The sequence below is a fragment of the Prionailurus bengalensis genome, chromosome B1 (genome assembly GCF_016509475.1).
Source record: "Prionailurus bengalensis isolate Pbe53 chromosome B1, Fcat_Pben_1.1_paternal_pri, whole genome shotgun sequence".
Classification (NCBI taxonomy): domain Eukaryota; kingdom Metazoa; phylum Chordata; class Mammalia; order Carnivora; family Felidae; genus Prionailurus; species Prionailurus bengalensis.
Window position 1 is genome coordinate 162,205,258 of NC_057344.1, and position 144,179 is coordinate 162,349,436.

Here is a 144,179-nt window from a genome sequence, read left to right on the forward strand (position 1 = left end):
AAAGGTATCTTATATTTATACAAAGCTGTCCTCAGAAAAGCTCAAGGACCCAAACGAAGCTTGTTTTCATATATGAGTTCTTATTTAATCCCCAAGGGGGAAAGAAGAAGAGGGTGACAACTGAATCAGGAATGCTGTCATTCCCAGCTAACAAAAGGGAAAAGTGAGTTCTGCACCACGCGCTCACGGTCATGATAAGGACAGGAAGTCCTTCTTCCCCACTTCCTGTCCAGGGTTCTGCAAACTGGGCCACTGCCTTGTCCAAAATCTGAAAGACACTGGAGGGGAAATGTTGGGAGAGAAAGCCCAGACACACAAGAAGCGTTGCTGCAGTCTCACTGCCTTTAGTGACTCTGTCTTCCCTGGTCAGGATTTTGCAGCTGCAACAGAGAGTGTCCCTCTTGTCCTTGGTAGAACTCATCCTGGGGAGAAATTTCATCACCCTCATTAGGAGTTATAGCTGTATCACAGTAGATTTAGGAGGTCTGGGTGGTTTGGGGAAGAAGAGCCATCTGAGCAAAGGGCATTCTGTAAATATTTATTGCATGCTTGGATACAGAGATGAGTAAGGCATAAGCCCTGCACTCAGTAAATGCATCGTCTAGGAGGGGAGATAAACACAGGATAAAAAGCTCTAGGAGTGCTGGATGAATACAATAATGGGAAGGCAGTTATTTTGGACTCTGAATTTGAGTCAGGATGCTGTCGGGCAAGGAGGGAGGCATTTTGGTTGGAGCTTGAAGGGGAAGCAGGAATAGTTTTAAGGGATATCTTCTATCCTGCATTGAGGTGGTCACTCTGCATTCAAATCAGCTGAGGAGCTTTTAGAACATACCCTACCCTTAACTAATTGGATGAAATGGATCTGAGTGTGGGCTGGACATAAGTCCAGCGCTCCTAGGTGATTTCACTGAGCAATCAGGATAGACAACCAGAGAAAGAGCACCAGCTTTGGACTTAGACAGCTCCGTCGTAGCACCTGGCGATCTTGGGCAAGGGCCCCTGGGGAGCAGAGCAGCGTGGGTCTTTCACAACTTCACTGTTTATTTCCCCCTACTTCTACCCACACCTGTGAAGAAACTCTGCCATGGGAGAGTCCCTCTTTGACAAACTTTCCTTGACAGAAAAACTCTGGATTGGGAATCAGGAAATCTGGGCTCCGTCCCAGCTCTGCCACTGAGGTGCTGCGTGGGTGTGCTGAGTCACGTAAGGAAATACAACAAAGACACTTAGAATTACTATTTGCAAGACACTGTGCTAGGTACCCCGGGCATCTCTAGGTCTCAACTTCCCCATCTGTTGAGGTTTCTAGATCAGTATCTCTAGGTCATAAAGTCTACTCAACAGGCCATAACCAGAATTATTTTAAAAGAAAGATATAAAACACAGTAGAAAAACACAGAGTATGGCAAGTATTGGGAAGTAAAATTTCATTTCAGTTATTTATGCATGTGTTTACTGGGTCACGATGTAACATACGTCTCATGTTGTGGGTTGGAAGTTAAAAAGTTTGAGAGTGCTTGCTTCAGCAGCATATATACTAAAGCTGAAATGAGAAGACTAGCATGGCCTCTCCACCAGGATGCCATGCAAATTCATGAAACATTTCCATCTTTCTTTATGTTATGTGATTTTTTTTTCACCACAATTTTTTAAAAATGTTTGAGAGGGGCGCCTGGGTGGCTCAGTCGGTTAAGCACCTGACTTCGGCTCAGGCCATGATCTCGCGGTCCATGAGTGCGAACCTCGCGTCGGGCTCTGTGCTAACAGCTCAGAGCCTGGAGCCTGTTTTGGATTCTGTGCCTCTCTCTCTCTCTCTCTCTGACCCTCCCCCATTCATGCTCTGTCTCTCTCTCTACCTCAAAAATAAATAAATAAACGTTAAAAAAAAAAAAAGATTTAAAAAAGTGTTTGAGAAATCTGGGGTTAGATGTTCTCTATGGACACCTCCCTTCTACTCGATAGCCCGTGACTACTCTAGCCTACGGAGAACTCTCCTTTCTGTGAGACACCTCCTTTTACTTAGTGTCATGTAGTTCTGGCCTATCATTCCTTTTTTTAAGAGGGAGACAGTGTGGTGTAGTGGTGAAAAGCACCCTCTTGAGTTAGCTAAGTCTATGTTTGAATTGAATCGCTTCACTTATTAGTTGAACGACCTAGAAAATGTACCCAACCTTTCTCTGCCTCGGGTTTCCCGTATGGATGATAACACCGAGGACAGATGATGCTAATAAGATTAAATAAGATGGTGTAGGTGAAACTCTTAGTGCAAATGACCTCGTTCCCAGAAAGTGCTCCAGTGTATGGCAGCAACGATCTGACTTCCTGTCCCACTCAGATTTTAAGGCACGGTCTATAATTTAGCTCCTGACATGTACAAAAGTGTAAATACCGTATGCTTATCTGATTGGAAAAACAAGGATTTCGGCCTCATGGCCATCTCCCTGATGGTGGAGAACAGCAGTTCTCTGTTGGCTGCATTACCATACAGGTCTTGGGAGGAGGGGCAGGGCATTCTGTGTGTTCTCTGCCTATGCCTCCCTTCAGCCTTTTTCTCTGATATGGTCAGCTGGTCCTGGGAAGATAAGCAAAAGCAGGCACATCCTGGCTGTGATTTCTTTCAAGGATCCCAATGGCCATGACATCTCAGTGCCATCAAAATGAACAGATAGATGGAAATTAAGGATCTACTGTACCACAGACGGGGGCATCTCTATGAGAAGGCTTCAGAAAGAAGTACAGGAAAAAGAAATGAGGAAGAGCTGGTGGTCAAAACCCTGAGAAACGAGGTACAAGATTCAGATATTATACCAGAATCAATGGCCCTAATCAAACAGTCAACAAATAAGCAACTCATTAGGTCCTAATTGCCTCAGAAATAGGCTGGGAACCAAGGCTTTGTCTTGTAAATGATTCATTTCAGAAAATGCCCACTAATCAATTACTAGGACTTCTGTGTAATAGTTTCCCCAGATTTATAGGTGGTGAGCCTGTGAATTGGATCATTGATTCTAGGATGAGATAAGCAGTAACACTGGTAACCTAATCTACTTACTCGAAGTAGCTACCAAGAAATTAGGTGCCCTTAGTAGAAGCCAGCTCATTACCGAAGAGTGAAAAGAAACCCATTCATCATGGCAGAACCTCACACCAGCCCAGTCTCCCTGGAGCATTCAGCTATGCTGAGAAGATGTTGATGGAGAAGAGAGGATAATGACCCATAAATAGATATATGGGAACGGAGCAGGGGGTGATGAGGGGGATTGAGGGAAGCCTTATGAGATCACGCAGGAAAAAAATGGGCCTTAAAATCACAAGTATGTTAAAGTACAGTATTACAAGGACTATATAAATAGTATTGCAAAGAATAGGACTGTTGAAAGTAGCCCTCGATGCTAGTGTGGTTTTTATCTGGAAGAAAACTTCGATTGGAAACTAGCGAAAAAGAAAAGAAAATGTATGTGAATAATGTAGCCCCACCTAAAAATATGTTACAAACACAATGGTTTTTCAGGAAAGAAAAGGCAAGGATGCCTGGAAATAGCTGCATCTAATCAGCCCCCATCCCAAGCAATCAACTGAAGTCCAGGAAATTCCATATGTAACCAGAAGAATAGACATCCTGGAGCATTTTGCCACAGTTAAGATTAGCGGAAACAGACCCCCATCAGCACTAGTAACAAAAAAGAACTAAAGGTGAAGAAACTGCTGCAGATCCCTGTGCCTCCCTTCTGGGAAGGCGGTGGCCTCGAGGTGGCAGGGATGGGACAGAGGCCAGTCCTCGGGGCTGCACCAACAGCCCTTTGCTCTGAGACCACCCCTTCAACAGCAGTGCACATGGCTGTGGTTCTCCAGGGAAAATAAGAAAAAGTGGCGAGGGCTCAGCTTATCTTCCTGATTTATTCTAACAATCCTTAAAAATGTTTGTTAACACAGCAATGACTTATGATAAGCACTTTCGGGGTCTTGTTTAAGAAATCATTCTCTCCCCAAAGGTCACAAAGGCCATTCTGCCATTTTTTCTTCTAAACGATTTCAAGTTTTCCCTTTCACAATGAATTCTTCCTTCTCTATGGGGATGAAAGACAAAAAGCACAAACTAAAAAGGAAAAGATGAATAAGTTTCACTTCATTAAAATTAATAACTTTTGCTTACTGGAAACATCATAAAGACAGTAAAAAGATCAACCACAAACTCTGAGAAAATCTTGACACCACATCTGACAAAGAAATAGGATCCAGAATATATAATGCATGCCTGCAACCTATTAAAAAAAAAGTCCAGAAAACATGATGTAATTCACAAAAATAAATATAGATGACAATTCAAGATACTAAAAGATTCTCTACATTGTTAGTAATCGGGGAAATACAAATTAAGATCATAGTGAGATATCATTTTAAATCCACTAGATGGACAAAAAATTATGAAGTCTGATAATACCAAATGTTGGCGTGGATGTGGAAAACCAGAATCTTGTATACTACTAGTGGGACTGTAAAATAGCACAGTTTCATTGGAAAATAACTTAGCATGTGTAGCACAGGTAATGATGACATTTCTGTGGCCCAGCAGTCCCACTCCTGGGTGTGTACCCTCAAGAAACTCTTGCAAGTGTGCATCGGAGACATGTATAAGACGGTTCATAAAAGCACTGTCCATATTTTCAAAACTAAGCAGAACTGAGAAAATATTGTTTGGGGAAAACTACATTGCAGTCAACTGTTTTTAAAAAACAAGGGTATGATAGGGGCTCCTGGGGGGCTCAGTTTGTTAAACGTCTGATTCTGGATTTCGGCTCAGGTCATGATCTCACAGTTCATAGGATCGAGCCTTGTGCTGTCTCTGGGCTAACAGTGCAGAGCCTCCTTGAGATTCTCTCCCTCTCCCTCTCTGTCCCTCTCCATTTACACTCTCTTGCGTGCTCTCTCAAAATAAACATTTAAAAAAGAAATAAAAACAGGGTATGATAAAGACAAAATTCAGGAAAGTGGTTATGTTTGAGGAGAAGGCAGGAGAATGGATATTGGGGAGGAGGGCACAACTAATTTCAATTATATTGTCAATGTTGGGATCTTATGTTTGCCGGTGGGCTTATGTATATTGCACATATTCCATTGCAGGCACAGAATATTACATAATAAATTGCTTTTAATTTGTAAAAAACAAACAAACAAACATGGGTAAACAAAGAACAAAAGTTTCTACTGGCTCAGGGCCAGGAAAAATGAGATCTTGGTAACATCAGTCTCACTAAAATACGGGAGGAAGGTCATTTGGGAAGTGATGGATTGCTCTGTGTCAGGGAGGGTCTGCCTAATGTGTGTGCCCCTGGAGGTCCTCCCAGAACATGGGCAGCTGGCCTTGTGACTAGGGCCTGTGCCCAGGCTTACACCCTATTATTCAGGTTGGCAAGTGGCCTGGGTGGACAAGTGGTGATCAGTTATGGAAAAGACTTGCCACTTAGCAGATGAGTGTTGTATGTGGTGAGATCTATTTTAGATAATTTTTCATGCAGAAAACTGAGGGCTGTTCTGGGTGGAGCAAGCCCTTTTGATCCACTAGTGGGTATACTCTGCTTTTCACCTTGACTGCATAAATTTGACATTGAACTAAGGCTGTGTTTTTCAATAGTTATCATTTTGAATTGTTATTCTAAAGACTCAATACTTGGGGCTTGGTGCTCTTGGACTTCGCAACCCCAGAACTACTCATATAGCTGCAACCCTTTTTTGTTGCTATTTGTATCTTTAACATATTTGAGTCTTACCCACTCCCTTAAAAGGATTATAAAGTGGCAGGATTTTCTAAATCCGTATTTTGTTCGTCCTTGATGTCAAAACTTGGCAAAACAAGTGCTTAATAGGTTTTTTATTTTGAAAAAAATTAAAAATGCACAGGAAATTGCAAAAATAGTACACAGAAATCTCAGATACCCTTTACTCAGTGATTATACCTTACATAACTATGGAACAATGTCAAAACTAGGAAACTGACATTGCTGCAATGTGTGTATACAGTCGAATGTCATTTTATCATGAGTGTAGATTCATGTAACCACCATCAGAGTCAAGACACAGAACTGTGGCATCATTGTAAAGATCTCCCTTTATAGTCATACCCAGTCCCTCCCCACCATCCCTAACCCCCGGCAGCAGCTAATCTGCTTTGTATTTTCATAATTTTGGCATTTTTAGGTTATATAAATGGAATCGTTTGGTATATCACCTTTTGAGATTGGCTTTTTTTCACTCAGCAAAGTGACCTTGACCATAGAGTTAAGTCATGCTTTTTAATTGACTCTGCCAGCCTCTGTCTTTTATTTGGTGTATTCAGACCACTTATATTTAATGTTATTATTGATATGTTAGGGTTTAAGTTATGTTTTTATTTTAAATTTTATGTTTTTATTCTATTTTCTTTCTGTTGTTCAGATTGTAATTGTTCTATCTCTAAGCACTAATTCTTTCGTCTGTCCTCTCTATTCTGTCGTTGACCCCATCCAATGAGTTTTATTTTATTTTATTTTATTTTATTTTATTTTATTTTGAGAGAGAGCTAGCAAGAGCATGAGTCGGGGGAAGGGTACAGAGAGAGAGAGAGAGAGAGAGAGAGAGAAGCTCAAGCAAGCTCCATGCTCAGCATGGAGCCTGACACAGGGCTCGACCCCATGACCCTGAGACCATGACCTGAGCCGAGATCAAGAGTTGGACACTCAACTAACTGAGCCACCCAGGCTCCCCATCCAATGAGTTTTTTAATATAGATTATTATTTTCTTTAGTTCTAAATTTCTATTTGATTCTTCTTTATATTTTTTATTTCTTTACTGCAACTTCATATTTTTCATTTTTTCAGGTACGTTTGTAATTGCTTTTTGAAGCATTTTTGTGATAACTGCTCTAAAATCTTTGTCAGATAATGTCAACATTTATGTAATTTCTGTGTTGGCATCTGCTGTTTGTATTTTCTCTTCAAGTTGTGATTTCCCTGCTTTTTTCCCTCCCTGGTTTTTAGTATACTAAGTAGTTATTTTTTAAATTTTATCTTGGATATTTTGAATATTATGTTATCAGATGCAATATTATTTAAATCTTCTCTTTTAGCAGGCTGCCTCTGATATAGCGCTGGTAGAGGAAAGTGGACACTGTCCCACTGCTATCTGGTGGGAAGAAGACCAGGTTTTCCTCTTGACCTCTGTGGACACCGAGAAGCATGGTCTCTCATTACTGCTGGGTAAAGGTAGGAGATCAGACTCCTTACCAGGCCTCCAAGTTGGCTGGGAGCTGAAGGGGCACCTTGATATTGTTCCACTTGGCCTTTGATAATGGTGGTGGGACCACAGTTTTTTCCAAGGTGTTTCCCTAGAGTACAGTAGTTATCGTCTAAACATTTACTATCTTGTTAGGTTGTCCCTTTCCTGCTCCTTTGTAGAGAGAATAGACTTTGGGAGGACATTTTTTGTCGGTGCCCACTAGCACTTCCTGGTTGTCAGCTTCTCCACCATCCACCATAAACAGGAAAAAGAAAACCCTGGAAATTTACCCCTGGGTCATTCCTTGGGTCATGAGGTCCTTAGACAGTCTGCCTTTTCTCTAAAGTTCAAGTCTTCTTATATTTCTTTTATATATAATGTTCAGTGGTTTTAACTCTATTTAGTGGGAACAATAGGGAGAAGTGTGTCTACTCCATTTTGTCCTGGAACTAGAAACAGTGAATAGGTTTTAGTTGAATGGATTGGTGAATCTCTGCCTTCTTTGCTATTTCCTAATGTTCGTAGAATGGGAAAAAGCATACTAGAATACATACTAGCTTGGAAGAAGCAGAGGGTCACGTTTATAGACATGGTAAGGAAGTTGATAGAAAGTCCCTTTTTTCATCCAGAGATAAGAAGGTCACATGCTATTTTTTTGTTTGTTTCTCTCTTTAAACCATCACACTGCAAAAGCAAAACAACAACAACAAAAAAAGGATCACAGCAGCTGGATCTATGTTGAGAAGTCCTATATCATTATAGTTCCTGATTCCCTGTATGTAATTGGCATAGTACACAAACAGCACAGGCACTTGTTCTAGTCACTAGGGATACAGCAGTAAGCATAACTTGGTATTTGACATGTGGTGTGGTCTTCATTTATCATAATGGATACTCAATGGGCTTTTTCAATCTGGAAACTTCTTTCTTTAGTTCTAGAAACTTTCTTATTTTATTTATTTCATAATTGATTTCCCTCTATTTTCTCTGTTTTCTTTTTTGGAACTTCTATTTGTGGGATATTGAACGTACTCTTTTGATTTTCTATTTCTTACCCTTTTAATTCTCTTTGGTTTTCAAATCTTTTCTTATCGTCTCTCTCATATTTTATAACTTTGTGTCTTTTGAAATATTTTTCTCAATTTTATTTTCAGATGTTTCATTAATTTTTTATTTCTGCTCTCTTACTTTTAATTTCTAAGATTTATTTCCTTATACTATCTTATACAAAGATAGTGTTACACTATCTTTGTCTGGTTTTGGTATCAGATTATAATAGTTTCATGAAATGATGTGAGTAGTTTTTCTTTCTTTCTTGTTCTCTGAGTCTGTGCAAGATGGCCATTATCTGTTCTTTGAATGTTTGTAGAACGCTCAAGTAAAATGTTCAAGGACTAATTTTTACTTTGTGAAGAGATTTAAAATTATTGATTTTATTTCTTTAATAAATGTAGGATTACTTAAGTTATCTATATCTTCTGGAGTTATTTTCTTTTTTTCCTTTAAATTTGTTCTTGTTATCTATGTTTTCAGATTTACTTGTTATTGATATTCACTGTTAACCTGCCAATCTATTCTGCATTAGTAATTACATTCACTTAGTTATTTTAAACATCGTTAATTAAGTCTTTTTTTTTCTCTTCTCAGTTTAGTCAGAGGTTTGTTGATTCGTTAGTGTTTTGAAAGAGTCAACTTTTGCTTTGATAATATTCTCTTTTTTATTTAATTAACTTAAGCTTGTACAGTTACTACGTCTTGCTTTCCACTTTACATATTTTATGTTTTTCTATTACCATGTTCCTAGGTTATGTGCTTAGCTAGTTAACTTTTCAGTCTTTCTATTTTAGAAAAGCATTTAAGTTTCTAAATTTCCCTCTAAGTTTTGCTGTGACTATCTCACACAAGTTTCATTATCTTGTCATTATAAGTATTTAACATTTTTCCTTATAATGTTTTTGACTAAAGTTATTTAGGAGAATGTTTTTAAATTTCAAAACCAAAAGAGGTTTGTGTTCTTAGTTTGTGACATAATTATATTTTATTCAGATAACTGTTTTATATAAATTCTGATTCCTTGAAATTTATTGAGATTTATTTTATGGTCTTCCACATGGCCAATTTTCATATGTATTCTGTGTATATTTGAAAACAATGTAAATTTTCCAAAATTTATATGTATTGTTCTATAGATGTCCATTAGGTCAAGATTGTTAATGATATTGCTCAAGTTCATATTTTTACTGGTTCTTTGGTCTATCTGGTCTCCCACTTACAGAGAAAGATATATTAAAATTTCTCATTGGGCTGATAGGTTTGTTAATTTAATAGTTACTACACCTTGCTAATAAATTTAATTTTAAAAAAAATTATGTAGTAACTCTTTGTCTTTAATATTGTTTTGTGCCTCAACGTTGATTTTATCTGATGTTGACTTAGCTTTTATTTAATATTTTCATGACAATGTTCTTCCATTCTTTTACTTTGAACCTTTTTGTGTCCCTAATTTTTATTTTTTAAAAACGTTTATTTATTTATTTTGAGAGAGAAAGTGCATGCAAGTAGGGGAGGGACAGAGAGAGAAGATCCCAAGCAGGCTCTGATGCAGAGCTTGATCTCACAAACCATGAGATCATGACCTGAGCCAAAGTCAAGAGTCAGATGCTTAACTGACTGAGCCACCCAGGTGCTCCTGAGTCCCTAACTTTTAGTTGGGTGTCTTGTAAATAGCATATAGGTGGATTTGTTTCTTTATCCAGTCTGACAGTCTTTGACTTTTAATTAAAGAATTTATGCATTTACCTTTATTATGATTACTGGTATATTTGAATTTATTTTGCCACTTATATTGGGTTTTCTCTTTACCTGTTTATATGTCCTTTCTTTTTTATCATGTTATTTTGGATTTAGTTTTTTTTCCTCATTTAATTTTCCCTTAAATAATTGGAAATTATATCTCTATTTTTATTTTTAAATGATTCCCTAGAAATTATAGAATGGATTTTAATTTAGCAAGTCTAAATTTCATTCATTCATCTATTCCTTTCTCACATGATATAAACAACCTAAAATGCTTTAATTTGGATTAACCTTTCCCAACTTAAGAGTATTTACTATAATTATCCAATACTTTACTTCTTCTAGTCATTAACCTCTCAAATTTCAATGTTGTTTTAGATTTACCCACTTATTTAACATTTTCTTGTCTCAGCATTTCTTCTTGCATCTCAGACTTCCCTGGGGCTCATTATTCTTTCTTGTGTACATCTCCTAGAAATTCCTTTTGAAAAGGTCTTTCAATTTTTATTTTCTGAAAATGTCTTGATTTTATTCTTGTTATTGATGGACAATTTCTATGGTAATATCATTCTTGATGGTTATTTCCTTTCTGCTTAAAAAATTCCATTATGTTCAGATTTTTCATTGTACCTGTTTGGAAATCAGATGTCAATCTAACTTGTTCCTTTGCCAGCTGCTTTTAAGATTTTCTTTCTTTTTCTTTCTTTTTCATTTTCTTTTATTCTTTTTCCTTCCTTTTCCTCCATCTCTCTCTCTTCTCTTTCCTTTCCTTTCTTTCCTTTCCCTTCCCTTCCTTCCTTCCTTCCTTCCTTCCTTCCTTCCTTCCTTTCTTCCTTTGATGCTCTGTAGTATCATTACAATGTAAATATAAGTTTATTTTTATATAAGAAATATAAGAAACTTTTATTTCTTTTTATTCATTTTACATGGGATTCATTGATTCACCTGAGGTTTTCTGTCTTTTGTAAATTCATAAAAATTCTTAGTCAACATCTCTTTGAGTACTGCCTTCTTCTACATTTTCTCTATTATTTATTTCTTGTACTTTGATTCGATAATGTTAGATATCTTAATTATAGTCTCCATGTCTTCTTTCTTGAATATACATGTCCATTTTAATTTTTTCTTTAAAGTTTAATAGCCTAAAAATTTCAGATTTATGTTAGTCTTATAAGTAAATGTAATCAAATATTTTTGATTAAGAGCATTTTAATCACAAACCAGCATATGTTACTGCAAATCCAGTTAAAATCTTGCACAATGGAACCAACGGCAGCAATAGTTGGGCTCTTACCCTAAATGTATTTGGTGCACACTTCTTGAACTTTCTCAGCATCTGCAGCATTGAGTCCAGATTTTCTTTTGGTATACCTTTGCATTGGGTCCAACTTCAAGCTCAGGGATGGGAATTCTTCCATTATAGCATAACATTTACCTACCAATATCTTTACAAATTGGACTTGAACATTAGATTTGCAACAACATGTTTGTTTTTAGAACAATTTTGGCTTGTGCAATTTTACTTTCAGCGATATGTATACACAGTCACATCTAATTCTTTTTGAACAATACATAACATGTCTGTAACAATGGCTGATTCACAACTCACATAGATGCCCCACAATCCTATATCTGTGTAGGAAGTATGGAAAGACTGGAAGCTATGGCAGAATTTGCCATGACAGATGAACTTGGCTGGCTGGCCAGAGAAATTTATTCCTTCTCTGCAATGGCAAGTCTTAGTTGCCAATCAGCGTATTTACAACTATGAAAGAGATTGTATCTGGATGTGCCCAACCAACAGCTTCAGAAACAGCTCTTGCAAGATGTGCCAAAGCCAATCTTATTGTTCCTCATTCAATTCTTACTTCCTATGAATTTGCAAGTAGGCAGACTTTGTATTTCTCCTTTGTGTGTAGACAAAAAGTCACCAAAATGAGACTTTGCTAACTCAAGCTGTTCATCATAGGAAAATCCTCCAGTTACAGCAAGGACTATTCTTGGCCCTTTATAATATGTGGTTACATAGTTCACTGTCTTTATGATTTTTAGGTTTGATATTTTCCATTGGTCCCCAAATTGCCCATCCAAGTGCAGTATTTTGATAAGTTGTGACATGTAGATAATAAAAAAACAAGTTCTTATAAATTTGCTTTCACGTCCTTCCATACTTAAGTTCAATCTCTGTTTCTCCAAATGTACTTTTTTTTTTTTTTATTGTATCAACAAGAATGTCTAAGGCTCTTGGCAAATCTTCAAAGAATTTTTTGGCAAAGATGTGGTCTACTTTCTGGAGGTATAGGTATTGAAATGAACACCCATGTTTTCATTTGAAGTTCCAGATCTAATTTAGGTCTCTTTTGGGTGCCCTTTAAATCCGTATGTTCTAGAGAATAAAATATTCCATTATTCATCTTATTTTCATTTAAGTTTCCAAGATCAATCAGTCAGAACCCAGCTGTATATGTCAAGAACCTAGAGCCTTCAGAGGCAAGTGAGTCCATTTCCAAACATGTTATTCGTGTGTTGGAAACATCTAAAACAACTTGTGTAGTGGCCTGTGTATTTCACAATCTGTTCTTTTCAAATTATAACGACTGCCCAATGGCACCTCTGATCAGGAGCTTCTCAGTGAAACACCAGAGCCATGGGCAACAGCAGTGTTCAGATGTCCACTGTTACCCTCCCCTCTCCATGGTTTAACTTCCAGTTAATTTTTTTTCAATTTTGCTTTCACTCTTCTGCTCATTGAGTAACTCTCCAATTCTTTCTTCCAGTTCATTAATTCTCTCTTCCATTGTATCTAATGCTATATTTGTCTACTGAGTTTTTCATTTCATTCATTATGTGCTTTTTTTTTTTCATGTGGAAGTTCTATTTGGTTCTTTTATCAAAGCTATCTGATCATATTTCATCGTTTTCATACCTTGTGATACTTCAAATATTCTTTTTAAAAAATAAGTGTATCAAACTTACTTATTTTATATTTCTTAATTGATAATTCCAGCATCAGTCATTTTTTGTAGCTATATCCTGTCATTCGTTATTTCTACTTATTCTCATTTAAATGACTTGTTTCCTCTTGTATTTTATATTTTTATATTTCAACGCATTTATAATTACCTGGGGAAAATACTTGAGGCTTCAGTTTAAGGTGTGTGTATATACCTGGGAAAGCATTAGTAATCTTGAATTACTTTAAATTAAATTTTAAGTTAGGTATTTGGGGACCACATATGTAGTGTGAATTCTAGATTCTCATTCTAAACCCTCATGAGAACCATTTGTGAATAGGAATTTTAGACTCTACACAGAATCAAGATTGAGACGAAAATACTTCTTTACTATTTTCCTTTGTGGGAAAGACTTTCTTCTTTTGGTTTACCCTTGCATTAAAAATGTCACCTTCTGGGTCCTGGCCTATTTAGGGATTTTTTTTCCTCTCTTCACCCTGTTGAGAGCCTAGGGATTGCATCTTTACTCCTGCTTGGTTTATATTAAAATAAAGACTCTAGGTCACCAGGAATAAGTAAATGTCTTCAGGGTCCCATTGCTTCCAGTGGTTACCTCTGAAAACTTGTGCTTTCTTGTATTTTTAGCTTCGATGATTTCCATTATTTTTCCTGACAGCTCATTTAAGCATTTTACATTTTTTATCCAGCATTTTTAGGCATTGTAAACCAGGGGGATTCTTCATGATATTTATTCCCTAATACTGTGGGAAGTGGAAGTTTGGACAGTATTCTTAAATACTCTAATTCACAAAGTTTCTATTATAAAGTAAGCTGAATTGAGGAATTGATAAAGTTCTCCTCCTGCCTCAATAAAAAATCTTCTGAACACATCAGACACAAATACCTTAGCTTTTGGGGCCAAGTTATCATTGTACCTTATTATAGCAAGGTTGCTACTGTCCCAGTGCAACCCTGGACAACTTGTGCCATAGAAGACAGACTAAATATAGAGAGAATGATAGGGAACAGTGTCTGGTTCATGGATAAGCACCCAGCCTAAGTTACTTATTTGGAACTTCAAAAACCTAATGAAGTGGGTAGCACTGCTTTCATTTATAAATAGGAAAACTAAATCTCAATGATGTTAAGTAACTCATCAGAAGGACACAGAAGGAGCTGGAACGTTCTGAAAGATCATCCAGGAATATCTTCTTAGAGCAGGCCTTCAGGGGATCAAGTCAAGAATTTACTCATTTATCAATACATCCATCCACCCATTTGTGAATTCGTTCAGTAAGCCTTTCCTGAGAATTTTCCTTGGGCACGACACTGTGCTAGGTACTGACATACAAAAATGAATAAGATGAAAAGCTTACGTTCTCATATGGGAAGACATATAAATAATTATAATATATTGCGGTGAGTTAAATGATAGGGATTACGAGAACATTGGGAGGGGCATCACCACTGAGAGCAGCTCATGTAGAGCTTTGGGGTAGGAAAAGGGAAAGTGGTTGCTGGTTGAAATGGGTGGTAAGATAGAGGTAGGAACATCAATAACAAGTAAAGGTGGAACAGTCTTTTAGGAGCTGGCTGCTAATTTTTCTCTAAAAAAGGGAGGGAAATAATAACTTAAAACTACTGCCTTTGAAAAAGATTTATTCTTTTTTGAAAAAAAATTTTTAATGTTTATTTATTTTTGACAGAGAGAGAGAGAGAGAGAGAGAGAGAGACAGAGCATGAGTGGGGGAGGGGCAGAGGGAGAGGGAGACACAGAATCCAAAGCAGGCTCCAGGCTCTGAGCTGTCAGCGCAGAGCCCGACGCGGGGCTCGAACCCACAGACCGTGAGATCATGACCTGAAGTCGAACGCTCAACCAACTGAGCCACCCAGGCACCCCGAAAAAGATTTATTCTTTACAGTTACCAGTACAAAAGCTGTTGCAGTTCAAGTTTAGCCACTTGCTAGATGGAACAAATCAGTAATGGTTTGGTTATCCACTTGTGATCTTTTCTGGAATTGAAACATCACACCGAGGAAAGACTTGTCTGGTACAACTGCTTATAATTGCACTTTCCTCTTGATTGTTCAAGCCCTTCTATCAGGAGTTCTAATCCAATTTTCTCATACCCCCTCTCCCTACTGGCCAACAAAGTTTCCATGCTGGGTCTTGCAAAATTAAGCTATAAGCTTTTCTTCCACCAAAGGTTCAAATCTGAGCACGGATGTCAGAGTTAATCCAGTTACCCTGGCATTCTTAAACCCTTAGAAAAGTAGATTTGTCTTGCTGTCTTTTTAATGGTGTGGAGTTTTCCTCTACTCAGCAATTTTCTTCACTTTCTTCATTATACCTAATTGGGTTTATCTTTGTCTGAACCAACATGATGGACAGACCTTTTGGCAAGTGGACTGTGTTTATTTCTAGGGCTTAAAGTGTGGGTCATAGACATTGCTAGAGACTAAATACCCACTGGGAATCCTTATCCCACTCTAGCTGTTTGTTCTGAAAACAAAACTGTCATCAGTGACCCTGGAAAACAGAACCTGGAGTTTTAAGGATGTTGTAGAAGTTACATGATATTACAGCTAAACTGAGTATGCCCAGTGGTGTTAATTGGGGTCAACTTCCAACACGCTTTTGAGGTCTGATTGCTACCACTACAGCCTAAGTCTCTTAAAGGCTGCATACTTATCAGTAGTCTAACCCAATCCCTGGTCTTTTAGATAAGTCACTTACCATTATAGTTGAACATAGAATTTGATATTGGGGTCTTCCCTCCCTAAACTTTTGCTGAATGATCGCTAATGAGAGCTTTATATCCATAATGCTTGGCAATACAGTTTGGACAGGACAGAAAGACATGTATCAAATCCTCACTCTAACACTTTTTAAAGATATGGCCTTGGGCAAATGACTCAACCTTCAATAACTTCTTCATGGGCAAAACTGGACAATAGTGTTCACCTCAAAGGTTTCTTGTGAGGACTAAGTGAAACATATATAAAGCACCTAGCATGGGGCATGGCTTAGAGTAAGTGCTCAATAAGTAAAGTAAGGCATGCCATTCTGATTTACTTACTAACAAGGGCATCATGTCTGAGGTTTTACCAAGAATAGGTTGTTAACTGATTGCCAAGAAGAGAGAGACTACATATTTAGGTTTAAGTTTTTATGGAGAGTAAGAGTGACAAGTCCACCTGGAAGCTGGTAGACTGATTCCCTCCACTCACCTCTGCCCAGTCTTTGGCAAACACTATGCAATATCGCAAGAAATAGCAAATAAAGGGGAAGACCTTCAGAAGGTGAGAGAAGTTGAAATTATGCCATTGTTTTGCAGCCCTGGTCCTGTCTGTTGCTGCAGCCCAGGTCCATCATCCCCCATTGTGAACAGGTCTCTGTCGCCTGTAGTGCCTCTTCGCTTCTCACTCCAGCATTCTTGAGATCACTTTGTCTCGTGTGCCTGAAGTTGGGTCCTACACTCAAGGAGCTCTGCTGGGGGTGGTGGCGAAGAGTGACGATAAGAAGAGCCCAGCCACATTTGTGTGCCGATGCCTAGGAACAATGTGAGCCTAGGAACGACGGCCACGAGACAGCACCTCTGTCCTCAAATTGCTCACCACGGTTCACTACATGAGACAGACCAGCACATGGGCAGTGCCACACAGCTTTTATGTAAGATTCTAGAAGCCACAGCCTACCCTCTGGGGAGGCCAGAGATAGGAACGTCCATGCTCAGAGATAAAGGTGTGAATAAGGAGTCGACCAAAGGGGCTGACACGTGTGCCCATGTGTGCACGTGCCCCTGTGTGTTCAGTGGGATATAAAGCGGGGGTGGGAAGGTGAGGAAGAGACGAGAGAAGGAGCATTTGGAAAATGCTTCTGGTGTGGAGATACATGTTATGCAGTGGTACTCGGAGGTGAGAAGAGCAAGGGATGTTTGAGGAACTCTTTGCCCAAGTGTTTGGTGCCTCACCTCTCTGGTGGCTTGTGAGGGGGTTCTGTTGCCTATTGGAGATTCCCTGGTGACCTTCCCGGCAGCAGTGTGGAGGATCCCTCTTCTCTGAAGACCCACTGTGAGAGCTAAGTCCTTTTTTCACTTCATCTCCTTGGTATTTGTTTCTTCTCTTCTCTCCTCCATCCCCCTTTACTTCCCGAAATGTTTCTACTGCAGTTCTGTGCTATGTCGAGGAGTTTGCTGCCACGTGGGGCTCTAAGGAAACCGCAGATCAGGTCTGATCTCACCATTTGTGGGCTCATGTGTTGGGCTCTGTGCCAACAGCTCAGAGCCTGGAGCCTGTTTCAGAAACTATGTCTCCCTCTCTCTCTGCCCCTCCCCTGCTCGTGCTCGGTCTCTCTCTGTCTCAAAAATAAATAAACATTAAAAAAATAATGATATAAAAGAAGGGTTTTTTTAGGGTGCCTGGGGGGCTGACTGTTTAAGCGTCTGACTCTTTATTTCGGCTCAGGTCATGATCTCACAGTTTGCCAGTTCGAGCCCTGCCAAGCCTGCTTGGCATTCTTTCTCTCCCTCTCTCTCTGCCCTCTGCTACTTGTGGGTGTGCACGCTCTCTCTTCCCTCTCAAAATAAATAAATAAACATTTCTTTAAAGAAGGTTTTTCTTTAAGCTTCTGTGTTCAGAAAAGAAACCAGTGTTTTTTTCCCCCATATCCCAGTTCTGTCTCTCAACTTCTGACTAAAACTGTTTTACAGTGACATGAATCCTGGCTAAGAAAAGCATCCATAATCCACCATTCACAGAAATATCTCTGCAACAATGTCAATCTCCCTCCTTCTTTCATTTTCTCTTTCTCTTTCTCTTCCCAACCTCTCTCCCCTCTGTCTCCTTCTCTCTAGCTCTCCGTCTCTCTCCCCTTCTCTTCTCCCTCCCAACACATGCATAAGTTCGCTTTAACTGTCTCTCTCCTCAACTTTCAAAGCTTTTACAATGACCATTGTATGTCTTTCTAAAAGTGTAACCAATATGTATTGAGATTCTAATATGCTATGTACTATATATACATATGTATTCATATATATAAACTCATTTAATCCTTGAAAAAATCATAAGAAGTAAATGTGATTATGTCTACTTTTTTAATGAGAAAATTAAAGATCAGGGGTATAAAATAATTTGGCTAAGATCACCAGCTAGTATCTAGTTGAGAATTCATTCAAGTCTGATTCAAAAGCCCAAATCAAGTCTGACTCAGCAAGAACACAATATTCTATTGTATTTCATAAATTATTTTTTTCTGATTATGAAATGTTTATGTAGAAAAACTCAAAGATACAGAAAAACAAAGATATACTACATCCTAACTTACTATTAACATTTTATGGTTTGTGTTCGACTTTATCTTACACAGTCTTAAATATATATATTTACAAAATTAGACATATAAGTGTGTGTATATATTTTCCCAGCTTGAGATATATATAATAATACACACACGTATAATCTTGTGTAAGATTAGGATATATAATGTGATAACTTGATACACATATATATTGCAAAGTGATTACCAAAACAACGTAAGTTAGCACATCTATCACCTCACATAATTATCGTTTTTTATACAAAAGTTTTGGTGAAAATATTTAAGTTCTACCTTCTTATTAAGTATACAAAGTCTGTTGTTAATATACTAGTCGTTAGACCCCCAGAACTTATTCATCTTATAACTGGAAGTTTGTACCCTATGACCAACGTTTTTCCATTTACCCCAATCCTCAGCTCCTGGCAGCTACCATTCTATTTTCTATTTCTTTTTTTTTTTTTAAGTTTATCTATTCATTTTGAGAGAAGAGAGAAAGAGGGTGCACACATGAGCAGGGGAGGGGCAGAGAGAGAGGGAGAGAGAGAGAATCCCAAGCAGGCCCCAAGCTGCCAGCATGGAGCCGGACATCGGGCTCAATCTCATGAAATTGTGAGTTTATGACCTGAACTGAAATCAAGAATTGGACCCTTAAGCGACTGGTGCCCCTCTACTTTCTGTTTGAGTTTGGCTTTTTAATTCCACATGTAAATGATATCATAAAATATTGTCTTTCTCTAACTTATTTTACTGAGCAGAATATGTATGTATAGATTATACACATATATACATAATTTCCTACAGATTAATTTCAAGCTAAATTTCACCTATTCACACTCTTATCTGAAGTATATAAAATCATCCCATTGAACCTCTTCTAACAATAACCTCTTAAGAAATGTTTGTCAGTTGTTTGTTGATAAACGATTACATCACTGTTTAGATTCGTAATTCTTGGATTCCTAGTAAACTGAATATTTTTCAAATGTTTATTGATCATTTATATTTCTTAATTTCCTTTTCTTTTAGAGCAGGGGTTGGCAAACTACAGTCCATGGGCCAAATCTTGTCCTCAGTCTGTTTTCGTAAGCAGAATTTTATTGGGACACAGCCACACCCCTTTCACATATGTATTGTCTGTGGCTGCTTTTGTGCCTTTTTGCAGAGTTGAGTAATTGTCACAGAAACAGTATGGTCTACAAAACCTAAAGAAAAATTTCCATCTGGACCTTTACAAAAAAGTTTGTTCACCCCTGCTCTAGATAATAGACTCCTGTACTGTTAATCTCCTGTTCCCTTGATCTTGGATTTTCAATACTTTTCTCCTATGTCTTGAGTTGATTTTTTTCATGCTGCTCATCCTCAGTAAGACAAATGTCTCCAGACTATGTGTTTGCCTATTAGCAGGATGCAGGGATTTCCTTTGATTGTCCTTGCTGAACACCAGCCTTCTGGTTGAGTCCTTTCGCAGGTCTACAAAAAAGTGATTGTACATTTTAGGCCTAATTCCCAGTGTCCAGATGGTGCTCATATAACCTGGCTCTGGGATTCTAAGAGAAGATTTCCTATCTCCATCCACAGTTTGTTTCACTTATGTAAACCATTTATGAAATTTCTATTACTTCTGAAAGGCATTAGAATATAGTTTTTAGAAGCACGGATTCTGGAATCATATTGTCTGGTGAAAGTATTAGGTCTACCACTTACTAACCGTGAATTTGGATAAATTGCTTTTACTTGTTTGTCAGTGTCCCATCATCTGTAAAAATCATGGGGATTGTGCTATTACCTTTCATATAAGGCTTGTAAGTAAAAGAGTGCTCAGTGGGATATCCATGGGCTCTTCAACATTTCCCAGCCTCCCTTGCTATTATTGGGGTCATGTGACTAGTTATGGCTAATGGCCTGGGAGTGGAAAGGTCACGTGTTATTTCAAGACTGCAGCAGGCGAGAGCTAGTTTGCCTTCTGCGTCCTTCTCCTTCTCTACCACAGTGCCCTTGAGGGGTATCTCTAGATGGAGGGATCCTGAATCCTTGAGTTCCCAGATGAAGGAGAGTCTCTGCTTACCCAAATCAAACTTTGAGTGAGCAAGAAACAAACTTTGCTGTGCCAAAGATGGAGATTTTGGAGTTATTTATTTTATTTTTGCCACAACACAGCTTATGCTATTCTGACTAATGAAGGGTTGTTCTAAACACTAATTACTATATAAAAAGCACTTGAATGAATGTCTAGCATATTAAGTGCTATAAAATGTTTTCCTTCTTACCCCTCTTCTTTTTATTAAAAAGACCATAATTCTTAGCATGGACTCTTTTGCTTTCCACTAACATCTTTATTCCTCTACTTACTGCTCTACTTATAAAGAACCACCTGCACAAGGATGCATTTAACATACACACACACACACACATTGAGTTGTCTTAGAGGTTAGTAGTCTACAAGTCCGTCTAGAATATGACTTAAAGTAAGTTTTAAGTAAGTCTTTTTTTCTTTTTTAATTTATTTTTTAACATTCATTTATTTTTGAGACAGGGAGAGACAGCATGAACGGGGAAGGGTCAGAGAGAGAGGGAGACACAGAATCTGAAACAGGCTCCAGGCTCTGAGCTGTCATCACAGAGCCCGACGCGGGACTCGAACTCACAGACCGCGAGAACATGACCTGAGCCGAAGTCGGACGCTTAACCGACTGAGCCACCCAGGCGCCCCAAGTAAGTCTTAAATATGACTCTGTGTCTGTGTGTAAGAGAAAGGAATGTGAGTGTCTTGCTACCTTCTCTCAGGTTGCTAGGATTTCTCTGTTTCATGTGGGAATGCACAGGCAGACTACCATTTTGTTTTCCCAATACACTTCCATTCATCTTACGGTTAGTAGAAATTTCTCTCAGATGCTGCAGTAGGCTGTTTTTATCTCTCAGTGTTAATTATTTTCATCTTTTTCTGAGTCTTCATTGAGTCTTTATCAAACCATCAATCATGTTTCTGACCTCCACTGGTATTCTTTCACTCATGCCTCTTACACAGATTACATTCAGTCCATACATTCTTCATAAAGTTATTTTCATTCCAAAGCTGTTTGCTTTGATTACTCTTTCATTAGTTGGAACATGGAACACAGGAGAACAGATACGATTAAGAAAGTTGTTGAAGTTCAGTATTTTCTATCCCCTATATTGTTGCTCATTTCAAATAGCAAGCCATCCTTTGTTTCTTCTTGGACATATCAGGTATGCACAATCTAACTTTCTTGTTCTTGGAAAATGTGACCCTATTATTCACTGTCTACATCTGAACTCCAGCGTGTATCATCTCTCCATGCTGTTCTGGAGTCAGTAGATTTAAGGAAGTAGAAATGGGCCAACGATTTAATTTTGGGTGGAAAAATGAGCAGAGGGAAAATCATGAAAGTCTTTAAATGCCAAAGTAAGGACTTTGCATGAAGTAAGAAATCTAGAAACCTAGACGACAGTAAAGAGGAGGAAAATGAGGAGGCCCAGAACAAGGTGAGTAGAAATGTAGGTGTCGCCTCACCCATGAGCACTTGGTTTACCCATTCACCCCTCAGGGAATAGAGAGGAATGACAGGACAGTTGTGAGGAAGGTAGAACTGATAATACTTGGCATCTGGTTGGAAAAACCATTGGGCAATTCTAGGTTTCTGGCTTGAGTCATTCTGAGTGCTGCTGTTATTGATCCATCAAAATTCAGCCCACGAGAGGCAAAGAAGATCTTTGGGGAAGACAGTTTCTCTTTCCGATGTGTTGTGTTTGAGATGTCTCTAGGACATCCTGTTGGGATGTCTGAAAGGTGTTTGGAGCTCAGAGAAGGTAGTCAGAGGAGGGAGAAGTGGAGAAGTAGCTCAGAAACCTGCAGTGTAGGCAAGACAGCTGAGAGACAGCAGTGCTGCTGATGGAGCCCTGAGGCTGCTGGGACCTGAGGAATAGCAGTGGTATTACTAAAGGATAGCGTTAGTCTGCAGTGCCCATGACACCCTGGGGATTCCTGGAGATTCTAAAGGGGGAGAGAATCTTAATGGAGAAGAAGTAGATGTTCAGCTGAGGTTGATATGCCCTGATGTTCAGCTGATGGGGCTCTGGAGCCAGCAAAAGCTGACATATCAAAGTGATCTCATTAGTACCTACATGCGGAATGGCTTACCCCCGGAACATTCGTTCCCCCGGGGATCATCTTCCTATTCAGTAACAGAAAAGGCCTCATGTTCTCTTCAAAGCACTATGCTGGTCTTCTTCCTCTTTCATCCACACAGGCTATTGCCCCATATGGAGGCAGCATGTTATGAAAAAAACAGGGACTCTAGAAACGTTCAATTTAGATCTAAATTGTGGGGAGAAACTTACTAACTAGGTAAAACTGGTAAAACTGCTTCGCTTCTCTGAGCCTCCATTTCCTCAATAACCTCACATATTGTTGAGAAGATTAGAAGATAATATAAAAACATTTGACACAGCTGGCTTTCTTTCTTTATTTTAATTGACTGGTACTTTTATGATTTTGATGTCAGGTTGTCATCCAGGGACCTTTTTCCCCCCCACAAAAGAGCACCAATGTACCACCTTCTGGCAAAGTTTCCAGTGCTTTTCACTGGGGTCCAAGAACCTTACCTTCATTTTAATGAGTGTTGGTTTTAGCTTCTTTTCAGGTGTATATCTGACAGGCTCTGACTAATTAAACAGGATCCTCTTTCACTTTGATGAAGTTCCAGGAAAACATTTAACAAAACAGATGGATTCCTTCCCCCTTTTATGTGGACCTTGGAAACTGCATTCAAATCCTCTGATAGTTCAGTTTTGTCTGATGCAACTTCGTTTTTCTGAGCACCACGGACAGTGATCACTGCTGCCTCTGTTTCTCTTTCGGATCATGAAGGTCTTGTCTATCTCATTCATCTCTTTGAGACTTGCGATTTCAAATTCCTCTTTTATTTATCCCTGTGCTGATTGATTGAACTTTACATCCTCTCAATAGTTCTTGGTTTGGGGACTTCTGTGGATTCCTCTAATCTTTTGTAAATGGTATAGCCATTTTGTTGATAAAAGGTAGGGCTCTGTCCACCAAAACACTTGTGGTCATGGTTTGGTTGGCCTCGTTGAGAAAACCAGTCTTCTAAACGTTCTCAGATGAATTTCAGTGGTTCTCATATTCTCTATTCAGGTTCTTCAAGCTGGATTCTTAAATTATGTGGCTCCTTCCCTTTGTCATTGTTAGTCTAGGACCAAGGGCATTGAGTACACTTGGGAAGGCTGACTCACAATCCCTGACCTCGGACCTCAGAGATACGATAAAGGTGAAACTTAAGTATTGGAGGATTTCCAAAGCAATAGGGAAGAACCGTTATCTTTGGCCAGTCTTGTCGATTTTCCAGGAAAATGAGCCATTACAACCTGTCTCATTCATGCCACTGTTTGATAGCTCTCTGTCCCTTTCAAGAGTGAAATACTTAGTATTTTATATCCTAAAGTGACCTGTGTCAGACTATAGGGTACTTTGTTTTATCTTAACTACCTTTAGAAAAATGACTGAAGGTACTATCCTCCTGGGCATCTTTCCTTCCAAGTCCTACTGCTCTAAATTACTTTAAAATTAATAATCGGTGGAAAATTATTTTACAATTTCTGCAAACAGCACGATAGCCTACTGAAAGGCTTTTAACACAATCATGGCCTCCTTTTTTTTTTTTTTTTTTTTTTTTAATCTCTGGAGTTGCCCCTCTGTTTTCTGAAGTTACTTTAAGGATCATTTTTCAGAAGGAAAACAACATGGCCTATAAACCACTTCCAAGCCTGTTTATCCAGAGCTGAGAGCGAGGACACTATTCAGTGTGAAAAAAGGAATTAATTTCATGGGTATTAAGCAGTAGTTCCAGGATTCACCTTCTGGGACCAAGTATCTCAGGCCACTGTTGTACAAGAGGCTATTGACACAGTGCCGCCGGAGAAGACAAGAGGTTGGATTGAATACTGCTGGATTTGTTTCTTGAATAAATATTTAGAAAGATGCACCCTTCACTTTTCATCTTTTCACCTGTACACCTGATTAAACATCTATAAACGTGACTGCAGAGTTGAATGATCACCACAATGAGGACCAGATGCATTGTACCTCCTGGTGGAGAGAAGAGGGGTGGGAGAATAGCATGGGGGATGACAAGGAAAAGAAGACAAATGGGGCAGCTAGAGATGTGCCTCAGGAGAAGCCTGGGGAGATTATTCTGGAACCTCCTCAGTCTCTGAACTAGACCAGGCAGGTTCGGGGTAAGCCAAGAACTCATAAACACCACTGGTAAGTGAGTTAATCATTTATTTGAATACGGAAACTATGCACAGGCGGCAGGGTTAAAGGTTAACGGGCAGGGTTTCAAAAACAATTTCATTAAGTAGACAGTAGTGGACTACAACTAATATCTTGTGTTCCCACGTTAAAGCAAGAAATGGATTCAAACAAATGAATGCATCCTGGATTCAAAATTATAAAAAAAGCTATCACTGAGAAATCGAGGAAAGCTGAAATCTTAAAATAGAAATAAAAGCACCATATAGTATGAAATCAGTTCAACTCAATGTCATACTTGCATCGTGGCTGTACATGGTGTATGCATGGAAAAAAAAATCAATGAAATTGTTTATAGTACCAAGAATTCCCTACAATGCAATTAATTCACCTGTACCTTCAAACTGGAAAGAGCAGGAAAAAAATGACAGCTTCATTACTTACTAAAATTAAGGTATATGTTTTAAGGAACTGGAAGTAAATCCAGCTGTTACGTTTCACCCCAACCCCCAAAAATCAAGTGGACTGAAAATGGATTGCTAACCACCACAACCACCACAACAATAGCAAACACTCAGTAGAGACCCTATTCCAAGGTTTTTTTTTTTTTTTACATATTTGTGCATTTAATCTTCAAACTAATCTTCAAGCTTCAAGCTTCTCACATAACACTCTGTAAGATAGGTAATTATTATGCTCATTTTACAAAGAAAGAACAGAGGCACAGAGAGGTTCTTTTACTTGCCCAAGGTCATACAACCAGTTAGTGGCACGATCTGAATTTGAATCAAAGCACTTATGCTCTAGACTGCTGTGGACCCTTACTTCACTCCCTCACCACGGTACTGTGAAACTAGCTGAAGTGAGCTTAGGAAAAAAAATACCGTAAAATTACTAGATAAGGAGCATTTCATTCCATCTGGAGTATTCAAGGAAGACTATAAAGCAGGCACCATGTGAGTTGAATAAATGAGTTGGATGTCAGCAGGTAGAGAAGGAATGAGGTCCTGAAGGATGGGGTGGGTCTGCATGGATGGATGGAAAAGAAGGAGGGTGTTTCAGATGAGAGAAAAGGAGGAGAAACAATAGAGGAAGACAATTTGGGGAAATGGTGAATATACCAGTTTGGCTGCAGAAGACAAATGTAGTGCTGACACAGGAGATAACCTTGGAAAAGCACAGCCGGTAGAGGGATGAATTTGATCCCTAAGGCAGTGGGGAAGCTATTGAGAACTTTTGAACTGGTAAATGACAGGAATAAAAAACCTTCCTGGCTTCCTCTAGATCAAGGATGGGCCTGGAGACTTGGAAACCAATCCTGCCCCCGAACGGAATTTAATTAAAAGTCAAGCCCAAATATACAGCATGGTTTCAAGGGCCTCAAATCTTCATGGTACAGTGATGTTATTTTACTTACTTTCCTTTTTCATGTAAAAGCATTGTGGTAGGTCCTAAGAAGATATTAATGATAAAAACCAACAAAAGTAGCTCTGTCCTCAGGGAACTAACAATCTAGTGGGAGAAGACATAATGCACAAGACAAAATAAGTAAAAATAATGTATGAATGTTAGATAGTGATAGATAGATAGATAGTGAGAGAAAGGGAGAAAAAAAGAACAAGAATGGAAGGGGGACAAGAACAGTGAAGGTGTTGAATTTTGGACAGGGTTTCCAGAGCAGACCTCTCTAAGAAGATGACTTTTGTTTTTGGTTTTTAAATTTTTTTATGGTTTATTTTTTGAGAAGCAGAGAGACAGAGGGGGAGCAGGGGAGGGGCAGAGAGACAGGGTGACACAGAATCTGAAGCAGGCTCAGAGCCTGACGTGGGACTCAAACTCACGAATTGTGAGATCATGACCTGAACCCAAGTCAGATGCTTAACTTCCTGAGCCACCCAGATGCCCCAAAAGATGACTTTTGAGTAAAGACTTAAAGAGATTAAGGAGAAAGCTGTGTGGAAGAAGAGCTTTGTAGGAAGAGGGAAGTACAAGTGCAAAGGTGGCTGAGTGGCTTGAGTACAGGGTATAAAAGGGTGAGATTAACAACGATATAGTAAGCAAGATAACTTAGAGGCAGATAACGTAGGTAGACCTACAGGTAATAATAAGAACTTAGGTTTTCCTCTGAGGACACTTTGTTTTTTAAGCAGAGGATTGACATTATCTGAAAAGGTTTCAAGGAGAAGAAAGTTATCAACTTGGTCCTGTTGCTACCGCAAGTCAGATAACTGAGAAACAAGCACTGGAGGTAGGAACACGGCGGCCATTGTGACCTTGAAGAGCAGCAAAGGTCAGAAGGAGAGAATGTAGCTGAGTGCGTGTGAGAGGCTGGACCAGTCCATTTTAGTAATTCCATTTTCTTGGCTTGACATCTTCTTAGGTGGGTACCTGGTGGAGAAAAGGTTCTTAAAAAAATAAGTAAATAAAATGCTTTCATGGAGTTCTGCCTTTGCATGACTTTTATCATGTGTTCATTTGTGGATTCAAGGGTTTTCTTGCCAGTAAACTCATAAACTCATATCGATGGAGCCTGCCTTTGGGCAAAAGCATGGGAATGCAGAGAAATGGGAGATCTGACTCCAGGGGTCACTACAGTGACCTCTCCCCTCATGCTGGAATCATGCGTCACCGTGGCGTGCATATGGCTTAGGTTGCCTCACCTCCAACCAATAGTGGGCAGGTGACTTAGGCTTGGTCAATCAGAATGCTACATTTCCTCTGTCACCGTGATTGGTTCAAGGGCCAGCAGCCGTCATCATGCCAAAAGCTCCACCTTCTAGCTACTGAATCCAATAGTGTGCTTGGCTTGGGGTGGACGGGGCATGGGGCGCAGAGGAGGGAGGGGCTAGAAAGGAGAGAAATCTTTAGCTCCCCCTAGCGGTCCCAAACTGTCAATGTGCATAAGACAGGAGGCTGTGTGCCTTCCGAGGGCAAATGGCAGGTTCCATCAGCAAGCGGGCAGTTGTGACTGTGGGGAGATCCCTGGCAGAAGGGCAAGTCACACAGGGAACCTCCCTTTCCGACTTGGCCCCCAACAGCTGACTCAGTACTTTATGGGAGCGACCTCAAGAGCTGCTTGGCTGTTTTGCATTATCAGCATCCATTACAAAGCCACATGATAAATGATGGCCTGTTTCCTCACTTCTGTTTTTGAGGGCACCACAAAAGTACATCACACTCAACGGTCATGCTGGCCCAGAGTTCCCCCTGCCCCTACCTTCCCACCCCCACAACGAGTAAGATTCCCTCCAGTGCATGATTGATCACAGGAATGGCAGGACTCCAGCTGAAGCTGGAGAGGGAGGAAGGATGGGCAGTGGGATTAAAGTAGATGGAAAAGTTAAAAGAGTGAAAATTTTTATTTTTGCAATGTGCCCCTCTGCTAACCATTATTTCAAAGCTTCCTGAATGGAAACGAATCAGGAAACAGCAGTGGGACTAATAAAACCTTACAGGGAACAGCTGGGGATAGCATCGGTGATCATTAATAATACCACTATTGTGTGGGGCCTTTGGTCATACATAAGCTTGACTAATATCCTTTTTTCCCCCCAAATGGCCTCAAGTTTATTTTTTTGCACAATAAAAGTGTAATTCAAAAAGTTAAGTGACTTACCCAAGATCACCACCACAGTGGATCAAGACAGAGCAAAAAGTTGAAATTATGTTCTTGTAATTTAGTTTCTTTACCCCTGCAAACTGGATGTGTTTAACTTTCCTGGTTGTGCCCTTGTGTTACCCCCTCAGCCCCAGGGGGGATCCAGCTCATTTTCAGTGTCAGCTAACATGGCTAACAATGTTACTTTTGACAGAAAGCCAGAAAATGAATGTCCTAGAACAAATCCCCATTGCTTTCTCTGGTGATTGACCTCATTGACCTAGCCTGAATATTGCCTTACGCAAAAGCACTTCAGACCTAAAGACTTCTTTCTCTTTGATTTTCCATTCTTTCTCTTTGTCCTCCTGGTCCTCAATTTTTTAAAAAATTCACATTGATCTTAGCTTCTCTTTCTGATCATTTTCTCATTCATTCATCCATCAAATGAAGTCATAGGTAGCAATCCTTATTGAGCACTTACTATGGGCCAGGTGTTGTGTTAAATTCTGGAAGGACGGGGGCCCATTCTAGTTTAGGGACGAGGAAATCTTTCCCCAAGGAAGGGCTGACTCAGCTGGCACTTGAGTCATGAGTAGGCTTTAGCCAGGTGAAGACGGGGCTCGAAGAGTCTTCTGGGGTAGAAGGTACACATACCTGGAGACAGTAGAAAGCAGGGCCCCTCAGGGAAGTGTCAAGATATTCAGTTAGAAGAGGAGGACTCTGAAAGAGAAACTATAGAGTCATAAAGACTGTTAAGGATTGTGAACTTTCTTCCAAGAATGATGGATAGCTGGGAGAGTTTTAAATACACATAGTTCTAGTTCCATCTCTCTCTCCCTCTCTCTCTCATCCTTGAACTGGAATGGCTATGGGAGAAAATCAAATGCTTTTTGATAAATACCTGAGTTCCCAGGCCCTGGCCACTCTCATGCCTCTTTAACCATGGGTATGAATTCCCCCCCCCCCCACCCCCAGGACCTCAGGTTACAGTAAATTAATCTGCCTTCATAGAAAGAGGAGGGGGCAGTCTTAAGAGCTACTGATCATCCGATGGCTAGATCTAGTTTCAAGAGTGGCCCTGAGCAGAAAATGATTAAGAGAACTCCAGGGACCAAGGCAATGCAGAGAAAGGGATTAGGGAATAAGCACAGCCAGGAAGAAACAACTCAGTCCTCAAATTCTGTGATCCAAGGCCAAATTCCACGAGTGCTTCAGAAGACACCAAGCAGGACTTGTAACTGCATGAGGAATCAAAACCCTGAGACTGGGGCTCCTTGTCTCCTGCTTATTTGTTTTGGGTGTGCCCTTTAGATTCTAGTTCTTACTCTCCACTCAGGGAGTGGAATCTTGGAACAGGCTCATTTTTTTTTTTTTTAAACTTCTTACTCCTCCTTTTCACCCATGCACACCCCAGTTCCAAAGAACTGCCCCTGTTAAAACCATCTTCATTATTGTTCCTACTGCTTCAAAATCATCCTTTCTGCTGCCCATGGAGAATAACTGTCTTGTCTGAGGCTTCCCTGACAATAGAAGAGAGGGAATTCAAGTTTCAGGGTGACTAATCACAATGGTTCTGCCTCAGGACCTTTGCTTGGGCTGTTGTGTCAGCCTGGACCCTTCTTGAGAGATCTACCTAGCCACTTGCCTTTGTTTGTATATTACCTTCTTACCAAGGCCCACTTTACCTAATTTAAAAGCACCCACCTGCCAATCCTCCTTGCCCTACCTCCCTTGTCCTTTTTTTGCTATACATCTGTCTTATAATATGCTATGTCATTTACTGATTTCCTATACTTATTGTTTATTGTCTGTTTTATCTAACTACAGCATAAGCTCACTGAGGGCACAGATATGCCCCAAGTGTGTAGAGCAGTGCCTGGCATGTAGGAGGTGCTCATTAAATACTCACTGAGTGGAGGAATGCTATCTCGGCCCGATGATTTTTTCCATTGCTTCTTTCACACCATGTTGGCCGTGGATGCAGATTTCAAGGGGAATGGTGTTATGCCCAGGTACCATCTGTACTCCAGGCTCCTCTGAATGATTCTCAACATTCAGTGAATTCTCTGTAGACACAGCAGTGAAACAAAGGATAAGGACTTGATCTCTGATAGGCATTGAGAACCAAGGAGAAAAAGTTTGATGCCGATAGCCAAATTTATAAACAAATGCTTTTAAAATGGGGCAGGGGGATTTCTGAACCCTGGAGAACTGTCCCTTGGTATGAACCCTCATGAAGTCAGGGGGTGGCAGGCCAGCAAACATTGACCACACTCCAATCAACAAGGTCAGTGAAGAATTTACAAGCAGGAAGTCATCTATTTTTAATATTGCAATTGCTTTCCTGTTTTCCTTTATTCGGTATGTTACCGCAGGAGCCCAGTTCCAAGAGTTTTGTTTGAATGCTTTCCTCTCCAATTTTTCTTTTTTAAATTTGGATGCAGCCTGATATTTCCCGAGAGCAAATGCTCTCCCATTATTTAAAGAAAACCAGGAGGCTGGGTCATCTGTCAGGCTGAACAATGCTAGACTGATGCAAAGGGTGAGGGTCACAAAGGTGGTGATCCTAAGTGGTCAGGCCGAAAGTGAGCTCTTCTGGGGAAAAGTGTGAAAGGTTGCACACGAAGCAGGGAAGGGTGAGATGTGGAAAGGGTGAGCCAGCCCAGAGAAGCAGGAGACTCCTTGCTGAGCTGGCAGGACTTGAAGTGAGTCCCCAGTTGTCCAGCTCCCGCCCAGCCTACCTCACCACACCCCGTGGTGCTGAAGGGAGACATTCCTTACACACCCAAAGCAGTCCAAGCCCCTCCTGGATGTATGTTTCTGGCCAATTATCTGTTATTCAGCTGACATTTTGTAGACTTTGTATTTTTCAAGCCCCCAAATTGCAACGTTTCACAATTGTTTGATTGTAACTCAGCAATCGACCTTTGTTTGCTTTATCCTTTGGTTAGCCCTTCGCAGAGCCATGATTGGGGAACAGAAGCAAAAGCAGTCAAGAGATTTCCTGAACACAGATTCTTCACTATAATTCATTTAATGGTGAGCTACATCTTGGCCCTGATAATGCAATTCCCTGGGTCCCCAAATCCTGAGGCTTGTCCTCCCCTCTGTGTGGATGAAGGGCTTGGGGTCGGATTGATGGACTCTTGGTCCTTCCTGGCATCTACTCCCTGGTCTTCAGCAGGCCTCCCGGGCCCTGGGCTAGGCAGCATCTCAGCGCTGCCACATCGATCCCAAGAAAGGCACTTCCGTCTCTGAGAAGCAGCCCTGGACTTCCTGCTCTGACCTTGCAGATGTTTCCGTAACTTCTCCTAGAAATCTTGATGGTCCGGTGTCCCTGTGAGTCCTAGATTCTTGCCCCAACCTCTTTCTATGTCCCTTGTTTGGTGTCTCTGAGTCATATTCAGATGTCCAGATTGGGTTCCTTTTTGCCGATAGCTGGCTCTACCTAATTTTTCTGCTGGTGACTTCAGCAGACTTAAAAAGGAAATGGTTTCATAGAACTGAAGGACTTTAAACTCACTCATCTGTCACAAAGAGAAGGATCGACATTGCAACTCAAATAGGAATGACCCAGAATTTTTCACATTCAGAATGATTGCAGACATTAACCCACTGATCCCAATGGAGCTGAGCAATGAGCAATGCTAACCCCATATTAGAAAAGCGAACCTGTCAAGGTTGAATCACTTCTTGTTGCTCGGGTCAGTGCAGAAGCCCAGCAAAGACCCATTAGTACCACCCTCAGAACAGGAGTCCCATTCTGTGAAAACAAAGCATTCCACCTGATAAGAGTCAAGTGTCAATAGACACTCAGTGCTATTACCGCAAGCATCTACATACTTTGAAAAACTTGTGTTATTTGAGCTAGAATTGGCTTATTAATAACCCGTACCTTGTCCAAGAAACAGTATAGGAAAGATACACAATAAAATACAAGTTTAAAATTGAATAGCAGGGCCAGAGAAATGTAAATTAGAACAAGTTCAAAACGAAGATGAGAGAACTAAAAAGATCTTACAGAGTTACGACAATTGAGCAATACATTTGCTTCGGTGTCCTGATGGCCAAAGCAAAGAAGGAAAGATGGTCATTTGCAAAGATATTATTATCCACTAGGAAAAAATGCTCTTTCCTCAAGAAGCAAAGCATTTTGCTTTTAGTTCTGAAGATGTTTCATGGGAGGCTTCAGAAAATGAAGTACAACTTTCATAAAGTTATCGATTTAGGATGTATCCATGAAATGAAACCTTGGGTAGCTGTAGAATCTCTCAGACTAGTTTACCGTGGTGTTGATCTATTTTAGGGGATCCATCACCCGTGTTCAGGCAGAGCTGAGGTTTACACATTTTGTTAAATGTATCTAAAGGTGTCATGTGTGCAACATGCTCTGGGAATATAAGATTTAAAAGAGAGAGCGAGAGGGGCTCCTGGGTGGCTCAGTCGGTTGGGTGGCCGACTTCGGCTCAGGTCATGATCTCTCGGTCCATGAGTTCGAGCCCCGCGTCAGGCTCTGTGCTGACAGCTCAGAGCCTGGAGCCTGTTTCAGATTCTGTGTCTCCCTCTCTCTGACCCTCCCCCGTTCATGCTTTGTCTCTCTCTGTCCCAAAAATAAATAAACGTTAAAAAAATTAAAAAAAAAATAAAAGAGAGAGAGAGAGAGATGTGGTCTTTGACCCCTGCATCCATAGCCCAGTGAGGGGGGGCACATAAACACATGAATAATTCTCATACAAAGGAGCTTGTTGTCTTAGTGGGTTTGGGTTGTTAAACAGAATGCCATAGGCTGGGTGGCTTATACAACAGACATTTATGTCTCACAGTCCTGAAGGTTGGTAAGTCCATGAACAGGATAGTGACAGATCCAGTGTCTGGTGAGGACCTTCTTTCTGGTTTGCAGAGGGCCATCTTCTCGTTGTATCCTCACATGGCGGAGAGCAGAGAGAGGGAGCAAACTCTCCTGTCTCTTCTTATATGAGGGCACTAATCTCGCTCATGAGGACTCCAACCTCCCAGTCACCTCCCAAAGCTCAACTCTCCCCAATACCATCACATTCAGGGTTAGGATTTCAACATCTGACTTCTGGTGCACACAAGCATTCAGTCCATAACATAGGTCTTTAGTGTTTAGTGTTACGTTTAGTGTTGTCATAAAGTGTGAACAATAGAGCTTTGGGGTACATTCATTTTCATAAGAAATTTTTGATACACTTATGATATAACTATGTTATGAGGCTGGACTCAGACATTTCTGAAACCACTCTAGAATAATAGCAGCTACAGACTCCAGAGTTTCCTCTCACTGACTTGGTGAGAAAGGTGCCAATCCCTAAACTAACCTCGCCAGCCAACGGTGCAGTCCTCTTGGATCTCTGGAAGCAACTTGGGCCACATGCCCACCCTGGTAGCCTGGGCTGACACCAGGGAGGTGCAGTTGTCCAAGGAAAGGTGTGGTTCGGTTGCCAAAGTAAAGGCTGCTGGGAAGCTCAGAGCCTCAAATGTCCACTACCTGCTGTTCCCTTCTTCAAACATGTCGCCTGTTTACTAGCCAGGACAATTTAGTTTCTTCTGAGATACCTATGACCCAGATTCAGTGGTTTATTTAAACCTGAATTTGGGGGAGACACAATGGACATATGTCATTTACTTTTCTTCTTACTCAGAGAGAAACAGCTAACTATAAGGAAGCAACCGTTCTGCTTCCTTTTCTGGGTAAAGCAGCTTAATTTATAAAATGTTGGGCTTACCACCCTATCACCTCGCTGCGTTACCAGGGGAGCTCAGTGGAAACCCTCCGGCTTTTGTGCAATTCCTTAAATCCTGTTCCCCTATTAGCCACCAAACCCCACTTGGGTCACTTAACCCCAGAAGAGCAAGACTGAAAAACAAATACACACAGAAAGAACCCGCTGTGAAAAATTAATCAGCTTTTGATGTGAATTATGGTGTAAGACCAAGGAAGACTCTCAAGTATGTCCTGGTAGGGTGGGGGGGCGGGGCGACCCTCTCCACCCAGGGGGACTTGGGAGCTGAATCTTTGATATACATTCTTATTCTTCTCCCTGACGTGGCTTGGATGCTCGCTCTCATTCCGTTTCTTACTGCAGGTATAGGACAGGTGGCTGGACAAAACTTGTCCAAGGAGATTCAGCTCTCCATTCAGACCACACAGTGGTCCAGAATATTAGTACCAGTAGGGAATGTATGAGCAGGGGCATGGGTAATGTGAAATAAAAGATACTGGTCAGGGGCGCCTGGGTGGCGCAGTCGGTTAAGCGTCCGGCTTCAGCCAGGTCACGATCTCGCGGTCCGTGAGTTCGAGCCCCGCGTCAGGCTCTGGGCTGATGGCTCGGAGCCTGGAGCCTGCTTCCAATTCTGTGTCTCCCTCTCTCTCTGCCCCTCCCCCGTTCAAGCTCTGTCTCTCTCTGTCCCAAAAATAAATAAAAACGTTGAAAAAAAATTAAAAAAAAAAAAGATACTGGTCAAACATCATTTCTTTCCAAAGCCAATTTTTTATGCTGCGTATGTAATAAGTGATCATGGCAGTGCCTACTTGAGATGCGTTAGCCATCACACATTTATACAGAACAGACTTAACTTGCCTAATTCCGCAGAACTAGAAATCATTTTTCCTGCATCTCCCAAAAGTTGTTGGAAGATTTCCCCTGAGGCATCCCTTTTGAACCTCAAATTCAGTATGCTGATAAGACTTCTGTATGACCCAAACCTCAGAAGTATCTTTATTATCTTCATTTCCTTTTCTCTATCAAATTACGCATCAGTCTGTTTGTTTATCTTCCTCTCAGTAAATATCCACTGAGCTCCTTCTCTTCAGCTGGCACGGGGCAGGGCTCCGGGTGTGTGAGGAGGGGAAATGGTAGACATATCCCTGCCTCCTGGAGGCCACTGTCTGATAGAGGAGACAGACGTCACTTAAATCATCACAGGCACAAATAAGGGGTCCTAACCAATACAGGTGCTGGGAGAAGTAAGCTCAGTTGTTGTTTCTTACAGAATGACCCCTGAATCTAGTCCTTATTTCCCTTCCCTATGGCCACGTTTATCCTCCCGCAGCTAAGCTCTCTGCCTTAGCCCCCCTTCTCTCTCCCTCTCAGCAAAATCTGAAGACTCATCCTTGCCAACACCCCTGGGGTTTTTTTTTTTTTTTTTTTTTTTTGCTTGGCTGCCTCAGTCTCTGAATGGCCTTTCCTATCTGACCCAACCCCCCATTGTGATCTATCCCAATTCTAGTACCCAATAGAAGTGTGACAATTCTTCTAGTCTGTCCCATTGTCTCCAGCCAGAACTGATGTCCTACCTCTCCCCACGAGTGGCACTCCTTGTCCACGTCATTTTGGTGGCATATCTTACATACAGTGGTCATTTGTATGCATCTTTTCTCCCGTCAGTTTGTAAGTGCCCAGAGGTCAAGGACACGATATGGTGGTCACACGCTATTGTTTTAGATATACCAGGATCTGAAGTCCCTTCCTCTATTTTGAGAATTCAGTCTTTGTTGAAGACCTATCCCACCTTCTACTGTAGAAGTTCGCAGACACTCATGTCCCCAGCTTTCCTTGTAGTTAGGATGTGTACATGTGACATATTATTCCAAACAGATGCCCCAAATGAGGCATTGAATGGACAGCTAATGATAGAAACCGGCAAGGACAGGAGAGATTCTCTTTGCCAGAGGTGGCAGTCCAGCAGGACTGAGTCCCCAGGGTAGCAGTGGTCATGCTGTTGGTGGCATCTTCCACTGCCCATGATGGTGAAGTCCGTGTGACAATTTCCTCACTGGATTCGGTCTGTGATGTGACTTTAGGCTTTGTCCCTGTTGGCATAACCACATCTCCCCAAGATTCTGTGAGCTACTTAATAATCTTATGAATCCCTTTCTCTTTTCAAGCCAGAGTCTGTTTTAGCCTCCAAAGATACTAACACAGAGACTCAATCATTGCAGGAAATTTGTAAGTATGTGCTGCATAAATAAATGAATGAATCAGTTATTGCTAGCTCTAGTAACCTGAGAATGTGTTTCTTCATCCATAAACAGGCCACTAATTCCTACTCCAAATGGATGTTGTAAGGATTGAATGAGATAATGTATGCAGAGCACCCGGTACTTAGTACATAAGCAGTAAAGAGTAGTTATTATCGGTAGATATATGAATCTGATGATGGTGATAATAATAAATCAGTGAATAGCTCCTTGCTTGCTCAGGAGGAGAGAGTTTGAGTAGATTCTCCCTGTGGGATGCACGGCCTATACTTCTAACCTTGCTTCGTTTGTGGCATATTTAGACGCTGGTAGCTTTTGTGTTCCATGAAATGTGCAAGTTGTATGTATGGACTTGTCACCTGGCTGGACCGGTGAGTATAACTCTCTGTGAACAACTCACCTGAGAGTGAGAGTACATTAAAGCAGGCGATTCTTCTGACAACATTTCACCACCTTGAGAGCCTCAGAAAAAGCCAGCTGTTTGGTGCAGGAGTCTAACATCGGGAAAACCAAGTTTAAAGAATGAACCCTTGGCACCAAATCTTGAGCGAAAACGAAAGGCTTTTCAAAGAACCAGAGCGCCCCTTGCAGGACAGCAGAGAAACTTGAGGGAGGAAAGAATGGCCAGAAAGGCGACCGTGTAAACCACAAGGAAGAGAGAGCCGGCTCAAGCACACGGCAAGTTCAGAACAGCTTCCAGCTGACCAGGCAGGGAGGAAGCACAAGCAGATGGCAACCTGGCTCTAAAACCAGTTGCTGAAAACAAAAAACAATCTTAAAATGGTGTGACGGTGCAAAGACCATTGGTCCAATGTCCTTGATGGCTCTACCAAATAGAGGATTATAACACATTCTCATACCCAGGGCGAGCAGTTTTGAGATTTTGTTCACACGGATTTTTTTTTTAAGTTTACTTATTTATTTTTAGAGAGATAGAGAAAGTACGAGCAGGGGAGGGGCAGAAAGAGAAGGAGAGAGAGAATCCCAGGCAGGTTCCATGCTGTCAGTATGGAGCCGGTCGCAGGGCTTGAACTCATAAACCATGAGATCATAACGTGAGTAGAGACCAAGAGCTGAGTCTTTCAGGTGCCCCATGTTCACACGGAGTTTCTTTTACATCAGGTTTGGCTTTTAAAACACATTGCATTAAGGGGCTCCTGGGTGGCTCAGTCTGTTGAGCATCCAACTTCAGCTCAGGTCATGATCTCACAGCTCATGGGTTCGAGCCCCACGATGAGCTTTGTACTGATATCTCAGAGCCTGGAGCCTGTTTTGGATTCTGTGTCTCCCTCTCTCTCTCTCTCTGCCCCTACCCTGCTCACACTCTGTCTCTCTCTGTCTCTCAAAAATAAAAAAAAATATTGCATTAAAATATCATGTATCTTGATTGCTGAAGTGTGGGGGACGGGGGAAGGACTTCAATTTTGTTCCTCGCTCCCCTCACTTTGGTCCCGGTCTTGCTCACAGCAACTGAAGGGCAAACATTCACACGTGTGACCACATTCACTCCTCACACAGCCGGAGACGTAGGGATCACTCACTTCATTTTACAGACTGAGCCGCAGAAAGATGAAGCGTCTTGCCAAACCCTTAAATTGAAAAATTAAACCTGTTCAAGTCGACTTTGAACACACGCGGCATTCTTTCCACCAACACATAGCTGCAGTCCAGGACAATAATGTGAAAGACAGCAGAAGGAATCCAGTTATAATGGATTGCAATACAGGAATAAAATTCACTCTAAGGAGTAGGCTAATTGAAATTGAGATTTCAGGATGCTCAAAGCAGTATGCCCCGGGGGGGGGGTGAGGGTGGGGGTACAAGCCATTGTTTTCCAAGGGGGACTTGACCCACACCTCTCTAAAGTTCTGCCGAATCACCAGCTTCCTTGATATTCTTCGCTCTGAGCCACCACCTTTCTTAACACGTTCTTAAAGCCGTCAGCTGGATGCGGCATGGCATGCGAGCCAGTTCAGGGTCTTGAAACCCTGCTTGTGCTCTCCTAGCCCATCATAGCAACCTGCTTTAAGTATTCATTTCTTCCCTAGTTAAAACCAGGAATTGGTTTCCCTTGGATACACACCACCAAAGCCATTTTTAATTAAATTTCGGAGACACTTGGCAGGACGAAGGAGAAAACATTTGACTAGGCTGGCAGTCTTCATGGGAATGATATCCGCAAGTTCGGCAGAAAAATTGTTTTCATTATTTCATAATTACAGTTAACCCTCGAACAACACGGGTTTGAACTGCGCGAGTCCACCTATTTGCAGATTCTTTTCGATAAATACAGTACTGTAAATGTATTTTCCCTTCCTTATTTTTTTTCATAACATTTTCTTTTCTCTAGCTTGCTTTGCTGTAGGAATACAGTGTATAACATATATAACATACAAAACATGTTGATTGACTGTTATCAGTGAGTCATCCAGTCTATATGTAGATTTAAAAAAATTTTTTTTACATTTTATTTATTTTTGATAGGCAGAGAGAGACAGAGCACAAGTGGGGGAGGGGCAGAGAGAGACGGAGACACAGAATCTGAAGCAGGCTCCAGGCTCTGAGTTGTCAGCACAGAGCCCGACGCGGGGCTCGAACTCACAAACCAGGAGATCGTGACCTGGGCCAAAGTCACACGCTTAACCGACTGAGCCACCCAGGAGCCCCTATATGTAGATTTTTGACTGCATGGAGGGGGTCAGCACCCCAAACCCTTTTATGGTTCAAGTGTCAACTGTATAGTTTATTCTCGTTTGCATATTCATCTACAGAGAGCTCTCCGAAGCATAGGCAACAACCTGCAAAAACCCTAGTCAGTTGGATTTGACTAGACGTGGAAACATCCCTAAGGAGCCCATGCAGCTTAGACTTCAGCACTAAAGGTATCCAGGAAAGACAAAGTTCCCTTTCTAGGGCTTTCTTTGCAGTTTAAAAAGTGCAGCATTTTATTAGGGAGAGTAGTGGATAAATATGCCATGGAAGGCCCCAGAAAAAGGACTTACCAACTCCTTCATGTGTGTGCTCTCAGTCTGGGTTTCAGTGATACTAAGAGATTTCAGAATTATATGTGGATTCTACGTGTATAGTCCAATTTTTAGTGCCGACAGAACCGCCATTTCAATTAAGTGAATGAGTAAGAAAATATTTTTTTCAAGAGAAATGGTGGTGATAGTGATATCTCTTCAGGTAGCTCTGGGGAAGACACTGTTATTAAATGCTCTTCAAAAATATAGTTAAATGTTCCCAAAAGAAAGGTTTGTATACATTAGATGACCCCAGTGAACTGTTCATTATTTATTTATGAAACAAATACTGATTGAGATTCAGGCAGTGTTCCGAGAGCTGGGGACAGAGCAGTGATGAAGGCAGGCAAAATCCTTGCCTTCTGGAAGCTTGCATTCTTAGGGCGAGACAAACTATAAGAGAACATACAATATAGTAATGTAAGTTCAAGTACTAATAAAAAACAATAAATCAGGGCCAGGGGATAGAGACTGATGCGGTGGTAGGGGCTGGCTATTGCAGATATGATAACCAGGCAAGATGTTTCCAAGAAGGTGACATTTGAACAAATACCTGAATGATGTGAGTGAGTGAGCCATGTGAGAATCTTCAGGGAGAGTCTCCTAGACAGAAGGACCATCTAGAATGTGAATCCCATTAAAGTAGAAATTTTGTTTTGTTCACTATATCCCCAGATAGAGTGCCTGATACATATCAGGCATTTCATACATCCTTGTTGAATTTTTGCTAGTGCAACGGCCTCAATGTGGGAACCATTAAAAAAGAGCAACACAGCCAGCATGGTTGGAACTGAGGGAACAAGGAAGGCTTAAGTGGTGATGTCACTTTTCCTGATGTCATTACTTGCAGAGCCATCTGTTAGTCTCAAAGGTGCCTGGCTTGGATAGATAAATTACATGGTCAAGTTCCCACCACGCTCGTTATGGAGTTTGGACATAATTGTGATGGGAAGGCAGTGGAAGAGTTTGAAGAGGGGAGCAGTGTTATTTCCTTTGTTAAAAAAGATATTTTTACCACACACCTATTAGAATGGCCAAAATCCAGAACACTGACAACACCAAATGTTGGTGAGGATATGCAGAGCAACAGGAACTCTCATGCGTTGCTGGTAGAATACAAAATGGTTCAGCCTCCTTGGAAAGATCGTTTGGCGGTTTCGTAGAAATTAAATATACTCTTACCATACAGTTCAGCAATTGTACTTCTTTGTATTTCCCTAAAGGAAGTGAAAATTAATATCCACACAAAAACCTGCACACAAATGTTTACAGGAACTTTATTCATAATTGCCAAAACTTGGAAGCAAGCAAAATGTCTTTCAGAAGGTGAATGGATAAACTGTGGTATATCCAGACAATGGACTATTATTTAACACTAAAAAGAAATGTGTTTTCAAGCCATGAAATGTATATTGCTCAGTGTAAATGTATATTGAAATCTGAGAAGGCTACATACTGTATTGTTCTAACTCTATGACATTCTGGAAGAGGCAAAGCTATAGAGACAGTAAAAGGATCAGTGGTTTTCAGAGGTTGTTGTGGAGTGGGGGAAATAGGGGATCACAGGGGATTTTTGGATCAGTGAAAATACCCTGTGTGAGGGGTGCCTGGGTGGCTCAGTCAGTTAAGCACTTGATTCTTGATTTCAGCTCAGGTCATGGTCTTAAGGTTCATGAGATTGAACCCTGAGTTGGGCTCTGTGCTGACAGCCAGGGGCCTGTTTGGGATTCTCTCTCTCTCTCTCTCTCTCTGCCCCTCCCCAGAGACACTCTCTGTCTCTCTCTCTCAAAATAAATAAATAAACTTAAATTAAAAAAAAAAAGAAAATACCTTGTGTGATACTATAATGATGGATACGTGTCATTATACATTTGTTCAAACCCACAGAATATACAATGCCAAGAATGAATTATAATGTAAACTGTGGACTTTGGGTGATTATGATGGGTGTGTGTAGGTTCATCAGTTGCAACAAATGTATTACTCTGGTTGGGGAACACTGAGGATGAGGGAAGCTGTGCATATGTGGAGAGAGGAGATACATGGGAATTCTGTACTTTTTGCTCAGTTTTCCTGTGAAGCTAAAGCTGCTCCAAATTTTTTTTTTTTTGAAGAATATCGGTGAGGCCAATCTAACTATATTATTATTATTAATAATAGTACTAATAATCATAATAATTTACATTATGACAATGATAATATACCATTAAGAAACTCTTACCTCCAAAAAAGCAAGGATGATTCAATATCAGAAAATCAATTAATGTAACTCACCACACCAATAGACTAAAGGAGAAAAGCTATATGATTATGGTAATAGAATCAGGAAAAGTACTGACAAAATTCAGTAACTATGATTAAAAATTAAAACTCTTGGGTCACCTGGGTGGCTCAGCCGATTGAGCGTCCAACTTCGGCTCAGGGGCGATCTCACGGTTCGTGGGTTCAAGCCCCGCGCTGGGCTCTCTGCTGTCAGCGCGGAGTTTGTTTCTGATCCTCTGTCCCTCTCTCTCTGCACCTCCCCCACTCATGCTCTCTCTCTCTCTCAAGAACAAATAAACATGTAAAATTAAATTAAGAAATATTCTTAGAAAATCAGATGTGGAAGGAAACATCCTTATTTTGTAAAGGTCATCTGCCAAATACCTACAGCAAACATTATATGTTTGCTGGAGAAATTCTAGAATTCCATCTAAGACTGGGAACAAGATAGAATACTCACCATCACTGCCACTGCTTATGTTCCTTTTGGAGCTCCTGGGCAAGTGCACTGCAAGAAAGTAAACGAAATAAGAGACAAAGGATTTGAAGGACAGAGAAATAATTGTGATTTTCCACGGGTAAAATAATCTGTTTAGTAAAGGAAAAGAATTATCAACCAACTATTAGAACAAGTAAGTTCAGCCAGGTGGCCAGATACTTCTTAAAACAAGCAGTAGCATTGCTCTATCAGTGACAACTATCTACTAAATATGTTTTTAAAAAATAGGGGCGCCTGGGTGGCGCAGTCGGTTAAGCGTCCGACTTCAGCCAGGTCACGATCTCGCGGTCCGTGAGTTCGAGCCCCGCGTCAGGCTCTGGGCTGATGGCTCAGAGCCTGGAGCCTGTTTCCGATTCTGTGTCTCCCTCTCTCTCTGCCCTTCCCCCGTTCATGCTCTGTCTCTCTCTGTCCCAAAAATAAATAAACGTTGAAAAAAAAAATTTTTTTTAAAATAGGTTACTCTTCACAATGAAAACAAAAGCTATAAAGTTCCTGGGGACTAATTTATCAAAGAACATGCAATGATCTCTCTGGTATATGACGATGTAGTGTTCAGTTTATGAATATTCATCAAGATGTAAAAGTAAAATTTAGTGCACTCTTCTATATGGAGGTTATGTATAAATGAATAAGTATAAAAAATAATAGCTAGGAACATTCTGAAGAGAAAACAAATAAGATAACAAGAGGGAACTAGACGTAGCAGAAAGTTAGAAGTATTTTAAAACAACAGTTACTGAAACAATTCGATTAAGAAATGACTACTTAAGATCTCAGAGAAGAAAATATGCAACTCTATTAAGAGATATAGATTAGGGGCGCCTGGGTGGCGCAGTCGGTTAAGCGTCCGACTTCAGCCAGGTCACGATCTCGCGGTCCGTGAGTTCGAGCCCCGCGTCAGGCTCTGGGCTGATGGCTCAGAGCCTGGAGCCTGTTTCCGATTCTGTGTCTCCCTCTCTCTCTGCCCCTCCCCCGTTCATGCTCTGTCTCTCTCTGTCCCAAAAATGAATAAACGTTGAAAAAAAAATTTAAAAAAAAAAAAAAATAAATAAAAAAAAAAATAAAAAAAAAAAAGAGATATAGATTAGATATGAATACATGAAAAATTATTCCATGCTCTTGGATGGGATGACTTCATATAATAAAGATGACAGTTGGAGCGCCTGGGTGGCTCAGTCGGTTAAGCATCTGACTTCGGCTCAGGTCATGATCTCACAGTCCGTGGGTTCGAGCCCCGTGTCAGGCTCTGTGCTGATGGCTCAGAGCCTGGAGTCTGTTTCAGATCCTGTGTCTCCCTCTCTCTCTGACCCTCCCCCATTCATGCTCTGTCTCTCTCTGTCTCAAAAATAAATAAACCTTAAAAAAAATTTAAAAAAATAAAGATGACAGTTCTTTCAGTGGAATCTATAAATTCAGTGCTATCCCAATTGAAATTCCAGCTAGATTTTCTTTTTAGAAACTCAACACGTGTATGTAAGGCTGCTTCTTTAGGAACGAAGTCAACTTAGAAAAAGAAGACCAAAGGGTAGGGGAACAGGGACTCGCTCTATCACAGAGTAACAGTAATAAACATAGTACAGTTCTGATCAAAGAAAAATAGTTCAATGAAACACAACCGGGAACTCAAAGTGAAAACTATTCCTGCCTACCACCACGTATGTAAGTGGTCTCTAGCTGGATTAAGACCTACTATATGAAGAGTAAAGGCATAAAGTTAATAGAGGGTAGGTAGGAGAATATTTTTGTGACTCAGAGATGGGGATGAAGTTCTAAAACAAGATCCTCAAAGGGCAAACCCTGAGGCTAAAATGGATTTGATTATATCACAAATAAGCTTTTCTGTTCGGTGAAAATAATCCCGAGAGAACAGATGGGGAATTATTATCAAGTAGAAATATAACCACAGGAAAAGAACACTTGACTCATAAAAAGAGAAAACTTACCATGGTGCCAAGCCAGTGATGGGCTGCCTAGACTCACTGAGGTTTACAAGGAATGCAAAGTAAAACAAAAATTATGACTTTACACGTATGAGATTAGCACAAATTACAAAGCTGGAGCTCAGGCCACGTGTCGTGGAGAGGTCGGGGTGTAAAGATCGTCATGCCCTCCTGATGGGCCTGGGGACTGCGAAATATGGTGCCCCGTGCTGGAAAGCCAATGTCCTATTTGGTCAGATTATGAATATGCCGATATTACGACCAGCCATCCTGCTGTGGAGTCGAGGGGTTTGCTGTTGGGAAGGGTATCTGGGTGCCTGTCCCAGAGAAAGTCTGACGTAAATCTCTAAGGGGACCTATGTGAAGATGTTCATTGTTTTTCAGGGAGGCGGAGGCAATGTGGGGTCCCCCACTGAGAGAATAGAGAGGTACTTCTACTATCGGGGAATTTATAAAGCAGTTGTACAAGACTTGACGGATGTGTAGCGACACGAAGACGACTTGAAGCCAGAACGCTGGGTGGAAAAGTGAGAAACAGAATGAGGCGTATGGCTAGCCTCTAGGCAGTTGTTTGTCGAAGAAATGACTGAAAGAGGGGCATTAGAGGCCGATCTATCCATAGAAGAGTCCAGCAGAAGGCGAGTGTAGAGACGTAGTGGGGCAACGTTTGGAAATCCTATTTAAGTAGGTGCCAGAAGCAGAGCAGCTCCTGCGTGATCTGAGATAGAGACGTGTGCAAAGTTGATCCGTGGGATCTGGGAAAAGTGTCAAGAGATACGGGAAAGACACCTCAGGGCCAACTCCGCGGATGCTATGCAGCACAGAAAGCACTTCTTCATCATGGCGGCTGCAGAGGGGCCCAAACTGGCCAGATACACTGAGGCTGAAAGGTATATTATAGAAACAATAACTCCAAGTGAATTTAAAATGTAAAGTTGGGTGCACAGGGGCACAGTTGAGCGAAGTAATTAGGTGTAAAAAGAATTAATAAGGTTGTATATGTACTGAAACACTTCCCTAAAGGACCTGAAAGTCTTGTAAAGGCTCCAGATAATGCATCAAAACAATTCTCTGATATACAAATCCTTAGAGTCAATCACTGTATATTTTGATTATGCTATAAACAAAACCACGCCTGGATATTCCTTTCGAGCCTCCTTTTAGAGTCGTATATCTATCACTTTTGTACCAGAAGCAGAGGCTTTAACATTTCTTCTTAACTCAGATCCCTTTATCTAGGCCAGGCAGCCCTGAAATAATTTATTTTAATTATTCATGTAGTTGGTCTTAAGGACCAGTAAGTACTCCGCATATCACCATGGAAACCAGTGCAAGTGCTGTCAGATTTTATCAATCTTTTCTATCTAAAATCCTCCTGCTGATTTGACCGTTAAAGACTGGAGACCAGGCAGTGGCCGGAATGAGCTCCAAATATAACCCAGTGATCTTGAGACCCTCGAAATGCCACCTGGGAAAGCAATGCGATCAAGGTGAACTGTTTCTCCTTCAGGGATGCCTAGACACATCGGAAATGGATCCTGTAAACACACTTTTCCTCTTTCTGTGATGGGGGGAGAATTTCTGGTCCACACCTAAACTTTCCTAGTCTATCTGGAGCTCTGTCTTCAGAGCGATTTCATTTTATGGCACACTACACATAGGGAGCCGATCAGTGCCTTGGACAGAGACCCTGGCAATGCTCAGGGTGGGGAGGGCTACGTGTTTTTAAAGTAATTCAATAGTAAAAGACATTCACTTATGCAACTTGTATTTTTTACTTATTTATTTTTATTTTAGAGAAAGAGAGAGCAAGCAGGGGAGAGGAGCAGCGAGAGAGAATCTTAAGCAGGTTCCGCGCTCAGCGCAAAGCCAGATTCGGAACTGAATCCTACGACCCAGGGATCGTGAGCTGGGCTGAAATCAAGAGTCGGATGCTCAACTCACTGAGCCACCCAGGCGGTCTCACCTACTCGACCTTTTGGAAGAAAAAACCACACCATTCATCCCAAGCTGGCTTAAAAAAAATAATAAAGTGCTGAATTTTACAGAAGATGATAAAAATTAACCCACATGCAACCACAAGGATTGTGGACCCCATCATCCTTAGTATGGTCCTTCCCTTTGGCAGGGGACTTCCAGCCTTCTCCCCGCCTCGTCCTTTCTTGCTGGATGACACCCACTCACAGGAGGGACTCAGCAAGTATTTGTTGAATACATGAACGAAGAACACCTAGCTATTCCTCTCTTAAACAGGTTGTTGCCACAGTAGTTCTCAGACTTGTAGATTTCTCAGACCAGTAACAATTCCAAAAATATGTTTCAGGGCCCCCACGGTCCCAACTTAGAGTGAGGATGAACTACAAACCAATAAAATAACATAAACAGCTCTGTGATGACCACGTCATAGAAGTAAGACTTTATTTTTTTATATAGAAAGACAGGAAAGATCTAAGAATAAAAGCGCATTATTTAAATTCAGTGTATTTAGCTTTTTTGTTTTGTCTTTTAAGAGAGAGAGAGCACAAGTAGGGGAGGGGCAGAGGGAAAGAGAGAAAGAGAATCCCAAGCAGGCCCCGTGCTCACTGCAAAGCCCCAGGGGGGGCTCCGTTCCACGACCCTGGGATCACAACCTGAGCCAGAATCAAGAGTTGGACATTCAACTGACTGAGCAACCAGGAGCCCTATAAAGTATTTAGTCTTTAAAAAAACTTTTTGCAATGTCCTCCTTGATCCCTTTTCATCACAGTCAAGTGAAAACCTTGTCACAGATCAGGACTGGTTCTGACACCAATGTCTGGAAACCATATAGAATTGACCTGCTTGCCGAAAATATTATCAGGAATAAAACATGTTCTCCTTTTTTATTTTCTGCCTGGTGTCTTGCATTTATTCTCTGCCCGGTTGGCTTCTTGTTTGCAGCATTAAACAAATGTCCCATCCCTTTTACATGCAATGAGATCTACACTCCTCTCCCCTATAATTTACCTGTTTGCCTAAAATACTTGCAGCTGTAATTATCTCCTTCTTTGTTCTTCTTTTCCTTGTGCTATCAGATTCTTGCTGCTTTATGAGAATGGCTTTAAGAGGTTAGGTCTCCCCCTTATCTTTGTCATCTTTGAGACTTACTGCTAACATCTGGTATTCTCATAATTTGTTTAATTCAAGGAGCTTAACGTGCTTTGCATAGTATCCCCTAATCCTCTCATATAGCATTTTTCTCCTTAGCAGAGTGGGAGGCAGGCATTCTGTATCACCCAGCCTCGGTGATTTGAGTGTCGAAGTTTTTCTAACCACTTTTCCCAAGTTGCAAGCTTCTCCCCAGAGACTATGAAGTTGAGTGATTGGTCAGAGTTGCCTGAAGGACCTTTAAATATGAACTCTTGGGCTTTATTATACAGAGGCATTGCTACCTTTACAGAACAGCTGGCCTGAAAGGGCCTGGGAGAATTTTTCCCCGCTAGGGGTCCACCTCGGTACGCAAGGAAAATGTGACCACAGGAAAACATTTACTGTTAGTATAAAGTACATTTATTGTTCATTGTAGGGAAAGGATACCAGAAAGCTATTATTTCTTCCTATAAAATCAGTTTCATAATGGCTGTACTCAGAGTGTGTTTTGTTTTGTTTTGTTTTGTTTTTCCTGGAAAGAGTGAACCTTCCGTGGCTGGCTCTTTCCCTGAGATGTGACAGCAAACTATGCTAAGAACGCCACCTAGCGTTTAACTTTGAAGTTAACCGCTAAGTGGGAAGAGACCACTAATTTTTTGTTTTGCCCGTCGGCTGAGAGGAGAGTTTGTTTTGTGTGCTCAGCTGCGTTGATTTTTCCTTTTGATCCTCGCCTTGAAACTGAATTTGCTCATGACCTGGGATTTTGCTTACCCATATTGTGTATGCTTTTATTGTCCAGGTGGGTGCATGAACACATCATTTACTTCGCCACTTCCAAGAAGCCTTCCACGATCTTTCCTCCAATTCTATTCTCTGCTGGGTGGTCGCACCGTCTTTGCCTTTTTAGGATGGTGCGGGTATATCACAGCTCTTGTCATTCAGGATTACAATGGGCTACTCACCTGTTTCTCATCCAGTAGATGCAAGTTCCTCTAGGACAAAAACTGGGTCTCATAGTACGTTGTATACCCTGAACCTAGCACATGGGGGCGTTCGATCAATATTTGCCCAATGAAATGAATAAATGAGTTAAAACAGTTTTCTAAATAAAATGAAAGGGCAAGCCTAATCTTTTTCCTTCAAACTCTCAGCTTTCTTCTGTGCTCAGTAAAATATCCTGTCTTGAAATGGCTGTGTTTAGCAAAACTAACCACCCTATGTAAGATCTGACAGCATAATAAAAATCCTGATTTGAAGGCAAAACCTTGAATTAAAGGCGAATGCAATTCTGATGACAATTAGGATACGTTTGCCTTCCAAAGTGAGATTCCTGGCTTGCTCTAGTAACATTTAAAGGTGGGACATGACTTTCCCCCTTATACCAAGGTCCTGATCAGCCCTGACTTGTTTAAAAATGTGCATTTGTTCGTTTGAAGCAGGGATCAGAGCCTGAATGAGAAGAGAGTAGACGAAATGGGGGAAGCTGGCACAGGAGGAGATCTCTAAGCAATGTCCAGGTCTCCTTCGTGGAGACCCGCTGCTGATCCGGTATGAGTTCCTACATCATTCTCCCAAATTAAAAAATTCAATCCTCCTGTTTCTTAGGAGAGATGCTCCTGTGCTAAGCTTAAGGGAGTTAATCCCATGTGTGATACTGGGTAAAATGTCCTGATCCTGAGGAGCAAGGGTCCTGGGGCCTCCAATCTACGATTTGGGGTACACAGTTGAGTAAAACCACATACTCGGATTCATTAATGGAAGACTATATCTCCCCATCCTTCTTGCAAGGGAGAGGTAGTTTAGAATATGAGATTTTGAGTCATATTCCCTGGGGCTCAAAACCTGGATCTCTTGTATATTTGCTCTATGATTTGATAAATCGTTTAAATTGCGAAGCCTGTTCCTTCGTCTGTCAGATGGGGTGTATACACACAGTACCAACTCATAGGGTAGCTGTAAGGATTAAGTGAGGTTTACTGCCTATCACATGCTTAGCAGAATGTCTGGCCTATGAGTAAGTGCTTAATACAAATGTGAATCCCGACAAGGACCTGCCATGGGCAGTTCTGTTCCCAAATCCTCCACCGTGTACCCAGCCCTCCTATGGCCTGGACACAAGACAGCCAGTTGATCCGTCAGGATCTGTTGACATGTGGCTACTAGGAAAATGGCTCCCAAAGGACTACTCTCCTGGCTCTTGCTCTGCCAGACGGCACCACCACTGCGCATGTCATGGGCTCTCAAGCCTCTGCCTAGCTGTTCTGTTTGCCTCAGGCAAAGCCTCTCTTCATCTCCACCCCTGGTTTCTTATTCTTCAAGAGCCCAAGTCACGTGATGCTTCCTTTCTGTAGCCTTATGTTGGCACCCAAGAATGACAGGCAAGTCCCTCCCAGAATACACTCGGCACGCTTTATCCAAGTTAAGAAGGTAACAAGGCTTTTCTCTGCCTCCGCTGCCAGTCTGTGACCATGTCTCTTCTTTATCTCCCAGTACTTATTTTGCGCTTGGCATTTAGTAGGCCACCAGCAAGTGTTTCGAAGAACAGAGTGTCCAGTGTTGTGAACATTTATTACACCTCGATGGAATTTGAGGGCCTCCTTCCACCTCTCAGCCTCCACTGCTCCGTTTTAGTCAAATCCCTAAGAAGAACAATGCAAAGGGAATGGAGTGCAGGGAGCAATGGCCTTTCAACATAGTCTAAGAACGTAAGTGAGCAGCAGAGAGGTGTTAACTGGTAAGTCATCAATCCAAATGGCCCTGGAAGAGAGGCATGAGGGAAGTTCTCCGGAGACACTCCACACAGCCAATACGGAGCTGTGGTTGGGATGAGTTTAGCCAAGTACTTTGTCCTCTGACACAGACAGCTCTCTCTTTCTCTCAAAGAGTGGTCCACAGGGAGGCATGCTCCGGATTTTAGATGCTTGGAGCTTTGAAACAACTACTGGTAATTTTTACCTTTCAAGCCCCCTGCCACTATTGTGTTAAAAGAGTCAAAGAGGACACATGAAGTTCAAAGGAATGTCAAGATGGGACAGAGCTATAGCACACACACCGCCATCGCAAAGAATGTATCCTTGGAGCTGCGGAGGTCAATCTGGGAGTAGGTTGACTCCAGTGGAGAAGTCAGCCATTTCATTTAAGAATAGATTTACCTATGGGTGCCTAGGAGTCTGGGGGGAGGTCCTAATTGAGATCTTTTTCTGCTCTGGAGGTTACACACCATGGAGATGGTCTCCCAATAGGAGAAGCCTCTCCTTTTCTAGTGCCAAATTCAAATAAGAGATAATTGTTGGCGTAAGACTCGCCAGTACCAGAGGTAATAGATACTGACTGGGTGGGGTCCTAAACCGTCAGGGGATGTAAGGTAGAGGTCAAGGCCAAACTTCCACTGGGGAGTACAATAAAGAGAGGCCATTGCCTCACTTCTCTCCCTCTGGGGGATGAGAGGGTGAGCATGAATGATACCCATCCCTAAAGTCCAGAGAAGGCAACCCCCCAAATTACTTACCGAATTGTGGGTTCTGTAAAGAGGGAAGATGCTCCTTGCCCTGGTTAGCGGCCACCCAGATGTACCTCATCTGACCTGAGCAGGGCAAAGCCAGATGGGGAAGAAGGGTCAAAGAACACCATTTTGGGTGCTGGTTTCTGAGAGTCCCAAAATGTGTACTGAGTTTGTACCCTTGATTAGGACTGCAGGTAGTAGGTGAGCTTGGGGGGGGGAGGGGGCCACAGGTTTGCCAGGAACTGCCAGAGGGACCACCAAAGAGGCTTGTTCTATCAAGGGACTGGGAATGGGGGGCCAGCATTTGTGGATCAGAAGCTGATGTTGTCAAATGTCTCTCTTTTTTAAAATGCTTATTTATCTGTTTTTGAGAAAGAGAGAGACAGCGTGCACAAGCAGGGGAGGGGCAGAGAGAAAGGGAGAGAGGGAATCCCAAGGAGGCTCTGCGCTGTCAGCACAGGGCTCAAACTCATGAACCCGCGAACTGTGAGGTCATGACCTGAGCCGAAATCAAGAGTCAATGCTTAACCGACTGGGGCACCCAGGTGCCCCAATATTGCAAATTTAAAATACACAGGATTGAGTCTTGGTAGCCAGAATGACACTGTTTTAATTACCAAAAGTAAATAAAAAGTTTACAGAATTGGATGGAGATGCCTGAAAGGGAGTCACCACCCAATGGGAAGTGGGGCCTTGACAGAGGACAATGAGAACAGCTAACTGGGAGAAACCTCACTTTTCACTTAGATGCTAATGAGTTAGACTCCTCGCTCTGCTGGCTGTATGTGTATCTGTGTACGTATGCATATATGTGTGTATATAGTTGTACTCTACTTTTTAAAAAAAATTATTTAAGGCCACCAACTTTAAAGGATGAGTGTATGTAAACTCTGAGCATCTGTGACTAGTACCCTGACCAATCTTGAGTTAAGAACTTCCTTAGAAGGGCGCCTGGGTGGCTCAGTCGGTTAAGCGGCCGACTTCGGCTCAGGTCACGATCTCGCGGTCTGTGAGTTCGAGCCCCGCGTCGGGCTCTGTGCTGACAGCTCAGAGCCTGGAGCCTGTTTCAGATTCTGTGTCTCCCTCTCTCTGACCCTCCCCCGTTCATGCTCTCTCTCTGTCTCAAAAATAAATAAACGTTAAAAAAAAATTAAAAAAAAAAAAGAACTTCCTTAGAGAGTGAACGTCATCCATTAAATTTGAACATTAGCCAGCTCATTGCTTTAGCCAAAGGGGCATAACAAACATCTCATTGATAAGAGTAACGACAGGGGTGTGGTGACAACCTAAGTGTTAATCGTTTTCTTTGTAAGTAGGCTACTGTTAATGAATTCGTATTTTGTACCAGTAATGAAATGTCCACAGAAACGCTTCCCAGATGTGGCCTTTCTGGCCCTCTCCTAGATGTGATCACTGACTTCAGGGTGGTTTGGGGAGGTGTCGGCTTCCCCTGCGTGATGCCTCATTAGGTTGGCAGTAGCATCACAGGTCCTCTGGAGCCTCCCCTTGAAGCTAATGGAAGAAACCAATATAGAGGAGGTAACTTAAATTCTTTTTATAATTTTGAAATAAATTTAAATTTCTAGAGAGAAAATAATACAGACTATTCCCATATACCCTTCCCCTAGCTTCCTCTAAAGTTAACCTCTAACATCCATAGCACATTTTGTCAAACCTAAGAAATTAACATGGGTACAATCCTATTGACTAAATTAAGACTTTACCCAGTGTCTCTGCTATTGCCCCTTTCTGTTCCAGGATTCAATCCAGGCTCCCAAACTGCATTCTGTTGCTTTCTTCCCATAGTCTTGCGGGACAGAACTTCTAAGATGAGGAATCGTTTCCCAAGTCCAGCTTCCCGGCTGCTGGACTTGTCGCCCAAAGTAAAGGGCAGAGGCCAAGATGGCGCAGAGCACACCCCTTTCCCTTTCTTGGAGGGTCATCAGTCAGCTGGAAGTTCCCAGCACTACCCATCCGAGTTTCCTGCACCCTTCTCCATCTTATGAAGTCAGCAAAGACAGATCGGTGTGGTTCTCACAGCTTTATTTGGAATTACCTGGCTAGAGTAGCTAAGTGCCAAGATTCTACCTCTGTTAGGTCCAGGATACTCCCAAGCCCCCGAGAAACAATATGGCGGCAGCTGGCTTTCCCGTTTGGTCATGCCATCTCCCTTTCCTTTCCCATCTCTTTCCTCCCGGCTCCTGCTCCCCTGGGTAGGCATTTACCTCCCTGCTTTTAAATCTACTTCCCCTTTTTTCCCCTGTATGTTCTGCATTCAAGGAGCTAGTCCCTGAGAGCTACGTGTCCCAGGCTCCCTTGCCAACTGGAATAGGATTAGGTTCGGCCAAAGGGAGATACTGTCAGATTGGGGAGCAGTGGGAAGGGAGATTTCCCCTCCTTCCTCTCCGTCAGGGTGAGGGGCAGTTCTAGGAGTGACCAGGCAGCCCCACATGGGCCCTTCTCCTGCTGGGGCCCCTGGGACTGACTCTGGCAATGCTCCATCTACCCTTGATCCCTCCAGAAGGCAGGGGTGTAGCTACTCTCTGCTGTTACTAATCCCTGGGTTGCTTCAATGCCCCCTGTATGGATGTTTACCTTTTCTTTCTTTCTTTCTTTCTTTCTTTCTTTCTTTCTTTCTTTCTTTCTTTCATTTTTAAAATTATTTATTTATTTATTGAGAGAGAGAGAGAGAGAGAGAGAGAGAGAGGGAGAGAAAACATGAGCAGGGGAGGGACAGAGAGAGAGGGAGACAGTCTGAAGTGGGCTCCAGGCTGTGAGCTGTCAGCACAGAGCCCTACGTGGGGCTCGAACTCACCAACTGTGCTATCATGACCTGAAGTCAGACGTTTAACCTACTGAGCCATCCAGGCACCCCCCCCCCCCCTTTTACGTTTTCCAGTGCCTATGTAACTAGTTTTTGATAGTTAATTCCCTCTATGGAACTACCTGGAATAGGTTCTGTTTTCCTGACCAGGCTCTAATTGGTACATACACTCCAGTCATGGCTTCCCCATGCCTCCTAGGGGCTAACAGGAGGACTCAGGGGATTCCCAGCAGACTTAGTCTCACTTGAACTCTTCAAGGGATTTGTCATTGCAGGTGGCAAAGGGGATCGAGGCTCACTGACATAAATGTGGATAGGAAGTTCTATTTTATTCCTCTTAGACTTTTGTCAACAACCCTTAATGTGATGTGGAGACAAACATTGGTCTGTATCAGATTAAACCAAGAAGTTATTTCATTCAAGTATTTTTGAGCTACAAAAATGGCAATTTCACATGGCTCTCCTTAAGAGAAAATGAAGCAGGTGGAAAAGACAAGTAAATGTGTCCACGATGACTTACAGACAATAATAAAGCTAATATTCACAGTAAAACCTCAGATTGCGAGTAACTTGTTCCGCAAGTGTTCCGCAAGATGCGCAAACATCTCTAATAAATTGAAACCTGATAAATGAGTGATGTCTTGCAATACGAGTAGTACGTGATGCCGAATGTCACGTGATCACAACTGAGCCAATGGGTTCTTCTCTCTCTCCCTGTGGGATTGTGGGTGATTGTCTCCCATGCTTGGATGCTTGGTCACAGGCCACAGTGTTTGGCAGAAATCAGTGATGTTTCAGAACATTGGAAGGTACCCACAACTGGCACTAGCATATTTTTTGTCACCTCAAAGCACCTATGGACGGTCCTTTCCTTTTCCATTCAAGAGTAAGCTTAGGAATGCTTTGCTTCCTTCTAGGTCAGGCTGTCTGCAGATAGACTCTTTTCCTCTGCTGCCTTAGTGTCAGTTACCTTAGACACAGTATATGACAAGAGTTTCTTAATACTGTGCTGCAGTCAACATCTGCGTGAGCACATACAATGGCCCCCATGCAGAAAAAGATTCCGTTGAGCCAATAGAGAGCGGTGATTCCGTTACTGATAGTGAAAGTTGTCCTACATAATAACCCTCCCCTCTGTTGTCTCGCTCACACCAGCCATGAAGGTTTTCAAAGGTAAGTGTAGGCTAATTTACTTCTTAAAATATTTTGTATTTTCTTTATTATTTTGTATTATATTACAGTATTGTAATTATTTTTATATGAATATTTTTGAGTGGTGGAATGAATCATCTGAGTTTCCATGATTTCTTATGGGGAAATTCGCTTTGATATACACGTGCTTTGGATTACAAGCTTGTTTCTGGCACGAATTATGCTCGCAAACCAAGGTTTAACTGCACTGCGTGTTTACCATGGACAAGGCATCGTAGGGCTCTTTAAGCAGTAGTAATGTTGGCAAACTCATCCATGACTCCTGTTCTAAGTATTTTATGTATCACTTAATCTTCAAAACAACCAAGCAAGGTCAGTAGATTTTATCCCGTTTATGGATCTCTCACGGTTGGTGAGTTTGAGCCCCGTGTAGGGCTCTGTGCTGACAGCTCAGAGCCTGGAGCCTGCTTCAGATTCTGTGTCTCCCTCTCTCTCTGCCCCTCCTTGCTCATGCTCTGTCTCTCTCTCTCTCAAAAAATAAATAAACATTAAAAATGTACATTGTTAAAAATTACTTCATTAAAACATTTAACAACGCTTTATTGCTAAAAATGCTAACTACTCTCTGAGCTTTCAGTGGGTCATAATCACGGATCACAGATCACTACAACAAATGTAATCATAATGAACAAGTTTGAAATATTGTGAGAATTACCGAAATGTGACTCAGAGACATGAAGTCAGCAAGTGCTCTTGGAAAAATGGTGCCAACAGACTTGCTCGATGCAGGGTTGTCACAAACCTTCCATTTGTAAAAAACACAATGAAGCGAAGCGCAATAAAATGAGATATGCCTGTATTTTTATAGTGCCAAGAAGCACGGGCATAACTTCTCTGGACAGTATACTTCTTGTCTGTTTTCTTGCAGTACCAGGCAGGGTCCCTCAGGGATCTGTGTCCAAAGATCCTGTGGCCTCGGTAGGAGGTTAATACCGTCTATGCTGAACTGCAAGGGAGTGTAGTATTCGAGTTAGCCACAAGAGGGCTCTATTTCTTTATCCCACAGATCCATTGCAATAACCGCTTTTGGGGCCACAGATGTGAAATGCTATTCTGGACACAGTAATTAAACCACATTTAGTGCAATTTACCAAAAATAAGCAAAATGGTTTGTTTGGTGGAATAATAAATTCTGTCATTTCTTTAACCTCCAAATACAAAGAGGGAAACCTTTTAACAAAATGAACTTGTTTTCCAGCAAGCATTCAGAGAAATTTCTCCCGTTCCTATTTGGATGGTGGCATTTGACAAGTAGCCATTCCATATTAAATTTTCTTAAACTATCTCTCTCCTTTTTTTTTTTTTTTAATTTTTTGAAACTATGCGTCCGAATGGATCTTTCTGAAGAACCGATAGTAAGTGAAATGTCAAATCATCTTGAGTGTCCTTCTAATGATGGGTGTCGGTTGGGGTCCAGTCAGGAAAACAAAAACCACGGTTGTGGCGAGCAGAGAACGATGTATAGAAGTGTTGAATCGCTATGTGGGACACCGGAAACTCATGTGAGTCCACTATCCTTCAGGAAGAACAAAATTTTAAACCCACACTTGATGTATCAACAGAGGGAGTTTAATATGGGGAATTGATTACACAGGTGAGAGGGGGTAAAGGAATAGAAAGCGACCATTGAAGTCATCAACGCTACCACTGCTGGAAGTAGCAACTACTCTCGGGGCCGAGGAAACAAAGACAAACAGGTGGTCTTCCTAATAGGTAGACACTCTGGGGAAGGACCTTTGTACTACTGCCGGCAACGCTGAAAGTCAATGTCAGGGTGAAGGGTCCTTGTGAGGCAAAGCTGAGAGGAGCTGCGGGTCCGGGCCCTAGCTCGTCTCTGGCCTTTTGACGTTGCTCTAGTGCCACCTACCGGCCGGTCGTAACCGAGAGTCAACTGTCAAAAGGGCTGTAGACCTCACTGAGCGGAAAATAGAAAGGTATAGCTTCTGAGCACAGTTCACTCCCTTGGCTACTCAGCTACTCAACACACTTTCTCAATATATCTGAAATTCCATATAAAATAATAACTTTTCGCCGTGGCTGTGGATGCTACCAATTTCCATTACCTTTTACTATTGCACGTGGAGGTACTTAACGTGCAGAGCCCCCTGGGTTCCAGAAAGACTTCTCGTATAGTAGAAATCCGACATCCCTTAGTTATCAGGTTTCGCCAGTACCAGTGTAGAAACCCCTCCTCTACCTGCTAGTTCGGCAGGGCGAGGAGCGCCCCCTGGCGGATTGGCAGTCGCAACTCCCAAATCAGTGGAGCAGATTTCAGAGCCAGAGAGCAAACGTTCTGTGAGTGGATATTTGGTGTAATTGTGACAGAAGCCACTCTCACTCCACCTTTGATTCCTGGGCCCAGGTCACATTTTTTTTCCCCCCTGCAAATTGAGTTCTTTGGTCAGAAGCAATGCTGTGTGGAATTCTATGCATGTGAATAAGGCATTATGTAAATGTGATGGTGGGAAGCTTTGTTAAGCATGGGTTTTGTAACAGCCAATACTCATCTTGGCAGAGAAAAATCCATTGGATGACAGTGTCCTAAAAATCTAGATCTGCCCTCTGTCCTGCCCTTCCCCCTCTTCCAGATTTTCTTCTTTGTTTGAAGGTGGCATGTTCTATCTATTTGAGGACAGATATTGTGCAGGCTAAGAGACTCACTGATGGTGAGTTAGGTTTTCACCATGTCTACATTTCCACCTGTGTCTCTGTCCGGAAGAAAACGACAAAGGACAACAGGGAAGAGGTCCTACATGCACTTAGAGGCAAATGTTCACCTGAAGTCAGCTTGACCTCAACATCACTACTGAATTCCCTAAGCAGTATCATTTCATGAGGAATAGCTATTCTGCACCTACACACATTCAATTATCATTTACATTTATGCTTACTTTGAGGAAGAAGTATGTAAATGCATTGCTTCTACTCAAAAGGACCAAGCACTTAAGCAGATTTCCCTCTATTCGTTTCACGTTGTGATGGCAGCATCGTTCATGTTTACTTTTCAAGATGGTGATGCCTTGAATGGGTCGTACCACTACCAGATCCAACACTAACCCTGCCTCGTGTTTTTACAAGCATTTAAAGAGCTGTGTGCTCACTCCATCATTGAATGTTTTCACGCTGAACTGACAAGGACTAATTCTCAAGGGAAGGTGGATCTACAAGGCACAGTCCCCAAGCATCAATCCAATTCCAGATGGTCACTCAGTTTCCTGCAGAACAAAGACTCGCCTCCTCTCCCTCCACTTTGGTTGATTGACTTTTTCACATTTCAACAGCTTGTGTTGTGGCCAAATTCTCATCACCTTTATTGGCTATGGACAGAAGAAAGTTGAATATTCTTTTGACATACATACTCATGGGGCATCTGGTTGGCTCAGTTGGTTAAGGGTCTCACTTCTGCTCAGGTCATGATCTCAGGGTTTGTGAGTTCGAGCCCTATGTCGGGTTCTCCGCTGTCAGAGCAGAGCCTGCTTGGGGTCCTCTGTCCCCCTCTCTCTCTGCCCCTCCCCCCCTCATTCTCTCTTTTTCTCTCTCTCCCTCTCACAATAAATAAAATTTAAAAAAACATACATCCTCGTGAATTTTTTTCAACAAAAATGTAATGAGGACCTCCTTTATGCTCAGAATTGCGTTAGACAGTGAGTGTACTTCTGTTATGGGTATTCTTCCAGGTCAGGCCAGTGTTAGTGGCCCCATAGGATGACAGTAACTGGAACAAAAAGTTCCCTAGTTCCTCCGCTCCTGGGAATCCCAGTCACATCCTAATCCCTCTTTCCGGTTCGTAGTGTTCTGTGGGGTGCGTCAACATGCTTGCAGACAGTAGTCTTTCTCTCCCTGTCCTCTCTAGGGTTACAGACCTTGCCTGGCTGAGGATTCCCCCCCTGTGACCTCACTCCTGGGGAATATGTAAGCTATGCGCTGGTAAACACCAAGTGTTGAGACCAGAACACCCGGGTCTGTTGTCAGATTCGAAGGTAAAGGCAATGCCAGAAACAGGAAACCACACTAATGAGCTCAGGAGCCCTGAGTCCAAGATCTTTGCCTTCACAGGGCCTGGAGGCAGGGCTGCCACCCAGAATGCCTCACATCATGCACGGCCAGGTCCCATGTGCTCCCTTCACAGAAATCACAGCGTGATGGGTCCTCCCTCAAGGTGGGTATGGCCCAACCTGCACAACTGAACAAGCTATGCTCTGAGGCTTGTTTTTGTTTGTTTGGTTTGCTTTTGTCTCGGGCACTGACGACACCGTGGTCCAGGGAGGGCATTACTTACAGGTTGGGATGGAGCAGACACACCGGCCTCTTCCTCGTGTCCCCATTGTCTGCTCCATCAGAGGACCTCTCCTCTTCCCATGTCAACGGTCTTACCCCCTCTCAGAACCACCTCTGTGCTTAACCCTTGATCTCATACAGAATCTCGTGATCACTGCATTGTATTTCTATCAGACTTATTAAAAGGTACCTCTTCCTGGAAGAAGGTGGTCTATTTCTCCCGTTGCAGAACATCCCATTGTCCTGACGTAGCCTACTTCACCTCAGCCCTCGACAATCGCCTTTCCTTGGTGAGTGCTGTTTTCATCTGCTGCACATCTAAAATATTCAGAATCACTCCTGTTCCCAGGGCCTTCAGAATCATATCAGCACTCAGCTTCTAATTATGCATCTTTCCGGTGGGGATAGTTGACTCTTCGTGCCAACAGATTCCCCTGGCCCTTTATTCAGGTCCTAGAGTGGTCGTTAAGCTTGCTCACAATTATGTCATCCTTTCAGGCACTTGGTAGGGTCCACTTACCCACCTTCTTGGTCCACTTACCCAGCCCCCCCCCCCCCCCCCCCCCCGGCATAGGGCTGGTTTGGTCAATGAAATGTGAGCGGATATGACGCTTCTGGGAAGAGAGTTCAGGAGTCAGGGCATGACGCATCACTCCCCTTTCTCCTCATGAGGTGACCAAGTAGGCACGTGTCATGGTGGAGCCGGCATTATCTCCACCCCCGAATGATTATAATGAGTACGGCCTGCCTGAAAACCCTTGTTGGAAATGCGACATCAGCAAGAAATAAGCTTGAGATGTGTTAAGAAACTGAAATTTTGAGTTTGTTTGTTATTGCAGCCCAAACTTACCTATCCTGGCTGACATAAGGTCTTCGAATGTTTGGAATTGCAACGAATACACCCTGTCAGGCCTCTGTGCTCCACACTCTACGAAACTAAGACAGTAGTCCAGAAAACAGCTGAAGTTAAGGCGACAGTAATTATCATTTCCTAAAATCGATGCTAAGATTCACCATCATGACTTCTGCCATCTTGAAGGAGGCCAACAGGCACATCTTGGGTTCCTTGATTGCCACAGTGAGGTGTCTGCGGTTGAGGAGAAAACAAGGTAAGTAGAACACCAGATTGCAGAGAGGGCTGTTTAAAGAACAGCTAACCCCTTACCAAGGGGTGTTAGCGGTTTATCTGAGCCAGAACAGTAGGAATTTGGCTCGCTGTCTGGAATGATAAGAGCAAACACCATTCCTGAGTGCAGGAACATAACAACAGAGCCAAAGCTGGAGGGAGTGACTGTGCTCAGGGACCCTTGTTTGTCACTGGTCTGCATTGCTCCCAAACTTCACTTTCTGCTGGTCCCCAGACAGGGGATACGGTAATCTCAGCCCAGTTGTGTTTGAGATTCATGACTAAAACTAATGGAATGTGTTTGGTTAAAATTGTTAAGTTGGCAAGTTTGATTTCTATTCTTAGCCTCTGAATGTAACCCCCCTCCCCCACACCGAAGCTCCTTCTGGTAAAATTGGCCACCAAACAACTTGTCTTGAACTGCTGTCAGCTGATAAGTACTTCCACAAACAGCATTTTGAATCTCTTCACTGTGTGCATCATGTGAGAGGCACTGGGGACAGAAAGAGGCTCGGGAAATGTCACTGACTTACAGCCTAGGGCTGGGTTGGGGAATCACAGCCCAAGGGCCAAGTGCAGCCTGCAGCAGGTTTTGGAAATGAATGTTCCTGGGATGCAGCCATGCCCATCTGCTTACACAGTGTTTGGGGCTATATCTGCAGAGGTGAATAGTTGCAATAAGGGCTGTATGGTCCACATGGCCTAAAGTAGCTACTATCGGACCCTTTGCAGAAAGTTTGCCAACGCCCGTCTAGCAGATTATTTGTCTTTCTAGGGAAGTTTGCGTTTTATTAGCATTCCATAAAGGCCAACTCTGAGACTCAAGGGGACGATGTTAACGGAAGAAGTTCAGGCAATAGGGAGCTTTTTTTTTTTTTGAGAGAGAGAGAGAGAGGGAGAGAAGGAGAGCATGCTCTCACAAGCTGGGGAGGAGCAGAGAGAGAGGAAGAGACAGAATCCCACGCGAGATCCATGCTGTCAGCACAGAGCCTAACGCGGGGCTCCAACTCATGAGATCACGACCTGGGTAGAAATCAAGAGTCAGAGGCTTAACTGATTGAACCACCCAGATGCCCCAATAGGGAGCTATTGTGAAGGATCAAGTCTTGTCTAACTGCTGTCAAATCATACCCTATAGGCAGCTGTCTTCTCTGTTAATCCAAGTTAGTAGACTGCCTCTTCTAAAGCCCTTCCTAAAGCCACAAGTACTGGGAGGGAGAGGCAGTTCTCCTGGCTGGAGCTGGTCCCCATGGAGCTGACCTAGGGCACACCTGCCATGTGGTTCCAGGAGCGCCCTTGAAGTCAGAGTAGCCAGCCCAGCTCTGCGCACAGACAGGAGCCCAACTTTGACCTCTTTACTCCTCTGGGTTTTCTGATGACAACAGAGTGAATTTTTTTGCAAACCCCAGAGAGAGGCTTCACTACTCTCTTTCTCTCCATAGGCACCAATAAAGGGGTTTGAAGGGGGAGCTTCAAAAGATTCGATCGAAGGGAAATTGGAAAAGCTGAATCAGGCTCATGGCAGGAAGCCTCTGTGCTGTGCTATATTCACCCCCCACCCCACCCGCGAGAGGATGGTCTTGCGCCCACTGAAATGCCCAGCCTCTCTCATTGGTAGAGAAGAACCCTGCCCATGGTACCAGGGGACAAGCACGTTTCTCTGCCAGAAGGACTAGACTCTTCTAAGAAACTTGAGGACTTGGCCATACCCTCAAATAGGGGCTAGGCTGAAAGCTCCGCCCACTGAAGGTGGCCACTCAGTTGAAAGCACCTCCATGGGGAGCGGGTGGGCTCAGCACCGGGACCCACCTCCTCCCAAGGCTGCAAATGACGCATAGGGCTGGAGTGGGGCGGAGGAGGGAACTTTCCCAGTCAGTGATGCTAACCTCAGCGGAGAGGAAAGAAAATCCTACAGGGCCTCAGAGCCCTTCTTCCTCCCCTGGCGTTGTCATGGAAACTTAGTCATCTGCGCACACATGGGTGGAGCGTCTGCGGGGCATGGCAGTGTCCCAGCAGAAGCTACCAGAGATGCAAAGTTGTCTAGGATGCGATTGCATTGACCTCAGAACCACGAAGCAGAGACAGCGGGGAGTCTACAAGAAGAAGGAAATCCCGGAGTTTGGGGAACGACGCATCTAGGTTTAAATCTCAACTCCACCCCTTACTAGCTCTATGACTTTGGTTATATTCATTCATTATCCGGCGGACATTAAATGGAGGCCTACTATGCACCAGGTATCCTGCTAAGTGCCAAGGGTACAGAGTTGCCCAATCTCGAGGAGGCAGCCATTTTCCCTCCCATAGAACTTGCACGTTCTTTTCTTAAAATTAAAAAAAAAAAAGATGTTTATTTTTGAGAGAGAGAGAGCAAGCAGGGGAGGGGCAGAGATGGGATGGGGGGACAGAGGATGCAAAGCGGGCTTCACGCCAACAGCAATGAGCCCAACGGGAGGCTCGGACTCATGAATTGCAACACCGTCACCTGAGCCAAAATCGGAGGGTCCGCCAGCCACCCAGGTTCCTTGAACTTACACATTCTAATGGAGGAAGACAGACAATAAGCATACAAACAAACAAAAACCATGCTTCCAGAGACTGGTAGAGGCTATGAAAAACAAGAGTAATATGGAAGAGTGACTCAGAGCAGTAGTTCTTTAAGAATGAGTAGTCAAGGGAGGCTTCTTGGAGGAGGTGGCTTTTGAACTGAGACCTAGGGAAGGAGGCAGCCAGATGACCATCTGGAGGAAGAGGATCCTAGGAAGAGGGAAGTATTTGTGTAAAGGTTTGCTAGCTTGAGTCTCTTTCAGTTTCTTTGTCTGTAAATGTGAAATAGTTTACATAATGGGACTGTTGTAAAGGCTCAATGATATAAGCTCTCTTTAGTATTTAGCTCAAAGCCTAGCATCCATAAATGCTCTTTAAATTACTAAGTACATAAAAGCACAAAGGCGCAGTTCTGATAGGCACGGGCTGAGCTGTGAAGGGCTAGCATTTGCCCCAGGCCGCGCAGAATGGGAAAGGTTTTGGCAAACAGGTAATAGATGAGATCTTTCAGCTGGTGTGGTTCCTACTTTCCTAGGAGCTTCTCTCTCAGATCCTGAGCACACACTTCATTATAATAACTTGAATAGGTTTCTTTCCTCTAATCTGTAAATTACATCACGGGGGACTTCTCGGTTTTTTTTCAACAGGGTGACTTCAGTGACACAGTGGCACAAGGACACAACGCGTGCCAAACATTTGAAATAGTCTTTTGTACGTGAACGAATGCATGAAGGGAAGGACCTTGAGGTAGTAAGTCTTTGGGGCCTGGAAATATACCAGCAAAGAATGAATCTAGAATCCCAAAAGATGGCCCTCCTGATGAGAGAATTCTCCCTGCCTGACTACCTTGAACTAGGACATCAGCTTTTCTCCTGCCTTCCGGCTCCACCAAAACGTCAGCTCTTCCTGAGCTTTTGGCCCACCAGCTTCCTGCTGGAACTACACCATCATGTCTCAAGTCTTCGGATTAGACTAGGACTACTTCATCAGCCATCCTGGGGCTCCAACTTGCTGACTCACTTTGCAGATCTTGGGACTTGCCAGTCTCCATAATCCTGTGAGCCAATGCCTTATAAGAAATCTATCTATCTGTATATCCTTCAGGATTGGTTTCCCTGGAGAACCCCGACTAACATACAGGCCCATCCCAAGGGAACCATTTTAATTTAATCACCTCTTTAAAGGCCCTATCTTCAAAGGCAGCCACATTCCGAGGTATTAGGGATTAGGGCATCAACACCGTATGGGGGAGGAGGGACACAATCAACCCGTAACCGTGAACAGATAATCCTGTCTTTGTTCAAGCCACTGTTACTGCAGTGAGAACATATTTAACTGCTCACACCAGGTGTGGATTCACATACCACGTGTGATGGTCCACAAGGTGCCTTGCTGTATTTCCATAGTAGCATGTGACAATGTCTTCCATCTTGGGTGAGTTGTTTAGTGGTTAGAATGTGGGCTTGGGAGAAAGCAGGTCTCAGAAGGGTGTCAGTTTGATGACTGACTTTTGGGGCATCTGCTGACCATGGTTCAATTTGTCCATTTCCAGCTAACACTAAAATGACACCATGCATCCTTGATGTGAAAATCATTCCAAATAGAGTCATCATCTGAGCTTTGGGGCGAGGGAGGGGAGGCTCGGCAACCATGAAGAGGTAGCTCTCAGCCAAACTTACTGAAATGTCCCGATGTGTGCCTTCCAGCCAATGTCAGCTGCTAATCTGTATGAATTAATGCAGTACTAATTGGGCCGTATTCAGCAAGCACTAATTTCTTTCACTACATCAAATCAAGCCTCATGATTGTTTCGAAATAAACACGTCCTCCCTCGAATGCTGAATTCCAGCACCGGCAGCTGGGTCCTGAATGGATTTGGGAAGGTCCAAAGAGGAGGCTGGATGGCCCAGTGGCGGGACTCATTCCTGAGCGGGTAAGACCCAACAGAGCCCAACCACATTTTAAAGGATCAGAGGAAGCCGAGCTTGGATTCTGGCCAGTGTCCAAGGAGAGTTCACTCAGGAGTATCCTTCAGGGTTTCTGCCCTCTTTAGAAGCCTCCCGCTCGACGGCATGCAGAGAATGCCTGGCTGTTACCATCTCCATGCTGCTCCCCATGTCTTGCTGAGGGGGGCCCCACAGTGTCACTGGAGCAAGAGACCCTGAGAGAGACTACTTCCAAGATTCTCAGGTCCGACTGCAAGTAAACCTCAGAGGAAGTGTCTAACAGACTCTTACAAGAGAGAAAACAGGAAAACCGAAGAGAGGGAGAGCCTTCAAGCCAGTGAGCGGGGGATGCTTTCCTTTGCTCTGTCTGCAGGAGGGCAAGAAGGAGAGAGAAGAAGAAGGTCAAGAAAGATGATTAGGAAGCAGGGCGAGGATTGGTGAGTTATGCTGGACAGAGGCACGTTGCTTCTCCGCGTAAGATATATCACGATCGATTGGTGGGACCTTCAGATGTTCACTTTATTCGCTGGGCAGTGCTTTTAGTAAAATCATGAAGGTCAACATCACAAGCCTTCATGTCTTCTGTCTCCCCCACGCCCTCTGGTATTAAGGAGCACTTCCTCCATGTCAGGTGCTGCTCTTGACCCTGGGATCAAAGTTCCTGTCTTCCCTCTGTCCTTCCTATCCCTCTCCCCTCTCCCCCCTCTCTCTCTCCTCCCTCCCTCTCTCCCTCTCCTCCACTCCCCACTCTTCTCCCCCTCCCCCATGTTTGCTGCCTCGCACCCCCACTCCTGATGAGCAGCTTATCTACCCACAAGCTTAGAATGTCAGCGCCTATAAAGCTTCTTTAGATTTCTCTCCTCTTCCCTTCTGTCCTTATCCTGTCAGTCAGGATGAAAGAAATTAAGTTGTGTAAGTCTCTACATTTCTCTGTGATCCCAGCTTTCAGGCCTTAGAGCCGCCTGCAAGCTGCCACATCACCTGGGTCTGGGTTCAGGCACGAAAAGCTCTAGGGGTTCTGGGAAAGAGGTGCCACTGGACTCCCAAAGCTCCTATCTTCCAGGTCAGAACTGAAAAGCTGTGAACAGAAAGGAAGCTGTGAATCAAAGCTCCAAGGAAATTGCTTATAGCAATGGTGGCAATGAACCAGAACCCAGTACATGATGAGATTCCAGAGTCGCCTTCCCGTTTCTAGAGCAGCGCTGCTGTCTGTGGTGTGCAGGCCACACTGCACATTGTGCCTGGCTGAGGGGGCAGCTATCCAAGGTGCCAACCTGCATGCTCTTGGGCAGAGCTGTGTCTCGTCCCCTTGTTATGTACTTGTTGTGCTGTTGGCTCTGGGGCTGCGCCTACTTAGAGGGGACACAGCTCTTTGAAATTCGCATAGAGGCCCCGGCGAATGCCAGTGCTGGCGTATCAATGACAGGGTAACAAATGGTTGGACTTTTGAAAGTAGGCATTTTTTTTTAAAAAACATTACTCTTTAGGGTGTATTTTAGAATCATTGTAAGTTTAATGTCATCTCTTATGCCTTTCACACGTGAAGAGTATATGATAATAATGATAGATATATTTATTAGATAATATGAATAAATATAATAACTCCCATTTATGTGAACTTTCTAGGTGGCTGGGACTGTACTGGGTGCCTCTACATTTTGTTCACAATTCTTCCTTCCCTGCCTGCCTTTGCTGTGGTTCACTGTGGGTGGAATATTCTTCCTCCTCCACTGACTTTGGCCTTTGTGGTATTTTGGGCAATAGAACTGGGCAGAAGGAACAATGTGCCAGTTACTTATAGCTGGGGCTATAAGAGACCTGGTGAGGTTCTGCCATTCTTCTTGAGGCTCCATCCGCCACCATGAAGGGAACATGCCCCCAGGTAATTTTTGCTCTTTGACCTGCAACCAAGACGTGTGGAACACACCCTGAACCTGACCCAAAGCTTCAAGTCCAGCCAAGTTCAGATAAACACAGCTGAGTGCCGCCAAATCACAGCAGACAGACCCATGAACATGAACTAGATGCACATTGTTTCAAGTCATGGAGCACTGGGGATGGTTTGTTATGTGGCACCATCACAGTGGTAGCGGATGCCTACGATGGCTGATGTTTTTCACTTTTTTTTTTAATCAAATTCTTATTTCTTAATTTTTTAAAACTGTTTATTTCTGAGACAGGGAGAGACAGAGCATGAGGGGGGGAGGGGCAGAGAGAGAGGGAGACACAGCATCCGAAGCAGGCTCCAGCCTCTGAGCTGTCAGCACAGAGCCCGACACGGGGCTTGAACTCACGGACCGCGAGATCATGACCTGAGCCGAACTTGGACGCTCAACCGACGGAGCCACCCAGGCGCCCCTTAGCAAATTCTTATAACCATTCTGTAAGGTACATGTTTCTCTTTTACATAAAAGAAAACCAAGGCTCTGTGGGGTTAAATAACGTATTTAAGTTAATAACTATCATTAACATATTAGCCAGTACTAACATCCAGGTCTGTCTGATTCTAAGTCTTTCATATTGTGTCCAGAATATTGATGCTCTGCTGCCTCTAGAGATCCTCAACTAGCAAAAATGACACAACTACATAAGTTTGTGTTCTACTTACAAAGGCAGTAGAACCAGGGGATTTGAGTTTTGCAAGATTGCATTCAAAGTGTCTTTCTGCTCCACTGTCAGTGCCACACAACCTTCTTTTGAACAGAATTCGTCTTTCCCTCCTCTTCTACGCACCCCAGACTTCCTGTTGTTTAACTCTTTAGGAGTTTTAAGGTTCTAAATGTGATTTCTATTTCTCCAGGCTGAGATGGCCTGAGGCTGAGGTAGAGTGTAACCTGGCATCTTATTTGTTGTCAGTATGATAAGCCAGAAGCAGATGCAGATCACTGAACTGAAGGATGACTTCTCTCTCCTGACAGCACTTTAGGCACAAAAAAAAAAAAAAACAAAACAAAAAACAAAAGACAGAGCCCTTTGATGTGTTGTTAAGTGAAAAAAGCAAAGTGTAGAACAATGTGTGTTGTACATAATCAGTTGTGTTTTTGAGACGTATATGCACGTATAGAATGTTTAGAATCTACGTAGCATCTCTCCAGAATACTCTGGAAACTGGTAATAATGCTTACCTCTGATATGGGAACTCAGGGCTTGGTGGGGGGCAGGGGTACAAGAGAGAATTATTTTTCACTGGATGTTCCTTTAAAGCTTTCTAAATCAGTGAGCATGTTCATATCCCGACTCAAAATAATGAATAAATTTTTTAAAGAAGAAAGCACGCTTTCTTCAGTCTATCTGCACTTTGCACGGCGGTCAGGTTCTGTCTCTTAGGTTTCCGATCCCTTGACTTTTTGAAGAGACTTGGAAGGAGGAGCTGGCCCACGAGGAAGAGGCCCTTTCTGGCATGTTGTCTTCCCTGTATAGTTGAGGTGATGCGGTATAAACATCTTCGAAGTCTCCAGAGACAACAGAGACAAACTGAAGGGGCATAAACTAGAGCCCATTGGCTTCCACAAGTGAAAGTGATGAGCTGTTATTTTTTAAAAACAAGACCCCCCCACTCCCACCCCCCCAAAAATGTCCTCTGATTTAGCTCTGAGTTACCTTTACAAACATTCCAGAAGTCAAAGTCCTTAGATTTCCACCTGAAAGCCAAGGATGTTTTTCTCTTAAATTCTAATCATAACACCAGAGTTCATTAATTGTTTCAACAAACAGACATCTATGTCCATTCATTTAAAAAAAAAAAAAAGGTAAATAAATCAACTTTCAAATCATGTCCTTCTGCAAACACCAGCTGCACCGGAAAAGGAAGGCAGCCTGCTTAGCAGGCTCTCAGTGCAGGGCTGGGCTGGAGCTGTCCGCATACATGCCCAGAGCCTGTTAATGTGTCCTACAGCCCACAGGAAAGAACCTCAGCGGAAAGCAAGAAGGCAGAACAATTGTGTGAACTTACCTCCCCTTCTCACTCTCCAAACATCTGGCTCCCGCATGTGTCACTTCTTTGGTTCAAGCCTGCTCTGGGGTTATTGATAGGGAAAATCTCCAGCTGGGTTAGGAGCAGGGGGGTATGGAGCGACTACTTCTCCATTAAAGAACAATTAGCACAGACTCAGGTTCTGTCACAAAATAGTGGAGCAGGTTGGTTATAAGCCATGTTTCTGAAATTGCCCGTCTATGTCTCTGCCAACTCTTTATGGAGTGACTAAAACAAAAGCTGGAAGCTGAGAGGCAGTAGGGAAAGCCCTTATGATTAGGGCTATAGAAAAAACAAAACACGCAAGACGCCATCTTGCTATTGGCTAGCCGTGGGGAAAATCTCTGCTGTTTAACATAATGCATTTATAAACACAGATGTCAGGGACGAAACCAGTTTATTTTTGTAGTTCCGCATCTTACGTTTCCCTAGTTGATTCCTTTTCTTATCTTCGACGTCAGAAAGGCCAAACAGGATTCAAGTGATGCATTTGGATGGCTTGCTTCCCAGAATTGTGTCTTTAGTCATTAATGGGACAGACACTTAATTCCACCTGTAGACCTGGCAGTTTTGTGATGGTCACAAGTGTCCCCATTGTCGTGCTCCCTGTCTCGTTTCACTGGGGTATTTTGAATCACAACTTCCCGAGCTTATTTTGATGGCAGCTAAAAAATCAGTTTAGTAGTAGTATTGGCTGGAAATTGTTCCGCTATTAGGTTTTTGTGTCTGTCAAATTTTAACTATCTGCCTAACTTACCAGTACTGAGAGCCACTTACATTTGGTTCGGCTACAAACTTAAGTTGCAAGCAGAGTTTGTTGACTGCAGACTGCATGCATAGCTTGCAGAGGACTTCTCTTTTACACCTCTCTTATCGGCACCTGCCCCGGAGGCTGGGTGGCTGGGTGAGTGGGTGAGCACAGAAAGTCTCAGGGGAGGAGAGTGCCCCTGAGTCAGCACCACCAAAGGGAAATCCAACAGGGCTCAGTGCAAAGTCTTATATTTGGGGTGGAAAAAAGAAATCAACCACCAATAGATTGGGGGTCTGAATCGGCAGCCACATACACGAAAGAGATTTGATAGTTTAGTTAACTGCGAGCTTACATTTTTTTTTTTTTAATTAAACATGTAGGACTTACAGTGCACTAACAAGCACTGCTCTGAATATTTTACAAACGCCAACTCTTTTCACTCTGACAGCAACTTTATGAGGCAAGTATGATCATTATACCCAGTTGTCAAAGGGAGAACTAAGGCATGAAGAGAATCCATCACTTGTGTATGGTTACGTAGCTGGAAAGCGCCAGAACTGTCATTCAGATTCATATAGTCTGGCTCTCAACACCATGCTCTTAATGCTGGTGTAAGACCCTTGGATAGAGAATAAGGGTATGTGTGGGGTTATGTTGCAGGAAGATGCACAAAGGTTCAACATCGAACGGAAACTTCTACTCCCAATGCTATGCAATGCTACAGATTCATTTTCTGGAAATATTAAGGAAAGAACAATATAATGATCTTCCTAGCCTATTGATATTTCCTTAACCCCATGCTCTTAATGCTGTACCTTGGTGTAAGCCAGGTGGGTGTAACTGTAGAAAACAGATTTAGAGTAGTTCTTGTTAATGTTGTCACTGCCTGAAGCTCATTAAATGAAAATCATGAAGATCAAAGCCTCTCCTAAAAGAAAAATAGATGTCCAGAGTCTGTTAATTGTTTCAAATGGCAGTGCACAGAGTGAAATTCTAGAATCTTAAAAATAATTAATATTATCCTTTAAGTGCGAGATGATGATTTTACACCCATAATTTTGTGATCATTTTGGTGGAACCTATGAACTAGAAATATCAGTGTGATGTTTCAGGTCAAATTAACCTTCTGGGTCTTGAGTCTCATTTGTCCAATGTGTAGAATGAGCTCAATAATTTCCTAATCCCTTCACCTTTTAAAAATTCTAATATTCCCCCAAATGATCTTTCAGTCATGAGTTCGTTTATTCAGTCACGGAACTGGCATTTTTCTGAGGATTTACTTTTTTACAAGGCAGCCTGCTGTCATTGTGGAGAATGGTCTGATGGGAAGGGGAGCCTAGGGAGTGATAATGCAAGCCCGTGGAAGCTTTTGGACAGTGCATCAGTTCATGTTCTTAGTTGCAGACAACATTATCACTCTACTTGCTTTGTATAAGGAGAGATTTCATAGGGGGATATTAAACACTCACAGAATCTTTGGAAGAGCTAATAATTTCCAGACTGATGCTCTTGGAATAATGCCTAAAGCCACTCTAGAGAACTGGCCAGACACGGGTGATGCCTTGCACTGATGCTAGAAACAGCTGGATGTCTTCAACTATCAGCAACAGCAAAATGGGTGTTCCATGCCCCTATTGTTTCCAAAACTCACTTCCAAATCAAATCCTGTCATGGGTACATAGGATTAGAAGAAACTGAATAATGGTGGTGTTTTGTGGGGGGAAGGGGTTATGTGGGGAAAACAAACTTTGGGAGCACTCTATTTGGGATAGGCAGGACCCATAGTTTGGAGAACTATCAAAATGTAGAAAGAATGTTCAAGAGGCTTTTGGCAGCCACAGATAACAAAGGTCTACTACAGATATTTCTCTCGATTCAGCATTGTAAAGGCCTCTTATTTAAGAAGAGTGCTGAGTGGGGCACCTGGATGGCTCAGTTTTTAAGCCTCCAACTTTTGGTTTTAGCTCAGTTCACGATCTCACATTTCGTGAGGTCTAGCCTTGCATCAGGCTGTGCGCTGACAACAGTGAGCCTGCTTGGGATTCTCGCTCTCTGCCCCTCCCTGCTCCCTCAATAAATAAACTCAAAAAAAAAAAAAAAAGAAAGAAAGAAAAGAAAAGAATGGTGTTGAGTTATGTTTGTTTGAGATACTTACAACTGAAACTTAATCCCTATAATGATGGTAGTGGTGGTGATGATGATGGTGGTGAATTCATTAAGAATTTTAAGATATTTTAGCCACTGTTTTACATATTATGGTGGAAATATTATTTGATGCTTGGGTGGAGTAGACCCCTCTTTAGCTCCCAAGGTAACCAATGATCAAAGCTTAAGTCAATCAGCATATTCCATTCCCTGGCCAAGTAATAAGTTCAAGGATCGGCATTTGACCATCTTCAGACCAATGAGTGTCAGGCTTAGGACGGTCATTTGATTGTTGGACTGGAACATAGAAGAATGGGGGCTCTGCTTCTTGGCTACCATCTTACCACCACGTGGAGACTTGAACAAAGCCAGAAAACGAGAGTTGAGCTGGAAATGGAGAAAGATCAAGTTCTGATGACGGCATTTGAGCCCTCGGATCAAGCTACTGCTATAATTGGCATGCCTCCCGAATTTTCATGTAAATCAACAAATTCCCCTTTCTCCTTAAGCCACACTAAGTCATGTTTTCTGTGACTTCTTTCCAAAGTTGTCTTTATTTCCACACATACATTAGCTCTTTTGATCCCCCCAAATACCCCATAAGATTAATAACAGGATCACATTTCATAGATGAGGACACTAAGGCTCAAGAAGATAAGTAGCTTGCCCAAAGTAATGAAACTTGTCCATATGACTTCAAAGCATAGATCCTTAACCTCTTATGTTATGGAAGGGCATTGGAGGGTTGGGTGGGTGATAGCACCGTGATTTAAAGTTTGGAAAGAAGACCATATGGGGTGATAGTAAGCAGCTCTGGATGACAGGGAAACACTTTCCATTTCTTTTGTATTCCTTGCAATGTCTAGATGCATGGTCTGCTCAGGCTGGCTTTCAGAATACACTGCTTGCTTGTTGAACAAAACAGCAAAGGAGGGAACTGAATGCCTCCAGTCTGGGAAGATAAAGAGACAGATCAGCAATTTCCACCTGTACGAAGGGATGTCACATAAATGACAAGGACAGTGAGTCTATATGACCCTTGGATAGAGAACAAGGGTATGTGTGGGGTTGTCTATGTTGCAGGAAGATGAACAAAGGTTCAACATTGAACGGAACCTTCTACTCCCAATGCTATACAATGCTACAGATTCATTTTCTGGAAATATTAAGGGAAGAACAATATAATGATCTTCCTAGCTTATTGATATTTCCCTAACCCCAGAAGCACTTTCATGTTTTCACTGTGTGCGTCATTCCTTCTGCTAGAAAAGCACCTCCCACTCCTTGTTTGTCTAGGAAACTCTTACTCATCCTTCAAGATTTAGCCCAGATGCCACCTCCTCAGGGAAGCTCTCACTGAACTGCTACCTTTGGCTCAATTCCTGCTCCCTCTATCTCCCCACAGCATCTCATGCTTATGTGCATCAATATTAGCCCTTAACATACTTTGTTTCAACAATTTGTCCTACTTTTCTGAATATACATCAAGGGGCATGTTTTATTTCTCCTGATATTCCTTGCTCCTTGCACAATGCCTGCAGCTCTGGGTGATGTGGCAAATCTTGCTAAGAAAGCCCTTCCTCAGTCTCTTTATCTGACGCTATTCTTATTTGTCTTTTAGGATGCTGCTTAGAAATCACCTCCTTGGGAAGCCTTCTTTGACCCCCCCTAAAGCTGAGTTACAACTTTTCTCCTGTGTGGTCCCCAAAGCAACCAGAGCAGACACAATGATTAAGAGAGTGGGTGTCAGTGTCTGATTGCCTGAACTTGAATCTCAGCTCTGCCATTTGGCAACAGGATCTTAGCTCTGCTCTGCGGCAGTTTGCTCATCTGCAAAACAGGAATAATAATAATAATAATAATTATTATTATTATTATTATATTACCTCGTAGAGTTGTTGCAAGTTTCAAATAAGGCTGATAGGAAGGGTGAAATCTGTACAAGTTTCCCTGTACATGGCTGCAGTGGAACCACAAGTATTAACTGAGGAGTGACCGTGTGGAAGACACTGCTCTGGCCACATCAGCAGGGAATGAAACAGACAAAGATTCCTATATCATGGTGTTTACCTTCTAGTGTAAGAAAGTAATCAGTATAGAGATGGTATGATATGCAATGAACAATCAGTAAGCCTCGTGGTGTATTAGACAATGATCACTACCATGGAGGAAAATAAAGTGAAAAGGGGCAAGGCACGTGGGGGAACACGTATACTTTGCAAGATAACAAGTGATTAAAGACCTGAAGGAATTGAGTGAGAGAGCCATGTATACATATGGGAACATACAAGGGAAGTGCAAGGGCAAAGACCCTGAGACAAGAGCATTTTGAGTGTTCAGGGACCAGCAAAGAGGACAGAGTGGCAAACATGGATTGAGTGAGGGTGGTACAATGGGACAGTTCCCTATGTTTGCCAACAAGCCACTATAAAATTTAATAGCTTAGAAAAAAAATCATCTTTTTGTTTATGTACCTTCAGTCTGAGCAGGGCATGGTGAGGATGGCCCATTGCTGTTCCATGTGGCATCAGCTGGGGAGACTCAGTGAGGGGCTGGGCACCATTTTCAGGATGGCTCACTCACATGCTTGGCAAGTAAGTGCTGGCTGTCAGCTTAGAATTCAGCAGGGACTATTGGTTGGGGGCCTCAGTTCTTCTCCATTTGGGATATTCCACAAGCTGCTGGATTCCTGCACACATGGTGGCTGGGTTCAAAGAGCAAATGTTCCAAAAGGCATAAAATGGAAGCTGCCATAACCTATTGGTCTGGCAGTCATAGAGGCCAGATTTAATGGCAGGAGACAGAGTCCCCTGGCTTCTCATCAGGAGGAATATTAAAGACTTTGAGAGCCATGTATAAAAACTGCCACAGAAGAAGAGAAAATGAGGTTAGAGGGGACAGCCTGATCATCCAGGGCCTTACAGGCCATTGTCATGGATTTGGCGTACCCTCAGGAGGAATGACGAGCTACTGGAGGATAAAGGTATGAGCTATTTTGACTAGTGTTTACCAGGGCCACCCTGCTAAGGTAGATTAAGAACAGACTGAAGGTGGACAAGATAAACCAGTTAGGAATTTGCAAGTGTCCAGGCAAGAGATAATGGTGGTTCATACCAGCATAATAGCAACACAGAGGATAAGAAGTGGTCAGATCCCAAATGTATGTTGAAGGAGGAGCCAACAGGATTTCTTGATGGAGTGGATATGCAATATGAGAGAATGAGAGGAATTGAGGATGACAAAAGAGTTTTTGTCCTGAGTAATTGGAAGAATGGGGTTGCCATTATTTGATGTGAAGGCTGAGGAGAAGCAGATTTGGTAGCTAAGAGCAGGAACTTGCTTTTTGACATACGAAGTTAGACATCCAAGCAAAGATGTTGAGTAGGTAGACAGATCTATGAGCCTGGAGCTCAGGGGACTTATCCCAGGGACGGAGATACAAATTTGGGAGATTTCAGCATAGAGATGGCATTGAAACCATGAGACTGGATGAGGCCACCAAAGACGTGAGTGTGGATGGAAAAGGGGAAAAAGTCCAGTATTATGAGGTCTCAGTCAGGGGAGAAAGAGGAACAAGAAAGGATGCTGAGAAAGAGCAGCAAATGAGTAGGGAAAAAACCCCAGGAGAATGTAATATACTGGAAGGCAGATTGAGGGAGTGTTTCAAGGAGAAGGAAATAGTCACCTTGGCCAATTTGATGATAGGGCAACTATGACGCGGGCTGAGAATTGACAATCAGACTTCGTAAAGTAGAGAAACTATTAAGATAGGATAAAAGCCTTGAGGGGGTTCAAGAGAATGGAGAGAGGGGTGGTTGGAGAATGTGTCGACAGAAACATTTTTCAAGAAGTTTTGTGATAAAGGGAAAAGAAAAATGAGGGGCCAGATGGAGGGGAAAACGGGATCGAGAGGTTTTATATGGGAGAATAATAATGTTTATATGCTGGTGGGTAAAGCTATTAGAGAGAAAAAATAAGAATCCAGAAAAGAAAAGGAAGAAGTGCTGTAGCTATGACCTTGGGTTAACAAGCGAGATGAGATCTAGTGTACAATTGGAAGGGTTGGCCTTGTCTGGGATTGTGGACTGTTCATCCACAGCAACCAGAGAGTAGAAAGATATATGCGCCTAGATGCTAGCAGGCTGGTCATTGTGGTGGTGGAGGTTCTCTTCTGGTTGCTTTTATTTGCTCAGTGACATAGGAAGTAGGGTCATCAGATGAGAATAAGGACAAAGTAGGAGGTTTAAGGAAAGAGTGATCAATGAAAGTGGTCACTTGATATTAGCAATCATGAATTTAAAATGAGATCATTCAATCATTGAGATCATTGACTATGATCAATGTGATTATTGACTGTGAATAACGAGATCCTTGACCGCGGTCTTCTCTGGCCACAGTCAATGGGTGCAGGCACAGAGTAGTCAGAGAACTGGATTTAACCAGGGTTGGGGTTTTTTCAGGTTAGTAAAATGAAATAGGAGAGGGGCACCTGAGTGACTCAGTCAGTTAAGTGTCCAACTTTGGCTCAGGTCATGATTTCATGGTTAGTGGGTTTGAGCCCCCCAATGGGTTCTGTGCTGACAGCTCAGAGCCTGGAGCCTGTTTCAGATTGATTCTGTGTCTCCCTCTCTCTGCCCCTCCCCAACCCATGCTATCTCTCTCTCTCTGAAGAAATGAATAAACATTAAAAATTAAAAAAAAAAATTAAATAGGAGAGAGACGCAAGGAATTGAGTACCTACATAAGGAAGCGACTACAGTAACTGACCATGGAATTCAGGCTGGGTTAAGAGGGAAGTAAGGACATGGCAGAGGTGGGGAACAGTGAAAATGTGGTAGGATCACTGTATTTGAGATCCCTGTGGATTGAAGGATTTTGAGGGGAGTCCAATAAAGACAGGAAGTGATATGATAGTAGGAGAGTGGTATACCTGAATTGAGAAAATGGAGAATTTCCATTATTGGAGCGATAAACTCTACGGTATGATCACGGGAATGATGATACCATGGGAGATAAAGTAGATAGAGGCCCATACCATGGAAGGAGAAGAGGTTAAGAAACTGAGAAACTAAGATAGAGGAAGGTCCATCTCCCTCAGTGTTGAACCCACAAATTGTTATGCCCAGAGCAGTGCTGGAAAGGGTGACTGTGAGCCAGGCTCTGAAGTCTTCAGGGAATGAAAGGTGTGACCTGGGGTTAGTTCATGGACACGACAAGGAGGGGTAGTGAGTGATGTGATCTAAGGACATAAGATTTAAAGCCAGGGGGGCAGAGAAGTTTGTGATCAGGAAAAGAGGAGGAGAATGGTCTAGAAACAGCAGCAAGAGGGCAAAAGGACACTGCAGAAAGACCAAGGGCAGTACCCCATTTCCTCTCATCTTACGCTCAATATGCAGAAGATCTAAGTGTAGCTTTAAACCTGTTAGGGAACTGAGAAGTCTGAGAGATGGGTGTAAGAGAGAGGCCTGGGTCAGTGTGAAGAGGCTGCAGGACACAGGGACTGCTTTATTGGAGTCCGTGTCAAGGCATGACACCCAAAAAAGACGGAGGGGGTACCTGTGCCTCATATCCAGTGACAAGCTGGGATCAAGAACACCTCAGTAGAGGCCAGTAAGTATAGAGACAACTACCTGTAAACCAGAAGCTCCTCCTTTCTCCATAAGGCTATGCCATCTTGTACAAGAGGGGGTTGGGGCAAGAGATAAGCCATAAAAGATCTTGGAGAAATTCCTACGTGCAGAAGTGCTCAGAGCAGTACTAGCTCTGTATCTTCCTAGCCCAGATCGAGGGCTTTGTTTCCTTGTTTCATCTGTTGGTAAAATGGCAATAATAGTTATAATTTTAAAGGTGACTTTAATCTCTACTTATTCTCTTCCCAATCCCCGTCCCCACCCCAGAGACCCGGGAAATCACCCACAAAGTTTTCAGGCCACAGGTGACTTTAAAAATACTCATTTTAAACATAATTAAAACAACACGTGTTTATTGTAGAAAACTTAGAAATTAAAAATAGATATAAAGAAGAAAATGGAAGTCCTACATTATCGCTCTGTCTAGAGATAACTACCCTCAATATTCAGGTGTGTATATTTCTGTACACACATTGTAAAAAATGGGATCATATATGTAGCTATATAACTCTTTTCAATCAAATGATACAAAATTGGCAGTTTCCCTGCTAAATAATATTCTTACACATCAATTCAATGACTGCATAGGATTTCAGTTAGTATATGTAATAATTGCTCATCCAATCTGTGTTATAGACAATTTAAGTTGTTTCCAATTTTCACCGTATAATAACAGCAGAATGAATGCCATTTTAGCTATACCTTTGTGCAAAACCATGATTGTTTATTTGCTATGAATAAGATCTTATAATTGGGTCAATTATACCTTAAAAGGGGTCAAAGGATGTGCAACATTTTAAGGATTTTAGTGCACATTACCAAGCTGTCCTGCAGAAATATTTATCAGTTTACTTTCCTCCCAGCAGCATATGACAATGCCTGTTTTCTGACACCATCTCTCTTCCCGTTATCATTTAAAAAGTCTTTGTCTTGGATGACTTCTTGAGATTTCTTTTCATCCTTGATTTGTGTTTCCATGATAAAAATGAGACTGCTTCCATTTGACTTGTCATCTCACGTAAGTGGACTGATCAGTCTCTGGCAAGAAGGTTTGGGCCACCATTTTTAAGCTACCGGGAGACCTGGACCCCTTATTGAGGATGAAAGCCAAAATGGTTGCAAGTCAAAAAGTACTGGCCTGGGGGCCATTTGTCTTGTCCTAGGGAGTTAACTCATATCTCTCAGCTCAAGACACCTCATCTGTCTTCCGTCTCGCTCTTAGTGTCTATGATCCATCGTCTTCCTGTTTCAGGCAACATTCTTGCCAACTCATCCTCAGTATCCGTGGACAGGAAGGTCAATCCAAAGTCAAGCGTGTTTGGACAAAATTCTCCTGCCTCCTTATCCTTTCCTTGCAAACATACATCCTTAATCGAAATTTGAGTTCTCTCTTTGCTTTTGTTCAGACCGATACAGATCTTTCAATTCAACTCAAATAATATTTATCGAGCAGCTCCACGGTTCATAGTGACACAGTAGGCCTAATAGAAACCCAAATCCGCTCTTCTTTCCTCGTGACGTCTTTTTCTTGTCTTCCTCTGTAGTAAAATCTCACTCACCCACCGAAGTTTCCTCTTTGATCGCCTCTCTAGACGATTCAAAATATCATGGCTGTCGTCATCTTCCTGCAGTATGATTCACTGGCTGTTTCTGCGGCTGATGCGTTGACTATGAGATCATTGTAAACAAGAGCTGCTGATAACATGGGTGACAGGTTCCTCCTCTGACAGCCCCAGTCATATCAGATGCATTGTTCTGTGAGCTCACCTTTTAGAACAATGGCTTGTAGTTTGAAAAAATAATAAAAAATAAAAAAGACTAAGAAGAATGGGTGACACCTGAATGAATGAGGCAATGTGGGGGAACTTTCTGGTTTACACAGCATTTTCAGGGGCTCCAAAAGTTGAGTCACGTTTTCTCTTTCACTTAGAGCTCATTGGAGACTCTTGTTAACGGGACTACAATGAGTTTCAGCAGAGGGGCGAAGACGTTTTGGCTTTCAAGCAGGTTTTTAGCCTTTTCGCTGGGGATCGGGGAACAAAAGTCTGAGTCCCAATAACGGAAAACTGAATCTGTTGCTTGATGCGGCATTGGGACACAGTTTGTGGGAAAATAACCTGTATTTTTATACGCTGTTTATCCACATAGGCATGCATATGTGAATACGCAGACACATGCACAGATACATGCTCAAATAATGCCACAGTATTTTTGACAGAAACATATGGAATATATATATATAATGTGTGTACGCACACATTTTATATATATATATGTATGTTTGTGAGTTTTTTTTAAAGTGTGAGTTGCATCTGCAAAAGTTGCGTAATCTCGTCCTAGAAAGAGGAGCTTGCGTGGAGCACGGAGATTTTGGAGTAACTCTCTTCTCTCCTTATTTGAAGCACAAGCCAGTGATTGTCATTCACACTGAGCAGAGGTGTCTGTGCCAAAGGGTGACAGAATAGATAAGTAATCCCCAATGTCAGCTGTTGGGTGTGATACCACAGAGATGTACGCCCTCTGTGCCTGCCAGGCCCCTCTCTCTCTGTTCTGGAAAGTAGAATCCAATGATAAATGTCAATACACTTACGTTGCCACATGGAAGTGAGCTGTAGCTGTCTGGATCACAAACAGAAGCAGCAAATCTCAAGATGTGGGTGCCAGATGGCACTTAGGAGTTGGGCACGTGGGATGGCTACTGAGGGAGGTTTCATTAGCCGAGACAAGTGGCCTGGCACCGCTGAGTGGCACCTTGCCCCCACTGGGGGTTCCCTCCGGAGACCGTCATCCAGTTTGCTTCTAGACGTGCATGAAACGCATCTCCCACCCTCCCACCCTGCCATTTAAGGGACTTACTGGGATGTGGTTGGAGGTGCCTTGGCTAAGACGGGTCACTGGAATCTGTAAAAGGAAGGAGGGTGGTGTGGGAGCGAAGCCTTGTCATAGAGAAACCGTCCCACCAACAAGGCAGAAGGGACTTTTGTAACAAGTGGTGACACTTCTTTCACAGCGTGTTCAGGCACGAGCGGCAGATGAGGCGTTACCTGAATCACCTTACCACTTGACCGCAAGCAGGTCTTTGGGAAAGTGTGTGGCATCCCACAGCCAAACAGTCTCATTTTCTTCTTACCATGAGGGTGGGAGGGGGATCCCGTCACAATATGAAGAACTTCTATTGGCATTTCTGAGCTTTACAGCTTATTAAGCATGCCCATGTGTACTCATTTCTCTTCCCACCCTCACTGCTGCCATCCCTGCATTGTGGATGCAGAAATGGGGACTCGGGGAGGCAGCGACCTGCTTCCAGTCACACAGCTAGTGAGTGCCCTGTTCTTGCAGTGGAGCTTGGACTTGACCTTTTGGCCGCAACTACCACTCACTGGTGCCCACTGTCTTGGTCTGCCAACGTCTCGGACTAGGGGCTCGTAAACAGAAATTTATTACTCATAGTTCTGGAGTCTGGAAGTCTGAGATCAGGGTCAGGCGAGGGCTATCTTTGGGGTTTCAGACCATTTGCTGTGTCTCACATAGTGGAAGGTGGCAGGGGCCAGGTAGCTCTGTAGGGTCTCTTTTATAAAGTCACTAATCCCACGCATGACGCCTCCATCACCCCCACCCCCCACCCCCCACCGAAGACCTCACCTCCCAGTGCCATCACACTGGGGGGTAAGATTTCAACGTATGAGTTTGGGACAGACACCAACATTCAGACCGTAGTACCTGCTGTGTACACATATTATTTGGACCCTTTTAACAAGTCTGTAGAGTAGGCCTCATTGTTGTTATATACAGATGACAAAATCAAGGCATATTTGAACCCCTGTCTGTCTTGACTCCCAAACCTGCATCTTCCCATTCTAATAATTACAATAGCTAACAATTGATGAGAACTTACTCTTTTCCAGCCACCGTCCTAAGTGCTTGATTTATATTAACTCATTTAATGTTTCTCACAAGACCACGAGGTAGGTATTGCTAACATTCCCATTTTACAGATGGAGAAACTGAGGAATAAAAAGGGTAACTTGCTGAAGACCACATAGCTGGAGGTGGGTGGAACCAGGGTTTGAATTCAAGCAATTTAACTCCAGCAGCCACAATTTTTAACACCACTATGTCTGCTGTAGCACTATGCTAGATGCATACATCCGGTCAGTGGGTGTGATTTAAGCAGGCTTTTGGATAAACCCATTTCTTTATGATTTTGGTGCCATTGCGCACTCTGTACAGAGTCCATACCAACTCCTGTATCAGTTTCAGAACTACCCCAACCCTCTGGGGTCTATTTTGGATCAGAAATGACTAGGCTTTTGCTACTAAAAATGTCCTTGCTGACTAGCAGCCTCGGCATCTACTTGGGAGCTTCTTAGAAATGCAGAGTCTGAGCACCAGAGCTACTGAGCCAGAGCACGCCCCATTAGCAAGATCCCCAGGTGACCCAGGCATGTGCAAGTTTTAAAGCACTGTTCTAAGTGGGAACTAAAGCCTTTAAGGGCATAGTTCTGAATCTCCACCACATTCTGGGAGCCCTAGGAAGCTTTAAAAAGTACTGATGCCTGGATCCCTCCTCCCGAGATCCTGACTCACTTGCAGCCTGGACATTAGGAATTGTAAAAGTTCTCCAGATGATTCTAGAGTACAGCCAATGTGGAGAGCCACTGCTCTGGGGATGCCTTGTGGTCCTCAGGAGTACCTCAGGGCTCACCCACTTCCCCTTACCCAGACACCTGAATCTGCCCCTGGGTTTGGGGATCAGAGAAATCATCAAAAGGCTGTTCGTCTCATAGATTCTGATCGTTATTATCATCAGTAGAGCAGTAATCGTAATAGAACTGGCACTGTTCAGACTAGACTGGCCTGGAAAGCTCTCCCTGATCCCACCTTAATAATTTTGTCTCCTTTTCTTTTAATCACACATGAAATAACTTACCCTGAATGAAGAAGAGAAAGGTTGAGACATGATGCTAATTACCCTGACCCTCCATGTTTGGAAGATTTGTCATCCAATCATGAGGCCCAAGTGTTATTCCCACCGACCCGATGCAAATCCTGTGTGGCAGAGGATTTGAGGGTCGAACAAGAGCTGAGGTTTGAAGTAGACCCCCACCGTGTCCTTGAGGCAATTATGTCCAATCCACTGCGCAAGAACCTCTGACTGCCCATGACACTGATCTCGTAGTAGAGCCATGGGTTGTAATAAAAATGCAGAAACTTCCTCTCTAGGACAAGGAACTTCCTTATAGTCTTATTTTCACACTAGAAAGTAAGTTCCAAGAGGTCAGGGACTTTGTGACACTTGGTAGTACCCAACACATAGTAGGTACTTTGTAAGCATTTGCTGAATGAACCACTGGAGGAGATGACAACCCTCAGTGCTATTTACTGAATGTTCTCTGGGTTCCAGACACTTCATTAACATTATCTTGCTCTGTCCTCTGACAATCTTAAGAGAGAAATTCTTACTTGTTCATTTGTTTTTAATTGTGCCCTGAAGTTGAATAACTTACCCATTGGTTGTTACGTTCTAAAGTGGCAAAACCTGGATTGATTCACTCAGTATATATTTATTGAGTCCCAGACACTGTTCTACGTAGTTGAACTACATCAGTGAACAGAACAGAAAAGATTAATTTCCCTTTGTAAATTCAAGGGAGAGGGCCATACAATAGATAACATAATAAGTAAATTATATAAAATGTTAGAAGGTGTTAAGAGCTATGGCAAAAAAAAAAAATTAAAGAAATAAAGATCAAGGTAAGGGATTAGGAGTAAGAGAAGGCTAAGTCAGTGGCGAATACTATTGATGTGCTACCTTGGCTGGGCTATAGCACCCAGTTATACAATCAAACACGAATCTAGGTATGAAGGTATTTTGTAGGTGTGGTTAACATATGCAATCAACTGACTTTAAGGTGATCACAATTGATAACGTGGGTGGGTCTCACCCAACGAGTTGAAGGCCTTAAGAGCAGAAACTGAAGTTTCCAGAGTAGAAGAAATTCTGCCTCAAGACTGCAGTCTTAGCTCCTGCCTGAGTTTCCAGCCCATTCGCCTGCACTGCAAATTTTGGACGCAAGACCAGAAAGCAACACCATCTCCTGCTTGGGCTTCCAGCCCGCTGGCCAACCCTATGAATTTTGGATGTGCCAGCCTCCCGATTCCTTAAAATAAATCCCTGGAGAACCCTGACTGATACAGATTTTGGTAGCAAAAGTGGGGTGGTGCTGCAATAAATGCCTAAAACTGTAGATGTGTCTTTGGAATTGGGTTATGGCAGAGGCGAGGAGAATTTTAAGATATGGGATAGAAAAAGCCCAGATTGTCTTGATGATTGGTAGGGATATAGACATTAAAGACAATTCTGGTGAAGACTCAGAAAGATGTGGGGAGAATTACAGAGAAAGCTTCTATTGTCTTGGAGAATACATGTGCCGTCAGGAACAGAAAGTTGCCACGGATGTGAATGTTAAAGGCACTTCTGGCGAGGTCTCAGCTGGACATGAGGAACGCGTTATTGGATGTTAGAGGAAAAGTGTTTCTTGTCACAAAGTGGCAGGAAACTCGGCTCAATTTCAGGAGCCCCAAGTACTTAGGGCTAGCACATTATTTTAATGTAAAATAAGATCGCACGCAAGCAAGGCCGGTTGGTTCTGCACAACTGATGCTTTCGTCCCTGCAACTGATAATTCATGACGAGGGGTGACTGGGTGGTTCTGTTGGCTGAGCATCGGACTTGGGCTTAGGTCATGAGCTTCTGGTTTGTGAGTTCGGGCCCCCTCATCAGCCTCACTGCTAACAGCACAGAGCCCGCTTCAGATCCTCTGTCCCCCTCTCTCTCTGCCCCTCCCCTGCCTCCCCTCTCTCTCTCAAAAATAAATAAACATTAAAAAAATAGTAATTCGTGAAGAAAGTGGAAAAGAGAGGTAGAATGGGATAGTGGTGAAACACTATGATGGTTTTATGTTAACTCGATCGGGTCACAAGGTGACCAAATATTTGGTCCAACATTATTCTGGGTGTATCTGCGAGGGTGTTTGGGGATGAGATTAACATTTAAATCAGTAGACTGAATAAAGCAGATTGCTCTCCTTAATGTGACGGGCCAGAATAGAACAAAAAAGCTGCCCCTCCCTCAGGTAAGAGAATTTTCCCTGCTGACTGCATTTGAACTGGAACATTTCGGGGGTTTTTTCCTGCTTTGGACTTAAACCAAAACACTGGCTCTTCCTGGGTCTCAAGTCTGCCAGCCTTTGGAAGGGAGCTATACCACCGGTTCTCCTTGTTCTCTGGCCCTCAGACTTGTACTAAACCATTGGCTCCTGGGCTGAAACTCAACTGTGGGTCTTAACTTGTTAACTCACCCTGCAAAACTTGGGCCATGCCTGCCTCCTTAATTGTGCGAGTCAATTCCCTGTGATAATGCTCTTAACACACACATATGCATGCACACACACCTTCTATTGGTCCTGTTTCTCTAAAGAGCCCTGAGTTAAGACAACTGGCCCTTCAGCACAGATAGCTTGTGGACTCTCTTAGTTTAGCGCGTCTCCAGTTTCAGTGCACAAAGGAACCCTGTTAAATACGCAGATTCTGACCCAGCAGGTCTGGGGTGGGGGTGGAGATTCTTCATTTCTGACAAGCTCCTGGGTGACTGTTGATGTTGCTCGTCCTTAGGTCACTCTGAGTGGCAAGGCCCTAGGTAACTTCTATTACCACATATTTATTAATTAGTGTCCTACCTTTTTACAAAATAGAATTGGGGAGCATGAGAAAATTAAGGTGACCTCTGAGGTCTTCTAAACCTGTCACTTCTGTGGGACTTTTACATACTTTGTGCAATTTTTTTTTTAAAAGAGCTTTAATACCGTAATTTAGGTATGGTCACCATACACACTGTTTTCCATTTTTATCAAGAAGTTTGAGGCTAGATAACTCTACTTGCATCACTAAGTACTCCTCTTTGGGATTATAGGAATGTGGTTTTTTAAAAATATTTTCATTTATTTTTGAGAGACAGAGAGAGACAGAGCGTGAGTCGGGGAGGGGCAGAGATAGGAGACAGAATCTGAAGCAGGCTCTGGGCTCTGAGCTGTCAGCCTAGAGTCCAATGCAGGGCTGGAACCCACCAACTGTGAGATCATGACCTTAGCCGAAGTTGGACGCCTAACCCACTGAGCCACCCAGGTGCCCTTATAGGAATGCGTTTTCATATAGTTTGATTCAGACCAACAATTTTTTAGGGAGACAAATTATCCAGACCAGATGAGCTATCACTCCAATTAAGGTATCTGTCCTTTCAAAGTCAGGGGGTTTCATTTGGCCAAAGGGGCCACATGCTAGACCCCTGGACAGCTAGTAGCCTTGACCTTACTTAAAGCAGAGATTACAAAGCAAGTGTAGACAAAATGTGACCAATAAAATGCTTTATTTTATTTTATTTTTTTAATTTATTTTTGGGACAGAGAGAGACAGAGCATGAACGGGGGAGGGGCAGAGAGAGAGGGAGTCACAGAATCGGAAACAGGATCCAGGCTCTGAGCCATCAGCCCAGAGCCCGACGCGGGGCTCGAACTCATGGACCGCAAGATCGTGACCTGGCTGAAGTCGGACGCTTCACCGACTGCGCCACCCAGGCGCCCCTAAAATGCTTTAAAGTGTATGTGTATGGGGTGAGAGTGGAGGGAGGGTGTCCCTTTTCCTGGAGGTTCTAATTATGGAATTTGCAATAAAAAAGACCAGAACCTGGCCTTCATCACATGATGGAGCAGGAGGTGGGAACGGTATTGCTGGAGCTTGAGCAGAGGAAGAGACGCAGCTGTAGCCACGGGAGCTGACCACTGCCAATATCAGAGCAGAGAGGGTGAGGGTGTGGAGAGAATAAACACCCCTGCCTCTCTTCTACCTTCCAGTCTTGGTGCCTCCTATTGGCCAAACCAACCGGCAGCCAGATGGCAAGCGATCCTGAGTCTTCCCACCTGGACACCAGTCTCCTGGGACACGGGACCAGGCTGGGAATGGTGGAGAATAGGTTCAGAGAGGCTCATGGAGACCTGCACAGATCCCACGTTCTATAACCTGATCTCACTCTTGGGCTTCTCATAGAACTTTTTATACACACACACACACACACACACACACACACAAATTTGAAACTCCTGCCAGTCACTTACACACCACATTGTTTTGGGATCAAATAATACAGGACGAGTCACACGAGTTGTTACATTTGAGTTGGTTCAATCCAAGATAACTTTGTGGAGATAGTGCTTTGAGGTGAGCTCATATACAGCTGAGAGATGTGAGTTGGAAGAAAAGAGAGTTACGACAGAGATAATACTGTGAGTAGTTTTTTAGGTGTGAAGGGGATGCTAGGAAATAGAGGCCAAACAAGTCGGAAGGGGGCTTCAGGTCCTGATTTGAATGGTATGGGGGGAGCAATGGTTCTTGAATATGGGAGTGACATATGGAGAGATAGAAGACTAATAACCATTACCATAGTAGTAATAATAACTGTGCCCCTCCCCTGCTCGTATTCTGTCTCTTTTCTCTCAAAAAGTGAATAAACATTAAAAAAAAAAAGTTTAGGGGCTCCTGGGTGGCTCAGTCGGCGAAGCGTCCGACTTCAGCTCAGGTCATGATCTCACGGTCGGTGGGTTCGAGCCCCGCATCGGGCTCCGTGCTAATAGCTCGGAGCCTGGAGCCTGCTTCGGATTCTGCGTCTCCCCCTTCTTTCTCTGCCCCTCCTCCACTCGCACTCTGTCTCTGTCTCTTGAAAATAACGAAATGTTTAAAAAAAATTTTTTTTTAATTTAAATGTGTTTATATTAGAGAAGTTGAATTCTGCAGTGTCTGGGCAGATGAACCCATTTGCAGTGTCTGGGCAGAACTCATCTGCAGGTGAGAGTAACACAGGTGTTCCCACAGTGAGAAGTTGGCATCTCCCCTCGCCTTTGTTCTGCAGGCGGTGGGGGTGGTGGCCCACGTGTGGATGCAGACATCGAAGACTTTGATTACTTCCTCAAGTTGAGCACGCCCCCAAACTGGTCTCATTTCTCTTCTGCAACAACAATCCACTCTTCCAGAAGTATTCTGGCTCTCAAGAGGTATTTGGAAATGTGGGGGGGGAGGGTGACTTTTTGGATGTCACAATGGCTAGGAATTGCTACTGGAATTTAGTGGACTGGGGCCAAAGATGCCAAACATTTTAAAATGCACAAGAGAGTCCCACACAGAAAGGTTTGTCCTGTCCAAAATGCCACCAGCACCTCTATTAAGAAACACTATATGAATGTCAGCATTGGATACCCAATTGCCCAAGAGAGAAACCTGGAAGTCGTCCAAGATCCTTTCTATTCTCTTCCCGTTCCCTCACCCTGCTAACTGGTCACTGAGTCCTATTAATTATACCTCCTAAATATTTCTCAGATCAACATCCTTCTCTTCAGTCCCACTGCCCTGTCCTGGCCTCCAAGTCCTCCTCTTGTCTCCAAACTAGGCCGCAAGCCCTAGCTGTCAGGAGCCCTCCTGCCAGACGTGCACCGGGCACCCAGAAGATGCCTAAATAGGTGTTGAATGAGTGAATTTCAACTCTCTCTACTGCTTTCTCTTCCTTGGTCAGAGTGAGAATTCTAAAATGCATGCCTCATCAGGCTACCCTTATTTTTAAGTCCTTCATTTGCTTCCTTCCATCTTCAGGATACAAATCAAAACCTTGTTATAGAATGCAGGCCTCTTGCCCTACCTTCCAGCACTATCTCCTGCCATCCTCCCATAAGAACCTTTGCTCCTGCCTTTTCAACCTAGCCTCTTTTGACTTTATATATTCTGTTCTCTGTGCCAGAAGTCCCCTTCTTCCCCTTCTTTGAATTAATTTATAATTTCAGACCGAGTCAAAGTGTGCGTTCCTCTAGGAAGACTTCCCTGGTTGCTCCTCCCACCAATGGCTAGACTTGGACCCCCTACGGTCCCTCCACAGTGCCTCCATCACACGCCTCCATTACACTGCACAGATACTGCTGTTTCTCGTGTCCTTCACCCCCACTAAGCTGTGGGAGCCTTGCAGCCTCCAGGCAGCCTCTGTGAAATTCATTTCTCTCCATCTTCTGTGTCTTGCACAGTCCTTGACTCATAATCACTCTGTCGGTGCTTCTTGCATCCGTGAAGAAACCAGCCAAGGCCGTAGTCAGGAAGTGGCAAAGCCGACCCCCATCAGAGCTCCAGGCTCCCATGCACTGCGCTGTCTCTCATGGAACTCAGAAACAAGAAGTTGGCTACTGGATTGATGCATCAATTGTGGAATAAAGGACTATTAGTAAAGCCGTAAAACAATGAGTAGAGTCCATCAACTTTCAAAAAATATCTAGTGAGCGCCGTTCCCCAGGAACAGGAATAAGAAATATTCTGATGAAATAGCGCAAGAGATCTAAGGGATAGATTTTGTGGGACTGCGGTGGATGCACGTAGGGGACTCCCAGGGTCACCTGGGTACCATCCTAAGACCAGGCGCTCCGGGGAGAGGTGGCCTGGCCTCATGAATTCGGGTGAGGCTAGAGTGAGTGTTGGCCACCATCAGAAACAGTCTCGGGGACTCCTGGCACAGCCAGATCACCATTCCCTTTCTCTCCTCACTCTGCGGGGCATGGAGATGAGCTATCAAAGGAAACATGTCTGGAAGGCTTAGCCAAGTTTCCTTCCAACTCGGTCATCAGCCAGAAAAAAAAAAAAGGAGCCGGAGTTCCAGGAGGAAATCTTGTATCAGAACTTGTTTATCAACAGCACCACCTGGCACATCTTTAGCCACTGGTTTCTGTTGAAAGGGGAAAAGGGAGCTGAGTAAATAGCAGCTTGTCATTTCAAACACCTGGATGGGAGCGGCGGGCAGGGGAAGTCAGCCAGCTAGGGGCTCAGAGGTCATAAAAAAATCTAAGACCTGGAGTGTTGATAGCATCTGCGTTATGGAAGCTCATGGTTCCACGGGACTCCTTCAAGGGCAAGCAGACAGGAAGCAGGAGCACAGAAGCCGAGATGCAGAGAATAGTCTGGCTGGCAAACATCATGGGTCTTCCTGCCTCTTGCTCTGGATCGCCACAGGTGACCTCAGTGGCTTAAAAAACCACCTCGAGGTTTTGACAGGTGCCGGGAAATAGCAGCGTGATGACCGATGGTGGGAACACGAAGTCCAGTCCTGGTTAGGAACTGAATTTAGGAAAAGGGATGGATCGGCTTGCAGGCAGTGACCAGCAGCACTGGCTAACAAAGCTTCACGGAAATGTGCAAATCAAGAGTTAATGAAAGCCAGCCAGATCAGCAAAATGCCATATTCCTATGTTACCATTCATTTTGATTTCCACACTCAAGTTTTACTGGGACAATGGGACACACAATAAAATGAATTTCAGCGGAGAAAATAAGCTTCATTAGTTACTAAATATGTTGCTTTTGGAACGTCTGTGTGTCTACAATCTTTTTTCTGAAAGTTTAATGATCTCAGATGGGTTTGTTTCCTCGAATCTGGACATACAAAATGGTATTTCAATTGCTGAGTGCAAGATAAACTAAGGGAAAATAGCCCTCTTTACTATTACATTACTTTACATTAACATAAAAATGTTTTAAAATTAAAATCAATTAAAATTAAAATTCATTTATGCCTTATCATTTGTCTCAGAGGCTCTGGAGATTGGAACTCACATCTGATGCCCACGTTTGACTTAGCTTGACCTTTGGAATCCACTCCTGCAGGCTTTCTCTTTGTGCATTCCCCTTACCACGGGCTAAAAACTCCTCTGAGCGTCAAAATTAAGTCCAAAGCAAATCACACTGCAAAGCCTTTTCCTAGGGCCTGAGAAAAGAATTCTTAATAGAGCAAAATTACAAGAGGGAGGATAGTTACTGGTTAAGTGCATATTGAGTTGGATCTTTAAAAGTCAGGAAAAAATGAGGGCCAATCACTGTTTGATGACCGAATTTCATTGTGTTGTCAGTAGTAAGCAAATAGTCTTAAGCAGTCTTAAGCGGAAGTTCAATTAAAAAGACAAACCTTGGAACAGGCTTTGTGGAAGGCCAAAAAATTTAGATTTTGCCAGTCCAGGAAGGAAGGGATTCCAAAGATAAAGGGCATCCATCGAAAACATTTTGTTTCCAACTCCTGGGAGCCCTGCATCAGGAAATGAATAGGGATGTGCTGCCCCCCCCCCCCCCCACACGCACGCGCGCGCGCACACACACACACACACACACACACACACACAGGAGGAAGGGAGAGAGAGAGAAGGAAAGAGAGAACATCTCTAAGACAACCATTAACACAAGCCCCTAGAATCAAGGTATGTTGGTCTCTAACACCTCCAGAGAACGTTTACATCCATCAAATGCTCTACATTAAAGGGTTGAGAAGCGAATATTTCCCTTGCACTTTGTTTTATAATCTTCTTTTTCTACTTTTCATTTAAAATTAATTTCATTCACTGGTCCAGACTCTGTTACAGGTGACTGTCCCCGGTGTGAAGGCAAGGACATTTCATTGCCAGGGAAATGCAAATTCTTAGGTTAAGAGCCCTGGGCTGTGAAGCTGTTTCTTGGCACCTCAGTTCTATTTGAGCAGGTTTGATGATGTGGTCCGAGGAGTGCCTGGTGGTGAGCATGACTAAGGCCTGGCTCTTGCATCTGGACCGTTACTCTGGTGTTGGAGAAGGAGACAGACTTGCTCATGTGTCTAGACTTCCTTTGGGAGCGCCTGCGTGTACCATCCAGGAGGTGAATGTTGGAGCACTTGAATAAAGCTGTTTATTCAGGAACCACAGAACGAAGCAGCAGCGGTGGCAGTGGTGAAAGGCCTTCATTCGAAAGCCAGAAACAGGGAATTATGTCTGAGACAACGTATGCAGGAATCGAGCTAGAAGTTTCTCCAACACAGCCTACTGCATAGAAGTATTCTCGGCTCCCCCACTGGGTTTGAATCCCATGTATTGATTTGCTGCGTGGCTCTGGCGAGGTACTCAGCCTTTTTCTCTTGATTCTTATTAACTGCAAAATGGAAAGAAATACTAGTGACTTCCTTATAGGGTTACCTAAGGATTAACTGAGATATGTATGCAAGTGGGTATAATTCACAGCCAGGGTGAAGGTCATCTACAGATAGCCAGAACTTCACCATGAACACTTAACCTTATACATTCTCCAGGCTACATCATAACACCTGCTCATAAAGTAATTGTTGTGGTGGCGTGACCTCGGGCAAGCTACTTGACCTTTCTGTTCCCCGGGTCTGTTCTTCTGTAAAACCTTATAGGATTGTCGTAAGGATTCAATATATGTGAGGAGCTGAAAACAGTGCCCGGCACATAGTAACTGGTATGCGAGTGCCCGTTAAATGCACAAGACTACGTCTGCAACATCTAAGAGTCTAATGCACGTGAGCTATCAGTGTAAACACGGTCACCTTCAAGGAGAAGGGGGTGCTATCTGAGCTCTTGACCATCCTGAGAACTTGGGAAGTCGGTCGGGGAACACCGGTGAGAGAAAGTGCCTGCGTGCACATGCTGGAGAGGGGGTGGGGAGAACAACGCTAACACGTCTCTTTCATGATAATCTATTACCATGCATAATGACCCCCTTCTTGGTGTGGGAGAAGAATGAAATCTAGGCCCAAGGCAATATTAATTAATATTACTTATGGCCATGTCTTCATCATGATTAAACAATCAATTTTTCTAGCACCATTGTAAAGAATCGGGGATTCACATTGCAGAATTACTGGACCTTTGAATACGATGGTGGCATTTCTGTAATGTTTCATCAGCTTTGATCCTTAAAATGTTTCCCTTTTTATTTGGTTTTAATGGAGCTCCTGCTGCTGATCGGGAAGCGTTTCATGTGAGGTTGCCTTAGACAAAATTGAGTCACCCAAGCATGCCTTTTGAAATACAAAGTTTTAAAAAATAATTTTTTTTTAATGTTTATTTTTGAGAGACAGTGCGTGAGCGGGGGAGAAGAGAGAGAGGGAGACACAGAATCTGAAGCAGGCTCTAGGCTCTGAGCTGGCAGCGCAGAGCCCGACACGGGGCTTGAACCCATGAAATGTGAGATCATGACCTGAGCTGAAGTTGGACACTTAACCGACTGAGCCACCCAGGTGCCCCTGAAGTTATTTTTTTTTTAATGATGAAGAAACTATTGGCCTAAACCAGGGTAGAATGGCAGTAGAAATAACCTCTCTTTTCCTTGACTTCATCACCATATCTGGAAGGCCACGAGTCAGGGAAGCATAACCCAGAAGGAGAGAGAAGGAAGGTGGTAGGATTCTTCCCCTATCTGTAGGTAGCTTAAGCCGTTCCTTCCGGGTTTCTATTATTGGATTTGGCCCTTTCCCTTTATAACACTCTATAAGCGTCTCCAGATTCAACTTTCCTTCTCCAGGTGTGGTCAAGCAGGTCTGTCCCATGGGCTTCTAGGCAGCCGTCCCCAAGCCCAGCATGGGCTGCAGGAGGGCTCTGAAGCCTTGCCTGGGCTCTGCAGAGCAGTGCACCGGGATCCATGAACGATGCCTTTCACGGGTGGAGGGGATGGTGTCAGGGGTGAGATTTGCACATTTTATTTTGACATCCCTGTTCTAATTCTTCTGTTTAAGAGGCAGGATTGCGCAGTTTCCAGCCGTGCCGTTTTGGGTGTATTTTTCAAACTCTCTCTAAGTCTCAATCCTCATCTCTGAAATGGAGAAACTAATAGTCACAGCAATAATAATTAATACATACCAGGCCTGTTTGTAAGAGCTTTACATAGATTAATTCATTTAATCCTCATAGCAACTTAGGAGGTTGGGCTATTGTTACCCCTTTCTGCAAATGAAACTGAGGTTCCAAATAAGGGTCCCTGCTAGGAAGGGGCTCAGGTCTCCTCTTTCAGGAATATGGCTTCTTCCACGTGGACATGAAAGCACTGGGTCCATGTCACCGTTTTGCTCTTACTTCCTGATTATAAGGGCTTCTAGAAAGCACAGGAGTATGCAAAGGAAACAAACAGGAAATGGGTTACTGGATTCTGCTACAGTCTTCAGCTGTCATATTTTGTTTGATTCTCATGTCTCTTTGAAAGAGGATATTAACACTTAGGTGAAGGCCACAGACAAATCTCTTCAAGCCATATTTCCTGTCTACATAACCCCAGACTGTTCGCGGAGTTATTGTTAGAGTTCCTCCTAAGGGTGTGATATACGCAGGGATCTTAGTTTTTCCTGGGGACTTTCGTACTTTATCGGAAGATAGCACAGCCAGCATGAGGACTCTTCCTACCAGCCTGTACATTTGGTTTCTCAAGCTCAGTGGTTCTCCAAGAGGAGTCACTGGATTATAGCATCAGCAGCACTTGGGAACTTGCTAAACATGCAAGTTCTCTGGCCCTACCCCAGGCCTCCTGAGTCAGAGACCCTTAGGATCGGCCCAAGAATCCATGTGGTAAGAAGTCCTCCAGGTGATTCTGATGTACATTCAAGTTTGAGGATCATGGCCCTATTTGAACCTCTTCTAGAAGGGAAAGTTGAAGGAAGTTGAGGTAACTAACTAAGGAAATATGTTTGCCTGCCATGAAAGGTTTGAAAGAGATGTATGTAGAAGATGGGTTGTTCAGTGCTGCTGTAAAGGGTTTTCGATAAACTGAAGAAAACGTTTTATAGAAGATTCATTCTAATTTGAATGTCTATGGAGACATTTCTGCTTATTAGAGAGAGTCAAGCTGAGAGACCTAAGGCCTATCCATGCCCACAGAGAAGGGCAGGAGAAATTCTATTGGGCAGATAAAATTGGAGGTATAGGGGGCCACTAAATACAATTTTTCCCTTCTGAGTTTGGAACCAATTTTACTGAGAAACAAGAAAGAGGAGTCAGATAAAGGGAGATCAAGCTTCATTACTGGTAAATGTAATTCTCCATTGGAATGAAGAATATGTATGTTCCAGATATTTTTTTCTGTTGAATAAGCCACCCCAAAACAGTGACTTAAAATAATCCCCATCACTTATTTGCTCATGATATGGGAACTGGCTGGACTCTGCTTGATGAGTTTCAGTCGGGTACCTCATGCTGTTGGAGTCAGAGGGTGGCAGGGAGTAGGAACATTCATTCGCATGTCTGGCTCCTTGTGCTGGAAAGACTCCAACAGCTGGGGCTCTAACAGCATCTCTCCCCTGCTCCCATATACTCTCACCATATGGTGACCTCAGGGTACCTGGACTTCTTTCATGGTGACTGAAGAGTCCCAAAATGATTATTCCTAGAGAAACCAACAAGAACCACATGGCTTTCATAACAACCTTAAAAATCACACTGGTCCCTTTCTGCAGCATTTTGTTTATTAAGGCAGGTCAGAAAGCCCCACCCAAGTCTTAAAGATGGTGACATAGACTCCACCTCTTGATGGGAAAAATGTCAAATAATTTGCAGACAATGTTTTGAAACCGCCAGAGTGTTCCATCACCCGGTTTCTAACACCTTCTCCCCTGAACTGAATGAACTCGGTTTCCAGCCATAGCGTTCCCCTAGCAGGGACAAAGTCTGCCACAAGAAGCTTGCTAAATGCCACTGGCTAAATGCCAGCAGGCAGGCTGGGCTACACTAGAGAGGATGCTCAGTTTCGTTCTCAAATTCGCCAATCAGGTAAATTGTTCCTGAGTTGGGAGAGGGCGATGGGAAAGGCCAGCAATGTTACACTGGAACAAGTCCCACGTGGAAACGTGCGGCCACGGAATGGGGGTTACCTCCTTCTAGGCAGTTGGATTGGAAAGAACTCCTTTCATTTTTAAGCTTTTGAGAAGTTATGAATTTTGAAACGTAAACATCATTTGTATACTCAGTTGCAGAGTAACTTAACAACTTTGACGTCTTTGCTTATTTTCTCTTTCCAGCAAATGGCCTTTGAAAACATTTTAAAGCTTTACTGAGATATAATTCACACACCATACATTTCACCCATGTAAAGAACATAGTAGAATGGTTTTTTAGGATATTCACTGATATGAGCAACCATCACCACAGTTAATTTTCGAGCATACCATCACCTTTAAGAAATCCTGTACACTTTAGTAATTACCTCCCTGTCCTTCCATTCCCTCTGGCCCCAAGCAACTGCTAGTTACTTTCTGTATTTTTAGACTTGGACAGTTCATCTAAATGGAATCACGTGCTATGCGGTCTTTTGTGTCAGGCTTCTTTCATTTGGCATAATATTTTCAGGGTTCATCTATATTGGAGCACATGTCAATGCTCCGTTCCTTGTAACGGCTGGATAATATTCCATTCTATGGATAGCAAACCACATTTGTTTATGATGTTAAATACCCATCAGTTGATGGGTATTTGGAGTGTTTCCACCTTTTGGTGGAACATTTGTGGACAAGTTTATACAGACATATGTTTTCGTTTCTCTTACGTATGTGCCGCCGAGTGGAATTTCTGGGTCTTGTGGTAACTCTGTGTTTAACCATTTGAGGAAATATCCAACTGTTTTCCAAAGTGGCCGCACCATTTTACATTCCCACTAGCAGTGTATGAAGGTTCTGGTTTCTCCACATTTTCATCAACACTTGTTATTATCTGACTTTAATTTTAGCAATCCTAGTGACTGTGAAGTGGTATCTCATTGTAGCTTCATTTGCATTTCCCTGATGACTAATTATGTCAAACATCTTCATATGTGTTTTGCCATTTGTATATCTGTCCTATTTGGAGAAATGTTTATTCATTTCACTTTCCCCTTCTTAAATTGGGTTATCTATCCTCTTCTTGAATTGTATGAGATCTTTATATATAGATACATGTCCCTTATTAGATATTTGATTTTCAAATATTTTTCCCCATTCTGTGGGTTGCCTTTTCTTGGCAATATTCTTTGAAGCACAAAATTTTTAAATTTTGATGAAGTCTAATTTATTTGTTTTTTCCTTTGGTGCTCAGCGTTCAGTGTCACATCTAAGAATCCATTGCCAAATCTGAGGTCATGAAGACTTACCCCAATATTTTCTTCTAAGGGTTTTGTATTTTAGTTCTTATATTAAGTTGCATTTTAAATTAACTTTGTTGTGGGGCGCCTGGGTGGCCCAGTCGGTTAAGCGTCGGACTTCGGCTCAGGTCACGATCTCACGGTCCGTGGGTTCGAGCCCCGCATCGGGCTCTGGGCTGATGGCTCGGAGCCTGGAGCCTGCTTCCGATTCTGTGTCTCCCTCTCTCTCTGCCCCTCCCCCGTTCATGCTCTGTCTCTCTCTGTCTCAAAAATAAATAAACGTTAAAAAAATTAAAAAAAAATAAATTAATTTTGTTGCATTTTAATTAATTTGCATTTTAAATTAATTTTGTACGTGATGTGAGGTAAGTTTCCAACTTCATTTTTTTTTTTTTTTTGCATATAGATATTTAGTTTTTCCAGCACCATTTGTTGAAAAAAGTACTCTTTTCCCATTAGATGGTCTTGGGACCCTTGCAAAAATGTGTTGACTGTAGACACGTGATTTATTTTGGGGCTTGCAATTCTATTCCATTGATCTATATGTACATCTTTGTGCCAATATCACACTGTCTTGATTACCAATGTTTTGTAGTAAGTTTTGAAATTGGGAAATGTGAGCCTTCTATCTTTGTTCTTCTTTTTCAAAATTGTTTTGGTTGTTCTCAGTCCCTTGCAATTCCATGTGAAGTTGAGAATCAGCTTACTAATTTCCGAAATGAAGTCAGCTGGGATTCTGATAACAATCATGTTGAATCTGTAGATCAGATTCTTAACAATGTTAAGTTTTCCAATCCATGAACATGGGATGTTTTCCATTTATTTAGATCTTCTTGTTTTCCTTTCAAAAATACTTTGTAGTTTTTAGAGTGTAAATTTTGCAATTATTTTGTCAAATTTTTTCTTAAATATTTTATTCTTTTTGATGCTGTTGTCTAAAAAATCGCTTTCTTAATGTCATTTCTGGATTGTTAGTTAAAAATATATAAAAATATAATTGATTTTTTGGTAGATTGATCTTGTATTCTACAAACTGCTGAATTCACTTATTAGGTCTAATAGTTTTATTGAATTCTTTAAGATTTTCTATATACGACATGATGCCATCTGTGAATAGAGATTATTTTATTTCTTCTTTTTTAAGTTAGATTTATTTATTTATTTGTTTGTTTGTTTATTTATTTATTTTTGCCTAACTTCCCTGGCTAGAACCTCTAGGACACTTGAATAGAGGTGGTGAGAGTGGACATCCTTGCCTTTTCCCAATCTTAGGGGAAAAGCATTCAGTCCCAAGTTTAAGGGAAAGCATCATTCACCATTAAGTATCATGTTAGTTGTGGATATTTTGTAGATGCCCTTTACCAGGTTGAGGAAGTTCCTTCCTATTCCTAGACATTTTGTGTTTTTATCATGAACAAGTGTTGGATTTTACCAGATGTTGTTTATGCTTATTGAGAGAATCATGTGTATTTTGTTTTTTATTCTATCAATAATGAAAAAGGCAGGCAAGAAGAAGGGATGAATTCCTTCTTTCTGTTTTTTGTTCTATTCATCCCCAATGGATTGGATGATACCTACCCACATTGGGGAGGGCAATCTTTACTTTGTCCAGGAATTTAAATGCTAATCTCATCCTGAAGCATCCTTACAGACACACAGAGGAGTAATGTTTATCTGGGCACCCCATGGCACAGTCAATTTGACACATAAAAATAATCATAATAGAAGAGTTCCTTCCTGTTTTGTTTTTTGGAAGTTTGTAAAGAATTGGTAGTCAATATTTTTTAATGTTTGGAGAATTCAGCAGTGAAGCCATCTGGGCCTGGGATTTCCTTTATGGGTAGTTTTTTTAAATTATTATTATTATTATTATTATTAATTCAATCTCTTTACTTGTTATCAGTCTATTCAGATTATCTGTTTCTTTTAGGTCAGCTTCAGTAGTTTATGTCTTTCTGGGAATTTGTCCATTTCATCTGAGTTATCTAATTACTGGCATACAATTACTTATAGTATTCCTTTATAATTATTTTTATTTTATAAGGTTGATAGTAATATTCCCTCATTCCTTTCTGATTCTAGTTATTTGAATCTTCTCTCTTTTTTCTTGGTAAACCTAAGCTAAAAGTTCATCAATTTTGTTGATCTTTTCAAACAATCAGCTTTCGGTTTCATTGGCTGTTCTCTATTTTTCTGTTCTCTATTTCACTGATTTTCATCATAATCATTATTATTTCCTTCCCCCAAGGGGGTTTCCATTATTACTGTCTCCCCGAAGGGACATTGGTAGCCCACATTTATAGTGAAAACACAAGACAATCAGTTTTATCACAGTATTATCTTTTCCCCACTCCTGCTTTTCCTCCTATAGCGTCCATTTTGTTATCGCATTGCAATCACCCAAGCGGCAACCTGGAGCCTTTATTTATTCTTTTTTGTTCTCTTGCCTTACATTCAATTGGTCATTGAATCCCTATAAGGCCTACTTCAGAAATGTCTCTCAAATCTGTCTACTTCTCTCTGCTTCCACTCTTTTCCACTAAAATTTATTCCCCACAGTTTTCTGGCTAATCTGATAGAACTCAGACCCACCCCTAACATTTGCAGGGCCCGAAGAGTTAAAATGGAGGTTTCCAGCCCATTGCTGCCTCCTACTGCAAAGGGTCTCACATACATATATAGAGACATTCCAGCTTCCACGTCCAAGGTCTTTCTCACATTCCTAATGAACAACCACCTCTGAGACCTAGAGAATTGACCTGTGGAAGTCTGAACACTTTCCGAACCCTAAAAGCAGGCTTGGGATGCTTTGAAGAGGGAATTTCAGTTCCTGAGCACCCAGACTGGTTTAGAAGTGGGAGAGAGTACAGGGTCTCGGTGGACCCATCCCTGTGGCCCTGTGTCCTCCTTAGAAGAGGGTCTCATAAGGGGTAGGTTCCAGTGGAGGACCTCACGTCTCAGTGTAAGGGTGGTGCAATACCACTCCTCTGCATAAAATTCTCAAGTCGTATCCTGTAACCCACTGAATTGTGTCTAAACTCCTCAACTTAGTATGCAAGGCCTAGCACAACCTGATTTCAGCCTATTTTTGCATCATTTCTCATTTCCCCATGAACTTGTCACCTCTTGTTATGGTTTTACCTAAACCTCCAGGCAGAATTAATTGCTTTCTCATGCTTTGATGATCCTCTGCCTTACTATTCAATGTACTTCCATTAAAGCATGTATAACATTGCATTATTATTACTTGCTTGCATACCCGCCTTTCCTATCAGCTAGTAAGCTCCTTTAAGTAGGTCTTGGTCTTTCAGCTGCCCTGTAGCCAATCTTTATTCAGGGAACAGCATCTTGTTCTTTTTAGGAAAATATTCCTCCCTCTCTCCCCTGACATACCCCTCTACTCTAATATGAGATTCAAATGGTAGCTGATGTACAAACTCATCAAATTATACACATTCAATATGTGTAGTTCTTTGTGTATCAGTTATACCTTAATAAAGCTGATATTTCAAAGAAGCGAAGCTGGCCCCTCGCCTGTGGCCACAGTGAATGACTGGTAGCATGTGACCCACGCTAAGCCAATCAAGTTCTTCCCCAGGATTTTTAAGCCTGCAACTGTGTGGAGGAGACTTGTCTTCTTGGCTAGTGAATTTGGGAAGGTAGAACCTCAAGTTCCTGGAGTTCCTGGTTGTTATTGTGTCAGCGTCATGGGGAGACTTGCCAAAACAGAAAGGGAGCTGAGATAAGAGATGGGAAGAAAGTATCTTGAAAGCACTCAAGACCCTGCTTCCTGTTATTCTGGCCACTATTGCGGTTTGAATATGTGAGTCAATGAATTCTCTTTTTGGTCTCAGTTAATTCAAGTTTGATTTTTTGTGATGTGCAACCCACAGAGTCCCATAAGGTTTTCCTCTGGTGGGGAGGCCAGGGTTCGCTCACTTACGTATGACCAAGTCTAGTATAGACCCTGGCCCAAAGTAGGCACTCAAGATATTTATTTATGGCTGTAAAGTGAAACATAAATTGGCTGAATTAATTTATTGAGAACCATGCTTGTCAGTGTAAAATGAAAAGAGAGCATCCAGTGTTACTTAGGTGTTTTGGGAGAATAAGAACCTGATGGTTTGTATGACTAAATGTGGGGGAAAAGAGTGAAAAAGTAAAACAATTCCAGAAAAAGAATAAATCTGCTGCCAACTTGGCAAAGTGAACTATAGGAAGCCAGAAATATTTATTTCCCTTCCCTCTTCTCCAATAGTTTTCAAACGAAAACTTCTTTCTATAAAATATAACACTTCCTTTTATAAAATAATGTAATTGTGCTTTTGCTTATTAAAAATGGAACCTAGAGAGTGTGACTTCCCTGCCTGAGCCTTGTTGTATCTCGCCATCACAGGTGGGCTTTAGAAGGCAGGGGAAGGGAGGAGGAAAGTGAGGCTTGGAACAGGGATGGCTTTTACCACAAATGGACTTACTCATTCCCAAATAAGAAGAATGGGATCTTCATTGTACCTCCCCTTGGGCATTCAGTACAATGAAGGCTGGCTATCGTAGTGGCAGAAAAATGTAACCATATCTTCACCAAGCAGGACTGGCTGGTTCAGGACCATGTGTTTTGCCAACTCAAATGGTTGTGCCAATAATAAGGTCATGAAGAGTTCGAACCAAGGGTCATTTATTCCTGCAGCTGAATGGAAGCTCAGAGTTCATCTGTTCTCCACCACCATCTGCTGTCTCATCTTCTCCATATTGCCCTTGAATTAATCTCTAGTTCCTTCTTGGTCCCACTCATGAAGAGACCCAGGTCTCCAAATAGCCAATTCCATCCATGGACAGTAGAAAATTCTTACGATAGTAGGCTAAAAGCTATTTTATGACACTGCTTGCCAGTGATTCAAATGCTCTTGCTTAAGTTCTTGGAAAATAAATCTAGCCCTCTTCAGTCCTTTCAGATACTTGAGGCAGCTACCACATATGTCTAGGAAAAACATTCCAAGGTCCTTCAGCAGTCCCTCACAGGACAGTAGGGCTTTAATCCCTTTTAGGGTAGGCACTGAATCATATGGCAATTAGATGCAAAGAGCATGTGGCCACATAGAGCCAAGTCGCAATCCTTGCTCCACGACACCCCTCACGTCTGCCGTGTGACTTGTGTACATTACTTAACCTTTATTGACTTCAGGTTTATCATTTCTAAAAGAAAGATATAATCTCTCTGAACTTTAGTTATTTTATTTGTAAAATGAAGACAGTAATAGCCACATGATGAGTTGTCTTGAAGATTATGTGAGGTAATCTGTATAAAATGGCTAACACAATGCCCGGAACACTCAAATTACATAATTGTTGTTGTGGCTATTATTATTATATTATTGTATTTTAATACCATATATATTAGTCATTTTTGGCTGCCCTAACAAACATAACATGGACCAGGTGGCTTAAATAATATTTTTCTCACAGTTCTGGAGGCCAGAAGTCCGGGATCAGGATGTCAGCAAGGTAGGTTTAATTTGGGGGTTGCTTCCCTTGGGTTGTAGGTAGACACAATCTATCTTGTGCACACATGGAAAAACAGAGGAAGAGAGAAAAAGAAAGAGCAAGCTACCAGGTTTCTCTTCTTAAAAGGACACTAATCCCATCCGACTAGGGCCGTATCCTTATGAGCTCATTTAACCTTACTTACCTTCTAAAGACCCTAATTCCACATACAGTCGCACTGTGGGGTTAGAGTTTCAATATACAAATTTGGGGAGGACATAATTCAGTTCCTAGCATACAATATTATGCAATACTTCCAAAACTTAAAAGAAAAGTACGCCTGCCAGAAAAGGGGTCAGCGTCTATAAAGGCTCTCAGGGAAAACACTGACTATAATCCAGTGTGGCTGAGGTAGAGAATACAGGGGAAAGATAAACTTGAAAAGCAAGAAAGTGTATGACTGTAATGGGACCAGGACCAGTGGCCAGTGGTTCACTTGTTAGGGAGTTTGCATTTTTGTCCTAAGGGCAATGGGAAGACTTTGAAGGGTTTTATCTTATCATCTTATCTTATCTTATCTTATTTATTTATTTTTGAGAGACTGAGAGAGACATGGCACAAGCGGGGAAGGGGCAGAGAGAGAGAAAGACACAGAATCTGAAGCAGGCTCCAGGCTCCCAGCTGTCAGCACAGAGCCCGACGCGGGGCTCAAACCCACGAGCTGTGAGATCATGACCTGAGCCGAAGTCCGATGCTCAGCTGACTGAGCCACCCAGGCGCCCCAGACTTTGAAGGGTTTTAAATGGAAACATGACCTAATACGACTTGGGCTTTACTGGGATCATTCTGCCTGCTGTGCAGAAAAGAGATTGAAAGGGAGAAACCTAACATGTACACATGAAAGAGTTGTCCTCGGTGTGGTAGGAAGAGAAGTATTAAGAATCTGGGCACAAATCCTAAGGATGGAATTTGAACTCAAGCCTTAATGGCTATTATTCAGCCTTTCTAATAGCTAGTAGCACCCCACCCCCTGCCTTTCACCCCCTCCCACGGCTTTTCTCCAATCTCCAATTTTCTCTGATGGTTGTGGAAGAGTGAATTTTGGGTGCTGTTACTAATTAGCATAGTGTAAGATAAGCAGCAATTTGGTTGGAACATTTTAATAATAGTTATTTTCTCTTTTGCCTGTATTTAAAAGTTCTAATCTAATGAATAAATTATCTTCAGAGATCTAAGTTATTTCTAGTTTTGTTGTTCCATCTGATATGTTAATTTCGTCAACAGATTGATTTTAATAATGGAAGAGGAAACTCAAAAAAACACACACACACAAAACACCACCAGAAAACCTTTCACCTTGAAGTCTAAACGAACTTGTATGTTAATACCCCAAGGAAGTTTGGTAAAGAGGTTTTTGCACAGAAGGGTTGGGATGATGAACTTCACAGAGCAGTTTTCATACCCAAAGATATGAATCAGAGTCACCTGAACTTCTGTTGAGCAATTTTTTTTTTTAAACCACTCAGATGAGATTGCGTTACCTCTGAATAAACAGCCGGAAGGTGTAGCACAAATAGCAGTGAACAGAAACTCTAAGACTGAGTCCTAGTTTTGGCTTTGTATTAGCTGACGGTATGATGCAGCACAAGTCAATGACTTTCTGGATCTCAATTATTAATAGGAAAACAAGGGAAGGGAACTAGATAGTTTCTAAAGCCTTTACAAACATGGGTCTATTATGTCAGATTCTTCTCAAGAGATGTGGGAGTGAACAAAACAGATAAGATCCCTGATCCTATTTGATCACTCATTACTATTACAGAACGCAATTTGTAAAACAGACCTATTAATTGACAAATAGGATACATTCGGATGGAGTAAGTGTTTAAGAAAATGAAATAGGTTAATGGTATATAGAGAGATGTGTATTCTTGGGATTAACTATACAGGATGGGTATCGGGAAAACTTCTCTGATTGTTTTTTTTTTTAATTTTTTTAAGTTTATTTATTTTGACGGGGGAGAGGTGGAGAGAGAGGTGGGGAGAGAGAGAGAGACAGAGAGAGAGAATCCCAAGCAGGCTTCGCATTGTCAGAATCCTATGCGGGGTTGTCTCATGAACCATGAGATTATGACCTCAGCTAAAACCGAGTTAGCCCCTTAACCAGCTGAGCCACCCAGGGGCTGCTCATAAGGTTTCTTCTTTTCTGAGGCCTGAATGACGAGAAAGAGTTATCCATACAAAGATATAAGGTAAGAGCATTTTAGGCAACAAGAGTAGCTAGCAGAACAAGGTCCCAAATAATGACTATTCTAGGGATGAGGCATCAATGTGGCTTAAGCATAGTAAATGGAGAGGAAAGTGATTTGAAATGAGGTCTGCATAGTGGGCTGCGGCCAGATCCTATAAGGTATGATTGGCTATAGAAGGGAGTTGGATTTTATCCTAGTAGTCAGGACCGTTTTGACCCACTGGATGGTTTTAGGCAAGAGAGTATGTGGTCTGTTTTTGTATTGGTTTGATTTTAGAGATGATTCAAGGTGCTGGGTGGAGATGGGCTGTGCTAATGGGTAAGAATGAAGTGAGAACACTATGAGCCAGCTGCAGGAATCCAGCTGAGAGACGATGGTGCGGTGGAGGTTGTGGGACGGAGTTGGGACATGTCACAGAGTTTGAGCAAAGAGTGCTTGCTCAGGAGTGGACGTTTATGACTTTTTGATCTATTGGTCTCTAGAAGTTTCCATTATTCTATGCTCCCATCTGAGTTCGCCTCTCTCCCCTCCTACATGTAGGAGATAGTTGAGTGGGGCGAGGAAAGTGGTTTGTGGTTGTGAGACCAATTTGAATTAGCTGCAAAGAGATCACAGACTGACCCTGCATCTGCGAGCCTGATGCTTCATCTCAACGAGTCAATGGCATGTCCAATGGGAGAAATATCTTTAAAGGTAGATAAAAGTTGAGAGCAGCTGGTGGTATTGAGACCAACCTGAACCCTCTGACAAGGCAAAGACTCCTTTCTGCTTTCTTTCCCTTTCAACCGTTCCCAAGAATTGGGTACATTCAATTCGGCTGTAGTGGGGGGCAGCTGTTTCAAAGGGAACTAAATCCAAGTTCCACGACGTTTTGCACACATGGAGATCTTGGCATTCAAACGATTCATGAGTGCAGTTAATAAGTGGCAGTATTATTTTGGAATATTTGGTGCATTCTATTTTTAAGAAATGCAGGCTACCTAACGTTTGACTGCTTCTACTCAGTCTTCATTTTTATTACAGTCATGTCACTGTAGTGCGGGCTACTTAATACCTACAACATAATTATATTCTTTATCAGGCTAAATAGTAAGATAGAATTCTCTTCTTACCATGGCCCAACTAAGGGGATGTGTCCATTTTTGAAGAACTAAGATTTCAAGCCCTAGAAGATCCTAAAAATGCCATGTTCATTTTAAGCCTGCTAAGAATGTTGTTGGTATCTTTGGGATCTGGCTTTGTCAACGATTTTCTTGCACAAGTGATCCTGCCTAGAATGTCTGGGAGACCTGGAGGTTGAATACATTCATTCAGCAGATGTTTGAGCCCCTTCCTCAATGCAAGGTACTGTGCTGGACACCGGGGGAATCACAAAACATAACGACATCTCCGTCCTCCATCGAACTAACTGTCCACTTTGAAAGGTTGTGCGGAAAAGATTAAATAGCAGTGCAAGAACTAAAAACACTGTAATAATATAAGACATCCCACAACCAGAGGATAAGATCCAATGACAAATGATGGGTTATAACTGTGCTTCTCAAACTGTTACATGCATACACATCTCTTAGGCATGTTACTGAAATGCACATTCTTTTTTTTTTTTAATGCACATTCTGATTCAATACATCTGGGGAGGGGTGGGAATGAGCTTCTTGCTGGTGTCAATGCTGATGGCTCGTGACTAAGTTTTGAGCAGCCAGGGATTAGATCTGAGATCCCAAAACTGTACGATGAGTTTGGGGAATTCATGGCGAATTCGCAGGGGCACTACGGGTTATTTTTTTGATTTAAAAAAAAAATGATAATGTTCATCATCTGCCGTGTGAGCTGCTAGCAGTTCATAGTTTTGAAATTAGGTCATCTACATTGTTTTAATCTTATAGCTTTGCAAATCTGGATTCTTGGCAGTTAGTGTGATAAATATCTAAGCCTTGTACAAAAAAAAAAAAACACAAAACATGTGGATCAGGCAAGGAGGGTGGTGGGGTCCAATCTGATTTCTAAGTTTGAGAAGTTGTGCAGTGCCCGATAGCCACATACATCCATTAGGAAGTAATTACAATTATAGAAGAATAAAACTGTAAATAGCAGTTTTCTTTTAATTTACAGGCACTATTCTATTCAAACAGCTGCTAAATTGCTAGGACACGATTTATTAAGTTGTTTGGCTAGAACTACTAAATGATGAAGAGTATTAGGTATTTCTTCCGGCCAAGGGACCTAACGAAAAAAAAATTGAGAGATACTTAAGACGTTGTGAACAGAGAAAGTTTGGAAATCTCTGGGTTAGATAATAGGTGCTGTGCATTCAGAGGGGTTTGGAGCGGTCAGCAAAGAACACATGGAGGTTGTAGGACCTGAGTCAGGTCTGCAAGTAAAACAATATGATTGCACTCTCCAGATTAAGAAATGCATGGACATACGCTTAGGTTCACATATTGATTCTAACCCTCCACTTCCCTGTTTTCTTTGGTGCCTCTTTGGATGCACATAGATTTCTACTCAAGATTCCCTTTGTGGGACGCCTGGGTGGCTCAGTCAGTTAGGAGTCTGATTCTTAATTTCAGCTCGGGTCATGATCTCATGGTTTGTGAGATCAAGCCCCAGATCGGGCTCTGTGCTGACAGTGCACAGCCTGCTTGGGATTCTTTCTCTCTCTCTCTCTCAAACTAAATAAATAAGCATTTTTTTTTAAAGGCTCCCTTTGTGTAGGGCAGTACTGTCGGCCAATAACCCTGTATCAGATTTACCTCCAATGTCTCACAACACGTGCTCTAATCTGGAGAGCGGTACTGGTCTACGAGTTTTGTACCAGTGTAGTCCTTCCTTGGTGAATAATGCCAATGCCACCTGACAGTCTTCTGAATGTCTGCCAACCATGATACATTTCTGTGATTCAAATTTTTCAAAGAATCGTCATTTTCATTTTCATTGTCCTGGCAGCATTAGTAGTTGTTAAGTAGATTTATTTTTTATTGTCCTCTTTTATTGGTTTTATTGTAGGAAAAAGCCTGTTTTTTTTTTTTCCTCCACAGAATAAATCTATCTATGTCTAAACAGTACTCAACATGAACATGTTAATAAAGTTTGTGGTTGGTTTCACTAGTCCTTTTACTCCCTGACCCAAATGGTGTTGAGTTCAGAGCAATAAGCAGTGGGGGGCTGGTACAAAACAGGGGTGAGGTAGAACGGTAAGTGTTACTTAGTGTGGATTGGAAGAAGGAACGACCAGGGAAGCTGGTGGCAGAACTCTAGTGTGAGGTGACTGTGGCAGCAGAAAGAAAAAGAAAGACATGGCTACGATAGTTACTAAAGGGACTTTAGTGCCTGGTTGTACCTGAAGTGAGGCAGAAGGAGGAGGCAGAGATCAGGCCGAGTGTCCCGGAGGTCTGGGTGACCGGGATAATGATGGAGGAATATTGGAAAGCCAAAGAGAAGAACCCATTTTGGAGGGAAGAGGTAAGTTTGGTTTTTGACATAGATTTTAGGCGATGGAAGAACTATGCCATTGCCGTTAGGGCTGGAGATAGGAAGGCAGGGAGCAGAGGTTTGGTCAGGTAAGGGGTAAGAATGGACACATTTTCTGAGGAAGGATGGGGGTACAAGGCCAGTCACGGTTGACTCTTGGGAAGTATCTAATCTGACAGGACAGCTGGATAAAACAGAGCCAACGAATTAAACAAAGAAGGGAGAGTCAGAATGCTTGGAAGCTGGAAGAAGAAGGCTGTGGAGAGAGGAATAAAAAGTTCCATCTACTGGGGGCGCCTGGGTGGCTCAGTCGGTTAAGCGGCCGACTTTGGCTCAGGTCATGATCTCGCGGTCCGTGAGTTCGAGCCCCACGTCGGGCTCTGTGCTGACAGCTCAGAACCTGGAGCCTGTTTCAGATTCTGTGTCTCCCTCTCTCTGACCCTCCCCTGTTCACGCTCTGTCTCTTTCTGTCTCAAAAATAAAATAAACATTAAAAAAAATTAAAAAAAAAAAAAGTCCCATCTACTGAGTGCCTCACAGATGTGGAGACCGATCTTAGTTTCCCACATGTTGTTACATGGAATGCCCACAATAAATTCTGAGGTGCGTATCACCATCTTCATTTTCCAGGTGAGGAAATCGATGGACAGAGACACTATGCAACCTGGCTACGGTCATTCAATTAGTAAGTGGAAGGATTTGCATCCAAGTTCTTAGTTGGAACCCTTCCTCTTCCCCTAGACCTTTCAAAAATGAAAGTGAAGATGTGACCCGTTAGAGCAAAGGGTTGTAATCTTTTGGTCCTTACAGGCTCCCTGCATAAGCTTCAGGAAGTTTATGAATTCCTAAAGTTATGTGGAAATCCTTGTTGTAAAAAATTAACTGGTTTTTTTGTTTTGATGAAGTGGTCTATACTTTTCACCAGATTTCCAAAGAGATTTTGAATTCTCCCCCGGATTCTCACTGTTTTATAGAGCAGTGAATTGTCAGGAGCTGTGGACTAAACAGGTAGTGAGGAAGACAGAAATAGTATGTGAGATAGACCAATGGAATAGAATAGAAACCCCAGAACTAGACCCACAAACGTATGGCCAACTCATCTTTGACAAAGCAGGAAAGAACATCCAATGGAAAAAAGACAGCCTCTTTAACAAATGGTGCTGGGAGAACTGGACAGCAACATGCAGAAGGTTGAAACTAGACCACTTTCTCACACCATTCACAAAAATAAACTCAAAATGGATAAAGGACCTGAATGTGAGACAGGAAACCATCAAAACCTTAGAGGAGAAAGCAGGAAAAGACCTCTCTGACCTCAGCCGTAGCAATCTCTTACTCGACACATCCCCAAAGGCAAGGGAATTAAAAGCAAAAGTGAATTACTGGGACCTTATGAAGATAAAAAGCTTCTGCACAGCAAAGGAAACAACCAACAAAACTAAAAGGCAACCAACGGAATGGGAAAAGATATTCGCAAATGACATATCGGACAAAGGGCTAGTATCCAAAATCTATAAAGAGCTCACCAAACTCCACACCCAAAAAACAAATAACCCAGTGAAGAACTGGGCAGAAAACATGAATAGACACTTCTCTAAAGAAGACATCCGGATGGCCAACAGGCACATGAAAAGATGTTCAGCGTCGCTCCTTATCAGGGAAATACAAATCAAAACCACACTTAGGTATCACCTCACGCCAGTCAGAGTGGCCAAAATGAACAAATCAGGAGACTATAGATGCTGGCGAGGATGTGGAGAAACGGGAACCCTCTTGCACTGTTGGTGGGAATGCAAATTGGTGCAGCCGCTCTGGAAAGCAGTGTGGAGGTTCCTCAGAAAATTAAAAATAGACCTACCCTATGACCCAGCAATAGCACTGCTAGGAATTTATCCAAGGGATACAGGAGCACTGATGCATAGGGCCACTTGTACCCCAATGTTCATAGCAGCACTCTCAACAATAGCCAAATTATGGAAGGAGCCTAAATGTCCATCAACTGATGAATGGATAAAGAAATTGTGGTTTATATACACAATGGAATATTACGTGGCAATGAGAAAAAATGAAATATGGCCTTTTGTAGCAACGTGGATGGAACTGGAGAGTGTGATGCTAAGTGAAATAAGCCATACAGAGAAAGACAGATACCATATGGTTTCACTCTTATGTGGATCCTGAGAAACTTAACAGGAACCCATAGGGGAGGGGAAGGAAAAAAAAAAAAAAAAGAGGTTAGAATGGGAGAGAGCCAAAGCATAAGAGACTGTTAAAAACTGAGAACAAACTGAGGGTTGATGGGGGGTGGGAGGGAGGAGAGGGTGGGTGATGGGTATTGAGGAGGGCACCTTTTGGGATGAGCACTGGGTGTTGTATGGAAACCAATTTGTCAATAAATTTCAGAAGAAAAAAAAATAAATAAACAATAAAAAATAAATAAAAAATAAAAACATGGAAGGATGCTAAAAAAAAAAAAAGAAATAGTATGTGAGATATTCAAGAAATTTGGCTCTGAAAGAAGAAGAATGCTATGATAGTTCAAAGAGGCAGAAGAGGCGAGTACTATATATGTTTTTATTATTGGGGAGCTATGAGTCTGTTTGGCAACAGAGGAGAAGGATCCAGTGAAGAGACAGTGATGACTCGGGGTGGGAGGGGGCAGGTGCTAACTGAGGAGGAAATTCACCAGAGACGGGGAAAGAGGCTGGCATTCTGTCCTAGGGATGTTGGTGGGCTTTGTACCTCCTGCTAATCATTGCTGCCATTCCATTAGCTGGCTCAATGATATTATAGGAACATTTTCTTTCAGAAATACAGTCTGGAAAAAAGGAGTGTGGGAGAAAGAAATGAAGAACAAGAGAAAGAGAAAGAAGGAGGAAGGGAGGGATATGGGAGGAGGGGAGGGAGGGAGGGAAAAGGAGGCAAGAAGGAAGAAGAAAAGGAAGGAAGCCTATAGTCTTTCTCTAACAAAGAAGTGAGGAGGAGGGGAGGGAAAATTGGGGCTGGAAAGGACATATTCCTAAGCCTGTCTTTATTCTCAAGGGTCAAGACCAATTCCATGACAATGTCTACCTCATGCATCAAGAAGAGGTGGAGACTCCCAAGGACAAAACCCACACTAAGCCCTCAGTGATGCTCTAAATGAAGAGCCCACTCTGTCTTCCAAGGACAGTCATTTTTGAACTTAGAAGGAGGGGGAGGGGATCCAGCTAGGCTGTTTTTATTACAAAATTCTTCATCTCTTTTTATCTCCTGGGTTTCAGATGCATTTAATTATCCTCACCAAATGCCATATTCTGCTCTTAATGAAAATCCTTTTTTAAAACTTCTTGATGCAAACGCAAATTAAATTTGGTGTTTTGTTTCCATGACTGAAAATACAGAGTACCATGGGCTGTGAGCATTGTGTTTTGGAGCTTGCTTTTAAACAAAAATAGGATTTTATTATTCTTATCAATAGATGTTCATGGAATATCAAAAATCAATTTAGTTCACATTTGCAACGTCTGGGAATTATTAAACAATTATCTAAGGAATCCATAGCTACAGAAGTTTCTGGGGTAGAAAATGTATACACACACACACAATTTTCATTAGCGTGAAATGTATATTCAGGTTCTATGATGTGCTAGGCATTATGCCGTCTTTAATTCAAAGGCCCTTAGAATCAAACAAGGAAACAGAAAGGTAAGCAAATTAATAATTATAATGAAAATAACATTTATTAAGCATTTACTCTGTGTCAGGCACTGTTCTAAATGCCTTATAAGTATTACCTATTTAATCCTTACAATAAACTTAAGTTATAGTGATCATTGCACTTACTTTCCAAATGAGGAATCTGGGAGACAGAAGAGTTAAATAGCTCGGCCAAGTTCACACAACTAGTGAGTGATGGCCCACACACTTAACCATAAATGCAGTTATGGAAACAGATGCCCAGGACGGAAGGGGTTGAGAGGAAGGACTAATGGGGGAGGAAGGATGCTTCCTGGTGGAGGTGACCTTCGAGTGGGGTTCTTCAGGATAATGTAGGTGGTGGATTATATAAGCAGAGAAGTCTGAAATAACAGGGTAAGTTCTAGAACTCAGGCAGTTTGGCATTATGGAGTATGTTGCAGGAGAGGTAAGGGTTGGGTGGGAAGTGAGAGGGAAGAGATGATCAGAAGGCACATCATGAAAGACCTTGAATACTGCCCCAAGCAACTTAGACTCTGTCCTGTGGCTTGTGAAAGACTTCAATAAAGGCGAGTCATGGCCATATCTGTAGTCAAAACAGTGAAGCTGGGTATGTGAGTGTCTTATTCTCTGAACTTCTCTGGATTCTTAGTTTTCTGCTTTGGGGGTTTTTAAAAAATCATACTAAAAGAAGAAAAGGGGGGGGAAGGAAAACACTGAAGGAATCACAAAGGTTCATTAAAACAATACAAGTTTAGGAAATTTTAGCTTATTATTGACTTTAACACACCTCCTCTGTGTCCCTTAAATTGATGAGATTAATAAGATTGTTTAATTAATGATTGATAAGATTAATAAAAAATATATAAGAATAAATAAAAAGAGGGATAGTAAAAATATTCTATAATCAACTTCATCGTCCTTCATGCTTTGGGAAAGAGCATGTTTGTTGAGTGTTTATACAATCATTTATACCTTCATTATAGGTTCTGCCCTCAAACTCAATTCAAAGCTGTATTCTGGGTCCAAATTTCAGTCCTGTACATATTGTGTGATCTATATATTTCCTGACCGTGTGCCTCCAGGCCCGCTACCTTTCTAGAGACATGCTTTCTTTGAATATACACATTAAATAGTATGTGGCCCCATATGTAGCAAAAACTCACCTTCTCCAAGATTACCAAGGCTTCCCAAGGGGTTTCACAGGCTCTGCGTTCCCTCCTGTTTTGAATTCCAGCTCCCACTGGATTCCTTTCTTTTTCAAAATCATACCTGCTGATTTCGGTTTTTTCCCTCCTCAACAAAAGAGCTAGTTTCTTCTTAAGAAGAATTTTGCCTTCCTTCTGGGCCAAGGTAAACTGCAAACAGCTTTTAAAGTAACAATGTTTTCTTTCCTATTACAATAGTAGCTTACAATATTACATGCATTATAATTCCATAGTACATTATAGCTTTCAAAACATTTTCACAATAGAGCAGGTATGATTGTTCACATGTTCGGGGAGAATGGAGGAGGGAGCTAACATTTATAGACTGGCTTTTATGAGCTAAGGATTGTGCTTCCGGCTTTATGGGTTTTAGCTCATTAGCATGTATAATCTAATTAAGCACATTTCCCCAATTATTCTTCACAACAATTTTGCAAAGTAGGCATTTGTATTAGTATCTATTGCTATGTACAGATTACACCAAAATTTAGCAGCTTAAATTAGCAATATTCAGGATTTCACAGTTCCTGTGAGTCAGGACCCCAGGTATGGCTGAGCTGGGGGCCTCTGGGTCAAGAAACTTTCAAGAGGCTCCAGTTCTGCTGCGGGTCTGGGCTGGAGTCTCATCTGAAGGAAGGGGAAGATCTGATTCCAAGCTCACGCACATGGCTATTTGCAGGCTTTAGTTCCCAATCCAGCAGACGTCTCCCTCCGTTTATGGCCAAGAGGGCCTCCTCACAAATCAGCTCATAACATGGCAGCTAACTCCCCTCACGGTGATTGAGCAAGAAAGTAGGAAGAGCTCTCAAGTTGGAAGTCATAGTATCTTTGTAACATAAGCTTTGTAACAAAGCTCAGAAGCTTTGAGGATTTCACTCTAGTCTGTTTGTTAAAAATAAACACCGGCTCCAGCCCATATTCAAGGGGGATGGATCATACAAGGGCATGAAGACCAGAGCAAATGATCGAGGGTCCTTGGAGGTTACCTCCCACAGCATACGATCCCCACTTTGCCGTGGGAGAAAAACGGACGGTAGAGAGATTAAGCAACTGGGGCGCCTGGGTGGCTCAGTCAGTGAAGTGTCCGATTTTGGCTCAGGTCATAATCTCACGGTTTGTGGGTTCGAGCCCCACGTCGTGCTCTCTGCTGTCAGCACAGAGACCACTTCGGACCTTCTATCCCCCTCTCTCTCTGCCCCTCCCTCCCCCTTCAGAAATAAATAAACATTTTTTTTTTTTAAAAGAGAGATGAAACAACGAGACTGAGGTCTTACAAGTGGCATATGGAAAACTCTGCCAGCAGTGAACTCTGATTTTAATGTTCCAAGTAGAAAATATACACCTATTGGCTCCAAAAATTCTCTTAAAAAAGAAAAGAGGACAAAGAGCTAAGCCATAAGGAAACAATTCATAGCAGCCATTTATTGAAAACAAAACAGAACAAAACAGAGAGCCCTTCCAGTGACTTCCTGGGGCCAGAAGAGTTCAGCCGCTTTCTTTACTCCCCTGGTTCCCAAATGCTGGTCTACACCTAGGACACAGTTTTGGCCAGTCTGCAGCAAACCAAAAATAAGAACCATGTAGACGTTTTTTTATAAAGGGAAATATTCCACTGAAAGGGCTTTTTTTTTTTTTCCCCTCTTTCTCTCTTATTGTAGTAAGAACGTTTAACATGAGATCTACCTTCTTAATACATTTTTAAGTGTGCAGTACAATGTTGTTGACTACGGGTATCCTGTTGTACAGCAGAGATCTAGAACTTACTCTTCTTGCCTAACTGACATACTCATGGAACAACTCCCAACTCCCTGTTCCCCCAGACCCCGGCAACCACCATTCTAATTCCTGTTTCTAGGAGTATGACTATCTAGATATCTCAGATAAGTGGAATCATGTAGTATGTGATCTTTTGTGACTGGCTTATCTTCACGTAGCACAATGCCCTCAAGTTTCATCCGTATTGTCGCACGTGGCAAGATGTAGGAAACCCTAAAGTAAAAGGGCTTTCCAAAAAAAGTAAAAGGACTCTCTTTACTCTTATTTTTATTTGGGGATGTTAAAATATACTTTTATAATATGCTGGCAGTAATAGGTTGGCAGTTTTTCTAAGAATGTATTGTTCTCCTTTGACAAAATGAATAATACACAATACTCTGAGGGATGCCTCGATTTTACCTGAAATTTTATTGGTTTCTCAAATTCAAGAATTTTGAGGCTTCTGCTCCACATCATAGTTAAATGACCCTGTCAATGGCCCTGATATTCAGAATGATGACCCTGAGTTTGAGATAAGCTCCTCGAATAATAAAGAAAGTGTCAAGTACGTTTAGAGCATTTAATGAGGCATGAAAAGTGAGATTTTATTTATACAGAGCAAAATAAAATTGGTTCCCCCCAAACTTTTTAAAAATAAACTTTAAAATATTACAGTACTTTTAGATTTACAGACGCAAAGATGGGACACAGGGTTCTCTGTACCCCTTACCCACCTCCTTAATTGTTAACATATTACACTCTTCTGATTCATTTGTCTCAACTAAAGAACCGGCATTAATATAATACTGTTAACTAAGCTTCACTGTTTACTCAGATTTCACTGGTTTTTCTAAGATGTCCCCGTTTGTGAAAGATGTAAGGAATCTGAGTTCTAGATCCTTAGGATGTATCTCCAGACCTCTGCAACAGTGATCTTTCTAAAGCACAAATTTTGTGTCTCCACTTTCAGACCCAGAAAATCATTCAGCGGCTCCCAAAGACTGCAAAATTAATCATTATTCAGTAATTACGTACCAAGATTCAGGGATTGTATTATTCACTGGCGAATCAAAAAGATACACACCATGTGTGTTGGGTCTCAAGGGGCTTAGATCCTTCCATCTTTCTTTTGACTTCTGGATATGTCTTCCTCTGAGAGTGGTTCACTCCATTTCTCATTAAATCAAGTTAGCCACCTGGTTTGGAATCTGTGAGTTTTGCAGCTCTGCTCATTACTTTGAGTAGCACGAAATAGCTCACAACACAAATATACGTATCTTTTGGAGTGGGGCAAATAGGGGGAGAAAGGAAGAGAGAAGCTCTTAATACTGATGCCTGAATATCTTGACAGGGACAGACAGCTGTAGGATATAGGGGGCAGAAAACTGAACAGAGAATCAGAGGGAACACGAAAAGGGAGTGGCCGATTCTACCCAGGAATATTGGATCAGGAACATTTTCTCTGAGGGTACCATTACGCTAAGCCTTTATTTTTCTTTAACAAAATTTATTATTTAGCCATTTTAAGTGTACGTTTCAGTGTCACTAAATACATTCAAGTTGTTGGACAACTATCACTAGTGTCCATCTCCAGAACTTTTCATCATCCCAAACTGAAACTCTGTATCCATTTGACAATAACTGCCCATCCCCCTCCATATATATGTGTATGGATACACATATACATGTGTGTGTATTATATATATATATATACATATATATGTATATATATAATCTTCCAATATATATGTGTGCGTGTGTGTGTGTGTGTGTGTGTATCTTCAAAGTTAATTATTTAATTAAAACCTCAGAACGTTAGTGCTTAAAGCCTTTCTGTCTTAACATGTATAAGTATATTATAATCCCAGGTATCTGTTATACAATTACAGGAGACATAATAATTCACTTCTGGAAAGACAAGTACAATTTTATTTACTAAATAAAGTAATTTGAAAGGATAGACAGAAATATAATTCATTAATATATTATTTGCTCTCTGCTATCATAACAGTTGACATTTAGTCTTGGACCTAATATATATAAAAATTAAAGATATGTATGCTGAGGAATAAAGGTATACTGATATGGTACTTATAATAGAAAATGTTTTTGTTTCTTCTATTTTTCAAAAAATGCTGTCTTTATAATTGGTATTGAAAATGTATCCCCATCACATTAGGTAAAATAAGAATTACTGAGGCTCAATTTTGAATACAGATTGAAAATGGACTTATTCAGAACCTATAAAACCCTCAAATCCATACAGTTCTTAAGTTTAGTAAACTAAAAACACAGGGAAAGAGGTAACTGGCTTGGCCATCAAGATGGAGGTTTGAGTGGGAAAAAAAAGCAATTTTGGAACCCAGGAGACACAGTTATGTTAAAAAGTATGTTTGGGCCATAGTTTTTGACCTCACTAAGCTGAGTCTTTCAGGTAGGTGTGTGCTAACTGGAGGTTGTTGTGAGTTGAATTGCGCTCCCCGAGAGATATGTTCAAATCCTAACTCCCGCTATCGATGAATGTGGTCCTAGAGGGTCTTTGCAGATGAAATCAAGTTAAGATGAACTTAGAGTAGACCCAAAGGCGATGACTGGTGTTCTTATAAGAAGAAGGAAACATGGACACAGAGACACATAGGGAGAATGTCATGTGATGAGAGAGGCAGAGACAGGAGTGATGTGTCTACAAGTCCAAGAAAAACCAAGAATTTCTGGCAACTTCCAGAAAGTAGGAAGCAGCAGGGAACAGATCCTCCTCCACGGCCCCCAGAAGGAACCCATCCTGCTGGCAACTTGATTTTGGACTTCTAGGCTCCAGAACTGTTTAAAACCATGCAAGTTTTTGGTAGTTTGTTACTGCAGCCCCAAGAAACTAATACAGATGGAACATGGAGAACATGGAAGAAGAAAAGTAGAAAAAAGACTCAACGAAATAAAGTCATGGGTTGCAAGACAGCCTGGGCAGCTTTTTTTGGAAAGACCCTCAGGAACATTCCATAGGTGGGGCTTTAGACTCCAGAACCTGCCATTAGTGACCTATTACTGCTATCTAGTGTCCTTAGGCAAAGTTCAGCTAGACTTTCTATAGCATGAGCTGCATATCTACAATAAGGGGGAATATTTAAGGTCTGAAAATACGCTATTATACATACTTGCTTGCTTTAGGCATTTCTTGAAAAATTAGGAAGACTTTGTCCTCTTATATTCCAAATATGGTAAAAAGAAAGCTGTAATTGGATATGTGCCCTAGGAAAAGCAATAAAAAGAACCTTCTCTCCGCTCATCTTGCTAGAACACAAGTGCTGACTTGGCTGCAGGCTGGTGGTAAATTCCTCTGTATCTGTCCCTTGCCAAGGAACTCATATAGCGCTGGGACCTAGGATGACTGGGTGGAGTGGAAGGACAATGAGTGGTCCCCAGGGAGAAGCTGAATGCTAGAAATGATAAGCTGCCTTCTAAGGAGAGTGGGTCTGATCAGCTGCCTTGATGAGTGAGATGAATTCAGGAGAGGAGCACCCAATATCCTTCTGGGCAGGGTTCAACTCTCCTCCAAATGAATATTGAACAAGTATTTGAAAAGTATTGGTTATGAAGTGGCCTCAGGTTATTCAGTTTTACTGGAGAAAAGTTGGGGGACAGGCAGACACTTGCATGTCTCCATCTGTCTTCATGGAACCCCACCTGGTGTACCTAAAATAACAGCCATCATAAAATGAGCTTTTCTTATGTGTCAGGCACAAAGCTAAGTAATTTATGAACAAGATTAGTTTTGATCTGCAAGTCAACCCTAGAAAGTAGACATTATTATTACTGTATATGATAGATAGGGAAGCTGAAACTCTGAGGGGCTTAGCAACATACCCAAAGGCACATGACCATATAAGTGATGGGGCTAAAAATGGTAACCAAACTTCAAAGCACCACTGGCTCAGAAGATGACTTAATCAGGAGAGTGATGAAGGACAACATTGGAAAGGAGAAGTGGCATCAGGTTTTGGACAGACTTGGGTGTCCCAGTAAGCACTTTGGACTTTGCAAGTAACAAGAACTAACTGAAAAATTCTATGCAGAGGAATCAGAGTGCCCAGCATTGGACAGGTCTTTCAGAAATATCTGTTGAATGGACACAATCAAGCTGTGGTTTACAAGCTCTGGAGAACAGATTGTGGGAATGCAGGGCTGGAGCAAGAGAGGCCAAATAGGAGGCTGGTGAATAAACAAGGTGAAAAAGAGGTGAAATTTCTTAGCATGCCACAGTGTCCCTAATGAGCTTCTCCCACCCCCCCTTTTTTATTTAAAAAAAAAAATCTTGCAGATTTGAGCAAGGGTGTGTGTGGAATGACCCCATGGCCTCCTGTACCCCACCCAACTCATCCCAGAACATTTGAAACCCATATTTCCAGTATCAACAACATGAATCTTGGTTCATGGAGAACTGACAGTCCACCGTGGAGCCAAATGGAACAGAACTCAGATTTATGCCTCATCTTGTATACTTCCTTCTTTTCACTCTATATCTAGTCCTTTCTGTTGGGTAAGTGGCTGAGCTTAACACCCAAGTGTCATGTCTCCGCTTTGTCAGGCAAGCAGTAAACACAGGTGTTTCACATTGCTATTTGGTGGGTTTTCTTTCCTCCCAAACCTCTCCAGCTTGGACTCCAGCTACCTGCATATTGGTAGATCTTGTATACCAGCCCTTCCCAATGCCTTGCATGTCCCGGAGTATGGTATACTTACCCCACATTTATGCCTTTTCACATGCTGTTTCTTCCACCTGGAACTGTATGTCTTTACTCATTTGATTCATGGATTTTCCATTAATCCTTAAAGATCCAGCTCATGTTTCACCTTCTCTCTAGGGCCTTTTCAGGGGTCCTGCTCATTCATCTTCCAAGACCGAGATTGTCTTCCAAGATGCATTGTCTTCTTGGTGCTCATGTTGACGTTTCTTTAATTACACTGGTGTGCATAGAGCCTTCACACCAGGTCATATCATGTCATCAGGGTCCACAGGCCCGTTCGTGCATTCAACAAACATTCATTGAAAACCTACTATGTGCTAGGCAATGGGTGCTGCAGTAATTTAATACTTGTGATATGGGAGCTCTCAATTCTAGAAATCCGTATGGTTTCATTGCATGTTTGTTTCACTATTCTACAATGTTTTTTATAAGTATTAAAAGCTCTCTTACATAGCCTTTTTTGGGTTTGTGGACAGTGGAACCAAAGCAATGTCAGGAGCATAGAAATGAAATCGTTGGTCCGTGTAAAGTGGCCCAAAATGGCTCCATTATTCTGCTTTCATGCACCGTAGCTAAATACAAATTTCCCGTAAAGCATCTTTATTTGTTCAATCAGCTTGTTTCTGATTATAAAAGCAATATGGTGAGTATGAGTTAATGAACAAATACAAAAACACGTTAAAAAAACTAAAGCCATCTATAACGAAAACTGTCATAAACTGGGTGGCTTATAAGCAACAAACATTTATTTCTCATAACTCTGGAGGCAAGGAAATGCAAGATCACGACGCTGGCAAATTCAGTGTTTGGTGAAGTCCACTTCCTCCTAGCACCTTCTGTGTGTTTGCCTCTTTGCCTACATCGGGCTCTGCGCTGACAGTGCGGAGCTTGCCTGTGATTCTTTCTCTCTCTCTCTCTCTCTCTCTCTGCCCCTCCCCTACTTGCTCTCTCTCTTTCTCTCAAAATAAATAAATCAACTTTTTCAAAAAGTATATAAAATTACAATAAATTATATTTAAAAATGAATACACAAACCCATCACTCTCTAGATAGTTTTCTGCATTTACCCTAAGGTTACTTACATCCCTGGTGTTTGTGTGATGGAAATCCTGGAGAAAGGTATGCCACTCTACATCCCTTCCCACCTCCATGTGCACTGACTTCACAGTGTTGGCTTGAAATTGGCCACCATGGGAGGATGTACTCCTTGAAAATCGGCGGATATTTTAAGTAGGCTCTTTTTTCTCCCTGAAGAACAGATTGTTAAAATTTACCAGGAAGCAACCGTTGGTCACAACGACTGGGGCCACTCATCTTCTACCCCTCCCACCCTCACCATGTTTTAGTAGCACTGTCCCTCCCCTTGTGCCATCTGGTTGAGGGCTGATGACAGCTTCTCCTCACAGCTAACACCTGGATTCTTGTTGGTTCTCCTCTTCTGACCACATCTCTCAGAATAGTCCCTTCATTAAACTCACTTCAGTTAAACTCGTTTGAGTGCATCATCTATTTTGTACTGGATACCTGACTGATGTCAAGGAGCCATGGCCAGAGACTGGTAGCATTTCCCAAAGTGCCACTGATAGAAGACGAATACCATGAAGTGGGGACACTTTTTTAAGTTTAAAAAGATTCATTGGTCCAATAAGTTTAAGGAAGAAAGGGTCTGACCAAATTAGAACATTTTTTTCTTTACTCAAAGACCTTAATATAGCTAATATTCATTGTGAATAAGACTTTAAACTTTTTGGCCAATCTGGGGGCACCTAGGTGGCTCAGTCAGTTAAGCGTCTGATCTCAGGTCATGATCTCACAGATCTGGTTCGTGGGTTCAAACCCTGCATTGGTCTCTGTGCTGACAGCTCAGAGCCTGGAGCCTGCTTAGAATTCTGGGTCTCCCTGTTTCTCTGCCCCTCCCCTGCTTGTGCTTTCTCTCTCTCTCTCTCTCTCTCTCAAAAATAAATAAACATTAAAAAAATCTAAAATTCATCTTCTGCAAGCACTTTTCCAAGAAACGTTCCCATGGAGTCATTGTAGAAATGCAGTATTTGGACCTACGTTGGAAACTGACCTAAAAGGGAAGATTCTTTAAGAGTCCTTACAGTAAGGTTTTATTTTTTTAAACTAATTGAGCTGATGCTGCCATTTTTATAAATATATGGTAACATCATTTTTAGCCATTGGCACTGTAGAATAAGTCCCATACACCTAAGCACAAAATTTAAATGTCTAAAAGATTATCCCTGTGAGCAATGGAAATCCATTTAAACCCTTTGGGACGGAAAGCATTTTTAAACGTACGATGGCTCTATGATGTATGTATGATGGCTACTTGAAACATTTGTCAACAGGGGCGCCTGAGGGGCTCTACGGGTTAGGCGACCGACCTCGGCTCAGGTCATGATCTCACGGCTGTGAGTTCGAGCCCCGCGTCGGGCTCTGCGCTGACAGCTCGGAGCCTGGAGCTGCTTCGGATCCTGTGTCCCGCCCCCCTCCCTCTGCCCTTCCCCTGCTCACGCTCTGTGTCTCTCTGTCTCTCAATAATAACTAGACATTAAAAAAAATTTTTTTAAAGAAATATTTGCCAACACAGTTTGGAGGTCAGTAGCTGGTGATGTGCCCCCACATTTAACGACTCCAAACCGCTGGTTTTGCGTTTTCACGTGTGTGCTTTAGGTATTTCTTCTTATTTCACTCTGTCAGGTTGTCAGCCATCATAGCTGCTAATTGTCAATGTGTCTAATTCCAGCTTCCCTCCTGCTTCTAATCTTCTCTAACGTGGGACTCCAGACATCCCAGCTGGCTGGAACTGTGTAAGCAGCAGCAGGGGACATTTATTTTCTGTATTCGAGTTTGATAAGGTTACCAGATAAATGGCTTTTGCAGAAGAGATGTAATAGACCAAACTTTAGCCCAAATTTAAGCTAACCCAAAACTCAGTTGAGTTTGTTCAATTGTCATACACATGGATAGCAAATTGTAAACGTAAAACGGTAAATTCCAGTAAATGGGATATGTTTTGTGGAAATTAACCCTTTAGACTGAAGTTTCTATTTTCACAAGATACCTTTCAAAGTACTGACAACTCTTCATTATTTGGTGAAACTAAGTCTATTTTCTTGACAATAATTTTGTGAATTTCATGTCAGACAAATTAATTCTGAAGGGAAAAATAAATGTTCACTTTCTGCCTTTTTTTTTTTTTTGGACTGGCTTTTCAATCCAGGATTGAAATCATCTCTGTGGGATGACAGCTCAGAGAACCCAAACATCTGAAGGAGAGAGAACACAAAAATCACAAGAGAAACCCCCAGGAGCTCTGAAAAGGCACCCGCCTGAGGCAACACACACTTACATAAGCTTCCATTATGCATGAAGTTACAGAGGATTTTTGCAATGGCTCATGGGAGACCTATTTACATGGATTTTGTTACAGAAGCTAACCACATTTTGAGCCAGGCAGAGTGGTGCCTGATGTTAAATAAATAAATAAACATGTCCTCATGAAAAAACATCTTTACCAGTAAGGAGTGGTCACCCGTGTGACTCATGACCTTGAAGCTGTATCTGGACTTGATGAAGGATAGTCGTTAGTCCAGCTCAAGGGCTGATTACAGTTATCGATTTCTAGAGAGGTGTCATTTTTTGGTTAATGCTGGGAATGTGCAGTGAGGCCTAAGTGCACACACACACACACACACACACAGAAATATTTATTTTGTTTTGTCTTACTTTTATATACTATTTATTTCGGAGAAGAATTTTGAAAGAGCTTTCAGTTGGTTGAAGGAGACTGCTTTCTTTTTTAAAAAATTTTATTGAAATGTTTTATTTATTTTTGAGAGAGAGAGAGACAGAGTATGAGCTGGGCAGGGGCAGAGAGAAGGAGGCAGAATCCACAAAGCAGACTCCAGGCTCTGAGCTGTCAGCACAGAGCTGGATGTGGGGCTCGAACCCGTGAACCACGAGATCATGACCTGAGCCGAAGTCAGATGCCTAACCAACTGAGCCACCCAGGCGCCCCAAAGGAGATTGCTTTCTTTTTTTTTTTTTATTTAAAAAAAATTTTTTTTTCAACGTTTATTTATTTTGGGGACAGAGAGAGACAGAGCATGAATGGGCGAGGGGCAGAGAGAGAGGGAGACACAGAATCGGAAACAGGCTCCAGGCTCCGAGCCATCAGCCCAGAGCACGACGCGGGGCTCGAACTCACGGACCGCGAGATCGTGACCTGGCTGAAGTCGGACGCTTAACCGACTGCGCCACCCAGGCGCCCCAGGAAATTGCTTTCTTAAAAGTTGATATTCAGCTTCTGGGTGAAAAGAATCTAATTTAGACTAAATACAAGGAAAATTGAGGTAAGGCTGGTTAAGATGGTTCTAACAATGATGATAATGACCACTGCTATTTATCAAGTTTCCATTATGAGCAGTTTACTAGATACCTTATATTCATTTATATTCATAATCCTTAGAGAATGCTGTGTTAGCCCCATTTTACAGATAGCCAAACAGTCAAATGAATCAAGTTTCCACATCAGTGAAGGGGCAGAGCTGGGATTCAAACCTCAAACCCCCTGGACTGGTTTGCTCTTTTGCTTAATCAGCTCCTCCAGTCTGTCACATTGTAGGCGTATGGATTCAAGCATTTAACACCTCGGTGCCGGATTACAGCCGAGGTCCCTTACGTGGCTGCCCCCCAGCTGGCCTTCCCACCTATGATCCGATAGCCATAGTGTGGCTGTCTTGTCGCCCTACAGCGCAGTTCTTCATTCAAACCCTACCCTTGGCAGATGGAGCCTGATCTCAGTCGCCTGACAGTCAGAGACATCCAGGACTCGGCTGCAACCACTTTTCTGCTTTCGTTTCCCATCTTTTCCTACCACATTCCTGTGCTTTGGCCGTCTTAAAGCATTTGACTTCTCTGTCCACCTGTCCACTTGACTTCCCTGTCCACGCATCCTATTGATACTGTTTTCTCCGTCTACAGTATCTTCCGTCATGTCTTCATATCTAGATTGTACCTGCCCCGCATGGCCAGGTGGTCGTGCATGACACCTCCTCTGATCCCCCAGCTGGAAAAGATCCTTCCCTCCTTTGAGCTTCTGTGACAATTTGCATATGCATCTTTTATGGGCATTATCGCTGACTACCCAGAGCACTAATTTTTAATGACCAATTCCTGTCTTGGTATACTATGGGGGACCATGCCTGTCATGTTCAGCAAAGAAACCTCATCTTCACGTTCAGCGTATCGTAAGCTCCTAATAAATAGCTACACACATGGATGAAAAGATTTTTTTTACTGCAAACATAGAACTTCTTTTTGTTGAAATGTAACCTACATGCACAAAGAAGAGAAAATGATATGCAGAGCAATTAATTATTACAAGTAAATATATCCACGAAACTATGACCCAGGTCAAGAAATTGAACATGAAATGCATCCCTGTAAGTTCTCCTTTTTCTTTCTAATTATTACTTACTTCCTCTTCCTCAAAGTTAGCCACTGCTATGACATCTAATACCACAGATTAGTGTGGCTGTTTTTAAATTTTATGTAATGTACTTGTACATATGTATTCTTTTGAGAGATTTATCCAAATGGTTGCATGTGGCTGTAGTTTGTTTATTTTCATTGCCAAATAGTATTCCACTGTGTAAATATACCTAGGTTTATTTATTCATTCTACTCTTGATGAGCATTTGAGTTGAGATGTTGGGTGCTTTTTTTAATTTTTAATGTTTATTTTTGAGAGAGACAGAGCATGAGTGGAGGAGGGGCAGAGAGAGAGGGAAACACAGAATCCGAAGCAGGCTCCAGGCTCTGAGCTGTCAGCACAGAGCCCGATGCGGGGCTTGAACCCACAAGCCATGAGATCATGACCTGAGCCGAAGTCGGACGCTTAACCGACTGAGCCAGCCAGGCATCCCGAGACATTGAGTCTTGATGGACATTCTGGTTTGGGACTATTACAAGTAATGCTGCTATGAACATTCTTCCATGGTGTTTGCATTTCAGTAATGATTATGGTATTGAGTTTAACACAAACCAAATTGATTTCAGAATAAACTGTAATATATACGAGTAGTTAAAATATTTCCAATATTGTGTCAGAAAATGAACAGCATTAATGTAACTGAAAGGATTACTGAAAGAGAAATTCAACACCCAATCAAAAAGGTTTTAAATACCAAGGCGTCTGGGAGTTAGCATAAGCCCATGCATGAATGCCTGCAAGGTAATGATGGTAAGAAAGAGAACCTCAGAGCTGTCTGAGATCATGTTCTGTGCAGCAAAAACTATGCCTGCGTGTCATTCAGTACAGACATCAGACTGAAATTCCGCCCAAGGACAAATCATATATTGTTTTAGTTACATCTTAATAACCTTATTAGTGAGAGAGGGATTCCTGCTCAAGGGTCATGGGGATGGTTGCACACTGGACACATGAGGACCAGTAGGAGTTTATTAAGCACATATACTCACAGCGCGGAGTAGGAGGACCCACATACTCTGCAGGAGCACACAGGGGCTGCACTCAGGAACGGTTAAACAATTAGGGGCTGTGAGATAGGCTTTGTAACATCAAGAGGGTGGGGTGACTCCTGCTTCCCATAGGAGGATGTGATCGGCTTGTTTAAATAATTCTGTAGGCTGGGGCACCTGGGTGGCTCAGGCGGTTTAGCGTCTGACTTTTTTTTTTTTTTAACGTTTTTTTTTAAAATTTATTTTTGAGACAGAGAGAGACAGAGCATGAACGGGGGAAGGGCAGAGAGAGCGGGAGACACAGAATGGAAACAGGCTCCAGGCTCTGAGCCATCAGCCCAGAGCCCGACACAGGGCTCGAACTCACGGACCGCGAGATCGTGACCTGAGCTGAAGTCGGACGCTCAACCGACTGAGCCACCCAGGCGCCCCAGCGTCTGACTTTTGATTTCGGCCCAGGTCATGATCTCACAGGTGTGGGTTCAAGCCCCACATTGAGCTCTGCACTGACAGCTCGGAGCCTACCTGGGGTTCTCTCTCTCTGTCTCTCTCTTTCTCTCTCTGAAAATAAAAAAACTTAAAAAAATATTTAAATAATTCTGTGGCCGAGAGGAAACAACCCACTGCTCAGAGATAAGTGGGAACGGTACCTGATGTCTGGACACGAGAGACTGTTTGTCACTGGAGCAGAGAGGGGAAGTAACTTGCACTTAAGCACTCAAAGCCCTCCTTTTTGCTCTAGATGTCAATGCAGTACAGAATATTGGGCCCTAATATTAGGCATTATACCACGTATATGCACGAAGAATGTTGAGGACAGGACTCAAGATGTGATCAAATTCAGCAGCAAAAGCATAGGAGATGCCCCCTCTGGGGGACCCCAGATAAGAGGTTTTCAAAGGTAATTTGAAATTTTTTAAATTTTCAGTGCTTTACATTCTTGCCTTTCAAAGTCTATCTGAATGGTTTCCTCCTCACCTCCCCCCCCCCCCCCAAAGAGTCCGGGTAAGTGCTATGAGCAGAAAATATAACTAGTTTCTAAGAATGGAGAACATGTGTGTATGTGTGTGTGTGAATGGAGAACACATGTGTGTGTGTGTGTGTGTGTGAGAGAGAGACAGAGAGAGAAAATTTAATATATATATTTTAAGTTGATTAGTGTGGATTTGGCATATATCCCATGTCCTCATTATGAGGGCTTTTTCACATGATAATTATAGTGCTATTCTATGTCTTTGCCTTTGATCTGAGACATTGTTAATAAGCTTATTGAGGGCAAAAATAAAATCTTCATGTTTTTCCCAGGACCTCGGAGACTGGTTCTGTCTGAAACATGAATGTCAGTTCAGCGTGTAGGGCAGAGCATAGTGTAGGTAGATGCTTAGCAAATGTTGCAACATATGCTGCCAGTCATTCTAGAACCTTCTAGTGTGGTCCATAGATCAGGCGCATTGGGGCTTGTTAGCAATGCCATCCTTCCTGGGTGTCCCCAGACCTACTGAGTCAGAAGATCCTCAGGTGATTTATATTCTCATTAAAGTTTGAGCAGCATTGATGTAGGAGACCATCCTCTCATGAGGATACCTTCTCATTGCTGTCAGGACAGCTTCCATCATGATTCAGGATGTTCCCTGAAAACAAGGAAGTGCTGAGGAAGCAGACATGTCTTCCCACCCCATCCACACCACTCTGGTGTAATTGAAAACAAATTGACTATAGTAGTATGACCAAAAAAACAAAAAAAAAAAAGAAAGAAAGAAAGAAAAAGAAAACGAATTGAAAGACCCAAAGATTTCATCAGTGTATGCATTGAATTTCTTCCTTCAAGCAAAAAAGAAAAGGAAAAAGGCTTGGGAAAAGGCAGCAGGAGAAGGAGGAGACATGAAGAAACCTTTGGTTGCCGCAAGTTAGGATGCAATCCTGCCTTACGATGTCCCCATGCCTGGGATTTGATCCTTGTAAAATGAAGAAATCTTGACAGACTCGCTTCTCGTTTCCACTTCTCTTCTTCAAGTCTTACTTATATAATGTTTTGTTTTGATTTACATAGTGTCTGGCTCCAAGATGTTTGGTGTCAAACCAGAAACTCGCTGGGAGGACAAAATTAGACAAGGGAAAAGTGAGAAAACAAGAGCTTGGAGGCTTTCCCTCTGGGGTAGGGAGGATATGCTCTGGGAGCTACTCACAGGCCACTTTTCCTTTGGCCCCAAACTTGGTCTCCCAAGGCAAAAGTGTACCTCTGACTCATCTTGCTCACGATAAGTTCAGTCCTTACAAAAGTTCCAGATCATAACATGAAGGTCCTAGAAAAAAACCCTCCAGGTCCAGTGCTCCAGCACACCCTCAACTTCAGCTATTTGAGAAATAGTCATATGTATTTTTGGTCATGTCAGCACTACGTCTTTACTATCATTTACCTAATACTTTTCTTTAAATCAACTGGCTTTTAAGCAAATAAACCTAGGAGTGCTTGGGCGGCTCAGTCAGTTAAGCATCCGACTTTGGCTCAAGTCATGATCTCACGGTCCATGAGTTCAAGCCCTAGGTCAGGCTCTGTGCTGACAGCTTGGAACCTAGAGCCTATTTCCGTTTCAGTGTCTCCCCCTCACTCTGCCCCTCCCTCGCTTGCACTCTCTCTCTCTCTCCCAAAAATAAATAAACATTAAGAAAAAATTTAAACAAATAAACCTAAATAATTCCTGCATGTACTTGGAATTATTTATCAAAAAATTTATTTTAAGGGGCGCCTGGGTGGCGCAGTCGGTTAAGCGTCCGACTTCAGCCAGGTCACGATCTCGTGGTCCGTGAGTTCGAGCCCCGCGTCAGGCTCTGGGCTGATGGCTCAGAGCCTGGAGCCTGTTTCCGATTCTGTGTCTCCCTCTCTCTCTGCCCCTCCCCCGTTCATGCTCTGTCTCTCTCTGTCCCAAAAAATAAATAAACGTTGAAAAAAAAAATTTAAAAAAAAAAAAAATTTATTTTAAAAGGGCACTTTTAATAGAGCCATGAATAGAAATCCAGAACCACTTGTTCTAAATGAGAAAAATAAATGTAAATGCAGACCTACCGTCATTAAATTCCAGCTGGATGGTGGTGCCTCATAAAACCACAGGAGACTGAAGTCTGCTTTGTCTTTGTTCAGAAAGTGGGTTGGTCGCTGCCCTCATAGATTTTACATTTCAGTGGGGAACAGAGGCAAGCAAAAACAAACCTAAATGTATAGGGCAGTGGTAAGGGCTATATAGGAGCCCAGGAAACAAGACCTGTGAATCGCCCAGCACTGTGCCCAGCTCAGACAGATGTTCGGTAATGTTTCCTACACTGTCCCCAGGCTTTAAATATCTCCTGTAATCCCTAAGAAGACTCAGGAATATGGTGTGATCATGCTTATTTTATAGATACTGAAAATGAGGCCCTGAGGAATTAAGTAATTTGTGGACTCCCACTGTTAATAAGGGTCAAAGTTACTACTTGAACCCAGCCTAAAGAACCTTCTATTAGATGCTCAACTTCTCCAAATTACTGTTATTCACAGTCACTTCCACCCCCTGGTCCTCAGAGAGGCCTTAACCATGACTCTGGCTCATGTATTAGAATCATGCTTGAACTCACCCTGTTTATTCTATTATCTTTGTTTTCATTTTTCATCGGAAGCTGTGCTGTTGGGAAATCACGGGGTACTTACTTTAATGTTTCATGGCCTTGAGCATCAGGAAGTTTTTTCTTGTTTTTAATATACATGATAGTAAATTCCAGCTTTACTAACTTATGAGAGCTGTTAATATTACCTTTCAGGTGACACTGCATCTAAATGATACCATTCAAACTGTTCAGTGGGGCAATAAACAGATCTTATCCTATCTCCGCCTGGAGAATCCTTTGGTCTGGGCCTTGCTTTGGGAAGTTATGAAGAATTTGTATGCAGAGAAAGTCTGCTTCCCCGGGAAGGAGAATTTAGAGTCAAAATCAAGTGGTTCCAAGAAATCCTGGACACTCATTCATTCATTTAATTTAAAAGTTGGCAAGCTATGACCCTCAGGCTAAATCCATCCACGTACCTGTTTTTGTAAATAAAGTTTTATTGGAACATAGCCATGCCCTGTTTTTGTATTGTCTACGGCTGCTTTTATGCTACAGTGGTAGAACTGAATTGTCATAACAGACACTTAGGCTCTGCAAAGCTAAAAATATTTATTTTCTGCCTCTTTACAGGAAAAGCTTGCTAATCTCTGATTAAATTAATTGTTCAGCAAACCTGTTTTGAGCACTTACTGTTAGCCACACATAGGGCCAGATAATGATGACACAGGATGCGTCAGAGAGACTTCTTGCCTAGGAAGCTCACAGACAAGTGCAAGCATCTGAGGTTGACTGCGGAAAGGATTTTGTATCCTGTGAAAAAGTTAGGGGAGGCTTGAGAGCCCGGAGGAGCAGGGTCATAGGAGGTGGGGATGTTCACAGACTCTCAAGAATGTTGGGTTTAATATAGATAACGAGAAGCCACTGAAGTATTTTCAGCAGGTTGGTCAGATTTACCTTTTGGGTAGGCGAAGCTTGGTCGCAGTGTGAGGAAACCGTTTCATTTGTTAGGCGAGTTCGTTTTAGATAACTGGTTGCACAGGACATTGTTATGTGGCATCTCCACCCCGCCCCCCCCACACACATACCATGTTCTCGGTGATATTGATATAAAGCACAAACACGTAAATGGGATTATATTAAGAAGTTTCATTAACATCAATGACTAGATCATATTTACCTGAAACAAAAGTGTTCGAACCACATACACATGCTGAGAATTCTTAGGTAAATAATCTCAGCCCAAACTGCTCCTCTCATACTTTATGCATTTTATGGACCAGCCCAACCTTGGATGTACACTTGCTTCCTTCCTCCTCATACAGCTGAGTCTTGGAGTTCACCAGGAATCCATCTGAGGATCTCTCAGCTGAAACCCCTTGCCCACCTGTCGGCACAGGCTTTCATTCTCTGCCCTCTGTGCCCTAAAAAGACAGCGGCCATCAGAAGCTGTGGGCTGCCTGCCCACCATCTACCCAAAGCACTCTTATCACTAAAACTGTCGGCTATCACTAGAAGAAAAGGAAGCGTATTGATTTCTGCTGGTGCTAACATTCTCATTTGGGGGATTTCTGTATTACCAGAGAGCTACTTACTAACCCCATGGTTCCTGTTTAACTTAGACCACAGTCCAAGTCTGCTGTCTGCCCTCTTGAAGTTATAACCCTTGCCCCAGTCCAAGGCAAGATCAGAAATGAGGAGACCAATTAGGAATCTACTGCAATACCCTGGATGAGAAATCCCGAAGGACCAAACCAAGACAGAGGTCAGATGGAGAGGAGAGGCGGGACTCAGGAAATAAATGAGGTATAGAGCTGGCAGGATTTGGTGGGTAGTTGGACCTAAAGGGTGAGAGACAAGCTTCATGTTTCTAGTTTGAGTGTTGAGAAAGGTGGTACCATTCCAAGAAACAGTAAAATATAGAAATAAAATTAGGTTTTAGGGGAAGATACAAAGTGGAATTTTGAATATGTTCTTTGGGGTATCTATGGGTATCCAAGTGGAGATTCCAATTAGGTACATGCGTCCGAATCTGGTGAGAAGTCATGACTTGGGGTACAAGCGTGGGACTTGTAGTTCACAGGAGGTAGTGAAAATTATGAACCTGAATGAGAAGGCCCACTGGGGATAGGCAGAGGAGAAAGAGCCAGAAAATGAGGACAGTGCTCTGGTGGACCAAAATGTCTATGGAGAACACAGAGGATGAAGTGCTCATGACAGACTGAAGAATGGGTACCAAATGAGGGGACCCAGGATAATTTATAGAAACATTAAATACATTGTACAATACCATGCCTTTTAATGCAAGCTGGTATCTAGAAAATGTAAAAACGGTTTGTAAACTATAGAACATTCTAAAGATATAGGATATTATTACAAGCTTGTAGTTTGATTTTATGCAGTGTTTTATAACTGTATACGTGCATATATATTTGCGGATGTAAATTATATATATATATATATGTATGTGTATATATATATATATATATATGATTGGAGATTGAACAAAAGCAGATGGAATTTGGAGGGAAAGTCCTTGAGAGAAAGGAGCCGCAATAGGAGATGCTGAGGAGAGGAGAAAACTGAACAGCTAGAAGTCTGTGGAAGCTGAGCAGAGTCTTAGCTATTGTCCAACACAGGGGCACAGGCTTGGGGGTTTGTATCCCACCAAGTTGGAGGAACTTGGTAAAAGCTTGAGGATTCCCTTTTTTTTCTTCTTCTAAATCTTTTATTCTGAACTAATAATAGATCACAGGAAGTTGCCAAGACCGGTCCCGTGTATACTTCACTCATTTTCTCCCATGGTTGTATCTTCTGTAACTGTATCACGATGTCAAAACCAGAAAATCAACATTACAGAATGTGTGCAGTTCAATGGCATTTTATCACAGGTGGAGATTTATGTAACCACTACTGCAATCAAGACACAAAACCATTCCATCACCACAAAGAGCTCCCTCGCGTTACCCCTTTATAGTCATGCCCCCCACCACTATCTCACTATCTCTAATCTTGACAATAACTAATAAGCTCTCAATCTCTATAATTTTGTTATTTTCAGAATGTCGTATATATGGAACCAGATAGCATATAGCCTTTTGAAACTGGCTTTTTTCCACTCAGCATAATGCTCTTGAGATCTACTGAAATCATTGTGTGTTTCAATAGATCCAATGGCTCCATTTTGTTGCTGAATAGTGTTCCATTAGCCATTCACCTAATGAAAGACAATTTTGCTTGTTTCAAGTTTCCATTTTATTACAAGTATTCAAGTATTATGTTTCATTATAAATAAAGCTGCTATGATCTTTTGTGTACACAGAAAATTTCACTTCTCTGGAATAAATGTTCAGGAGTACAATTACTAAATATGGTTTTCCTTTTGAAATACCATGCCAGCCGTGCTTTGGTAGTAAAATCTGTGTTCCAGGACTAAGTAACAGCCTTAAAACTTAGGAAAAAACTGAATAAGATCACTCTAAAAAAGCTTAACATCTCTCTAACAAAGCTTAAAGCCAAGCCTCCCCATGTTCATGGTGAATGGCCAGTAATTGAACCGCCTGGAAGATAAAACAGACAATATGAATAGGCTTATATTTATAAAAGAAATTTAATCAATAATTAATAACCTTTCAGGGGCGCCTGGGGGGCTCAGCTGGTTAGGCGTCCAACTTCAGCTCAGGTCATGATCTCTCGGTTCGTGAGTTCAAGCCCCATGCCGGGCTCTGTGCTGACAGCCCGGAGCCTGGAGCCTGCTTAGGATTCTGTGACTCTCTCTCTCTGTGCCTCCCCTGCTTATGCTCTGTCTGTCTCTCTCTCTCTGTCTCTCAAAAAATAAATAAATGTTAAAATGATTTTTTTGATAAAAAAATAATAACATTCCAAAACGGAAAGCACCAGGCCCAGATGGGTCTACTGGTTTATTCTACCAAACATTTAAAAAAGAAATGATATGAATTCTCTACAACGTCTTTCAGAGGCTATGAGAAGGAATGGTTCCTAGCTCATTCTGTAAGGCCAGCATCACCCTGATATCAAAACAAGACAAAGACATTACAAGAAATGAAAACTGCAGGCAATCTCTCATAAATACAGATGCAAAAAAGAATCTCAAGAAGAGAGCAAATGGAATTCAGTAATATGTAAAAAGAATTATATACCTCAACCAAGTGGGATTTGTGCCAAATATGCAAGGCTAGTTTAACATTTGAAAATCAATTTATGTAATCTATCATATCGTTAGGCTGAAAAAAGAAAGATCACATGATCATATCATAGATGCAGAAAAAGAATTTGACAAAATCTAATACCCATTTATTATAAAAAAAAAAAAACCTCTCCGTAAACTGGGAATAAAGGAGAACTTCTTCGACTTGATAAAGAATATCTACAAAAACTCCACAGCTAACATCATACTTGATGGTGAAGTGTGGTTTATTCAGACAGTAGAATATTATTCAGTGCTACCAGGCCATGAAAAGACCTTAAATGCATGGAGGAGCCTTAAATGCATATTCCTAAATGAAGGAAGACAATCTGAAATGGCTACATACTATATGATTTCAAAAGATGACATTCTGGAAAAGGCAAAACCAGTGAGACAGTAAAACATCTGTGGTTGTCAGGGGTTGAGGAAAGAGAGTGGAGAATGGGAGCTCAGAGGATTTTTTTTTTAATTTCTTTTTTTTTTTCAACGTTTATTTATTTTTGGGACAGAGAGAGACAGAGCATGAACGGGGGAGGGGCAGAGAGAGAGGGAGACACAGAATCGGAAACAGGCTCCAGGCTCCGAGCCATCAGCCCAGAGCCTGACGCGGGGCTCGAACTCACGGACCGTGAGATCGTGACCTGGCTGAAGTCGGACGCTTAACCGACTGCGCCACCCAGGCACCCCCTCTCAGTGAAAATATTCTGTATGATACCCTAATGATGGATGCATGTCATTAGACCTTTGTCCAAAGCCAAAGAATGTATAACACCAAGAGTGAATCTTAACATAAAATATACTTTAGACAACGATGATGTGCCAAGGCGGACTCGTCAGTTGTAACAAATGTACCACTCTGGTGGAGGCTATGTGTGTGAGGGGGCAGGGAATATATGGGAAACCTCTGTACCTTCCCCTGTGAACCTTAAACTGCCCTAAAAAAAATAAAGTCTTAATGAAAAGAATTTTTTTAAAAAGGTAATTGTATGGGTCATATATAGTGGTTAGAGTGTGGGCTGCCTTGACTTTTGTTCCAGCTCTAATGCTTCCATATTTCATTTTTCCCCATGCTTTTCCATTTGACCTTGGGGCTTTCTATCCCTAGAGAAAACTCTGAGGTTCCCGAGGAATCATGGCATGACTGCTGCAGTATTCCTCAGCCTTTGCATTCTTTCCTTGAACCCTCCAGCTTAGCTCTTTACCTTTTCAAATAAGATGTGTTTTCTGAACACTTTGCTTCTGAAGAGGTTATCACCGGAAAGCCTTCGAGAATTTCTCTGGCGTGTGTGTGTGTGTGTGTGTGTGTGTGTGTGAACATGTTCTTATAAGGTAAGATGATATTAATGAAAAAAGAGAGGCAACTCCTTCTCAGCTGGGCCCAAATCCAAGGCATCTTCCTCACCTAAAACACCGACTATGCAAATGCCGTTTCGCATGCTTCAATCCTTTGCCTTACTCCAAGCTAATGGTTGATGGTACAAGCAACAAGCTTGGAAATTCAGGTCACAGCCTGACATGCAAACCGTGGGGAATGACATATTCGGTAGAGTATGAATAACATGAAGCCGTCAATGCAGTAGTATCTGCTGGGCTCCTGTTCCTGCGTTTTGGAGATTGTATTATGTGCAGATATCATTACCTCCTGTTATTGTTTGCTTCTTTTCCCGGTGCTTTGTCTAACACTTGGTCTCATAGGATGCCATTCAGAGACTGACAGGTGGCCTCTGGAGTGGAAAGGGCTTCCCATGCAAGTCTAAAGGGCAATGGCTATTCATAATTAGACCTGACAGTTATTAAAGTTTGCCAGTGTGCCTGCCTTTGTGGAGAAGAAGACTAATGGGACCACTAGAGATGGCAAGATATTCTGCTACCTATGGTGAGTTCCACCAATGAGTCTGCAACTTGGCTTTAGAAAGGTTGCAGTGGGAATTCGGGATCCCAGGGCTCCCTGGAAAAGTTGCAGTTCCTGAGTCTAAGCACGTTAGATTGCCAGTAGTTAAGATGGTCATACGGTTCACTTACATAAAACACGTCATGACTTCTCACCGATTTTAGGAAACAAAGGAAAAAAAAGAAAAACCTCCTTCACCTGCCTGCCCCTATGTCATGTGAAATATTTACTAAATATTTCTCCAGCCTCATCTCATAGCACTCTCCACCTTACGATGTAAATTCTATTTCAATCCCTCTTCCTGTCACATTCTGCCTTCCACGGTGCTCTGCCTCTGTTTCTCCCTCTGTCCACAATTCTCTTTTTTTCTCATTAACTCGTACTCACCCACGTCTTAGCTCAAGGGAAGCTCCCTCAGAGAAGCTTCCCTTGATAACTGAATAGGTCAAATCTCTTTTAATATTTGTTTCCAAAGATTAAGATATAGGAAATGAAAATGGTCTTCTTCCTTCTCTAGTTGGGAAACTCCTATTTAGACTTCAAACTCCAGCTCACATGTCCCGTATGCAATGGGGTCAGTCATTTCCAAATTCCTCTGGTCAGTCTTTGTGTCATGAGCTATTCTTATCTCTTCTATATCCCTTAGAGATTTGTTTGGTTATGTATCTGCTCACAATTCTGTCTGTTCACTCAATTTTTGGCTCTTGAGGGACAAGAACTTTATCTTACTCATCCTTATGTTCCTGGTTCCTATTCATTAACAAATGTTTGTCAAATGAATGAATGATTGTGTGAATAAAGTGAAAAAATGAAGGAAAGCATACGACAAAACATATAGTCTTTATTTATGAACATGGTGATTGTCATATTCCTGAGTATTCATTTCTTTTTTTTGTTTGTTTAAACCAGATACCTCTGACTATGGATCAAGATATACCATTTGTAGTGGACTTCCTATTTTTTTTTTTTTTTACCTATGCTTCCATTTTTTTTTTAAACCATAATTTATAGTTTAAAATGTTCTCTTATTCCCTTACACTCCCATCTGGTAATGACATATCCTTAGCATTTCCCCACCCAAATCTCGATTCTAATCCATGCAACTTTACCTCTCCTGTGTTCCATTCAAAGTAATGGCTAGTCGATACGATCATTTAAGCTCAGTCAATTTGCTAATTGGAAAAGCGCTTCAGAGATAGGTCATCAGGCCCCTCACTCTTCTTCTTTCTGGTGGCCTAATCCAATAGTGACCGAGGCTGTGGCAGTATCAGTCAGGAGGAGTGCATTCAGCTTCAAGTGACTGGAAACTTGACCAGATTGGCATAAACAAGGAAGAGGTTCATTGTTCTCTTATATTAAGAAGTCTGGAGGCAGCTAGTCCAAGTCTGATGCAGGTAATCAAGATTGTCTTCAATTGTCCAGAGTCCTTGTAACCTCATGCTCTACCATTTTTTTTAATGTTTATTTTATTTTTGAAACAGAGAGAGACAAAGCATGAGCGAGGGAAGGGCAGAGAGAGAGGGAGACACAGAATCCAAAGCAGGCTCTAGGCTCCGAGCTATCAGCACAGAGCCTGACGCGGGGCTTGAACTCGTCAACCACGAGATCACGGCCTGAGCTGAAGTAGGACGCTCAACAGACTGAGCCACCCAGGCGCCCCTGCTCTACCATTCTTAATGTCTTTCATCATCTTGATTACAAGGTGGCTCCTCCACTATGAGGCTTTGCATCTTTATTCTAGCCAGGAAGAATGGAAAAGAGTGAAGGGCAAATCAGTCAAGAAACATGCCAGCCAAACTGATCCCTTTATAAGCTTTCTCAAGAGCCAAACATGATGGTTTAAGTCTCATTGGCTGGAACTGTGTCACATGACCGCCCTTAGCTGCAAGGGAGGCTGAGAAATCAAATATTTATTTAGGCGTTGTTGATCAAGACAAAATTAGGATCCTTTCAGTAGGGAGGAATAAGAGAGATGGCTATTGGATCAAGACCTAGCGTTATATACCACAGAGCCTTTACTAAGTATCCTAATGAGCCACAGAGCCACCATGTTTGAATCCCTTTCCTTTTGGCATTTTCTCAAATTGTGAGGAAAGGCTTGTTCCTGCCCAGGACCTGGAGATATGTACTGTTGTCTTTGTAAAGCTGTGTCACCTAGCTATCATTTGGGGTCTCCCTGTGCTTATATTAGTCAGGGTTCTCCAGAGAAACAGAATCAATGATAGATAGATGATAGATAAATAGATAGATAGATAGATAGATAGATTCAGATATTATTTATACATCTACATCAAGAGATCTATTTTCTATCTATCTATTTAAAGAGAGATTTTAAGGAATTGCCTCATGTAATTGTGGAAGCTGGAAGTCTGAAATCCATAGGGCAAGCTGGCAGACTGGAAATTAAATTAAGAGTTGATGTTGCAGTCTTGAGTCCAAAATCTGCAGGGCAGAGCATCAGGAGAGAAACTCGGGCAGGGTTTCCATGTTGAAGTCTTTAGGCAGAATTGTTTCTTCCTTGAAAACCTCAGTTTTTTGCTCCGGAAGCCTTCAACTGATTGATGATGCTCACCCATATTATGGAGAGTAATCTACTTTACTCAAAGTCTACTTATTATAAATATTAATTACATCTAAAATGTTTTTACAATACTTTCAAGACTGGTTTTTGACCAAATACCCAGCACCATAGCCTAGCCAAGTTGAGACATAAAATTAACCAACATACCCCTCGAGATCTAGTTCAAAACCATAGCCTGAGGAATACAATGCCCTTTTCAAGATGGCTGTACATTCCTTGAGGATTTTGTTTTTAGGGTCACCTCAGACTCCATAGCACATCCTGCTGTGCAGCTTCCATCTGACATCCCAGTTCTGCCCTGAGATTCAAACCTGCTCTCAGTATCCTGTCACAAAACCATCACTTGGATACTGCGTTTGTGGATTTTACAGACTGCCCTCAAGATTTGTAGAGTACGGCGCTATCCTTCCACCATTTCCCAAATCCTTCTCCCTTCCCTTGTCAGCACCTCCCTTTTGGACTGATCCCCCACCAAAGACGCAAATTCTCTCTCCCAATTTAGGCAAAATTATTTCCTTTCTTGGATATTGAAAATTACAAATTTTCAGGTGTCTGGGATCTACCTCAAGGCTTTATCAACACAGTTGTCCCAACAAAGACATTTTTCCAATTGGAATTCTGGTGCCATCACTAAGATGATAACACTTTTTTAACCTCTTCACACCCAGGAGTGTGAGACCAATACACGTGGCTCTTGAGAGAGTTCAAGCTTTCCAGAGAAAACAGAGTAATAGAAGCATATAGGGAGAAAGATCCCAAGAAGGCATTACAACACAGAATAGTTGCCATGTTCTCGTGTCAATGAGCCCAAGCTCCTTAGTGTGGCTCACAAGGTCCTCGACTTCCTAGCCACTTTTCTCATGCTGTTTACCCTCGAATTAAACACGTAAACATGTTCCATGTTAAACTACCAGCTATGCATGTCTTTGTCCCTGCTGTTGCTTGTGTCTATAATGTTCTATCTACCTCTCTCTTTCTTTGCCAGTCACCCTGGTGAATTCATCCTTCTGAGAAGCTTTTCCTGACTCCTCCAGGGAGAATGCTCCCATTGCTCCTCACACAATAATTCTCTCCCAAGAGGACCAGGAACTTTAGTACTCTCCATTCCCTTGTGCCTGCTATAGCATTAGGACCACAGCTCAATAAATACTTGTTGAATTGGATCGAATTCAAATGAATTGGCACACGATGTGTTTCATCCTTAGAGATTTTCTACCCAAAGTCATTATGAAGCCAAGGAAAATTTCATCTCTAGGTCCTATATTTAAAACTACTGTTACATTGTAATGCACTAACACAGAGTTTTTCACTTTTAATAGGAAAAAGAGATCTTTCATATAGACCCGTGAGAATATATTTGAAGACCCCTTGATATTTCTGAAGACTACATCAGAGAGACACTGACTTAAAAAAAAAATCAAGTTTTGTTCTATGGAAGAAGATGTACAAATGGGAAATATTACTCCAAAATACAAGTGTTGTCTTTATAACTGGTAAAACTTTTGTCTTAGATTATTCTTAAAATTCAAAGGAAAAATGTCTAGGATTCCTAAATACTATTCAGACCAATTTCGGAAACATGGAGATCATAACTCATGGGGCAGGTTTCATGACAATGTAAGAGTGAGACCTTAAGACAGAGCATCTGGTCTCCATACCAAGACAGTGTTGATATCCATTTCACGGATTCACATTCAGCAAGGCCAAAGGCAAATCTGTGAACTACAGCCCCAGGTGGCTGACAATACCATTAGAACAAGACTCCCAGCTGTCTCCCTGATCCCCAAAGGTCTTTTTCCCTCTTCTCTTTAGTCCTGCCATTGTCCCTGAGAAGAGCACATAGAAGCCTGGAAGTTTCCTGAAGACCCTCCACATTAAGGCAGGCTGGTCCCACGAGCTTAGTTCATTGTTCACCCAAGCTTCACTCCTTTTCCAAATCCACAAACTGCTGTCTTCCCGAGGTCTTACAAAAACATTTGAAATTTGAAAACTGTTATTTCCTGTGTCAACAGGATGTCACACATGCCAGTCCCCTAAAACCTGCCATCCACCAAAATGTGGCTGGCAGCACCACCTACACTGGAATCACTTTGGGATTTTGTTCAGAATGCAGATTCTTGGGCCCTACCCTTGGCTGTCTCCCACTACTTGCCTCAAGGAGCTCCTTCATTGGCAAGGAGATGCTCTGCAGTCTTTCTACTCACCTGGGTTCACTCCATTAGCTCATCATGTCCTGTTTGTTTTCACGGGCAGCCTGCAAGCCCTGCCTTCACTGCAGTTCTGGCTCCAGGATCTCCCAGGGATGCAGCAATGGATTATTTCTGTGTGTGCAAACCACTCACCCTGGACACTCAGAGGTGGGTTCTGGCTGATGAGCTTTGAGATCCTAATCTTACCAGAGGGCAGCCTGCCGAGTGAAGCCTGGGGCAGTCCGCTCGGCTGCCAGTGCTCTTTTACTCTCCAGTAGCTTTCTGACTCCGAGGGGCCCTTGGGTTTACACCAAACACAGAAAATGAAGTCCAAACATTTTCCTCTTCACCAACTTCTCCATCTACGGCTGCTTCCAAGGAGCCTCTGTAAGAGGGCCCAGCTCTATGAATTGGTGCCTCAGTCAATTTCCCTGTATCTGTCTGCTCTTGGCCTTCCTGCTCCCATTGCTCAGGCAGATCGCAGATGCCTCCTTTGGGATCTGGAGCTTGCCAGCCCACTTTGGATTTGGTTGTACCTTTTGCCGGAGTCTGTGTTTGCCCAAAATGGTGCCATGGGTTTTTCTCATGCCTGGCAGTTGCAGACCAGCCCCATGTCCTTTTATCCTCTTTCCAGCCCTTACTCCTGGGACTGGAAGAGGAATTTACAGCAACCAATTTGGGTCCTTGGCTGGAAAACTATGTAAAAAAAAAAAAAAAAAAGAGTTATATAACCCAAGGATGGAATTTTTATTTTATTTTATTGTTTGCTCGTTGTGTGCCATTAAGATAAAAGGATTCGTTCATGCAAATGAATGATGTTGATAGATTTCTAAAGAAAGAAACAAAAGGAAGAGCCACATATATTAATTGATATGAACCTATAACAAAGACACTTGAGGACTCACTTCCTTGGCCTTATTGGCTACGTGGTCACTCAGGTTCCCAGAAATTCCAACAATAGCATATGCCTGAGCTTTCAAGGGCAATGGCAGTAACCTCATCTGAAGTGACAGGCTCTCATGTTGCCTTATCTACCATTGATGTTTCCCTAAAGAGAGTATTTGAGTGGATTATCCAGAATATTATGCCTCCATGGGGGAGAGTTCAGAGAAAGCTTCAGAGCAGACGGGCTCCCTTGGGCTCAGGTCATAAATGATTGCCTTCAGCTTACAGACCTTTTCTTGGCCCTATAAATGGGGACAGGTACAGCAGGTTGGTTTCATCTGCACAGCTCATACAACGCATTGAGGTCACCTTCACAGGGAAAATAACCAATAAGGAGGTTTTCCCAGAGGCGGGATATGTAGGCAGCTAACATATGTGGCATCAGGAACTCCTTCTGGGTCCTTCCAGAAGATCCCTCCAAGGAGAAGGGGAGCGCTGGCTAGGAACATGAATGAGATGGACTTAAGGAGGTTCTCTGAGTCCCCACTCTGCTGAGTCCCCACTCTGCACCACTACCCATCACACCATAAATGGAAGTGGCCAGACTATTGGGGTTATCATCTGTGCTAGCATGAGAGAAAATTATAGGCCGAGATGTAGCCATCATCCTGACCTCTACATGCCCTTCACTCTATTCACGACTTTGGGCAGATTACTCTGACCCACCTGAAATGGGTGATGATACACATTTGGTCATTGCAATGAACAAACTGGAGGGTTTGTGTGTATAATCCCCTCTATTTCAGCTCCATAATTTTATGTTGATTTCGCGCTTTTCATGATGCCCCTTGACCAAATGTCACAGGCACCGACCTGCCAGCAGGCAGGGGTTTTGTTTACATGGAACTTTAGGCTGGTATTCCCCAAATGCTCTATACCCACCTCCGTCATCCTTCTCTCAATGAGATAATCCTCCTAGAAGACAAATACCAGCTTCAGAAACAACTACTGAAATGTGTACCTATTGCTTTTCTTTGTCAACAAATTTCACCAAAAAGGTCCAAGAAAGTCTAGAAAAAAAGACCCTCATAAAAGCATCCTATTCAGTAAGCAGAGAGATTTCCAGCTCTGTGAGGACCTCTTTATAGCCTTACATGATAAAAACAAACAAACAAAGAAACAAACAAAAAACATTGGCAGACCACGGTGGCTTCCCTCCCCTCCCCCCAAATTATGCTAAAAATGCTTTGAGGAGCTGTTGATTTGAGAAAATATGTAATGATAAAATAAATTCAGTAGCCCTTTTTAATTGAATGTATACCTTACAGATCACAAGACCTGCATACATTTCTAAAAATAGCCACGCACACCTGGGAGAGAAGTATTCTGCAGCAGTTTGCAGATACTGCTGATATCACAGACCTCTTGTAGCAATTCTATATTGGAGCCCATGTCAGAAAATAGTTACCTAGGGCTTTTGCCCTGTTCTAGGGACCTGTGTTTCTTCTACCCAGAATGCAAGGGCATCCAGACCAGGAAGTGTCCAAAAGACTCAATATGTTTCCAAATTCTCTCCAATCTGGAGAACTCCAAAAAGCTGAACGAGAGGATTTATTCTGGGGTAAAACAGGGATTCTGATCTCTTCCGGAATAAGAGTGGAATATCTGATCAAATTTCGACTTTTAAGCTGTAGGGAGTTATCTAAATGTCTCACCTTTCCCCATCCTCAAGAGTCCTGTAGATCAGCTCTGTAGCCTGATTGGGCCGTAAGTCTGAGAGCTGTGCTTCTGTTTTAAAGCCAAGTTAGAGAGTCAGGAGTCCCAACTTCGCTACTTAGAGATGTAACGTAGAGTGTCAGTGGTAGTCATTAATGCTAGATGATAGGATTATGTGTCTTGACCTTCTTGTGTTGCGGTGGGGCCATGTAACTAGTTCTGGCCAGTCAATTTTGAGAAAATGAGATGGTGTCACTTCCAGGTCAGATCATGTCATTGCCATTCTGAGACCCTTCAGGGATTTCTTCCCCTCGAGCATCTGACCCATGGCATCAGAGATGGTGGTAGTTCTGCTAAACTGAGTCTCTGAAGACTGATGAGCGAGCATCCCTGCTGAACTATGACGGGCAGGTAGTATGATGCAAAATTAACTTTTGTTGGGTTAAGCCATTGTAACTCTGTAGTCACGTGTTCCTGTAGCACAACCTAACTTAACTTGACCAGACAGACAAGGTTATGCTGCATCATGGTTTTATGTTTTAGGTTCCTCAGCAAAATTAAATGGAAAAGTGAAATTTTTTAAAAAATTTTTTATGAAAACAAAATGCTATCACTCCAACCTCTCTCTAATTTGACTCGAATTGAGTTGGTTTTTAGGAGCGGGGAGCTGAGAAAAGGCAGCATTGCCAGAGTATGGGTCTGCTGGCAAACCTCTGGCCAGATTCCTTCTGAATCTGCCCCTTCAGAGTGAGCCACACAGGCAAGGCAAAGAGGGGCAGACCCTCTCAGAAACTCAGGAAACATGGGACTGAGCCTTTTGTGGCTGTATAGTTGTCAATCTAGTTCTTTTCATGGGCACAACCTTTTTTGTGCTTGAGTTTAAATGGCATTTTGAATCTTGGCCAATTTGAATCATTCTAGCCCCTCACCCTGATCCTCCCTGGGACTCATGAATACACTTGGGTTTGTGTTTGGACAGTTGCAATGATGTATTTCAAACCCACTGTTTAGCTGCACACTCTAATGACGGGCAAGGACTAATTGGGCACTTTGGCACATGTCAGGTTCTAAATGCAGGGATGAAGGTTCTAATGGTAACAGAGGGAGAAATAGATTTGTCCTGAACTTGGTAGCAATGTCACCACGTCAAGCTCTGCCAACATGATGTTTGAACATTTCCACACCTGGGACTTTTCTAAAAAATGGAAAAGCACCCTGGAACCACTCATGAAATAGGAAAACAAAACTCTGCTTTAAAACACCTTTTACAAATCCCAGTGCTTTGGGCCTGACCCTTTTGGGTGAAGGCTTTTTAAATAGCATGATATTTAAACTTGGGCCAACATCATTGTTTCCCCATCGCCATTTCCCTTCCTCTGATAGACATCTCATTATTAAGCATCATATTATTAGCACAAATGCTTTCTGTAGAAACATAAAGGCAAGGATGCTTATTAATCAGAAACCAAATTTTCTATTCAGGCTCATAATCAGGGATCTTGGAAAATGTGAATACGCTTATTTAGTTGGAGAGACTGAGAGCAGCATCTTTCCATGGTACTTGATCTCCTAGGATGATAATGTCCTGGGGAAGGTGTACTGAGACATAGGAGAAACTACTTAAAGCACAACAGCCCTGGGGTATCTACCAGGGAGAGTCTTACAGGAATCAATGGACTCCTATGAAGTGTGATGTGAAGAGAGCCAAGAAAGTTATGCCACTGAAAAATCTCTCCCACTGGTTTGCCTGCATTTCCAAGGTTAGAGATTCATTCTTTCTTACCTTAAGGATTTTGCATTTTAGGAAATGTGGTCAGTTAGTAAAATCCATAAACTCTGAGGTCATGCTCCCTGCATTTGGATCCTAGCTCTGCCACTTACTGGCCGCATGACCCTAGGGAAGTTACCTATAAATTCTCTGAGCCTCAGTTTTCTCACTTATAAAATGGGATGAAAAGTGTCCTGCCTCATAGAGACACCGTAAAGATTAAACTGAGATGTACGTAACACACAGAAGTGATCTGATATCAAGTTTCTCATGGGGAGCTCAAGTTCTGCAAACAGCCAAGGGTGGTGGCAAGGTCATCCAGT

At 42.3% G+C, this 144,179-nt stretch overlaps 2 pseudogenes; one reads left to right on the plus strand and one right to left on the minus strand.

The window, feature by feature from the left end:
* The first annotated feature begins 1,516 nt into the window (after window positions 1-1,516).
* LOC122479262 lies at window positions 1,517-1,617 on the plus strand (annotated as a pseudogene).
* Window positions 1,618-11,235: 9,618 nt separating this feature from the next.
* LOC122469375 lies at window positions 11,236-80,573 on the minus strand (annotated as a pseudogene).
* Window positions 80,574-144,179: the final 63,606 nt, after the last annotated feature.